This window comes from Homalodisca vitripennis, chromosome 7 (genome assembly GCF_021130785.1).
Source record: "Homalodisca vitripennis isolate AUS2020 chromosome 7, UT_GWSS_2.1, whole genome shotgun sequence".
NCBI lineage: Eukaryota > Metazoa > Arthropoda > Insecta > Hemiptera > Cicadellidae > Homalodisca > Homalodisca vitripennis.
In genome coordinates, this window is record NC_060213.1 from 129,667,409 (window position 1) to 129,811,587 (window position 144,179).

General features: G+C 33.8%; 3 protein-coding genes and 1 pseudogene across 3 annotated transcripts; 2 read left to right on the forward strand and 2 right to left on the reverse strand.

Moving 5' to 3' along the window:
- Window positions 1-4,646: 4,646 nt before the first annotated feature.
- LOC124366323 (acetyl-coenzyme A transporter 1-like) lies at window positions 4,647-26,315 on the forward strand. Its single transcript, XM_046822780.1, has 11 exons — window positions 4,647-4,669; window positions 4,954-5,032; window positions 9,745-9,882; window positions 13,013-13,129; window positions 14,708-14,877; window positions 16,083-16,237; window positions 17,564-17,757; window positions 20,894-21,078; window positions 22,036-22,153; window positions 23,705-23,920; window positions 26,093-26,315. The coding sequence occupies exons 2-11, from the start codon at window positions 4,967-4,969 to the stop codon at window positions 26,273-26,275; spliced, it is 1,542 nt and encodes a 513-aa protein (XP_046678736.1). The 5' UTR covers window positions 4,647-4,669; window positions 4,954-4,966; the 3' UTR covers window positions 26,276-26,315.
- A 10,922-nt stretch (window positions 26,316-37,237) lies between these two features.
- Window positions 37,238-66,172, forward strand: LOC124366888 (annotated as a pseudogene).
- Window positions 66,173-67,537: 1,365 nt separating this feature from the next.
- LOC124366324 (cilia- and flagella-associated protein 58-like) lies at window positions 67,538-100,058 on the reverse strand. The gene is made up of 17 exons (XM_046822781.1): window positions 99,756-100,058; window positions 97,176-97,262; window positions 94,393-94,608; window positions 91,286-91,431; window positions 90,397-90,571; window positions 88,882-89,058; window positions 87,051-87,188; window positions 82,394-82,655; window positions 81,374-81,512; window positions 80,076-80,271; window positions 78,439-78,547; window positions 76,034-76,212; window positions 74,105-74,277; window positions 72,078-72,240; window positions 70,434-70,661; window positions 68,750-68,860; window positions 67,538-67,751 (listed from the first exon to the last, which is right to left on the reverse strand). The coding sequence occupies exons 1-17, from the start codon at window positions 99,810-99,812 to the stop codon at window positions 67,578-67,580; spliced, it is 2,730 nt and encodes a 909-aa protein (XP_046678737.1). The 5' UTR covers window positions 99,813-100,058; the 3' UTR covers window positions 67,538-67,577.
- A 4,901-nt stretch (window positions 100,059-104,959) lies between these two features.
- On the reverse strand, window positions 104,960-118,527 carry LOC124366325 (protein THEM6). The gene is made up of 3 exons (XM_046822782.1): window positions 118,260-118,527; window positions 109,291-109,505; window positions 104,960-106,676 (listed from the first exon to the last, which is right to left on the reverse strand). Exons 1-3 carry the CDS (start codon window positions 118,399-118,401, stop codon window positions 106,440-106,442), a joined length of 594 nt encoding a protein of 197 aa, XP_046678738.1. The 5' UTR covers window positions 118,402-118,527; the 3' UTR covers window positions 104,960-106,439.
- Between the last annotated feature and the right edge of the window lie 25,652 nt (window positions 118,528-144,179).

The window sequence follows — 144,179 nt, forward strand, 5'->3', positions numbered from 1 at the left end:
AGATAAGACTATACTAGACGAAACTGAATAGAAAGATTGGTTTAACACAATCAATGTTTGTACTTATGTACTGTATCTCTCAAAATATTTAATGGCACAGTTTATATACTGACGATAAAATTAATTGAGCACTATCTTTTCCTAAAAATTGCATAAATAAATCAAACTTAGTATAGTTCGTGCGCGCGCGCGCACGTGTGTGTGTGTGTGTGTGTTTTAACAATTGCATATCTTTGAATTTAATACAGGTATAAAATTCAAACTTTGCATGATTTTTTTTATATTGAAAATCCTGTTTTTATACTATGTAGAAAAATGTCAACTCAGGTTTCAAAATGGCGGCAACACAAATTTGGAAAACTGTAATCACTAAAAAACGGGAGATTTTATAATAAATGTATACCGGTAGTAAATTAATATGAAATAATTTTTATATAACAATGCAATACCCAGTTTTTTTTGGTTATGACAAATAACAAAGGAGTAAAGACTCTTTCACTGTGCGCCATTTCTCAGTCAAACTACATAACTGTAATCGAGTCGTAAATGTGTATAATTGCTAATTAATAATCAGCTGATTATTACATTTAACAGCCGATATTACTAGATAATTACTGTCATTCTAAATACTTGATAAAAATAAATTTGTTTGCGTGCACATTTCATGTCGTTTAGCCGAATTGCTCTATAAATCTTGTTTTATTCCTGTATGTATTGCAAATATATACCTCGTATAAAAAAAACAACTGGAATGTTGAAATATCCTAATAAATAAATGCGAAAGTGCCTTTGTTTGTTTTCCTTTCACGCGTAAACTATTCAACCGGTTGTACTGAAATTTTATATGGATGTTTTCACGGAGCCTGGGATAAATAAAGGTCTATTCTTATTTCGAAAGCCACTCTGGGTTACGTGTTTAAAATCCCATATTGGTATCAAAAGTTGTGAAATTTTTTTATGTCTTTTAAGCATCAGCTCTTGGCTATGGTGGCTTGTCTGGGTCACTTGGATCTTATTCCTGTCTGATGTGACCTCCCCGGGATTCGAACCCGTGATCTCTCAATTAGAGATCCGTGACTGTATCCACTAGTCTACGGACGAGGAATTGTGAAACACTAATTGAAAGAGCTTCTCAAATGTAATTAGAGAAAATTAAACATTTGTTTATGACAGCATAACAATATGTTCGAATAATTTAACCACTATTTTTCAATTTGGTTACATTTATAGTGTGTAAATTCTCTACAGGGCTGCCCAACCTACGGCCCGCGGGCCGAATACGGCCCGCGAGTCAGTTTTATGTGGCCCGCCTTGTTGACAAAACAACCAAATTTGTTTACAAGCATTTGAAATATTAAATAAATACAAATTTTGAGAACCAAGCAGTCCAGCCGATTTCACGTAGAACGAGCCGTATTCATTTGATGGAGTATGAGTGTTGAAAGTAAAGTAGTTCCAGACAGATTTCACTGACTACGGTGGTGGCTGCCGGCTGGCGAATAGAGCGCGCGTAAAGCACGGCACAGCGCGCGGTGCGGCGACGTAACCCCTACCCAATTCAAGGTCACCACTCGCCACGTAATTTGTATGTCCTAGTATCCTAGTAGGAATTATTAAAATCAATGTATTCAATTTATTGGTGACTTTTTTATTGTTCCCTCAGAATTAGAGCAAACATCCAAAAGTCTGGGTTTATATTTATTTCTACTAAAAGAACCTAAAAACATAATATATTATAAACCTTTACCTAACAACTAATAAATAATAAGAAAGTACAATAATCAGGAAACAAGGGCCAAATAACCTTAAAACTCATATTTTGCACAAGATTTCTGTAACAAACCCCGGGCAATACGTTTTGTTTGGGGTTCCAAATCCCCTGGGATGTTGGCCTGCCTGACCATAAAGGCTTTAAAATGTGGCCCTTGGGTAAAAAAGGTTGGGCACCCCTGCTCTAAGGAGTAACCATTAGTGATCACGCTTTTTTATTTCAGCGATTAGGTAAGTACTAATTTACCTCAGAAAATGTCCTAAAATCTAAGATGGTCAGAATTTGTCTCTGAAGAATCCCTTCATTGTACTTTACTAATAAAGACCTTTAATTTGATGTACTACTTGACGTATGCTCTCATTTAAGATTTTCTTATGACTCCTTGTGGACCATCCCCCTGACATGACAAAACACGGTAGTTACTTCAAAAAGTAGATTTATAGGTGCAGTAATGATGTACCAAGTTTTATTGTTTTACCTGTAATCGTTCGGGAATTATCAAGCCCTTGCGGGACTTTTTTACACCCTGTATAATTATAAATAGAGATGTAATAGTTTGAAACCAAATTGAAAACGAATGAATGTAAAGCTAAATCGGTGGCTCATTAAGAAATACAAGCAATGCACTCATATCAACAATCAGTGTTAATTGTTTACAACTGGTGATAAGCAAACTGTCGTTATATCAGTATGTCGTTATAACAGCTGGTGCTCTGCCTCCTCTACATTTCCATTGTTGGAATGTCCAGTACGTTACTTGCTTTCTGTTATCATAGTTTTCTAGTGCTGCTCAATTTTAATCGATATTACACCCTGTCTCAAACATAATTATTGGAGTTTTAATTTTGTAGTATATTACAGCAAAGTGTTAGCCAACTTTTAAATTTATAACCTACTTAAGTTATTAATAATGACAAATAAACTCAAAAAATGGTCGTGTTGAAGATTATTGTAAAAGTGAAAGATTTTTTAATTTTGAAGCCATACGTATTAAAAAAATCGAATCCACTTTTAAGCGGCAGTGTGTGGTTTTTTATGTGTTTTTCTTTGTTATGTTTATGTGTTATCCTTTCGTGCTAAATTATCGAAGCACATGGAAAAATCCATGTATTAATGACGGTGGTGTGACTTATCAAAGATTTATAGTAAGTGTGGGACAGCTGTTGGTTGATATTATTTCAAGGTTAAAGTATAATTATTTAGTCTAATACAGCCAGTGGTTGGGTAAGGAATGTGTGTTCTTATGGTCTAGCATATGTAATCTGTATAGATTTAATGTTTATTAATATGTGTACTTTTGTGATAATTTTATCACATATATTATACCCTTATAAAAAATAAAAAAAATGATATATATATATATATATATATATATATATATATACATATATAAAATTTGTAATACTTTTTGAGAACATTATGTCAAAAACTTACAGGATTATACGAAGTCTTTTTCTTTTGACTAATAAACCGTTGTTATTAAATAAACTCAAAAAATGGTCGTGTTGAAGATTATTGTAAAAGTGAAAGATATTTTAATTTTGAAGCCATACGTATTAAAAGAATTGAATCCAAGTTAAGCGGTAGTGTGTGGTTTTTTGTGTGTTTTTTCTTTGTTATGTTCATGTGTTATCCTTTCTTACTAAATTATCGAAGCACATGGAAAAATCCATGTATTAATGACAGTGGTGTGACTTATCAAAGGTTTATAGTAAGTGTGGGACAGCTGTTGTTTGATATTTTCAAGGTTTAAAGTACAATAAATTATTTAGTCTAATAGAGCCAGTGGTTGGGTAAGGAATGTGTGTTTTTATGGTCTAGCATATGTAATCTGTATAGGTTTAATGTTTATTAATATGTGTACTTTTGTGATAATTTTATCACATATATTATACCCTTATAAAAAATAAAAAAATGATATATATATATATATATATATATATATATATACATATATAAAATTTTTAATAATTTTTGAGAACATTATGTCAAAATATTACAGGATTGTACGAAGTCTTTTTCTTTTGACTAATAAACCGTTGTTATTAAATAAACTCAAAAAATGGTCGTGTTGAAGATTATTGTAAAAGTGAAAGATATTTTAATTTTGAAGCCATACGTATTAAAAGAATTGAATCCAAGTTAAGCGGTAGTGTGTGGTTTTTTGTGTGTTTTTCTTTGTTATGTTCATGTGTTATCCTTTCTTGCTAAATTATCGAAGCACATGGAAAAATCCATGTATTAATGACAGTGGTGTGACTTATCAAAGGTTTATAGTAAGTGTGGGACAGCTGTTGTTTGATATTTTCAAGGTTTAAAGTACAATTATTTAGTCTAATAGAGCCAGTGGTTGGGTAAGGAATGTGTGTTCTTATGGTCTAGCATATGTAATCTGTATAGATTTAATGTTTATTAATATGTGTACTTTTGTGATAATTTTATCACATATATTATACCCTTATAAAAAAATAAAAAAAATGATATATATATATATACATATATAAAATTTGTAATAATTTTTGAGAACATTATGTCAAAATATTACAGGATTGTACGAAGTCTTTTTCTTTTGACTAATAAACCGTTGTTATTAAATAAACTAAAAAAATGGACGTGTTGAAGATTATTGTAAAAGTGAAAGATATTTTAATTTTGAAGCCATACGTATTAAAAGAATTGAATCCAAGTTAAGCGGTAGTGTGTGGTTTTTTGTGTGTTTTTCTTTGTTATGTTCATGTGTTATCCTTTCTTGCTAAATTATCGAAGCAAATGGAAAAATCCATGTATTAATGACAGTGGTGTGACTTATCAAAGGTTTATAGTAAGTGTGGGACAGCTGTTGGTTGATATTTTCAAGGTTAAAGTACAATTATTTAGTCTAATAGAGCCAGTGGTTGGGTAAGGAATGTGTTTTTTTTATGGTCTAGCATATGTAATCTGTATAGATTTAATGTTTATTAATATGTGTACTTTTGTCATAATTTTATCACATATATATTATACCCTTATAAAATATATATATATATATATATATATATATATATATATATATATATATATAATTTTTAATCCTTTTTTAGAACATTATGTCAAAATATTACAGGACTGTACGAAGTATTTTTCTTTTATTGTTTTTTTGTATATATTTATCTAAATATAATGGTGTAAAAATATTGTTTCAGAAATATTACAGAAATGGTGTCCCTGGAGCAGCAGGTTCAGCCTGCTGGGACTGAAAAGGAAAAGGAGAAAAAGGAAAAGGTCTGTGGATATTCATATTGATATTTATTTTTCAATAAATTTATTTTCTTGTGTGTAGGTACACTATCGCTGGATATCTAGCCTATTTTCTTATCAATTAGGGTTTGTTTGAACTCAATTAATTAAACATTTAGAATGCCACGCCATACCAGTTTTAATGCAATAAATAATTACAAGATCTATGATAATTCGTGAATATGTTACAATACTGAGAGAGTGTCTTTGTTCAAAATATATTATTGACAATGGACTGTGATTTAAAAGGATTCAGTGAATGTAAGATAGAAAAGGAAACTATAATATATTAAATATTAACATAAATTATAAGTTAACTAGGAGATAACATGTCAAAGATGGCGAACGGACAGCTTGAGTAAAACAAATATTAGTTTTTATAAGGTTTTTAACTTCGTCTCTAACAAGAAAGAAGCTTCGTAAAGGTGTTGGGTATCTGAAACGTTACGGCTGTCAATAGATAAGACGTTGTCAACAAAGAGGCAAATAGAGACAGTCAAGGCTCATTCCTGTTACTAAAATTGTAACAAAAACTGTCTTTGTCACGAACATATTGTGATCACCTAAATAAACATAAATAAATTAACATTCACTAACAAACACATTTTTATATACCTATCGGAAGATGTAATAATATCTTTTAGAATTTATTTATAAATTTATTATTTAGAAAAATAAACACTTTTTATTTATCTTTCGTAAAGTAATAATTTTGTAATCAAAGACAGAATTTTACATGTTTCCAAATGATGAAAAGACAATAGCTTTATTGACAATGATAGAATGCATTGGCTACATTAGGTTTTGATGTTTTATTTAGAATGAATGTAGGTTATGTATGTTGATGATTGACATTCTTTAGTCTCATAATAATCTTTTAATGAAGCAAATTTTCTTTATAAATGTAAATTTTGTATTATATTATATTTATTTTCCATTATATAATGTGATATTGTAAATCTTTGCCTTATCACTTTCAATATGCGATATCCCTGTGGTAGCATATATGGTGATAATTATACACAATAAACTCAGACCTTTCTAGTACTGTTTGCTGATTCATTCCCGACATATATTATGTGTAGCTTACATAAAGAACGGAAAAAGGAGGTTAATGAAAAATTAAAATGGGAATTAAGTTCTTTACTTATTGACGGTAGACAATCAAAGGTTATTGAGTCTACGGTGAACAATAAAAACACAATAAGTAGTTACTATATTAAATTGATTTTTATTTATCAGGTTACTAGTACCAGAAATATTAGTATTATTTGTTTACAAAATCTAATCAAATTCTATGATCTAAAGTAGAGCATACTTGTACCAGGATTTGATTTTGACTTTGGTGTTTTATCCTAACTTCAATATTATCACTTTTGCGACAATCGTGTGAACATTTAAAATGAAGATTATAGAAATTCATTGTAAACGGAGTATCACTTGAGACCTTAGATTTCTTGACGAATTAACGACAACGAGAAGAGTTTAAAGTAACTCGGAGAATGAACGATAACGGGGAAAATTTGAAGGTAGAGTGTGCGGGAGAAACACAGTGTGCAGGGAAATTGGTAGCTAGTGGTGATCGCTCACCGACAGCTGTTTCCTAAAATCTGAACCTTAAAATACCGCGATGGTAAAATTTAACCCTTTTAGTGCTAAGGGGTCTGGCGCATTGCCATACCCAAGAGTGCTAAGCATTTTAGCGCATAAATGCAGAGTTTTAGTAAATTCCTTACTATTTCCTTATTTGAGGTCATATCTGGTTACTTTTTTTGTATTGAAGATAAATAACCAATAAATAGAAATAAATAAAAAAAATACATTTGTACATATTTGGATTGTTATAAAAAAATTATAATGTAAATTTTTTTATAATTTTTTCATTTTGGCATACAATTTTATAAACACCTATACCTATGTAAACAATTTTATATTATTTTTCTGATACTACCATCGGAAAGAGCAACTAAAACTAAACAAATTCCATATATTTTCATAACAATCTATAAAATGACTCTGCTATCTTTTATAAGACTAAGGGCAGTAGGATTTTGGAAATACGCATCGGCCTGGATTTTGGTGATCTCATAGATTTCAAGTTGATCTCTGGCATTAAGAAGAACTGGGGATCTTTTAATAAATTCTTGTGTGGTGATTTGGTCCGAATCCATCTTGAGCACACCAACGCTGTCTGGAACAGAGACAAAAGTTTAACAGTTTTGTCACTGTTGTACAGAGGGAATTCCTGTCGTTTGGTGTATTATACGAGAAAACGACAGTGTAAGCGGTGGCTTCATGACATATACTTAAAAACAGATTGTTTTTGTAAGGCTTCGTTTATTTCACATCAAGTTACTTAACTTGGGCTACAGAAACCATATTTTGGAGTCTTTGTTTTCGAGAGTTTCACTAGTCTGATGCTCTCATTCAGAGTGGGAGTCTCAGATAAAATAAGTAAAAAACTACCTTTGTCCTCCTTTATACACTAATTACATAAAAAATACCTAAGATAAATACGACACATGTAACCAAAATACCATCCTTTTAGCGTTTAGATTATAAATTAATACAATTATATATGGATTCAAAATGTTATTTTTACTCATTCAACAATTACTTGACATGAGAAGGAAGAAATGTAGAACTAATTGATAACAGTGTATTTTGAGAATAAGTCAACCTTATATTGTGCCACAGCACCACGGTGGGAGGTAAAATCCTAGAAAAGCAATAAAATGCAAATAAAACGGTCGTAAACGGATTGTTCAGTTATTTCTTGTGAAGAACAGTCATTCGAGACACGTTGTTGCAATGCTGTCGTCATCGGTTTTTACAGTCATTCATTTTCCAGAATTTGTCAAATTGCTGGAATGAATGCCACCAACTAAATAAACCATAAGCACCAGTTGAGCCGACTGTTGAAAATAAAAAATTGCAACTCTGTTATTTATAAGCCTACAGAAAAAAATGTAATCAATGTTACGGTATATTTATAACATGTTTTTATTATTTTATTTTATTTTTATTATTTCAACGGTATGACCATTTTAACAAGTAAGTTTCAATTTTATCTAGATGCGTAATAATTGACCAAAGAAACTGATTAGTAGACAAAAACAAAAACAATAGAATATGCAAACAGTAAACAAAACAATAGATACATAATGAAACAAACAGATATGAGTTGTAAGATGCATAACAAGAAAGTATAAATAGATAACAAGTAATGTATAACAATAAATAGATAACAAGTAATGTATAACAATAAATAGATAAATATTATAACAATAACAAAGAAAGATGCTTAACAAGAACGATGCAAACAAGAAATGAACTATTACGTAGGTAACAGTTTTGAAAAACAATAATAAAATAAAAGACTAAGACACAACACAAGTAGGGTAGGTGTAGAGACGAGCCAATAATAATAACAGCTACAGTGATGCAAGCCGGCTTTTTATTGCAGATTTGGATGCGATAAAGATGTCGAGGGTAGATGGAATGTTGTTCCCTAGCCGCTGAATCCTCAGCATTGGGCCATTTGCTGCATAAGAGGAGGAAGCTGCGACCTTGGTGAAATAGTTAATGGCTCTGGTTCCAAACGATGTTCTTAACTTTTTTTTATAAAACATTTTTTGTATCTCGAACAGTTTTCATATACATAAATAAATAAGATTTGAGTTGTCACAAAATCTACTTACGTCTTCTGACTAAAAATTCGTCTGTTTTTAATTACGGCTAAATGCATACATACACACTTTAAGGCTGACATTAAAAAACCAGCTGTTTAAAGGTCACAAAACAGATATTTCTATTGAAATCCAAACTCAAATGTTTTACTATGAGGAAACTTTCTCCTACGTCATTTATGAGGGACAAATAAAAAACCCCACTAACAGATGTACGTATGTCAATCATACACTGATATGTAGTTTCGAAAGATTACCTTCCCCATCCCAGTAGGAATTTTGCTTTGGTTGCTTTAGCTTGGCTGTTGATTAAACAATTTGATAACAATGCACAACAGAATTTTAGTCTCCCTCTCTAATGTAAATTAAACTCGATTTTTGGTTTAGACAGTATTTTTCATGTTTAATTCATAGCTTTTTGAGATACCTTCCTTCAATACAGAAAAAGTAGAGCAATATTTACTATCCCAGGTGAAATTACAGGAATTTAAATTTTACAATTTAGACATTTCGTATCAGGTGGAATGAAAACGGCTGAACATAAAAAATTGAAACTTTTACAGTATGCCCTTGTGTACAACTGATATGTGTTTTATTAGTTTATAACTTTATAAAGTTTTATTTTATCAAATATAATATTAAAACTGCATGTTTTTTTATTATTATTTTTCGTAACAAAATTAAATCGTTTATAATAATAAGGATGAAGATATATAACACATGTACATGATGTATCTTTTTATTATTTATCTTTATCACTTTTTATTTGGCCCTAATTACACAATTCTTACATTTCTAATATTGAATAACATACTGTACTTTAACGTGGAGTAAAAAAAATGTTAAAAACAAAGTCGACTTTTTTGTATCCGGGAGGTTATTTAAAACAACTGTGAATTAAAAAAAAAACTTTCCAAATCCAAAATTTATTGCACTACCTTACTATGACCTAAAATAGTATTTAGATTTAAGTTGTAGACTAACTGCGAGTGTCCTCTGTTCCTGAAGATCCCCTCGTCGCTGGACGGGGACCGAGGGAACATCGCTCTACTCCTGTTGCTCTACCTGCTACAAGGTATCCCCTTGGGTCTCATCGCTACCGTTCCTCTCATCCTGCAGAACAAGGGAGTCCTGTACACGGACCAGGTGAGTTTATTATCTTGAGCCAGGGCCGGTCCGAGTTCAAGCAAGCGGGGGTGCCTAGACAGAGGGCGCCTTTAAGTTTACCAACAGAACATAAGTGCGCGGCGCAGATGTCAGTCTGCCTTTCTCGCAGGTTCAAATAAAAAAATAAAAATTGGAATTAAAACGTTTGGGGGTTTTCTAAGTCGTAAGTTAGTTTTTCCCAATTGGAAATTATTATTAATGTTTTGAGAAGGAAAAAATTTTGTTATACCAATCTCCAATAAGTTCTGACTTATCAGAACGAGTGTGACATAGAAAGAGGCAAGTTAGTGGCAGAGCTCCTACTCATATCACCTGTGCTGTCAAAAGTCGCAAAATCGAACAAACGTTGTCTTATCCAGCTGTCAATTATGTGTTGACACATTTCCGAACACATGTGTTAGCTTAAGACTTTTCCTTACTGTTCCCGTTTCAGTTGCCAGTAAAGAAAGGAGTTTTTTTTAACTTAACTTGGTTAAGAACTATTTAACGTAATCAGCTCTCACCGGAACAACTGATTGGTTTGCTATCACTAAGAATAGAAACAGAAACTTTAAATCCTATGGAATAGGGAATGATTTAAAAAATATTTCGCTAAACAAAAGGCCAGAAAATTTCTTTTTGAAATGTAATTTTTTTGTCTACATATTAAGTAGCATATACAAGGTGTTCAGAAAAGGATATCACAAACTTCCGTGGCCGATAGTACTCGTGATTTCAAATAAAAAGTGTCATATAATCATAGGTCATAACAACATCCCTAGAACTAGTAAAATTACAGATACCAAACTGCACATAAGTTTAAAGAAATAAATGGAAATTTCAATAAAGTAATTGTGTTATTTCCTTTGACGCATTCACAGCCATATAAGCTATGCACTGACTTTAGGACAAACAGAATAGTAGTAATGTGCATCCACCGCAGTCAATACATAAAATGGCGTCTGATGAAAATTTTAAAGTCAAAAAACAACAAAACCAGCAAATTTATACGAAAGTTACAAGATACAAATTATTTAGAAATTTTTATTATAATTCCAACGGTACTTATTTGAATGAAATTCGTCAACACATTAGAGAGCATGACCGCTTTAAAGGTACGCTTGCACAAGCTGGGAACGAGAAAAAGGACGTAGCCAGCGAGGGGATCCAAGGAGTCCGGCCCCCCCAATTTAAATTTTTGTTAATACATTTTTTAGTAAACTCCTATTTAAATAATTCAGTATTACTGACATGTACTGCTGAAAGATCATTCTAAAAAAAGAAACGAGTCAAGAACATTTAAGGAACAAAAAGGGGGCTTATTATCTATCCAATACAGGAACATCTCAGTTGTCTGGACCCCCAACATTTTTTTCTGGCTACGTTTTTTAAAACATGGTAAAATGATACATCAATTGTGTTTTGAATTTATATGATCTTTGTACATATTAATAAGAAATATTACTGTATAGGTAATACACTCTAAAGTTAATTTTAATTAATGTTGAAATGTTTAAATCTTGAGAAATGGAAAATCTCAGTTGTCTGGACCCCCCAACATTTTTTTTCTGGCTACGTTTTTTAAAACATGGTAAAATGATACATCAATTGTGTTTTGAATTTATATGATCTTTGTACATATTAATAAGAAATATTACTGTATAGGTATTTCATATATATATAAATATTACACTCTAAAGTTAATTTTAATTAATGTTGAAATTTTAAATCTTGAGACCAACAAGTGTTTCAAAATGGCTGATAAAAATAGTTCAGATAAAAAATGGTATGAAGTCCTGTAGGCCTAATATTAAAATACAATATTTACACTGGCAAAACACAAATTTGTTCTAACGTCACGGATCTAAGATTGTGCCTAAAGATGGACCGTATAAAAATAAAGTATTTGTTACTCAGTAATGTTGGCTGTAATTTGGATTTTTGTTGGAATCTAAGAACTGTTAAAAGCATTAGTGGGGAAAATGTCTCTATTTGTGTAGGAGTCATTGTTTTGTGGAGACTGTTGTTGGAGTTTAAAAGACATTGGAACAGGTTTCATATTATTGTCCCGAGAGTGAGGCTTTAAAAAATGTGCTCAATATGATACCCTTCCTATTTGGAGAATCCTACCTAAAATCCAAGATGGTGGATTTCAAGATAGCCGCTGATATTGTAAAGACCCCAAAATTTGCGCATCTATCTTCAAACACCCCATACCAGATGCCACCATGATTATTTGCACAGTTCAACTGTTATAGGGGTGAATCCAGTATAATACCTCATCCTGTAGGATAGCTACTTTCTTTAAACAATTTTTGTACTGTTCATCTCTATCTCAGAATGTGAGGAGATTATGCACTGGAGATTCTAAACATCATAAAAATTGTTCATCCAGATTACACAGATACTCAATGAAAATTGTAAAAACATTCATCTTCAGTACAAGACTATACGTTTTCATTATTAATAGTTTCAAATAGACTACTATGTAATTATTAAAAATATAATAAATAGAACACAGCAGAGGTCAATATTTAACACGATTACTTTTTTGAAAAAAATTAGTTAATTTTAGTAAAATTTCTGGAAATGTAATAAAATTTCACCATATAAGCAATTAATTCATGTGCGTCATAAAACATTCATTGTTTTATGACTCACGTTGTGATTGTTATTCCCATAGTGTATCCTTTGTTATTATTATCCCCATAGTTTGTTTATCCCTTTTTATTGTTATTCCCATCGTTTATCTCTTGTTTATTGTTATTCTATTCAATGATTCAAATTATTTATATTATTATTGTAAAGTTAGTGCTGAGTAGTGGAAATAGTGTATTATTTGCTTTTACATGCTGTTTGGTTGGCATTAGTTGTTAAGGCATTGTCATTATTGTTACTATTATTAATTTTTTATCATTATTGTTGAGTATTAGTTATCTTTCAATTTGTTAAACTAATGTTCGCCGTTTCTAACTAGCCATCTTGTATACTATAATGTATAAGGAATATTGTAAACAAAATGGAGAAACCGTTAACATAAATAAATTACTCATAAAAGTAAATGAATATTGCTAGAAAGTGAAATACTATTAAACCAATTATTTATTTAAGTATATTGCGCATCTTTCAGGCAATGTTCAGCCTGGTGGGATGGCCCTTCAGCATCAAGTTGTTATGGGCTCCGATCCTGGATGCGATCTACGTGAAGAGTTTTGGCCGACGTAAAACGTGGTTGGTTCCCATACAGGTAGGTTAATAACTGACTAGGTTAATAATGTATTCTTACATACTTTCTAGTTCAAAACATGTAAAGTACAATTTTTCACGTGACGTGTGTTAAAATAAAAGGACAACAGTGTGGATTTCGATGATCGACCTCGTTAGTTCCACCTCTCTGTTCTCGTTAATCCACTGCGATACCAAATCTTAATTCTGATCTTTTAACAGGAAATCCCGATACAAGGAGAAGTTTTAATATGGAAAACAGAATCATACCGACGTCGGTTGTTCCTGACCGTTTGGTGCCGTGTAATACAAATTGGTAATAGCACTAATATCTCTATATCTGATATAATAATCTATGTCTAATGTGTAGGCTAACGGAGTTCCACACGAGTCGCTAAAAACGTAAAGGAGGTCCATACGAATTACCATACGCGTAACGGAGTTCCACACGAGTTGCCAAACACGTAAAGGAGTTCCATACGAGTCACCAAACTCATCACGGAATTCCATACAAGTAGCTGAGTCGCATACGAGTCGCCAGACACGTAACGGAGTTCCATATGGGACGCCAAAGACGTACCAGACACACGACAGAGTTCCATACGTGTCGCCTAACATGTAACGGGGTTCAATACGAGTCGCCAGACTCAGAACAGAGTTCCATACGAGACGCCAGCACGTAACGAAGTTACACACAAGTCACCAGACACGTAACGGAGTTCCATACGAGATATCAGGCTTGTAACGGAATTCCATACGAGTCGCCAGACACGTAACAGAGTTCCATATGAGACGCCAAAGACGTAAATGAGTTCCATACGAGTCGCCAAACATGTAACGGGGTTCAATACGAGTCGCCAGACTCAGAACAGAGTTCCATACGAGACGCCAGACACGTAACGAAATTACACACAATTCACCAGACACGTAACGGAGTTCCATACGAGTCACCAATATCGGATAGCACCTGGATTGTAATAGAATCGTAAACGATAGTGGCGTGTCACTCCGTGACAAGTGCGGCAAGAAGAATGGCAAGATAATGTGACACGACAGAGATAGTTCGGCGATACATGACACCGTGAAGTATAATCGCAAGACAAGTCACGCCTGGCGTGTCGTAAATTATTGAGTTGCAATAATAGACGCGGCTGTACATGGTACCATACCTCAGCTAAATACGAAAACAAATATGACACCATAAAAAAGAGCAATTAATTATTAATGATGCTAAACTGATCTTAAATTGAGGCTGTTTTTGGGTCAACTACTGCAATACTAGCAAATGTGGAACAGCTCAGTCGGATTAATCGATCGAAAAAGAGGAACCTACATTTTACGTCTACTTTTTGTTTATTTCTTCCCACGTAAATCGGTGGAACAACATTACAAGAACCGACATACCACTAACATTGAGTATTCATACAATTATATGGAACTAAGGCTATTAATGTGGCGTAATTATAATAGTTTTCAATTCTACGGGTTTAAGTATACTATTTGTGAAATAATGTGCTTGTTCTATATATAAGATATACTACTACGAGTACAATGTTATTCCTACCATTTAACTACCAACACTTGGTGTACTGTCTGTCAGTTTCTAATCGGGCTGTTCATGCTGGTCATGTCATTCCAAGTGGACTATTGGATAGAGGATCCAGAAGGTCCTCACATCCTGCCGCTCACTGCGATGTTTTTCGCTCTCAACTTTCTGGCGGCAACCCAAGACATAGCGGTCGACGGCTGGGCCCTCACCATGCTCAAGAGGTGAGGCCATATCTTCAAACTATCATGAATTATATTTAAGCTGTTAACAAGTATTTGGAAGTGATCACAAAAGAGAGACATGTGCTGACATGTTATAGTTAGCTGACTTGTATTTATCCTACGGTTAAAATGATACCTAAACCACAATTTTTGTACTATAAATAACGAAGTAATTTGAATAACTTTGAGAAGTTGTTCTTATGGCAGTAAATTGAATATACCCGACAGCCTCTGCAGACTTTCAAATTCGATTCGCGGCGCTTGGCTCATTCTGCCGGTAAACGTTGCAACTATTCTTGACTCGTGAACAGTGTAAACACTCGTGAACAGTGTAAACATCTGTTACTGCATGGATGGTTTCAGAGGTCTGATCAACAGACTTGGAGCAAAATAACAGGTAGACAGAGCCGAACAGAATATCTGAGAGGCACTCTGAATTTTTGCAAGGTGGCGAGGGGTTAGGGGCAGATGTGTGAAGCGATACTAGCAGCTTTGGTGGCGTGTACACGAACCACGTTAAATTACGTACACTGGCTGTTCACACTCGCCCCGTAAAGATGATATATCTTCAGAAGGTTTCATAATCAATGATCATGATATAACATATTATATCAAGGTTTCATGATATACCATGAAACGCTTTAAGATTTTTCACCTTGACAACCATTTTAGTCAGTTTTGATCTTACTTTACACAACTATATATTTCAAATTTCATTATTAAAAATGTGGTTCGTAGCTTGTTTTCATTTTAATATCAATAAAATGTGTAATTTTTATCACATGGACAAAGGCTAATAATTTGACTTTTTCAAAGATTTTCATATAAACTATTATATAGTATATATAGCATAGTTAAAAAAAAAAACGAAAATTAGATGACTTTTTTCTAGCCCTTTTGGAATCACACACAGGCCGACCAGCGCACACTTTTTTGTTCATGTAACAGTAAACTCATCAATAGGTTAAATAACGAATATCCAAAAATGTCGATAAACCTGCTTTGACCTGTCCTCACTATAGGATACAACTATGACCCAAGCATTAAAAGGGTTAAAATGCAATTACAATGTACATAAATAAGAAGAACTTTTGTGAAATATTTTAGATCTTCCAATTTGAGATCACGTTATAACTCAGAGCACACGGCTAATAATATTTTACGTAATTTTTATGTACAACTCCATAAAATGACTTCTATTCCAGGGAGAATGTTGGACATGCATCGACATGCAACAGCATGGGACAGACGGCCGGTTACTTGCTGGGTTACGTTGTGTTCATGGCCCTGGAGTCGGCCGATTTCTGCAACACCTATCTGCGCTCCGTGCCCCAACCTGTGGGGGTTGTTACTCTTGGCAGTGAGTATTGTTTATTATCTTTGATTTAGACGATATTTTAAGATATAAAAACTATAAAACAGGTAACGACTGTATTTACTATTTATAGAATGACTCCAATGTCCAGTATGTTTCGATAAAATTTCCTATGGATAATCTGACATCTACCCTAATCCTTTGTATCATAATGGAGCAAATGCAGTGATCAGTATTATCTTTGTATTTTAGCTCGTCGCCAATGATCTCACTAGTCCGCCAATGATATGAGAAGCCTATCAAAATTTAGGAAATATGCACGTAGTATTGTATGATTAGTACTGTATATTGTGTACCAGAATACACGTGGGTGCTTGGTTAAAAAAATGTAAACATATTTGAGATTTAGCTATTTATATGCATGTCTCTGACATGTAGCATTTCCTAAGGTGGTATTTTTCTTCAAAAATCAATACTATTAAATTATTTTTTATTAAATTTAGGCCTTAATAATTTTCTTAATGCTGCCCTTTCAAATTGTTTGGGGTCTGAATAATAAAGCATATTGCATACATAAGTAACTTTCCGTTGAATTGTCAGTTGAACATGACTCCTAGAGCAAGGTGTTGGTGGACAAAAAAACAAGAGAAATGCCAGAAAGACGATTCCTAGTAGAGTTCAGAACAAAAGAATTTCTATGAAGGAAAAATACCTGGCATTTCTTATAAATTTGTCTACTACAAGCTGCAGTCTATAGCAGAATTTGTTTTCGTATTCACATAAATTCGTAAACAAAATTTATCATCATTGAAAATATGTGCTTACAGACAAGATTTTACTAATGGCGTTACTGTGGTCCGGTGTTCCTGGTGACAACTCTGGTAGGGCTGTTGAAGACAGAGGCGGAGCCTCAACACGAGGATCAGGATCAGACATGTCTCAGCTTGATCAACAATTACAGACAACTGTTGTATATGTATCTCCACGACTCAAAGATATATTTTGCCTGTAAGGTTTCCTGATGTACTGTGGTCCGGTGTTCCTGGTGACGACAACTCTGGTAGGGCTGTTGAAGACAGAGACCGAGCCTCAACGCGAGGATCAGGATCAGACATGTCTCAGCGTGATCAACACTTACAGACAACTGTTGTTGTAAATGTATCTCCACAACTCAAAGACATATTTTGTCTGTAAGGTTTTCTGCAGTACTGTGGTCCGGTGTTCCTGGTGACAACTCTGGTAGGGCTGTTGAAGACAGAGACGGAGCCTCAACACGAGGATCAGGATCAGACATGTCTCAGCTTGATCAACAATTACAGACAACTGTTGTATATGTATCTCCACGACTCAAAGATATATTTTGCCTGTAAGGTTTCCTGATGTACTGTGGTCCGGTGTTCCTGGTGACGACAACTCTGGTAGGGCTGTTGAAGACAGAGACCGAGCCTCAACGCGAGGATCAGGATCAGACATGTCTCAGCGTGATCAACACTTACAGACAACTGTTGCTGATCGCACGCCTGCCTGCTGTGCGCACCATGGCTGTCGTACTCCTCACCTACCAGGTATCAGCAGCAACTCTTAACCCGAATATCAGCAGCAATACTTCTTCAACGTCAAATTTTAGAATAAATAATTTTGAACATATTTGAAAAATATTAAATATTACTAAATGTTAATAAAAACAATATTTTTCCAAATTGTTTATTTTTTGGACGAGGCCTTTCGAAACCAAAGGTTTCATCATCAGGCGACTCCACAATTAAATATTTACATTATTTTTGTTACAAAATTAATATTAAAATAAGATACCACATGGTGTAAATATGCAAATACAAAACGTTTTCAAAATATTTCAGCTATTATGACAAATTAAAAGAGGGCCCTATTAAAAATTTCAGTCTTCTTCTCAATTTATTCAAAAATTAAACTGTAGTCGTATGTAATTTTTCATACTGGCTGAAATATTTCCAAAATTTTTGTATTTGTACCTATATTTACACCATGTAGTATTTTAATATTAGTTGTAACAAAAATAATGTAAATATTTTGTTGTAGAGTCGCCTGATAATGAATCCTTTGGTTTTCGAAAGGCCTCGTCCAAAAGATAAACAATTTGGAAAAGTATTGTTTTTATTAACATATAGTAATATTTAAACATTTTTCAAATTGCTCCAAGAGTCTTCAAAATTTGAATTTTTTCTTACTCACCAAAATAAATTTTTTTCTAAAGAACAGAAGGAGACATGATATATAACACTTATTGATACAAAAACAATCATTACTTAAAGAAATTAAAATAAAATATTGAAATAAAGATATAACTTTTTCAAATAAAATACAGAACGTTTATATACAATTCTTAATTAATAATAAGAAAATTTAGGACCTCAGAAGGCTAAGCCTGTTTAGAAGTTCCATTTTTAACATTAAAAATTATGTTACTAAAATTGGCCACGCTCATACACTACTAAAAATGAAACATAGTATTGTTAAAATAATAACATCAATACTCTTAACGCCCAACATCGTGTTGCCATTAATATTAAATTAACATCGGTGAAATTAAATAAAATTACACAGACATGGTCTGTTTTCATAAAAGGATAAGAAAAAACCCGTTCTATACTTGAATATTCATGAGACTTTAAGGTTTTCTAAAGACAAAACCACTGTTTCACTTTAAAAAATAAATATTTACCATTTTGATTTTTTTTATATAATTAGGAATTTTGTTATAGAATCTGGGTGTCTGAAAATTGTAGGTTTTCGTAAAAACTTTTTTGACTGGTTTAGGTGTAACTAACTATTGATTACGGATTTCTGTCTGTTTCTGTATGAATTACAGTGCCAAGGAGCATTTCCACTTTATTTGTAAAAAAAGTCTCAATACTTTGTGAATAACAAAATTTTTCAGTGGTAATATTTTTAACTTTTTGAATAAGGGCAATCAAGATTTTTTTGAACAGGTAATATTTCTATGTCAAATGAGTGTAATAGATAAATCAATCTCATGTTTCGAACAGCAGAATATTAGATTAAGCTAGCTAATAATAATAATAATTCTGTATTTAAAGATTAATAAAGCCAATGAATAAATTGTCTGGACGTAACAATTAGTTAATATTATTTCAAAAATAAACATACTAAAAGCAAGTCCATAAAATTTTGTTTTATTTTTGAACATATTAGGTATCTGTGTTTATTTTGGTTAAGTGTTCCATAAATCCTTTCGAGACCTTCAAAATGAAAAAAAATACCTCAAATAATTTTGTGTATCATTGTCACCAGTAAAACCCAACAATTTCTGTTTGACCCTTTAATTCAATTTCATAACATTATGTTACGTAAAAAGAAAACAAGTGCGTATGTAAAAGTCCAGAATTAAAATAAAATTAAAAAAAGAATTAAAAGACTGGACTGTTTCCACTATATGTAATTAAATCGGAAAATAGTTTTATTACACCTACTGATACATAAAAAGTTGTTTTATGCTAAATTAGCACGTTTATTTTGAGGCGCCTGTAATGTGTGTTTTTTTTTTTTTTTTTAACTACAAAAGAGATTAAAACTTGAGAATATGAGTTTTTAGATCATAAATGGTTGAATCACGAATCTTGAAATTCAAGAATGATCTTGAATGAGATGTAACGTAGAAATCCATTAAAGGATACTTGTGGTGGTAAGCCAGTTAGAAATCTGGTAGACATGAGAACATTGAACTCGTACTGGTAAACAGCTAACTGGTGTAGACATGAAAATATTGTACTGGTAAACAGCTAACTGATGTAGACACGAGAATATTGTACTGAAAACAGCTAACTGGTGTAGACACGAGAATATTGTACTGGTAAACAGCTAACTGGTGTAGACACGAGAATATTGTACTGGTAAACAGCTAACTGATGTAGACACGAGAATATTGTACTGAAAACAGCTAACTGGTGTAGACACGAGAATATTGTACTGGTAAACAGCTAACTGGTGTAGACACGAGAATATTGTACTGGTAAACAGCTAACTGGTGTAGACACGAGAATATTGTACTGAAAACAGCTAACTGGTGTAGACACGAGAATATTGTACTGGTAAACAGCTAACTGGTGTAGACACGAGAATATTGTACTGGTCAACAGCTAACTGGTGTAGACACGAGAATATTATACTGGTAAACAGCTAACTGATGTAGACACGAGAATATTGTACTGGTAAACAGCTAACTGGTGTAGACACGAGAATATTGTACTGGTAAACAACTAACTGGTGTAGACACGAGAATATTGTACTGGTAAACAGCTAACTGGTGTAGACACGAGAATATTGTACTGGTAAACAGCTAACTGGTGTAGACACGAGAATATTGTACTGAAAACAGCTAACTGGTGTAGACACGAGAATATTGTACTGGTAAACAGCTAACTGGTGTAGACACGAGAATATTGTACTGGTTAACAGCTAACTGGTGTAGACACGAGAATATTGTACTGGTAAACAGCTAACTGGTGTAGACACGAGAATATTGTACTGGTAAACAGCTAACTGGTGTAGACACGAGAATATTGTACTGAAAACAGCTAACTGGTGTAGACACGAGAATATTGTACTGGTAAACAGCTAACTGGTGTAGACACGAGAATATTGTACTGGTTAACAGCTAACTGGTGTAGACACGAGAATATTGTCGCTGAAATTCCTTGACAGATTGCTTTCAGTGCGAATGACTCGGTGACGTGGCTCAAGCTCGTGTCTGCGGGAGTGCCCAAGGAACAGTTCGCAGTCGTCACCATGTGCATGTTACCACTCAAGATCACTTTACCAGTGCTCCTAGCCAAGTACGTGGTGGGGGAGACTCCCATGGATGTCTTCAACAAGGTTTATCCTTGTAGGTACGTACTTATTTACTTCCACAATGCTAAACTCACAACATTGCAACTGGTCTGCTGGTAAAAACTATCCACAATAGTTACAAAATTATATAGAAATATCGCTTTTTCCTTAATTACATTATATATCACTATGTATTATACAGGGTGTCCCTAACTCTCTGGACAAAGGTATACCACGTTATTGCTCAGGTCAAGACAATCATATTTCACCATATAAACATAGGTCTCCGATGCTTAGTTTCCCATTTGTCTGTATGTGTGTTTTTAATTAAAAGATAATTATCTCAGAAACCAATAAATTAAATTATACCAAATTTGGCTCAAATGTTTATGACAACAAGGCCAGTTACTGAATAATTATATAACATGAAATTATCGTTAGTATTTTCAAAATGGCTGCAGTTTCTTCGGTTTTTGTATGGTTGGCTATTTGCTGAGAACCTCAATATAGGCCATTCCTTGTCATAGTAAATTTGCTCTAAATCAGTTATTTTATGTTCCATTTAAATAATGTTGATGTCATTAAATTTGTGATAATATCCTCTAAATAATGTTATTCTTGTAGTTCTTAGAGAAAACTGCTGGGTTTTAAGATATTCAAAGTTTAAAAGTTCTTATGGCCGTCATTTTGAAAATACTAAAGATAATTTCATTACATTTATTTTGTTAATTGGCCTTGTTATCATATAAGCATTTGAACCAAATTTGATATAATTAAAGTTATTAGTTTTTAAGATATTAGTTTTTTCTACAAAAACACATACATACCGACAGATGGGAAACTAAGCATCGGAGACTCATGTTCGTATGGTGAAATATGTTTGTCTTGACCTGAGCAAGTCCTTTGTCCAGAGAGTTATGGGACACCCTATATATTCACGATGAGGTAGATTTGGTGCAGTATAAAAAAAAACAGAATTTTTGTTGTTGCAACTATTACATTGTTAAATCTTGCAGATTGGCATTTAACCTTGTCACTGCTGGCTTCGTCTGGGTCACACCACATCTGATGGTGAAACACCACTTCCCTACTTATTACTACGGTCTTCTAGTCCTTATCTACGGAGTATATCAGGTACACAAGTATAAAACTCATATTATAGTAATAAAGCATGGCCATATACTTGGCAAAATGTGCTGTTAATGCTTGAGTTCACGAGGTTACTTGCTCAGTGTACGTGGTTACAGCTCTCAGTTGTGCTCCTGCAAAAGGTGGGACGAAAATTTTTGAAGAAACTTTAACTTTGAATGAGAAACTCAGTTGCGTCAGGAATATTGGACATAGCTTAGTTCTGAAACACGTAAGTAAGGTCTGAAGCAGTGGTAGTTTTAAAGGCAGGAAGACATATTAATTGTAACCAGTAATTAGTAAACCAATACAACAGAATACCGAAGGACTTGGCAGAATGTAACGATAGTGCTTTGATGTCCTGACTAATCTAACATTCAACAAAACTATATGTACATTTGCTGCCCTTAAACGTCTTGATCCCAAAGTCAATTGTTATGTCTCAAGGACTCTTCTATCAAGAGTTGTTACATAGATGGATGGACGGACAGACACCAACATGATTTTAAGAAGGATCTGCCGAGTCTTTATTGCTTAAAAACAAATTATTCTACAAAAAGGAAGTATGATAAAGTTACTGTGTAGACCTAAACTTGCAACAGCTCCATATTGACAGGATAACATGAGTTCGGACATATACCATCGTTATGGTTACTAAAGGTATAACACAGTGTTTCGATAATTGGAATCTATCCTCTTCGTCAGGTGGGGGAGTTATTGGTACATACAAATATAGAGAACAGAAAGGTAAAAAGAAGAGAAAGAAAAGGGTTCAAACATACCCAAAAAGCTGCTTGGAGTGTAGTCCTGGCGTTGTCACTGCAAAGGGCAACGATGGTAAATGTCCGAACTCCTGTTAATCTGTCAAACTTAATCCATTGTCATTAATAAACTTTAAATAAAGAAGCTCCATATTTTGTTCCATGCATACACAATCTTCATCAGAAAAGTACATATTTGGGCACGATAAACCTTTTGCTGAATTTTGCTTACTCACTACAGTTTTCCCCTTCTGCGACTTCTCAATCTAATTGAACATAGGATATATCTGTGAAATTTTGCTTCCAGCTTGGAAAATGCTAATTAAGTCTTTACAGGGACAGAGGTAGAGTAAAAATTCAAGTCTACGAGTGATTTTTTTTATTTGAATGGAAGCGAAATGTTTACTGATAGCAAACGTTTATTGGTCTATCAATTGATGTAGCCTACATTTGGGATTGAAGATCAAAGATTCACAATTCAAGTATTAGTCAATTATCCAGAAAACCTATGACTCCAATGATTTTCCTAAGATTTGAGGATGAAAAGGAACATCATGGAATTTGAGCACTGAAATTCTTCATCACAAAGAGGCACATGCTCTCACAGCCATCTCATTGAACTGGCTTTTAACAAAAAGACTCATGGCTCTCCTACCCTGTGCTTCTTGCTCATCTGACACCACTGTGCTCTTTTTCTTTTTCTAAAAATTCAGTTGACAATGCAGTTTAAATTAACATGCCCATTGTTAACTCAACGCCCACTGGTACTGATACGAGGAAATGTTCCTGTTTTCAGGTGTGGCTGTTCTCCATGTTTGTGACCCAGATGGCATTCTACGCCCGAGTGAGTGATCCTGCATTCGGTGGAACCTACATGACTCTCCTCAATACCCTGACCAATCTGGGCGGCTCCTGGCCTAGGACTCTGGTGCTACTGTTTGTTGACGGACTGACATTCAAGTATTGCTCCAACGACACTAAGAATGTCTGCTCTAACCCTGATCTCGTTAAGGTAACAGCAGTTCTTGTTTTTCTTCCAATTATCATGCATCTACGGTGAGAAAAAGTAGTAAAGGAATTTGACCGATTGCATGACGTCAGAGCAAGTTTAGAATATGAGTCATCACAGGGAATTGGTTTCATTGAGGATAAAGTGATTGATGCATGTATAGGTGTTATACATGTCACGTCAGGTCCATAGCAGGTCATAATGCTAAGTAACTCCCTCCTTCCCGATAACTGAAAGAAATCATAATTATTGTTGATGAATATGGCCATATAATGAATGAACGATATAAACTAAACATTATTGGCTCTATTATGTTTATGTTGTGTTACAAGTATATGTAGTGGAATTTCCATGAATAGTAGTTGAAAACAACACTTACAAACACTTAGTTGTTCATACATCACAAAAGTTAGAGAATGTTTTTGCCATAGATATCTGAGAACCACAAAAGTGTCCATAGGTAAATCGCTTACAAAAAGCCACTGGGCTATTCTAATTCACGCAGGGTGAGGTAATGTACAACCTCCGCCGCTGTGATGTCCCCTTCTCCCAGTATCCCCACCACTGCTCGGCACAAGCCCGCTTGCTCTATCTCCTGACCTGACCACTGCCACTTAGCGGCTAACCTCACACCAAAATGCAAGCTCCCTGAATACTTCTATGGCTACATTAGTCTGTTCGTTTTTTATTTCACGCTTGTGTTGGCCTACACACACAAATACAATGTACTTATAGAATAGGTAAGTAGCTGCAGTGTAAACAACACGACCCACGCAGATGATAAACAGAGATGAAGAGATACTTGTCCCACTTCCCACCACTGGAGGGGGCCCTCCTGCGCGTGGCTGCTCAGACATTTGCTTCTGCGCAGGTTTCTTTGCGAGCGGTTTATCTGTAGTAATATGCATTTTCACAATTTAAATAGTTAATGCTTAAAAGCAGTGTTTTTTATTGCATCAGAAATATTTATTTAACGAGTTTTTGCTAAACCATATCAAGAGGAAATGTATGAATTTGTAAATAGCTGTTTTGTTTACCACGAGACAATACTATTTAGTACTATTTACCTGTTTAGGTTGGACATAGTTCTACGCTTTTGTAGTAAGGATAATCAACATTGTTGATGTATTTCTTACTCCATTCACCATCCACTTTAATTTGGCATTCCACCACGATTTTGAGTGCCTAGAATGTAAAATCTGTCCTTCATTAAACATATTATAAAAGGATCATGTACAGATTCTTTCTTTTCACGTTTCTGTTCTAATTTTAACCTGTTGCAGAGTAAGTGAAATTGGTCCCAAAAGAATACTGATGGTTATAGTCGTTTGATCCCAAAAGAGTACTAACAGTTATAGTCGTATTATCCTAAAAGAGTACTAACGGTTATAGTCGTATTATCCCGAAATAGTACTGACAGTTATAGTCGTATTATCCAAAAAGAGTACTAACGGTTATAGTCATATTATCCCAAAAGAGTACTGCCGAATATAGTCGTATTATCCCAAAAGAGTACTGACTGTTATAGTCGTATTATCCCAAAAGAGTACTAACGGTTATAGTCGTATTATCCCAAAAGAGTACTAACGGTTATAGTCGTATTATCCTAAAAGAGTACTGACGGTTTTAACCGTCCATCACGGACTTGTTCAAATAATGGACTATGGCTGCTTTCATTCTTTAGTGACTAAATACTATTTCGAGTGTGAAATTTCAAATTTCTAATTGCTGTAACGTGCTGGCTCCTAGTTCGACAGAATATATCACAGCTTTACCTCCAATGTCCTGTATTTTTCTCGTGCCAACTCCAGTTATATGCTGTTCTTGGTTCTTGCTATTCATTGATTATTGATGTACTGTGCTGACTTCTAGTGACAAAATGTTTAAGAAAAATTATAACTACTCAAAGTGTGCTCTTCGCATGTACTTGTGTATGAAACATATCATGCTTTGCCAAAATTCTATAAAAAAACTATACAGTTTTGAAGCGAACAAAGTATATGGCAATAGGAATAATAAGGTAATAATGGTCGATCTTTTATAATGTTTAAATTCATTTTGAATAAAATATTAAGTGTTCTTTATCCCCTGGAGTCCTCAACAGGTTAGTCCTTAACACACAATTGTTGCACCAGAGAGAGAACCGTGATTCAGTGCTCACTTGACTGTCTGCAGGTCTGTGAAGACGGCTACGGTCTCTGCCACTCGTATGTAGATGGCTACTACGTGCTGGTCGGCATCTGTACAGTGATCGGACTGTTATGGATGGGCTGGGGTCGCCGCACCATCCAGGACCTCCAAGGCAGGGACCTCACAGACTGGAAAGTCAACGCAAACAATCCAAAAGATCAAAAATAATGTTTTAACTATATAATATAATATAATTTTTACCATATAACTCTGTGATTTAAAACTCTTCCCCATTCATTTATCCTTCCCTAAACAAAAGATGAGAATGAATATGTAATATGTTAAGTGATTTTCACTTGAACGAATTTATAAAGGTGGTGAATGAGATGATGAAGCTATAATCTTATGGTTGGGTAAATAATAGAAATCGCCAAACTTCCTTTAAGTCAAAACAGTCTGAAAAGGTTCGAGCTATAAAAATAAAGCTGTACAAAACTACATATAAACTACTTTGCATATGCCAACATTGCCTCAATTTCTTTTCAGAGCTCAGCTTGTGAACAATTGATGGGTCCTTAAGTAAGTTCAAATTAAACTGTGTGTACATTTGAAGAGCTTAAAAATAAAAACTATCATTTGAAAATTTTAAGTTTACAACTATGAACAATTTAAGGTTTTTTTTTAAATTGGCCACTAAATATATTGTATCTTTTTTTGATTAAGATTGATAAAAAGCGGACTTAATAATTTAGGAATTATAAACTTTAATGCTGCTTTGCCAATTTTCCCTAATAATCCAATCTAACCCATGTCAATACAAAAGATTATTTGCCTTAATTGCATACCTCTATTATCAGTAACCACTTTAAATTTATTACCTTTGTTTGTTGTCTTTTGCCATTTATGAATGTCATTGTTTATTTAAAAAGTGTTCTTTGGGTTACTAAGCATAAAGATATTTATTAATATATTTGAGAAATCTTATTAATAAAATAGTTTTGTTTGAGAGAATCTTAATGCAACAGTAAAAATGCTTTACAATAACAATAAATTTAATGTATGCACATTTTTATTGGCAAAATATTTATTTACGTACATTTTTAGTAGATTATTGAACATAGTAAATTCTGACACTGTCTGATGTGTGCAAGAGCCGATAGTAACAGCTCTAAATTAATGAGTTTTTAACAACAGTTTTTAAACTTATGTAGCTGGAGTCATGATCATGTAAGTTGTTCATACATTATTAAGATAAATCAACATTTTGAGTTAATTAAGACCTGCTATGAAGAGTTATCCTTAATAAATACGTTAAACAAAAACTGTGTTAATCTACAATTTTGATTAACATTTGGTATTTAACATAATATCTATTATATAAAATATTATCTAACATAATACATAACATAACACCTAACATAACATAACATCTAACATAACATAACATCTAACATAACATATATCTATATATATATATATATATATATATATATATATATATATATATATATATATATATATATATATATGTTAAGAATGCTGTACTTCTCTTTGGTCAATAGTAGGCTTGACTATGGAATATTTTGCTGGGGTGGAGCCTATGAAACAAATCTAAAGCCACTTCTAACTCAACAAAAGAAATTCATAAGGTTGATTAAACGAAAACGAAGAATGGAGAAATCTTTTCCTCTTTTTGTTGATTTAAATATTCTTCCCCTTAAATATATGTTTGTTTATAAAGTTTTAAAAATATTTTATGTCATAAGTGGCAATTTACCAGAATTAAAAAATAGTTACAAAAACAAATTAAGAAAGCAAGAACCAATACCAGTTCCAAAGCCTAACTTAGCATTTTTTTCAAATAGTTATTGTTTTTTGGGACCTAAAATGTTTAGTATAATTTCTTCAATTATTAGTTGTGAGAATATAAAGTTATTTTCAAAAACATTAAAGAAGTGGTTATTGGGTTTTGATAAATTAGATTTTCTTCTCTGCATAGATTCCTAGTTAATTAAAGAAAGTAACAGTAAATTTTAGTTTGAATTTATTTAAGTGGATTTTCATTTGCTTTGTAACTGCAGCAGCACACTTTTAATCAATTTTTTTTAGGAGCTTATAAAAAAATCAAAGTTTTATTGAAATTTTCTTTGAGCTAAAAATACTTTTGTAATAAAAGGAACCTCTCCACAGGCACTTGCCTCTAGAGGCCCTAGATATTTTTGAAAATATTTCTTTTAATTTACGAGTGTTTTTGTTTTAATTTTATTTACAAGAATGTTACATTTTTATTTAAGTTTGCTCATTAAGTTTGTACATTGTGTATACATTTGGTTGTTTAGGTTACTTTATTGATGTATTACATTGTGTATACCAATGTATATAATGTGTTATTGTAATATTTTCAAAAATAAATTCTATTCTATTCTATTCTATATAACATTTAATATCTATGATTTATTGAGAGCATCTGTCTAAATATTCGTGTAAAAATATATGAATTATAACATTTTAATTCAGGGATAAATATAGTTTAAACAATAATAAAAGATACCATACAGGATTTCTATGGTGTATAGTACATTCCATCTGTACCATTTTCTTCATACTTAAAAATTTGGATTTTTACTCAAAATAAATTTATTGTACATACATACATGTATACTAACCATATATTTAAATGGTTATTTGTGTTATTATTTGTATAAACGCTTTTTTAAACATTTTAATTTAATTTAGTGTGATAATTGAAACCAAAACAATGCCTGAACCTAGACATTTCTAAAGTCTCTGATATTCTGGGAATGTAGTTAAGAAACGAAAACACGCTTGTTTTCAAGCCAAAATTCTGTAACAGTTTACAACCATTGTATTAGTGTAGAGGAAGCCTCCGGTGTTTCATAGAGGATCTGTCCCAGATAGATGAACAAAGATGAGTGAGTGTTATTTCTGGCCAAGGCTAGGAGATGTGATGTTGCAACTCAAGAACAAGGAACACTACAGTTTATACGTAATGACCTCACTTTCACTAACCAACAATAGACTACCCGCTGACATCCATGACGTCATACTGATTACAGCTGATTGCAGGACATTCCTGGTATTGATGACACATCTGCATCTCGCACCCGATAAATCTACGAACAACGTGTTTTGTTTTAATTGGACTGGAGTTTATTTTCTCATCATGGCATTTGGATGACTTCCATGGTTTCTATGGGTAAAGTTGTGATGCCCAACTTTGCCCATAGTAGCCTTAGTTAGAAGTCATCCAAAATGCCATGGAAATTCCAAATTAATTTTTTGGCAATTTTTGTAAAAAAATTATACGGTAGTTAAAAATCACATGTTTTAGTAAAATGTGATTTTTTAGGGATAATTAAAACAAATATGTAAACATTATACACATATACATATTTATATGTATATACGTGATGGATACACATATTAAGGATAGAAATATATATATATATATATAATATATTATATATATATATTTTTAATGTCCATTAAATGTGTACATATTTGTCTTTATTAACCCTAAACAATCACATTAAATAAACATGTGATTTTTAACTACTGTATAATTTTTTAATAAACATTACCAATAAATTAATTTTATTTCCACAAATACTTCAATTACATCTATACTTAAAAAGTACTGTGTGGAATATTTGCACTCTTAATTTTCTTAAGGAGTTTTAAATGAATTTGCTGCCTAAACAAACAACCTTGTGCATCAGAAATTCTTGAAACACAATGGAAGCTTCACCTTAAACACAAAGAATTCGCCAGCCAAGTACAGTTTCTTCACCGTAAAGAACTACGTATCAAACTAGTTAACATTATATATGGAATATTTTCACTTCACAGGGAAAAATGACTTAAGATTGATTATATATCAAACTATCAATATTCAAAGCGTTTTAACGTAATTCTGACTCTAAACAGACAATCTAGTAAAAGTAACACAGTAAAAAAAACACGTAACTAACAACTGATTAACGCTAAAGCATATTTCATTAACACAACTTTAATCTCCAGGATTTGGCTACCTCAAAATTTCAAAAGTAATACGAATTAAAAAAAAGAAGATGAAACAGAAATTCAAAATTATAGCCCAATATCTATTTTACAATCATTATCAAAAGTATTTGAAAAGGCAATGTATTTAAGATTAATGAAACGTTTAGAACAATACATCCTGTTAACTAAGAACAACATGGATTCAGAAAAAAACAAATATACCATTACGGGCGTAGTAAGTTACATTTAATTAATTATCGAATCAATCGATCGGGGAAAGTAAAGTAGCTGGAATCTTCATGGATTCTCTCTTATTTTCTCTCTTACTAATAGAGAGCGATTTGTAGAAATAACCAAAGTAAGCAACGATCAGATTTTAAAATGTAAATGAAATCCTAAAATAACTAAGTGTGGTGTATCCCAAGGTTCCATTCTAGGTCCTCTATTATATTTTTTGTACTTGAAGGACATGCCTAAATGTCTCACACAACTTAATCAATCAAAAATCAAACTTTTATGCTGATTACTCAAATCTTATTAAGTCTGCAAAAACTTACACATAAAGTTTAAAATACATTCCTTTATTGAAATAAAGGAAATGAACTATATTTTATTTGAAGTTTGTTTTTGACGATGGAAGGATTGTGAAGGAAACATGACTTTTTCCGGACATTTGCCATCGTCCAGTGATAGAATTCAATCAGTAACACAACGTTTCGAGATCTGCAATCTGATTTCTTCTTCAGGTAAATGAGTAAAATAATGCATGACTACAATGTAGGTTATAATAACAAAACATACCATTACATACAATTAACCATGTCTTACCATGAATTAACTATATGTCTTACTGTCATTACTGATTATCTTTTGTGAATTTGAATTGTAGTCAAAATGTACATCCAAATAACTAATGTACATCTTACACTTCGCAGGTTAAGTGTAAGAAAGGGCCTAACTTTGCCTGTATAAATAAAGAATTTTTCATTTTCATTTTTTTTTTTTTCAAATAACTGCAAGATTATGATTGTGTCTTTAGCTTGTAAGATGAATATATTTTTTATTATCAAGCCTTTTCCAAGTTATATTAATAACATCATACCTGTGACTTGTAGTTTAGTCTGTGCAATTGTTCTTTGTAATACACTATTGTATACACAATGTAATGTTCTTGTTTTATTTATATTTCTAGTTTTGAAAATAAAGTTTATTATTTTTATTTAAATAGCCTCTGTCAAATACAACGGTAGTGAACCTTTATTACGTAAAACGAAAAGATAAATATTAAACTGAAACATCAAAACTCGTTTGTGTATCCTTTATTGTATGAATGCATTAAAAACATCCTTATGTACTAATACGCAATTAAAAAATTATAAAGCTTCCTGTGCATGACATTTACGGATAAATTTCAAAAGAATTGGGTTTAAATTAGAAAATAGTTTTCTTGTTCACGATATAAATAATTTATTTATAGCATTATATATACTCATTTAAAACTCATTTTCTGAAAAATATTTTCCTTTGGCAGGCAGTATTGCATTTACTAGGTGATTCGTTCACACTTTGTAATTAATAAATCCATCACTATCAAGAAAGGAGATGTCACACTTTGTAGATATTGAATCAAATATTTGTACATTGCCTAAAAGTGTATTTATGTGCTTTAAATGTGACAACTACAACAACAAAAATAAATATCATGTAACATTGTAAAATTATAAAATGCAAACATTATCAAAGTTAATTTTTTATCAATTTTAAGTTTAATGTATGTTAAAACAATAATGTATAAGCAAATTTCATATTTGGGTTATGGATTTGTATTTGCAAGAGTACAAAATACTTAGTTCTCGGTGGAGTGCGAGCGCGTAGTGTCGCCATATATACACAGACCGCGGGGACTGTAGGCGGGAGGACCGATGTTACTAGGTGTCGAAAGGGATTCACTTCTCTACCTGTACATAGCATATTACGAGGATAACCACAGCAGAGCAATCGTGAATTGTAACTTCTGTGGTCACTTACACCTCAGTATCAGAATTTGTTCTCCTTTTTGCCTCTTAATAAAATAAGCAATATTCTTTTTTTTACTTTTCATTTCTTTAACTAATTTATTAACTAAATTAATTATTTTTTACTCGTTTATTTAGGTAACAGATCGGAACAGATAACTTTAAATTCTCTACAAATACTCATTGCGCATTCTTTGATAATTAAAGAATCTTGTACAAATTTTTAATATTTTAAAACTAGATGCAATCAGTAGTAAAAACTATTTTCAATGTTATATTTATTTTTCGAAACAAATAACATCGTGTCGAATATAACAATGACATTAGAAAAGAGTCGCTGTTATTGACTGCACCTACTATTATTAAACTGGTTAGTTTTGTGTGTTTTAACCTTGTGTCTTACGGTGTTTTATTTCTAAAGAGGAGGATAGATCCATAGCCCATAGAGGTATTATGCTTCACTTTTGTAACTAACGAGTATAACAAAGACAAAGAATTTATTCATACAATTGAACATAATAATTTTGTACAAGTCGATTACAAAAAATGCATACGTGTGACTACAAAATACTCTAATTTGAATTCAAATAATGTGAATGGACAACTGTAGCAGTAAATTAAAATTAAAACGGACTCGCTGGCCTCACAACCCCATTGGGCCTATCGCCTCCCCAAGGCTGTAGAAAGCTGTCTCATTCAAAATTCGTTTTAATTCCGATTTGAAGAATTTTAAATTTTCTGAGTTTTTAACCTGGTTTTCTGTAGGCAACCAATTAAAAATCTTGGACCGTAGTAAAAAATTGAATTTTTGAACAGACTAAGTTTGAATCTGTCGGATATTACTCGTAATTTACCTATGTGTCGGGTAAAGTGCTCATGTTGAGCTAGAGGGAAAAGATTGCCGGTTTTTGAAAACAAAAATTGATGAGTGGTAAATCAAAAGATTGGTTAGCGTGAAAATTTTCTTTGAAAGAAACAGCTCTCTACAGCCTTCTCCCGGTCTCAGCCCCCAAACAACTCTTAAAGCTCTCTTTTGTAAGATGAAAATCCTATTAAAATTTTGGAAGGTCGAGAACCCCCAGAAAATAACGATTGTAAATAACTAATATTTCACAAGAATTAGTTTAAACTATAATAAAACTTCTCTCAAGGTGAAGAAGTCAACACACGGTTTTCAGAACGCTCCAGATGAGGTAAAGATGCTGGAGAAACCTTAGTGGGCGTAGAAGAGCCTCCTATCATACAGTTCAGAAGATAGGTGGATAACTTGAACGGTGAGACAACTTAATCTCAGTCTGTCGACGCGATATCTCGAAAACAAACTAACGTATAAACTTGAAACTTTGCACTAAGCTTCATTTCTATATAGGATACTAGCTGTTTCCCGCCGTTTTGCACGCTTTTCGTAAGCTTTGTCCGTGTATGTGAACTTCTGGTTTAATTGAATTATATTTACAACGCCGATGTAGCGTTTGCCTTGTTGCCACGATCAAGAAAATATGTTTATAGCCATTGTGCACGTACATGTACTTTATTATAAAGTGGTCTAACACTCAAACTTTAAGTTCAATCAGAAATGTATCTTAAAGACAAATATACATAATAACTTAGCGCCTTCAAATAGTGTTTGGCTATGTAATATACGTAACTGTGTCGTAATTGTAGTTTATAGTGTGCAGGCGCTTTGAAACCTTTTATCTTTTGCAGCGCCGCTTGGTGGTGAGCTACAACAAAGGGCATAGCTTATAAACCTTCTCCGTAGAAAAATACGCATACATACAAATTTTCATAATGGTCTGTCTAATATTTTGCGATTATACAGGGTGTCCAAAAAGTCCCGGGTCGGTTAAATATTTTTCCAAATATTTAAAATAGAGCTACAAAACCTTACAAAAGGTTACTGGACATAAAAATCTACTATATAACATATTCAGTGATCCGCTACTTCCTCAGGGGGGCGGCCCGCTAGGAGTCCGAAGAAAATCTTAAATGTAAGCATAGGTTGATATGCATATCAAATTAAAGGTCTTTATTAGTAGAGTACAGAGCCCCAAACCCGAATTCAAACGGATAACCGAGTCAAAAATGACAGCCGTTCAAAGATGGCTAGAATTTGGGGCAAAAAGTTCCGGGTCGGTTAAATATTTTTCCAGATATTTAAAATAGAGCTACAAAACCTTACTCAAAGTTACTGGACATAAAAATCAATTTTTATCACATATTCAGTGATCCGCTACTTCCTCAGGGGGGCGGCCCGCTAGGAGTCAGAAGAAAATCTTAAATGTAAGCATAGGTTGATATGCATATCAAATAAAAGGTCTTTATTAGTAGAGTACAGAGCCCCAAACCCGACCTCAAACGGATAACCGAGTCAAAAATGACAGCCGTTCAAAGATGGCTACAGTTTCCAACTTAGTTTAATGTAAAAAATACACTGATGAGCTTTTTGATTTTAACTTTACTAACCCAAACCTGTTTACAATTATTAATAATTGTAGTTGTAGAATAATAAGTTTTATTATTTGCAATGATTTAGTCATTAGAAGATTACTACTTACAGAGAGCTTTTTCACAACAGATGCTCGAAGTGGCCGCCTTCTGTTGTTTGACAGTGAGCTAATCGGTGATAAAAGGCCTCCACAGCGTGTTGTAGTCCTGTTTCCTCACGTTCCAAACAACCACTTTCTTCTAAGATCCTGTTCCTCAATTCTTCCAAATCCCGTGGTTTTCTTTTATACACCCTGTCTTTAAGATAACCCCAGAAAAAGAAATCCAAAGGAGTTAAGTCGGGGGAACGAGCGGGCCATTCAATGGCACCTCTCCTTCCGATCCATCTTTGAGGGAACATATCATTTAAGTAATCCCTTACAATATTCCTGTAGTGCGCGGGTGCTCCGTCTTGTTGAAACCAGATTTGAGCCAAGTTTTCACCAACAATATTTCGAAGAGCTGGTATTATACGGTTTCTGAGCATGTCAAGGTAGGAAACTCCGTCTAAAGTTCCGTTGATAAAAAACGGCCCCACAATTCTTCCACGTCATATGCCGGCCCAGACATTCAACTTTTGTGGGTGTTGCGTGTGACCTTCTATCATCCAGTGCTTATTACTATCAGTCCAGTAACGGCAGTTGTGTTTGTTTACATTGCCATTTAACATGAATGTAGCCTCGTCTGAAAATACAATGTCATTTAGAAGGATTTGATTTGTATCGAACTTGGTCATCATAATTTCACAAAACTCAAGACGCCTGTCAAAATCGTCTTCGTTTAGTTCTTGATGCAATGTCAATTTGTATGGCTTGAAACAATTTTTATGCAAAATGTTTTGAATAGAGCTTTTGGACATATCATGATTGCCTGCAGCCGATCTGAGCGTTTCATGAGGATTCTCAATGAATGACTGAAGAACTTCCACACTCGAATCCTGATCGGTTGCACTTGGTGGACGACCACTTCTAGGAAGATCAGAGACAGTTCCATGAGTTACAAAACGGTCTATTGTTCTCTAACTGTTGATTTTGATATTGGGTTTCGGTTTGAAAATGAGTCATTGAATAGGTGTTGAACTTCACTGTGAGACCGTGTTAAATCCCCCCAACCACGCATCATTAATATGGTAACTCTCTCACGTTCACTAAGTGCCATAACAAAGACAATATAAAACTAAGTTGAAACAAATTAAGAGTAAAAAACTGTTATGGTCTGTCTTTACTAACGAGTAGAATGCCACTAATAACGTCTAACTATAGCAAGAATGGTTACTGCCTGCGGGAATACCCCTCAGAAATAATGAAACTTATTATTCTACAACAACAATTAATTAATTATTAAACATTTAACAGCTGTTCTAGGCTAGAATAATATTAGCAAGAACAGTGCTGCCTCCAGCTACAAATTTCAAGTCTAACTCATTATTGGTAAAAAATGGACATGAGGTGTTTCTCAAATGACTGATTCAATTGTAAACAGTTTTGGGTTAGTAAAATTAAAATAAAAAACCTCATCAGTGTATTTTTTATACTAAACTAAGTTGCAAATTCTAGCCATCTTTGAACGGCTGTCATTTTTGACTCGGTTATCCGTTTGAGGTCGGGTTTGGGGCTCTGTACTCTACTAATAAAGACCTTTTATTTGATATGCATATCAACCTATGCTTACATTTAAGATTTTCTTCGGACTCCTAGTGGGCCGCCCCCCTGAGGAAGTAGCGGATCACTGAATATGTGATATAGTAGATTTTTATGTCCAGTAACTTTGTGTAAGGTTTTGTAGCTGTATTTTAAATATTTGGAAAAATATTTAACCGACCCGGGACTTTTTGCCCCAAACTCTAGCCATCTTTGAACGGCTGTAATTTTTGACTCGGTTATCCGTTTGAGGTCGGGTTTGTGGCTCTGTACTCTACTAATAAAGAACTTTAATTTGATATGCATATCAACCTATGCTTACATTTAAGATTTTCTTCTGACTCCTAGCGGGCGGCCCCCCTGAGGAAGTAGCGGATCACTGAATATGTGATATAGTAGATTTTTATGTCCAGTAACTTTGTGTAAGGTTTTGTAGCTGTATTTTAAATATTTGGAAAAATATTTAACCGACCCGGGACTTTTTGGACACCCTGTATAAGGACAAACACACAAACATTCATTTATATATATATATATATATATATATATATATATATATTGTAAGTTCGACGATGGTGAATTTATATCTATGGTATTTGGTTTTGGATTAACCTTATGGGTAAGTATGATGGCTACGGTTAAATAGCAGAATAAATAAATATGTAAACAAGCTGAGAACACTCGTATGAAATTTTAGCATGTGACATAATTATTAACACATGTAGCCTAACTATCCAACTCAAACAATATATTATTTTGGTGACGTGTGATAAACGCGTATTTAACACTGCTACGAAACCTAAACTAATAAACGAAATGTGAGTATAGGCTATCATAAGTTAGCAGAGCAAAATTTAATCTGTAGAGTTTAAATTTGCGTGAAACTTAATTTCTACGTATACAAGAATTAGTCCTATGACGATTCGTGCCCAACCATGGTGAATGACCGCCTCTGCGAAAGCTGCAATCGACTGACCTTTGACCGAGGATCAAGACTGGTTGTTATCAGTCCGTTTGTTGTCGGACGGATTTTTGTCAAAACGGACAGGCAGGGAGCCGACCAGTCTGGTCGTTTTGCGGCATCCGACTCCTGCGCCAGGACGGGTATTATGTGAGTGTTAGTAATTGCTTTGGAAAGTAATATTGAATATTAGTCAAAAATAATCTATGGTGTGTTGAATGGGTTAGATTACAGGGTTTCTGGGCCACAGGAATTCTGGCAGCATGTTGGAGCATTTGGGTATAGTTTTAGTGTAGGCCTATTATTAAATTACGATCCTAGGTAGGCTTAAAGGTTTAATTAGGTAAATTAATCAAAGTTGGCTAGAGGAGTGTCCCGAAGTAAAGAACGGCTGCAGTCTCCAGAAAAAAGTAGTAATAATATCTTACTAATGTGGACCCTCGGTGCATAATCATCTACAGAATCGGTTTCACGTCTAATATTTAAAACCTCCCATCGTCACAATAATGTTAGCAGGTTTTTAACAGATAAAATAATTTCCCTGATGTATATTAAAATATTTTATTTATCCTATAGCCATAATGTTCTCCGATAATTTAACTATTCAAATTGCTATATACACATATACTAAATTTGGTTATTACTTCCTTTATTCAAAATGATTTTTAAATTCCAATGTTAGCCTGTCATGCTTTCTAACAGAGATTGTTGTTTTTAAATTTTAAAGAAACCAAAATGTGTCGGAGCCTATTTTAATTAAATCATGTTATTTTAAGGATTTAATTTGTCTTTGATCTTTAGAACAAATATATGTTACAAAATGTAATTTTTGTTATATAAGAAAAATTCCATAAATACGGTTGGGGTGCTACTGCATTGTAAACGAGGGACATTAACATTATTTACAACATCTTGTTGTACCATCATTTCAATTAAAATTAAAAGCAAATGTTGTCAAGGTCGTAAAAATTTGGGTAGTTTAATTTTAAATATGGTTGTTAAAAACGTATAAATAAGCACGATTCTTAAAAATATTTTTGAATTTTGCATTATAAATTGTTTGATTAAAATTAATGAGATAGAGTTAAACAAAATTAAATAGGATCACTGTACCCATAAATACTTTATATAAAGGAATATTTATTTTGCGTGTTTCAGTGTTTTACTCACAGGTTGTCACTAAAATATTATTTGCAGTAGTGAGAAATGATCGATTTTTGTCAGAAAAGGTAAAATAACTTTCCTTTGTCTACTAAACCTCTGGGTGACAATATTCCATAACTCTTGCCAAATAAATCAAATACGACTTCTCCAAAATATATATTTAGATCATATTTAACCTGTGAGCATTTCACATTATTTATTGCCCTTCCTAAGTGGTACCTAGACATTTTTTCACAGTGACAGCTACATAAATGCTCAGAATCCAATTATTTAAAAACTAATTTATAAAAATTTATTTTGTGCAAACATTACATCGTTTAATCAATTAAAGTTCAGGTTTAACTCATTTTAAACAACAATTATTACGTTATTTGGTTGTAACATTAGAGATATAGTTGTTGTGATCACAAACAATTAATTATCTGACTGAATCTAGCATCACTGTAATGATTATCTTAGTGATGGGCTTTGTAACAGGACCAACAACGTGTTACATTCTATTTTCAGTACCTTGACGATCATTAAGTTACCAGTGTAACATTAAATGAGCTATTTCGCCGATTCGGTTAAAATACAGTACGCAGCAATATCAATTTCAATATTGATTCTTCCCTTTTTTTATCTGTAGTAATTTTAAAGCTGCATTAATTTAAAACATTTATGTATTTTATACATATTTTGCTGTAAAAATAATATAATGCCAGTTATTGGTAATTTAATTCAGTCGTAAACATTCCTAAATTTTATCACCATGAGGTTAACTTATATGCAAATAACAGAACTCATTAAAGTAGAGAGGTTTCTTCTGGTACTACATTTTATTATCATCGTACCAACTGTTAGAAACGAATAATAATGCAGGTTTGAATTAAACCAGTATATTTTTCTGATTAAGGAACATTCAGTTTTGTTAAAATTCAAGCCTTGTGGACACTGTATTTCGAAGCCTCGTTATCTTTTCTACTTATCTCTAATCATGCGCCTTGTTAGTGCATGATTACGTTAACGAGAATTGGATAATCGTGGTCGACTCTTAGTTACTTATTGGTCACGTGATTTAATTATAATATAACTAAAACCATAGGGAAAAGTATAAACTATTTACCGCATTGTTCAAGAGGTCCTTTAAATTTTCAGTTGGCAAGCATGAATTGAAAGTTTAACAGTGTAGTTTTGCACAGTGTACACTTATTGACACAAGGTAAATTGTACATCATTGTTATACAATTGGCAAGGATGAGTGTAATATTAGTTTAAAATCTTCCATTCACTTACAATTTTCAGTAGTAACAGGGCAAGGGGATGAAAGAAAAATAATACAAAATGACATAAAATAAGAAATTACGATACTTCATTAATAATGTCTTTTTAAATTCGGTTACATGTATATAGGACATTTTTTTGTTTGGAATCATGAGTAATATCAACCACAGAAGTTTGTGACACACTTTTTTTTGAACACCCTATATACAGGGTGCTGCGGAAGAAAAGGCAAACATTTTAACAGGTGATTGCAGACCCAAAAAAGATGTCCATATAAACAAGTATCTGGAAATGCTTCGTTAACGAGAAAAGACTAGCGAGAGATTTCGTCCGGATATCAGCTCACCATGTACTCGTAAGACGAAGTTTTCATGAAATTCTGGTAAGGTACATTGAGGGGTAAATTTGATTGAATTTACCCCTTTCAATAAACCCCACATCATAAGAAACGATTGTTTATTAGTTTATGGTAAGTATAGAGTTTTTTTTTATCATTTAAGTCTCAGCGTCAGCTATGTCGGCTACGAAGTGCCCTGGTTTTTGTTATTATTATTACATTTTTGGATCTCCCCGGGATTCGAACCCGTGATCTCTCGGTTAGAGAGCCGAGACTATAACCACTAGTCTACGGAGGAGGACGGATAGAGCTTGTTATTATTCAGTGTTCTCATACTTTTCTTTGTGCAACCCTGAACATTTTAGAAATACGTCTTGTACTAATACCTGGACTATGTTCAACAGCATCAAAAATGTTTTTCTCTACAGTAAAATCATGTTGGCAAGAGCGGTCATACTTCCCGTAACGTAAGAAATTTAACACTAATTGTTCTAGCATTTGGAATTCTGCGGCAAGAGTAACGTTGTTGTATTCTTGAAAAGCGGTAGTAGCACTCAGTGCCTTCACATACTCCATAAATAAGCACCATATCGAAGTATTCTTCACTATTACTACTCTAATAATTGGGTCTTTTGAGTTATACGACCTCATTTCTTCAAATATTTTCTATGTTTAATAAGAGTGTTTCTCTGATGCATTAATGCTATGAACACATTTTAGACCTGCATTACATCAATACACAAGAAAGTAGGTAAGCAGTAATCAGTGAGCGGCGACCAGGAATCATTGTTCCTTATCTTATAGCAAAATCCGGTTTTATCTGGTATTGGCGCAGGTCCCGGTCTACCTATGCGATCGCAGTGTCTTGTTGTACCTAACCTAACCTAACTTAACCTAACCTAACCTAACCTAACCTAACCTAACCTAACCTAACCTAACCTAACCTAACCTAACCTAAACTAACCTAACCTAACTTAACCTAACCTCAACTAATCTAACGTAACATTTTTTCGTAGAAAACATTTAAAGAAATTAGGTCGCATAACGCAAAAGACCCAATAATTTAATAATTATTATGGACAAAAAATACTTTTTCAATAAATTACGGACTGAAACTCAATTACTACGAACAGACGCACATGGACTGAAACAACTGTTATCTCTCAAAAATTATAATTATTACAATTCAAATTATATCATTGTTAAACATATGCTTATTGTAGTGCCAACTTATGAAATAAAAATTTCCCCCAAAACTACATTCTGTGATTGTAATAAAATTAAATCAAGCCGTTTAGTAAGTCAGCAGAACCTGAGTGCACTGCTAAAATCAATCTACTCTATGTAATAAAGTTTCGTTAAAGAATTTAAATTTACAATTTCTTAATAGAAATTTAATTTGTTTAATGGGTAATTGAGAAATTTATTGACAGTAAAATTTAAATGCGTGTTGTACTGTTATGAATAAAAACATTATTTAATCAAACATTCTGTATACTTTATTTACACCGATTTGTTCAGAATAAAGTTTTATTCAAGTGTTACTATAGTCGAATAGATATAACTTCCGTATCGGCGTGGTGGGGCGTTCTGACGTTGGAGTGAGGGGGAGAACTGCCTGGTTGGCTACCTGACCAATAGGAGCGAGGAGCGTCTGACGGGGTTGCCATAGCAAACAGGCACTGTTGCCACATCGGCAAAGGCATATTGGCAAAAGCGGTAGGCTTATTTTACTGCACGCTGGTACATCTGGAGGGTTTGTTCCTAATTATTGCTTGTTATTTGCTTCAAAGCAAACCACAGACTACCATGAAGAAATGACCCATGACACTTCTTCAAAATGGTTCAGAGAATCACTTCTACCTAACCTCTCTGCTCCATTGGTTATTGTTATGGACAACGCCCCATACCATTCCAAGATTTTAGATAAGGCCCCAACGCAACGTAACAAAAAAGCGGAAATTCTGGCGTGGCTTCGCGAGCATAATATACAATTTGCAGAAGATTTTACAAAAGCCGAGTTGTTAGAAATATGTGAAATGAATAAACCACCAGTCCCCAAGTATATTATAGATGAGATGGCTAAAGCCCAAGGACATAAAAGTGTCAGACTGCCACCTTACCATTGCCATTTCAATGCAATAGAGATGGTTTGGGCACAAGTTAAGGGACACGTTGCTCGGAACAATAAAACGTTTAACATGACTGAAGTTAGGAGGTTAACGAAAGAAGGGCTTCAACAAATTATAACCGTAGAATGGACGGATATCGTAAAGCACACAAAAAATCTATTTTAGAAGCGTGGGCACAAGAAGGTCTCATTGAAACAGCAGTAGAGGAAATGATAATTCACGTGAATAGAGATGACAGTGACAGTGAAACTAGTGACCTTGAAGATTTTGCTGACGAATATAGAGTGCAAACTGACCAAGGAACACAGGAAATATACGTCAACAGAATGTATGCTGAGGGTGTTTGAAGTATTTTGACAGCCCCCGCAATAAATATATTCGTGCTGTGAATGCAATATTAGGTTTTCAGAGTACCCAAATTATTTGTCCTTCACGATATTCGAATTATTTAGTAGTTGTAGATTATTATATAGTATAATGGTAACATATTAATATCGCACATATTTGTGTTAAGTTAGAGAAATTTCGTTTCTGATTATTAGTGTAAACAATCAAAAGACAACACACACACTGACGCGTTGTTTGTTGGTAAGTACGCTGGCGCGCACCGTCTGATGTTCTCTTCTCAGTGTTCGGTAAGAAAGTGACCGCTCACGGCAGTGCCCGCACCAACGCGGCAACACCGCGGCATCAGTCTCCCCACTGCTCGCTGCCCCTCCACACGTTTCCAATACGGAAGTTACATCTATTCAACTATAAAACATTTGTATTCGAATGAATATTTTCATACATTTTATCCCAGCATAGCAGTTACCGTGGCATTCCACACAATCTCCTAATGAATGACAATTACTTCATTAGATGTTATAATTACAATTACAAATATAACATGTGATATTTCCTTAATAAATATCACAATAAACACTCCTGAAAATAAGTTATGGCCACTGAAGGATATTCCAACCTCTTGATATATTTCAAAATAATTTGACTACGTTTTACAAGCACTATTGAGGGGACTTGAAGTCGGTAAGTGAATCCGTTAAAAATACATAATATTTCACTTCAAAATTCCATAATATGTGAATGAATAGCACCAACAATTTCAGAACACAAACTATGTTATCCCAGAGAGGAGAAATATTAAAAAGTGACCTTGACACAAAATGAAAAAAATATTATTCGTTCTTATGGAATTTTTGTAACTTCCACAGAACCAACTCGGTACGTGCGATGGTAGTGTAATCACAAACCTGGATTCCTGGAGTCACAAGGCTATTGTTCTGGAACCGAGCTGACAATGAGGCTGTGATCGATGTCAACTTGGAGTCGGTGAGTGAAAACCCTGCTTTGTTTTCTCAGTGAGATATATATATATATATATATATATATATATATATATATATATATAAAACTTTACGTATATAGGTCAGTATCAGATAAGGAACTACTCACTCCTTTTCAGACTGCCCTTGAAATACAGTACTTTAATTTTATTGAAGATATATTGAACTGCGAATCTCCTAAATTTATCTTTTTTGACACGTTTTACAATCTTAGTTAGTAAATATTTCCGTGACCTCTATCACCAATAGAAAATAGGCCTTTACAAAGTAAGTAGTCTATAAGACCATTAGACACATCCAAGTTACCGAGGTAGAAACAGCAAGTTTTATTCGTAAAAGCTATTTATAGATAATCACAATACCCCAATATTGCTGGTCACTTCTATCAGGTGTACCAAGCGAAGTTACAAACGTAAGACTCTGCTAAAAAGTTAGTCTATACTTGAACGCTAGATTGACATGATGATACATCCAAGACATGATATGACAGTACGAGACATGACGAAACGTGATATTACAGGACGACACGTGAAAAAACATGATTTGACATTACGAGACATTATATGACAGGATGTGACATGATATTACAGGACGAGCCATGACGAAACATGATTTGACATGACGAGACGTTATATGACATGATGTGGCATGATATTACAGGACGAGACATGACGAAACATGATTTGACATGACGAGACGTTATATGACATGATGTGGCATGATATTACAGGACGAGACATGACGAGACATTATATGACAGGACGAGACATGACGAGATATGACGTTAGTATAACAGAAATTGTCCAAGCCCAGATCAAGCAGCCTGTCAGCTGATAAAATCACGTGTGGGCGAAACTAGACTCAATAAAAATGTGTGGGGAGAGAATTATGTGATGGTAAATCTGGTTCCACTGTTTGATAAATGCCTGTCACGTTGACGTTATATAACCTCAAGTTGTTTCAAGCAAATTAACTCGATAATTTAATAGACTGTTGTCGTTAATAACAACCAATTTTCCGGCCATTTCGTGTAGATTGAAATAGTCTTCAGCGTTCACGAGGCGAGAAAACACTGCCAACAGCTTCGTGTCACACGATACAAATGTACTATTTTATGAAAATTTAATTTCTCAAAATATTAAGTCTCTATTTTGTAATTTTTAAATTGTGATTTGTGTGCCAAATATATCGAAAAGATGTTGTGGATCCATATTTACTAAGTAATATTTTGTTTAAAACTTCGTTGAAATCTTAATTTTTTGCAAGTTAATTTAAAACAAAAACACATGTAATTCCACAAATTGGAAGATATTATAGTCTTGAATTTGAAAATGCAGTAAATGTAATTAATTCAGTTTCACTTATACATTTGGTTAATTCTATTGGTGGTTTGTCTTCAAATTTTTCACATGAACCAAAGTATGAACCAATGTTATCTTTTTTGTAACATCAATCCAGCGAGTTACAAAACGGAATCTAAACTCACAATTTCACATTGAAATTTTCTAATTTTTCAGGTAACGTTTCTAGCATGAGTGAACATTTGTTTCTGATTCCTTTATTATTTTGCTGGCGTTTTTCAAGTTTGTTGTATTGGCTATTTGTTAAAAATATCTGGTCTTTATAATTTTTAATTTATCTATGTTGACACAATTTATCTATCTGATTTAACACTAACAGATATTTCCTTTTTAAAAGCAGATTTAATTTTATCTTTATAATTTTTCTGAAATTTAGGTTCATATATATTTTCTCCATTCATTTAATTTAAATTTCAAACTTTCTTCAATACCCCTCCATATCTTATTCTTTTAAAAATTTCTGGAACTGTTAGAACTTGCCGTAAATCTTTCGCTTAAACTAGCATCTATTCTAAATCTATCTATTGCTTGATCTTGTAAAAGCTTATCTAAAATACGTCTGATATTTGTATCTTTATGTTTTGCATAATAATATCATGTTTCAGGGCACTTTTATTTAATTTATCTGTACTAGAATCTACTCTTGCAATGAATGATTTTAAAATAAGTAAAATTTCATTGATGAATGAAATCACAAAGCTCAAAATATTATGTTTAATTTGATATATTGGCAATGTATTTAACATAAAAGGAATTTCTGGATCGACTTACTTATTCGATATTAAAAATATTTACCAAAATATATTCAATCCTAAATTTGATATTTTTGGTTTTCAAGAAATCCTTCGGATTCAATCGTTATAATGTAACAATTTTTTGAGTAATGGAATGGAGGAATGGTTCTGATTATAGATAAATTAATATATACTTATTTGGTGGACATATGTATTAAGATTTTAATAAGTTTAATGTAAAAATATGAAATGTATTACAGTACAAAAGAAGTTATCGATGATCGATCAATTTATGTTATTAATACAGTGAATATGTTTGATGAATATTTCTAGTTCAAAGAATGATATAATTATTAATATAGACTTTCAAAATGCTGTAACAAATTCTACCTACCTCATTGTTATTCTGCAACATTTTTTATAGATTTTAAGATGGCGGATATTCAATGTCTGGAAAAGTAATGGTTACATGTCATGGTTATATTATGCATTATAGCCAAATAAAATTCTTATAGAATTCTCAGTTAATTTACAATACATTTTTGTTCTTACGTATTTTTATACATCGTAAGATTTCCAGATAGTGGGCGTACATTTTTAACTAATTTACGACATTAAGGAAATAATTGCGTGCACAAAAATTACCGTAGTTCTTAATAGATTCAGACTAAACGTGGTACAGAGGCAGTTAGTTACAGGAAGCTTGGGTGAGTTCATTAGCCAGTCTTACTTAACCAATAAAACGTCTCAAAATGGCGATAATTCGCATTTAGGCAAACTATTTCATGACATCAAAATTGACACTTTTCCTAAAATTATCAAACAATTTCAAGAAACTTTCTTAATTATTTTTAATATCTTTTAAGGTTCCAAGATGATATCCATTTTACAGCTATACAGTATAAGTGTCCAACTGAACCTTTACAAGTGAATATGTTTACAAACATAAGTTTTGATTGACATTAACTAAATCAAGTCCGCGTTTTAACAAAGTGTTGTTTATATCAATTTTTTCAAGAATATGGAGTTTCTAAATGTTTCAAACATTGGTGTTGCGGTTATCATAATAATAATGATACCAATATTAATATGCCAACATTTAAGTTTTTGTCCCATCAGTGTTGTGAATACATCTATACTAATAATACATCTTCAGTTTGACATTTATAGATGACGGTCACAAGTGAAATCTACCTTTCTTCTAACTGAGCCGTAAGGAATATTTTAAGTTTGTTTTGATTTTTACGTAAAACTTAAAATTCAGTCCAGACACTTAAAAGCTGTGTGTTTGCATAAATTGTGTTACTACATCTGAAATAATGAAGTGTAAGGTCCGTTTATATACTTTGTCTTGTTTAAAACATAAACCTAAGTTGGACGATTAGCTTTGTAGACGCATGATTGGTTTTTTAATTTTGATTTGTGTGCCAAATAACATAATAATAATACGAGATATTTTATGGATATATTAAGTAACATATGCACCACGCGACAAGCATGTACTGTAATAACAGTTCTTATATATTATATAGTGTAAACTATAATTTCAGAAATATTGCATAAATGGGGTCCCTGGAGCAGCAGATTCAGCCTGCAGGGTCTGAAATGGAAAAGGAGAATGAGAAAAAAGAAAAGGTCTGTGGACGTTTTTACATTCAATAATTGTATTGAATAAGAATAGTTATTATCTTCTAGATTTGTTTTTTATTATCTAAATTTTTATGTGGTTTAAATCACTACTACTGGATATTTAGCCTATTTTTCTATCAACTGGACTTTTTTGTTTAGTTGATTAACGTCAAGTTAAGTTGATATGGCGTCCTTTTACGACCACTTTGTTATCATAACTACCCAATACGTGATAATTCGTGAATATATTACAATATTTATAGAGCTCTTTGTTTAAACGTAGGCCTATTGTTGAGCATGGATGATTGAAGAAATTCACATTATGTAAGATAGAAAACTAAAAACAATAATACATGAAATATTAACATATATTATAAATTAATTAGAAGGTGACGGACATATATCTCGAGAACATCGTGTTAAAGGTTTTTAACTTCGTCTCTGTTAAACTTCTGTTAAAGGCAACTTTGAAAAGGCGTTGGATATCTGAAACGTTATGGCTGTCAATAGATAAGACGTTGTCAACAAAGAGGCAAATATAGACAGTCAAGGCTCATTCCTGTTACTAAAATTGTATCAAAAACTGCCTTCTTACGATCATATTGTGATCACCTATGTATAGTATTATATCATAGAACATATTATTTCCAATAATAAACCAACATTCATCTACAAAAGTATTTTTATTATATCATAGAACAGATTATTTCCAGTAATAAACCAACATTCTTCTACAAAAATATGTTTATACTTCTACAGCTGACACGGCTACGCTTCGCTGTGTCTTGGTTATTATACGATTAATATTATGTACAAATAACGTAAACATTATTAAGTATTGTATTAAAATTACAGCATAATATCAACATTCTTTATTACTTACATGCATATGAATTGCCCGCGGCTTCCAAGATGAGGTTTATAATATACTTTAAGTATGTAGTAAAAGTTAGATATTAACTTTGCCTTTTATATCAACATTACACTGATAACCAAGCATTACAACTTAAAATGTGCCAAAATGTACAATAAAACGTGTCTTTGTACTACCTTTTTTAATTTTTTATCTGGATATTTTCTTAATCTAGGCTAAACAGCTGTTAAGAAGTGATGTTACTATCAAGCTTACTCTATGCTTTCAATATTATAAATTTAAACATAATTATTGAAAATATGTTGAATGTGTATCTGGAATCTGACGCTGTTACAAACTTGACTCCTAGAATCTGGAGTCATGTTCTTCTGATGAGATCGAAATAAAGTCGACGACTAAGAAGCTCAAAACACATAATTTACATAGTTTCGACATCAGAGACACCTTGATTACAAAATATAAAATATAATGTAATGTACGTGAATTGACATTCTCATTATCTCGTCAGGTGTACAATTGAACTGGATCTAAATTCATGTTGATTCACATTAACAATACCCACCATGGCTACGTAATGTGTAAGTTGTAAATGGTGGTTAAATTAATTAAACATATGGTTATGCTGTCATAAATAATGTTTAAACAGAACGGTTGATTATACTTAACAGGCTCTTTCGATTAGTGACATTATTTGTTTGCTGTAATGCAACTTTAGAAACCAGTGAGGCGTAGCCCGAAGGAAGGTTTTTAATAGGAATAAGCCCATATATTAACCAGGGACCATTAGAATGCCCATGTAAAATTTCAGTACAATCGTTCCAGTAGTCTTTACGTTATTGATTAACACACACATTTATAATTACGTACAAGTTATGTGGTTTTCCGTGATATACAAAACATTTTTGGGAGTTTTTGCTAGTTACGAAGGATAATTTATTTATTAAATGAACTGTTTTTATAAATGTGATCTTTAAACATGAGTTTTAACTCATAGTTGAATGAGTTTAAACGAATAAAAAAGTAAAACGGACGTTAAAAAAGACCAAATGTTTGGAAGTCACAAAAGAAATACTTTTGTTGAAAACGAAACTTGGATATTTTGCCATAATGAAACTTTTTTCTACATCGTGTATAAGGAAGAAATAAAATATCCCACTACCAGATGTTCGTGTGTTAATCATACATTTAAATGTAGTTTTGAAAGATGAACGTTATCGATTAAATGAGAATTTTGCATAACTGAATATTTAATTTCTTTCTCTGACGTAAACTTATATATTTTTTTATCTCATTTAAGCCTCAGCATCAGCTATGCTTCTTCGAAGTGCACTGATTTTTATTTTAAAAGTACAAAGTATATGATTGGACCTTCCCGGGATTTGAACCCGTGATCTCTCGGTTAGAGAGCCGAGACTATAACCATTAGTCTACGGAGGAGGACTGACGTAAACTGATGTAACTTGAGCTCTTGCATAACTGAGGAACTCCCTGGAAACTATTGACTTCTAGTATTTAGATTTAAGTTGTAGACTAACTGCGAGTGTCCTCTGTTCCCGAAGATCCCCTCGTCGCTGGACGGGGACCGAGGGAACATCGCTCTACTCCTGTTGCTCTACCTGCTACAAGGTATCCCCTTGGGTCTCATCGCTACCGTCCCTCTCATCCTTCAGAACAAGGGAGTGCCGTACACGGACCAGGTCAGTTAACATATGATCATCTAGAGCACATTCATTTTTCACGCATTTAAATGTTTCCTGTATTGTATTCTCTAAGAGAAGATGCCACCGATATATTTGATCCTCTTTAGCAACAATAATAGATATTTAATTCGTAGATATTAAAGAGCAAAGATTAAATGTGATGAATGGACAAGTGAACTTTCCATTTCAGCCTCCACCAGAATTATTGCGACTGACTGTGCATTTGTTCAGGGAGTAATTTCTTTATCGATTTGAAGAGATACCAAAGTGTGTGTTCATTGCAAGTTAGCTCTCGGGTTATAAGATTAAAACCTTTGAAGCCCTTGGGCCTTTAGCCCTTGAGTCTAGGGGTTTTTGCTTGAAACCGAGCATGAAGGCTATACAAAATAAGAGTCTTGAATACTTAAAATCGCCGAAGAAAAATGAAGAAATTATCTTATCGATATTAATAACAAGTTAAGAAAGAACGGTCAAAATAACAATGGAATGGCCAGACAATAATTTTATCTAATTAACGCGGAACTATACAGAACTTGTTTATTGATAGAATGAATCCCAGAATGCAGCTCTGTCAATGAAGATGAGATTATTTAGGTCAGCACTACGATGAAAGATTTTAATGAACAATTTTTGTTACGAAAAACACATTTCATTTGTAAAATATATTCTGCCACAATGTGTTTAATTCATAAATTATTAAAAATTCTAGTGTAATAATATAATTGCATTTTTAAATAAGAAAAAAAAACAAACTAATATCCAATATTAAAACAATGTTTGTATTAAAAAGCTATTAATTTGTATTCGTAATTTTACAAATATCTACATTTATTTATCTAAGTCTATATTAATTTAGTATCGTAGCCAAAACCTCAAAATTCACTTTTCTACGGTATCTCAATGCTACTCCCGCCGGAAATTTCTACTAGGTTGATTTGTCAACAATTTCGGTATTGAATTGTATTATTAATATCATGAAATGAAAGGGCCATGCGGCCCTAACTTTGCCTGTATAAATAAAGAATAGTTATTTCATCAGATTCTAACGCAGATCTGAAACGTCTACTTAATTTGAAATAGACAAAACTGAGGTAAAAATAAAGCAAATTTTAAAACACTCTATGGTTAGTTTTAGTAGAATTTCTGGAAATGTAGTAACATTTCGATGTATAAGTCAGTAATCAATTATGTGTCAATTAACTTATAAATCGTTAATTGTTCATAAAAGGTAATGAATGTTACTAGAAAATATTTTACAACATTGTGCTTTTTTTCAGGCAATGTTCAGCCTGGTTGAATGGCCCTTCAGCATGAAGTTGTTATGGGCTCCGATCCTTGATGCTATCTATGTGAAGAGTTTTGGCCGGCGAAAAACATGGCTGGTCCCCATGCAGGTAGTAGGCTTTTTATAATTACCTATTTAAACCATATCCATTTTAAAAGCAATATTTCGTAATATTTACCCAAACATGAAAAAATGTAAAGGCAATTGATCACATAATATGTGTGCTCGAGAAAAGGAACAATATCGTGGATTTTGACTACATCATCCTGGGTAGTTCAATATCTGCTCTTGTCATTCTACTAAAATACCGTAAGTCCTGTTAGTTTACTAATGATTTTTTTAAACGGGATGTTACGATACTCGGAGGTTAATGAAAACGGGAACAATCATACAAACTCGGTTATTTCTGACCGTCTAGTGGCGTTGTATCGAACGAGCGATACAAATCGGCTTATTGCACTAATAAATGACTGAGTATCGATACTAATGTGTAACAGAGTTCCATACGAGTCACCAATATCGGATAACACCTGGGTTACAATAGAATCGTGACCGTGACGCGTCTCAGCGTGACAAGTGTGGCAAAGAACGATCAGATAATGTGACACGACAGAGATAGTTCGGCGGTATATGACACCGCGCATTAGTGATAGGAGAATCGAATACTTCAAATAATCGAATACGGCGTATTAAAAAGCACCCTTGTGTTCGAATATGTATCCGAATACATATATTCGAATATGTATTCGATTACAAATATTCGAATGTATATTCGAAAAAAAGTATTCGAATATGTATTCGAAATCAGATATTCAAATACGTATTCGATTACAAATATTCGAATATATATTCGAAAACAAATATTCGAATATGTATTCGAAAACAAATATTCGAATATGTATTCGAAAACAAATACTCAAATATGTATTCGAATACAAATATTAAAATATGTATTCGAATACAAATATTCGAATATGTATTCGAATACTTTATTTGCGTTGAGTATTTCTAACAGACCAGTGTAGACTTGTCTTACTTCATTCCCGTAATGAATTATTTCTTGGTTATTTGGGATTGGTTTGCCAAAAAAGTAGGGATATCCTTTACCTTTTTGTGCCTCAAGACATTTCATACCCATGATTTATGAACTTCAGAAAAATATATTTTTTGCTACTTCAGTTCCGTCTGAAAGATTCTTTTCTACTGCAGGTTTTGTCACCAATGATCGTAGGAATAGATTGAAGCCAAAAACCTCAGTCATATTTTGTTTGCGCACAACCAATGATTACTTGTATATGAATACGAATACAGCTCTTGAATATTTTATTTGAATACTATTAGTCCAAAAGAATAAATACTGTAGTTTTTAATTCGATTCTTCCAGAGAAATTGTACTCATTTCAAAAGTATTCGAATTGATGTTGAGGTATTCGGAATATGTGAATACCCGGGCTGTATTCGACTACTATTCGATTCTCCATCACCACCGTGTAGTACGACACTGAAGGAGTCGCAAGAAAGCCGCGCCTGACTTTCCGTGAATTATTGCGTTGCTAATTGATGCGGCACCACATGCAGGCTGATTGACGAAGCCCATTTCCGAAAAAATGACGGAATTATCAAGGATAAGCAGTTAATTAATCACGTAAAACTGATTTTAAATTACGTCTTTGTGTATATTGGTTCTTAACGTGGATCAACGACCACGACACAAACAAATGGGAAACTCGCTACGACCAGAGTAGAGGAACCGACATTTTGCGTTAGTGTTGGTTCATTTATTTCCACTTGAATCGGTGCAGTGTACCAAACCAAGAATTTTCAAAAACCGCAACATCAATAAGAATTGAGTATTAATATAATTATATAGAACCCTTGATTATAAACTAAGGATACAACCAAGGCTGTAAATGTGGGATAATATACTAAATTTTTTTAAGTGCCCTATACCGGTAATCTGCCAGTTTGGAATTATTCTGTACTGTATGTGAAATAATGTTCTTGTTCTATATATATATATATATATATATATATATATATATATATATATATATATATATATATTATGTATAAAAACTGGGTCTGGACTTAAGGCCACGGGTTGAGTTCTAATGAAACTATAGAATTGTTTACAAAGCAAAAGCAGAACACATAACTGGAAAAAAATGTTCACTTAAAAATTTCTTATAACATTATAAGGCAACATACGATCGTATTGCTCTTAGCTAGCGATATACTATCTGTAAATACAGAGGATGTTTGAAGTTACGATTATATTTTAAAGAGTGTAAGAAAGTCACATTTTTTATTTTACAGATTTTATTTTAACATAATATATATATATATATATATAATAATCTGCCATGACAAGCAAACTATTTTGTCATAAATTTAAATTAATATAAGACAAGGTTGAGAGGGAGCCGCTAAAAAACTAGGCCTAGACCTGAAAGTTTGTAAATCTGGCATTATTTGAACATAATACCATAAAATTTAATTCCCAGCAATTTACTACCAACACTTGACGTACTGTCTGTCAGTTTCTAATCGGGGTGTTCATGCTGATCATGTCATTCCAAGTGGACTATTGGATAGAGGATCCAGAAGGTCCTCACATCCTGCCGCTCACTGCGATGTTCTTCGCTCTCAACTTTCTGGCGGCAACCCAAGACATAGCGGTCGACGGCTGGGCCCTCACCATGCTCAAGAGGTGAGGCCAAATCTTCAAACTTCCAAATATTGGTTGGTACTTTCTGATTAAACAGAGGCCACCCGTTCAGATCATAAAGGACTGTTAAAGTTAGGCGATTTTAGTGTAAATATTGTAGGATATGTTTGTTCTTCACTTAAAAGTTATCAGTATCAGGGAAACGACGATCAAGGTCAAGGTCAAGGTTATTGGCACGCACATAACCTGTATATTGTCTTGTTAATACTTGCTCTTATCTTACGCTTTATCTTGTGATATGTTTACGTCTTCCTAGTAATTCGTCATTAGACCCTCTAGACTTTTAATATTTTTATGGCCTAAACTATCTGGAGCATTGTTTTTTTTCGTTGCCATCAATCAATATGGTAGCCAGGAATATATATGGGGGAGGGGGTCCAGACAACTGATATTTTCACGTAGTGGACAGAGAGTAAGGTCCCATTCTGTTCCTTAAAAAGTTCTTAACCCGTTTCTTTGTTGATAACGATCTTTCAGCAGTACGCGTGAGTAATACTGAATTATTTTAATAGTAAAATAATCGTTTGGTAAAAAAGTAATTGAAAATTGGAGGGGGGGGGTCCGGACCCTTGGATCACCTCACTGGCTATGTCCTCGCCATCCATCACCGCAAAGAAACTTTCCAGAAAGTACCAATTGATCAAACTGCTCTGAACTGCTCTCCCCTTGGGATGGTACTGTCGCCCAAGCACTAAAACGATTAAAATTAACCGATCACTTAAAAAAACTTACGTGAAACATTTTAAATTTTTCTAACAGAAGTGTTAAATATTTATTTAATTTTGATGTAGAACTTAACAAAATTCCAGGGTGAATGTTGGACATGCATCGACATGCAACAGCATGGGACAGACGGCCGGTTACTTGCTGGGTTACGTTGTGTTCATGGCCCTGGAGTCGGCCGATTTCTGCAACACCTATCTGCGCTCCGTGCCCCAACCTGTCGGGGTTGTTACTCTTGGCAGTGAGTATTGTTGTTTATCTTTGGTTTAGACGATATTTCGAGACATACAAACTATATAAACAGGTTAGGACTGTGTAAGGAAGGTCATATGTGTTGATTTAGCGAGCAAAGTTAGGTAAAAGGCAAGTTTGTGTAAAATATTCATCGTGTAAACCGACAGGATGAACCACTAATAACGTTGTAGCGGTATAACAATGAAGATAGAAACTCCGTTATAACTACACCTTCTATTTTGTGGCCACATAATTCGATAACATTATTTTGAACCCCCCAAAATATATGTGAGAGACATATTTTGGGGGGGTGGGGGTTTGGTGGAAATTTTTTAAACATCTCCCCTGACAGATACTAAAAAAATTCAATGTATCTTGCTGTAAATGTACAGGGTGTTAAAGAACAGCTTTAACAGGTTTTTTATTATTACTTTATTGAACAGCTTATGAAACTCCAAATGCATCCGAAAATAACTAAGAAAGTTCAGTTCCCAAAAATTAGTTACATTTTGAAAATTTAAAACTGGTTCTAACTACAAAAATATTAAATATAACCGTACAGTTTGCATTGAACTAAATACAATTTAGTAAAAAACACTCTTTTATTGATACTTTTGGTTTTATGTAAAGCGGTTCCGGTTTTGTAGGCAAAAATAACAATTTCAATTGATTTATCCACATTTATTTTCAACCTCATCAAAACAATATACACTTTCTAAAAAGTGGTGTTATAAAACACGTAAAATTGATGCAGGCCCTCTTATCATCCTCTAATACGAAGTTCACTAGCCTAATTTCAATGTTTGTGCATCATGATGCAAAGCAATTTACCTTATCTTCATGTTTTTGTGTTTTTAGCTTCTCTGAAATTTGACCGTCAACATTTGTCAGCTGATAAGGTATGCATTGTTCTTTTGGTAAACAATAACGGTAATGCAGGTTTGTCATTGTTATACAACTTAACCTGGTTTAGGCCTATCAATTTTGAAACAGCGAATTGGTTATCGAACAATCAAATATCATTTAATGCTAGCAAGCATTATCTTTTATGTTTGTTACTCTTGTAGCAGTTTTAATACTCAGTTTACTTACTCCTCGTAAAATTACATTAATTTTGTTCCGTTCATAATTTTATTTATTACAATTTTAAAAATAGCTTACACCAGTTTGGTGATTCTGGACGAGTGTTATCGAACTTCACTGCAGTAGTTGGCATTGTACGCTGAACGCTTACCTGAAAGACATCACTACTCATGAAAGGTAGCTTACCTGATAGTGTTTGAGAAACTGGAAGTGTGTATCGTGATCACAACAAAGGTAAGAAGATTGCGAGTCCAGTTAGAAGCGAAAAGCTCCCGATGTTTTAGCGGCTGCTCTAAAAAAACAACAGGTCTAAGCCGAAGAAAAGCGGATGACTCTGGGTTGAGTCAAAAGTGACAGTTTTGAGAATCCTTCGCGATGCAACACAACAAGATACCGTTAAATCAAGAGCTTAGCGAAGATGATTATCTTCAGTTTATACTAACTAACTTTTCTGGTGTGATGAGGCGACATTTAGAAGTAACGGCGAGGTGAATCGCCATAACACGCGTCTAACCTCTAATCCACATTGGATGCTTGCAGTGGTCAATCAAAAGTATTGGACGCTGAAGACTTGGAAACAGAATAATTGGCCCCCACTTCTTTGAAAGAAATTCAAAATTGAGATATGTACAATTGTTTCCTAAACAATGTCTTGCCTAATATACTGATTGGTCTTCCGAACGAAGTTACACAAAGAATGTGGCTGCAGCAAGACGTCATTCCTCCATATTGTGCTTTCGCTGTTCGTAATACACAATGAACAGTTACCGGATAAATGGATAATTAGGGGTGCAATAGTCGGTTATCCCGCCCTTTCTCCTCCACCTGTTTGGACTACTACATTAGGGGGAGATTGAAGTGTATAATTTATGCTACAAGACCAACCCCCAGAGATGATATGATGGAAGGAATAAGAAATGAAGCAGCTTCCATTTCTCCAGAAGAAATCCAGTTCAGTAGACAGCTTAAGTGGGCGGCTGTAGCTTTACAATGGGAACGATATGAAACAGTTTTAGCACCTCTGAGGTGTTGATGGGCTTGATGAAGGACTTTTTATAGTATTAGTAGTGTTTTACTGTCCTGTTACAATTTATTACATGAATAAAATGCTTTAGATTTTTTTAGCTGTTTTAACATCCTATAATATTTAAAATTTTCCCAACCTCAAAAAATACCTCTTAAAGTTTTTTTGGTGGTTTCATAATAATTTTATTGAATTCTTTGGCCACAAAATAGGGGGAGGGGGTACAGCTGGAACGGAGTGTCTGTATTCACTCGTTATACCGCTATAATCAGTAGCCCAGATGACCTGGTTCACCCTGCATACATGATTAACTTTCCGTTAGATTACAGGCTGAGCCTGGCTCCTAGATCAAGGTATTGATAGACTCAAAAACGAGTGAAATGACGAAAAGTCGAATACCAGTAGACAAAATTCAGTTTAAAAGAAACATTTGTAAATTAGAAATAATATCCCTTCTGAACCACAAACGTGATAAATTCATATGAAGAACTCATTTAAATCTAGATGCAGACTGCAGCGGAATTCCTTTGAGACTTACAGAAATGTATATTTAATACAAAAAGGAATAATATTTATCATAATTGAAAACGTGCTTGAAGATCGGTTAGGTGGATAACAAACACTGTTTTACTAATTGCATTACTTTTTAAAGTTATCACAGATGACAATTATCACACTTCAGTTGTTCATCATCATCACACTAACTAATTTTTTATTTGGATTCTGGAAGGGGAGATACCATAATTGCACATAGATTCTATCATAGAAAAGATCGATTTACAGGCTTTTACATGAGTCACATTCTGTAACCCAAGCAAAACCTTTGACAGTGTAAACCACAACTTGCTGCTTGAAAAACTATCTTACTAAGGCATTATCAAAAATTAACTAAAACTTTTAAAATGTTACAGCATATATTTGTGTTGGGTATGATTTGTCTACAAAAGTAATAGTTGAGTGTGGTGTTCCTCAGGGTTCCATTTAAGATCCTTTCATTTTCTGATAGCTATCAATGACCTTCCTAGTAATTTGGAATGTGGCTCATCGGATCAGGATCAGACATGCCTCAACGTGATCAACACTTACAGACAACTGTTGTTGTAAATGTATCTCCACGACTCACAGATATATTTTGTCTGTAAGGTTTCCTGCTGTACTGTGGTCCGGTGTTCCTGGTGACGACAACTCTGGTAGGGCTGTTGAAGACAGAGACGGAGCCTCAACACGAGGATCAGGATCAGACATGTCTCAGCGTGATCAACACTTACAGACAACTGCTGCTGATAGCTCGCCTGCCTGCCTGCTGTGCGCACCATGGCTGTCGTACTCCTCACCTACCAGGTAACAAATCAGCAGCAACTCTTCACCTGAGCATCAGCAGAAATACTTCTTCAACGTCAGATATTAGTATAAATAATTTTGAAAAGGTAATATATTTTTGCAAAATATATATGAGAAGAGGGAGATAGAAAAAGAGGGAGAGGGAGTGAGAAAGGGAGAGAGAGAGGGGGAAAGGGAGAGGGGGAAGGAGTGGTAGAGAGAGCAGGAGGGGGACAGAGAGAGGGAGAGAGGGGGAAAAGAAAGGGGTGAGAGGGGGAGAGAGAGTAAAAGGGAAGGAGGGAGGGAGAGAGACACAGTGAGTAGACCGGTAGAATATAAAATCAGACGAGATAATAATTTGTTTATATTAATAAAACAATGAACTGGTATGTGTGGTATTTGTGCTAATTCTGTGATTTGTTTGTTAATTACTTTACATTACATTTACTGATTACACTAGAATACTTTGATTATTCTTTTATAATAAATCCTTATGAACCTCCAAAAATGTTTAATGTAAGAAAGTTTACTGCGAATATTAGTGTTTACTATTTCATCAATCAAATCAACTTGATTGATGAAATATTTATGTTTGACTCACCTTTAAATTTCATTGAAAGACATCTTGTTACATGGAAGGAAAGCTATATGACCATTGTACAGAAATGCGGAATTAAAATGAAGACTCTTTTCTTCATAACTTACTAAAACTGTATACAAAGTATTTGATTACAGTTAAATAGGTAGCAATGTTGCGTTACTTTTATTACAGTTTTAGGTTTTACAAACTTTAACTTTACTACAAATTGAAATGTCTGTCTTTTAAATTTTAGTTCCAACAAGGGTTTGACACTGGAGGTTATGTATGTTTAGATCATAAATGGTTGGATCACGAATCTTGAAAACCAAAATTGATCTTGAATGAGATATAAAGTTGAGATCAATTAAAGGATACTTGTGGTGGTAATCCAATTTGAAAATTGGTAAACAGCATGAGAATATTGTACTGGTAAACAGCTAACTGATGTAGACACGAGAATATTGTACTGGTAAACAGCAAACTGGTGTAGACACGAGAATATTGTACTGGTAAACAGCTAACTGGTGTAGACACGAGAATATTGTACTGGTAAACATCTAACTGATGTAGACACGAGAATATTGTACTGGTAAACAGCAAACTGGTGTAGACACGAGAATATTGTACTGGTAAACAGCTAACTGGTGTAGACATGAGAATATTGTCGCTGAAATTCCTTGACAGATTGCTTTCAGTGCGAATGACTCGGTGACGTGGCTCAAGCTCGTATCTGCGGGAGTGCCCAGGGAACAGTTCGCAGTCGTCACCATGTGCATGTTACCACTCAAGATCACTCTACCAGTGCTCCTAGCCAAGTACGTGGTGGGGGAGACTCCCATGGATGTCTTCAACAAGGTTTATCCTTGTAGGTACGTACGAGGTTAAGTGGTAGAGAGGACTTTATAGTCCTAACTTCGCCTCTAATAAAGACATTTTTCATTTCACTTACTTGTTGACTTCCATAATTTTTTGTTCTCTTAGGATAAGAAGATTAGAAAATACACCTAGTCCTAAAAGGACCTTTGCACTGCTTCTGGAGTGACAGGATATTCTGGTTGGGTAAGGTTGGGAGTAGGGGCTACCTGATCCATGAAGAAGAATTTAGGGCATTAATCTCAGTCATGTCCTCTCGGAAAAAGAGGAAGCCAGCTCTGTACCAGCCTCTCCGGTCAAAGCAGGCAGGTGTGGCACGTCCTTATGTCTAGGCTGGCAAGAGCATTTGACTTTTACGGAACCCCACCAACTCTAACAGTAGATTTAGACCTATCAACCTACACTCGCACCGTACTATCTCGACATTTACGATTGTGACGTGCCGACCCTGGACATCCATCAAGTTGCCCAGATTTGAGAGACACGTCGGTTTTTGCTGTGCCCAGTGTAGGTTCAACTGGAAGGTATAAAACAGCCAGAAGCGAACCTTCCTGGTTACTTCCGTAATGGTTTACAATTCAAAATATTGCTTTTTCTTTATACAGACGGGATCATGTTCCTTGTCGGACGAGTTCCAGTGACGTATTTTTCAGGAGACACCATGGTACAAGTTTATCTACGCCTTTCTCCTCTTCTAAGAATTTTTCACGTTTCATTCTTTCTTTGAGTTAAGTTTTGGTTTATATTCTCATTTTCTATTCTTTACTTAGGCTCTTGTATTGTGCTTATTGTTATGTTTCTCGATGATCCTGGTACCACATTATAATGAACGGCTGTACTGTTACTGCAACGTATTGTTTTAGGTTAAGTGCATTTGTTTTTGTTTCTTAGTGCTTTTGTTATGTAAATTTATATTGCTAGCCTTGTATGTACCTTAATGACTGCATGTTACACAGCATAGCCTACATTCATATATAGCTGATGACCGTTATTTTGTTGCTAAACTAGCCCACCAATGCATGTTAAACTCATTGTATGTCATTACCAAGAACGTAGCAAGAGGGTCCAAGGGATCGGGTCCAAGGTGTCCGGACCCACCCCCAAAATTTTCAATTTTTTAACGACTTTTTAGTAAACGATTATTATTATTTAAATAACTCAGTATTACTGACATGTACTGCTGAAAGATCGTTCTCAACAAAGAAACGGGTCAAGAACTTTTTAAGGGGTCTTACTCTCTGTCCAATACGGGAAAATACCAGTTGTCTGGACCCCCAACTCTTTTCCTGGCTACGTTCTTGGTCGTTACCATTTTTCGTGGTTGTTTGTTGCGACTTGGCTTACAATGACAGCAGCATTTTGCTCTTTGCGTTTTCTCCCATTACCATCTTGCATATGCATGTTACATTATAGATATAAATTGTCAATGTAACTGTATATGTCAACAAAATAAATAGATGTCACCACAATCCACTGTTATTTGATGATGACTTGATTTAGCATCAATTAACCCTACGGATCCAAGCAAAGTAAGAAGTAGATTTGGTAGAATATGAGGTAGTTGTAACTGAAGAAAACACAACCATACTTTTTGATAAGGAAAGTATTACAATTATTGTTAATCTTGCAGGTTGGCATTTAACCTCATCACTGCTGGCTTCGTCTGGGGCACACCGTATTTGATGGTGAAGCACCACTTCCCAACTTATTACTACGGTCTTCTAGTCCTTATCTACGGAGTATATCAGGTACACAAGTATAAAACTCATATCATAGTAATAAAGCATGGCCATATTACTTTACAAAATTACTGTAACAGCTTCAGTTAACATGGTTACTTGCTCAGTGTTGTTCAGCTCTCAGTTGTGCTCCTGCGTAAGGTGAAATGCGCCTTGTACAAGAAATGTTAACTTTGAATGAGATAGGAGCACAAATGCATAACAAATCATCAAAGTGTCAAAAGAAATTTTGTGAGTCAAAGACTGCCGAGAAATATAGCAACGCTGCACATACCTGGGAAAAGTAAATACCGGAAATAACGATAAAAAATATTGATCAAAGAATTCAACCGATTAAAAAAATTAAAACTCCAAAGTTCATACAAATTTATTATTAAAAAAATTATTTACCTTCAAACTATAATTTTTTGAAATTTAAATAGAAGTTCGGTACAATAATGTCGTTATGTTAAATCAAATATTTTTCTGCTTCTTTATATCACATTATATGAGTGTCTAGTAAGTTTATAAGGAAGTTTTTAAAAATTTGAACCGATTGAATATTAAAGGAAAAATAGACAAATAAATTTGGCCACAGAGGTGCTGCATCCATCGGATAAATTTCATAATATTTTCAGGTATGTTTAGCCTTATTTCCTTATTTCCAACGGACATCGTGTGTTATTTTACAACGTGTACATAATATGGAAGACTTAAAAGATAAACAAAAATACAAAAATAAACACAATAATAACTGATCACGTTATGACACCACAATAAGGCTAAAAATGGCTTACATAGATATATAACAACAAACTAACTACGTATGGAGTAAATAATAGAACTATACAAAAAGTTAACAATACATGAAGCAATAACATAAAACAACAACAAGAGAATCGTAATACCAACAGCAATAGAAATAACATTCATAAATTTAACAATTACTAATGATGTCAACAACAATCCAACCTGCATAAAAGAACAATATCAATCACAAGAACCCTAAGGCCTTAAGGAGAACTTCCGAGTTCTCAGTAATTAAATATTTGGTCTTCATGATGCAAGAGAGTACACAAAGGTTACTGCTTACACAGCCATCTCAATGAACCGGGGTTTAAAAAAACCTCTAGGATTTTCATATCCTGTGCTTCTCGTTCATCTGACCCCGTCCTGCTCTTTTTGTTTTTGTTTTCACAAATAAGGAAGGACTTTATAAAGCCACTATGATACAAAAACGAGGAACAACTGAAATTTATTTTGCAATAGATTTAATGTGGCCAGACTGACTGTACTGACCTGCAAAAGAATGGTTAATAACGTTCCAATCAGTGCAAGAACCTTATTCCAGGAATCTCAGGGCACTCTTTTGTATTTCAATTCATTGATAAATTACATGTCTTTTTTCTTTAAAAAAAGGCATATACAGTAGATATAGGTACTGCAGATGTTGATGATATATTGGTGGGTAGCTACTCCATCGATTTACTGTGACAAAATAACTTAAAACAAATTTGGGTATTTTCAATGACTTGTATTGATATTCATTCATACCTTAGATTTAAAGTTGAACTAGGCCAAATAACGTTGAGGTTAAAAGTAACACCTATTGAACCCAATGTCCACTGGCCACTATCTAAGACTACAGTAGGGATCACCAAAAAGTGCAGTTGAGGGAGGAGCCTATTTGGCGCGTGACCTTGGAGCAGCCAATGAGGAGTGAGCGACGTTGCCACATTTGTTCTCCGCTGTATCCATGGGACGCCGTGCTGCGTGGCAACGTCGGGCGGACCTGTTGGTCACCTCCAACTGCACTCTTTTGTGGCCCCTACTGTACATGAGGAAATTTTCATGTTTTCAGGTGTGCCTGTTCTCCATGTTTGTGACCCAGATGGCTTTCAGCGCCCGAGTGAGTGACCCTGCATTCGGTGGGACCTATATGACTCTCCTCAATACCCTGTCCAATCTGGGCGGCGCTTGGCCCAGAACTCTGGTGCTATTGTTTATTGACGGACTGACATTCAATTATTGCTCCAATGACACTAAGAATGTCTGCTCTAACCCTGACCTCGTTAAGGTAAGTAGGTCTTGTTTTTTATGTCTTTATTATGGAAATTGACCAATCTCATGATGTCAAAGGTCAACCGTTGCGTTGATCAAATTTAGTTTCATAAGTAGTAGCTTTGTAAATATGAACATGTTTTTGTGAGCAAGTATTGAGTCTAGTAGTAGACTGATTTACTCAGTTGATGTGTACATTTTAGACACATATAGATATCTGGTAGACCAATCTGTCATATAAATTATAATTGGCTGAGCGTTCGTGAAGTTATCACTTGAGAGGCTGAAAAATTATATATTATATATCTATGTCTGTCTGCACAATATCTTGAAAACGAACTGACATACAGACCTGAAAATGAGCATGAAACTTCATTTCTATATGAGGAACACTGAGTTTGATGATAGTTCATATAACTCTATGGGATTTGGCTGAGCTTTGCAAATATTTTTACGTTGGTCTTATGGGTAACTGTGATGGCAACGAAAAAATAGCAGAACAAATAAACTGTTTAACAAACTTAGTTTACTCATAAGAGATTTTAACATGTGACATACGAGAATGTAGTCTAATTATCTCAACACATCCAACATCATTTCATGATGCCGTGGTGTTTAGATTTTTATTATTTAAACATTGATAGGAACCCAATAATATAATGAACAAAAATGTGAAAGTGTCATGTGGCAAGATACCTCAAGAAAGATATTATCTGCAGACTTGAAATTTAATTCTACATAGACAAGAGTTAGTTCGATGATGTCACATGCCCAACCATGGAATTTGGTTGAGCATGGTTGAAGCCTAATCACTTAGTAGACTTATACAGTTTCTTTTTTGTTTACTGTGAAATGTAAAAATGTTTGTACCGTATGATTTCTCTGTCGTTATGTCAATGAGAAAATGAACTATGGATAGAAAATTTGCATTGTACCTCAGAGAAGTCTGTTTCACGATACACAGTGTGACATAGCCTACTCTTACCATGTAACAGCATTAGTTTTTTAGCAATGATGTGTTATGAAATAAAACAAAAATTAACTATTATTTAATTTTATAACTATGTTTTTACCTTAAGATACTATATTTTTGTAGCATTTCCTTTAGTATTTTATAGTTAACAAAAATGCAAAAGCGTAGAAGATATAGCCTACAACAGATTTTTTGTCTCTTTTAAGTAGTAAATATTTGACTTTTGGGAAATTGAGACAGCATAAAAAATCATGAAAAGGAGCAGAAGAAGACCAGACTCTGAATTGATTTTTAATCTTAACGCTGTCACAAATTGTTCTTGTAATACGTGACAACATAAATTTCAAGTTGTTTATGTTTGCGTTTATAGGGAAGAATCAAACTTTGTGCATTCAGCAAAATCACGAGCATAACTCAATGGGAGAAGAAAACTGCCTCGACATTTTTACCAAGGTTCACAGTACGACATCAAAAAATTGACCCAATTTATTCTAACAGGATGAACTAATCTTCTGCAGTACTACCAAATTCACAGAACAAGTCAATTAAGAAAAAAATCCCAATATTGAAATATTCTATCATCACAAACTGCCTCAACATTTCAAGTCATTGAATTATGAATGTTTTTAAAATCTTTAACTACCTCATGCACAGAAGTCTGTGAATAACTTGAAAATGTGTAATTGCTTAAGCCAATTGAAATGAACTGTTGCAATAGTAAACTCAAGTGTACTAACCTTCTACATGTGACAATTCTTTATTTCCTATCGCCCTAATTGATGAATCAATTGATCTAACTGACTACTTAACTAATTGATTCAGTTTGTTCTGATTTCCGCATATTTTTTTCTTACCAAGTAACAATACACTGTTGTCCTACTTATTTGTATAAAAATGAAAAAAAAACTGTATGTTACCTTTACAGAATCAGAAACTATTTGTCTGATCATTATGAAAATGTGTATGTAGATATAGATTTTTCTACAGAGTAGGTTTATATGCCATGCCCCATGCCCATTGTAAGTTGTAAGTTGCCACATTCCAAAGAATAAAAATTTTTTAAAGTGCCTGCCCATTATAAACTGCAATTACGAGATAGTTATGTATATTACATAGCCAAACACTATTTGAAGGCGCTAAGTTATGATGTATAAATATTAAGATAAATTTCTAGTTCAACTTAAAGCTAGAGTGTTTGACCTCTTCATAATAAAGTACATGTACACATACAATGGCTATAAACATACAGAGATTTTCTTGATCGTGGCAACAAGGCAAACTCTACTGTACATCGGCGTTGGAAATATAATTCACTTGAACCAGAAGTGCCCATACACGATCAAAGCTTACATAAAGCGTGTAAAGCCGTGGGAAATAGCTAGTTGTATAATAATTTCACGTTCAGATGTTTTGTGCAATACAGATTTTGATTTTTTATTCTAAAATTGTGAAATAAATATAATTATTTTATCCTTTGCATCCCACCAGGATTACATGAATGATTAGAATACAAACTCCGAGTCGTTCACTACACATATTATATGTTTGGACTCGTGTACAGATTTTTCCTTCCTCAAATTTCTGTTCTCTTTTTAATCCCTAACACACAACCGTTATGCCAGAGAGAGAACAGTGGTTCAGTGCTCACTTGACTGTCTGCAGGTCTGTGAAGACGGCTACGGTCTCTGCCACTCGTATGTAGATGGCTACTACGTGCTGGTCGGCATCTGTACAGTGATTGGACTGTTATGGATGGGCTGGGGTCGCCACACCATCCAGAACCTCCAAGGCAGGGACCTGGGAGACTGGAAAGTCAACAACACAAACAATCCGAACAAATCAAAAATAATGTTTTAAAATATAATGTTTAATATAATATAATTTTTACCATATAACTCTGTAATTTTTAAACCCTTCCCCACTCATTTCTCTTTCCCTAAACAAACAAAGAGGAATATGTAATATGTTAAGGAGCTATCAATAGAAGCTTAACCAATCTGTGATCAATACGACATTTTATAGTGCTGGTTGTTATATATTTTATATGTAAACGCTGAGTATAATCATCTAGAGCTGAGTATAACCATCTAGAGCTGAGCTGCTAGTATAACCATCTAGAGCTGAGTATAACCATCTAGAGAGTCTGAGTAGTAGCCAGGATAGGTATTGTTGATTCATGTCTACAGACAAGTGAAAAGGGCGTTGCCAGCGAGGGGTCTAACGTCCAGACTCCCCACAACAATTCTCAATTTATTTAATTACTTTATTATTTAATAATGATTATTATTTAAGACATGACATGTACTGCTGAAAGATCGTTCTCAACAAAGAAACGGCTCAGGAACTTTTTAAAGAACAAAATGGAGCCTTACTCTCTGTCCACTACGGAAAAATATCAGCTGTCTTTATCCCTTCCCCCAAAATTGTTTCCTGACTACGTTCTTGGCAAATGAAAACGTAGAATACAATGATTAACTGGAGTTCAACCATTCAGTGATCAATATGACTTCTTTACTGCTGGCTGTAAAATTAAAACAAAATCTAAACTGTTCTATTTTTTAAAGTTTATAGCATAATTTATAATAAAAGTCTTGAAACATTTCAGCTGAGAATAACCATTTTCAGTCAACAGGTGTTAAAACCAAACTGACAAGATCAGTAATGCACATCCTCAGATGAGTAAAGAGGGAGGAGCAGTACTGTGATTGGTTGGAGCTCCACCAATATCCAATCACTGGATCAATGTGCTCTTTAGAGCAAGAACAGTTTCTAAGAAAAATATAAAAGCCTAAATTATAAAACAGAAAGCCTGAGAATTTTTTTGTTGCAAGGTATTTCACATCCAGAAATTTGTCTGTTGCCAGACAGCTGGTCAAAGCTACAATTACTTTAGAAAACATAACACAGTAGCAGAACAAAAGACATCTGATTCCATGCCTTTTTAATCTCAACGATCTACAAACAAAGGTAACATAACCAAAACAATAATTATCTGTAACAACTCATATTATTTTAAAATGTGCCGGCCTATTTATAGAGATTTCTAAACTTAATAGCCTTGTAAAATAGAATAAAAAGTAAACATTTCTTTTCCATACTTATGTCAAATAAACCTTTACTTACCCATTACTTACCCCATGTTTTAAGTTGAGTTTTCCCATTCACTGTCAGCTAATTTGGATTCACTGGTTTACAGGATGTAGAAAATAAAACCACAACTAATCAAAAAGTAAAAAATAATTTATTAACAATTTTTAAGTTTTTAAATTGAGCTGTTAGATATATTAAATCCTCCACCCATGAATCTAGTTTTTAAAGGCAATGGAGGTAATTCTTCCTTCCCCTTTTCCTCCAGAGCGTTGGCACTTTTTGATGGCTTTATGCAAGAAATCGTCTTATCCACTGGCTTTCCCTTTAACTTCTCGATTAGCTTTTTCTGAAAACCCATTTTTACATTACTTACAGTTAAAAACATGTATACAAATAATGCTATAAGTATCATTTGTTTTGTTGACCTGAAAGAAAATTACTAAAGTACGAGACATATCAATGCAAGCTTGGGTTGTGGCGCAGTGTTGCCAACTGTAATGGAAGTATGATTATGGATAATCGATTGAATTCAACAATCGAGCGACCATTACTGCTCATCTACCTTCCTGAATCCTTTACCTTCACGATTTTAATTAACGCTTTTACACAGAACTTGAGAAAAAATAATAAAATAAAAACATTCGGAATAATCGAACACCAAAAAAACAAAACGGATGTAAACAACCGGAACGAAGCGAGACACCATCGTGTTGCCTCAAACAGTGAATCAGCTGATATGACAATGTGGCAACACTGCAGGGTGAGGGGGGAGTGGGGTGTGGTAACTTTCCATAACATCAGACTTGCAATTATATGTCACGTATTATAACTCCATTTAGTGTGTTAATGAAATGGTATTTATATTTTTAAAACACTTATTTTCTTTACAACTTGATGAATTTTCTATAGAAACCTTTTTTAGGTATGTAAAGCCATTTCATATTCAATTTCAAAACAAAGTTTTATAATATGTCAAATTTTAAAAATCAATGGCACACAATACACCAACTAACTATTGAACTAGACGCAACTTTAGTGGCATATTGGCTAAAGAACATTATTACAAATCATTCTTTACACATTTAGACTTTGCCAAAGAAAATTTGGCAAAGCCTAAATGTTTGGCAAAGAAAGGTTTGAGTTCAAGACCTTTTTTACATATTAGAATTATGTAATGATTACATTACAAATCCTACTGATACATTAAATACTTTGAACTTGTTTTTGTTAAAATGATAGCAAACAATCAGAATTGAGCCAGGCATTATTTTTCAATTCAAACAATAACAATTGAACCTCCTCTATTGTAACAATTCATGTAAACAATTTAAATAGTATTTTCACCTGTTCATAGAACTTTTCCTTCCAAGATAAGATCTCATTGTTAGTTTTCTCCAGTTCCATTTTCAACTCATTAACTTGCTCCATCCTCATCTGCAGGTCCCCGAGTAGATACTGGAAAAACATAATGGCTATTATAAGCGAGGTCAGAAAGCGAAATTGTTTCGGGGAAGCTACACTTAAACTATTTTGGGAAAACATCAAAAATTGATTTGATCTAGCTCGAGTGATCACATTCACTCTAGCATCATTGTTAAAGTCTCGTCTTATCAAAATAGGATCTCAGATTTGAATCCTGCTTCAGATGAGAATTAGTTTAAATTAGTAACATATTGTTCTTACTCAGCTTTTATTATTATTTTGGTTGTTGCATATTAATTGTATTATTTATTGACACAAACAATGTACTCTGTGTTCAAGAATAAAGACTTCTAATTTTGGTTAGCATACCCCACAAAAAAAAATTCCAGTAACCAAAATGGAAAAAGCCAAATAAATTCAAGATAACAATAACAGCAGGGGTGCACCAATGATGATGAACAGGATGGTCTGCCCCCCCCCCACCCAAGAGCATTTTGTTTCAAAATAATCTATTGCCTAACAGTATTTTTTTTTCAGCTAAACAATTATGTCAGAACTTTGAAATCAGTCATAATAAAATATAACATTAATATCTATTTTACTTTGTAAAATATACGGCATTACACATATAATAATTCAATTTTGTTCAAAACACTAAAAATTTTACCATCTTGCAACAACATATTTAATTACAGTACACTTGTATCTATCTTGTATAAACATTTGGTATAAACAATTGTATATGTAGAAACCCAGAAATACATGAACTAAATTTTAATATAACTTACGTAATTGTAGCGTATTAGGTAGTATGTGGTCGATTTACAAACTCGGATATCTACACTTTTTGATCCGAGAGTAGACATCAAGATTCAGCCTTGGTCTTGATTTATGATTTAAACTATTTTGTACAATATTTTGTTAATGTTATGATCACATTTTGTTTTAGTTAAATATACTTCATTTATAAACTGTATTTGTTGAGATTATTACAAAAATTCTTGTAATAGTCCTGTTCTTGAATTTGGGTATAAATGTTGGTCTGGTGGTTACTGGTTAGTGGTGCACCCAGAAATCTCCTCTGGGGGTGTCCGGACCATTGAGAGAGAAATCTTGAGCATGGAAACCCTGATGTCAATAGAGGGCCTTCCCCCAAGAAAATTTTGAAATATTAGGTTCTAGAATCGTAATTTTATAGTACTTCTGAACTAATAAAAGGAGGACAAAGATCAGGTCAGAGTGTATAGTTTACAGTAAAACCACTCTACCGCCAATCACCAGCAAGCTTAAGTTAAGTAATATAATAACAATTTATTACAACAATTTTAAGTCAACGAGTATACATTAGATGTTATGTAACATGTAAATAGACTGGTTGAGAGATAAACAGTACTAGTCAGAAAAGAAAAATAATTACCTAAAACACTTATAAGGAACAACTATACAAATTTAGTTATATAAAGAAAATTTATTGAAAGATTACACAACAAAGGCAAATATCTATGGTAAAAATTTCTTGATTTAACTGTTAAATGATCAATAACGAGAGAAACCTAATTCCCTCTGATGGGATCATAAGCATTAACAATTCTCCTATGGTACTGACCTTGACTTTCTTCTCCGACTGAGTGAGCCGCTGCTTGCAGCTCTCTGCTCTCTCCCTCTCGGGCTGCTGGTGCTGGTATCGGGCCAACATCTGGTCGAGGTGAGCGTGCCTACGCTCGAGGTCCACACATTTTTGCTCCGCCTCCACCAGTGCGGTCGCCTGATCCAGGATCCGCCTCTGCTGCACCTTCACTTTGTGCAGTAGCTCGTACTTGGACGGGTCCGATCCCTGCAAGAGTCATAAGTCATATTGATTTGCTTTCCTCTTCAGGAAAACCAGTATTTTACGTCACAAATAGGTTCTCGTAGCAACACAGCAGTTACAGAATTTGCTGGTTAGCTTTGATTAATAGAGACTTATTGCTGAACGTCAACTTTGCATTTCCAGAAGCTTTTTAGCATTGAAAATGCATCATTTCATCCAGCCTAAATGCTTAGCTATTCGGTTTAAAAGAGTAACAAAACAAGGTTATAATGAAAATGCCATGATTGAATCACAAATAGCATGTTTTTAAATTTTTTTGGCAGAGTTGACATTAAAAATTAAAGCAGAAAAAACCAAAGAAATACCACTTGTTTACAAACAACGTAAAGTAAAAATTGTACGAAAATTCAGCCAAATAACTAGTGCAATGTTAGACATACACTCTCTGCCTATCATATTGTTCTTAGCCATTTTCAAATTTTGGAGGTTGATAATTCTTTTGTGTCAAAACAACTTAAAGTATGTTATAAGCAGTCTTTTCTGTTGTGCTGTTTATACCTTAGAATGGGATAATGTTTAAGTTTTTATTTCAGTACCTTCCTTTATAAACCATGCAAACAGTTATAATAAGCTTTTACTATTTAAAAATCACACTCTAAATAATATTGCATTATGATATTATTTGCATAGCATATATATTTTGATGGATACAACAGATTTTTTTACTTGATGTTCACTTATTAGACATACTGCCTGCCAGTGAATGAATTTTGTCTACTTTATGGCTTAAATATAAACAAGAAATTAAAAAATGGAGAAAGATCACAAAACAATATATAATATATAAGTTGGTATTTTTGTTTTGAGAGAATAACAGGATTTCGGACATTTGCCATCGTATGATTTAAAAAAAGTAAAACACAACGTTTCAAGGGTTGGAATTTATCCTCTTCATCAGGTGGGGGAGGTATTAGCACATACAAAAATAAAGATCAGAAAGAAAAAAAGAAGGAAAAGAAAAGGGCTCAAACATACCCAAAAGCCAATTGCCAAAAGCCAGAGAATGCAAGTCCCGAGCACAAGTTATGAGTACAAGAAACACAATCACATGGCACAGATGAAAGTGGGATATTAACACGAAAATCGACATTGACTCTTTCTTTAGCACCGCGTTGTGTCATCTGAAACAATGGGACAGGAAGGCGATGGTCAGGAGGAGGGACGTTTAAAGGCAAGCTGCTTCCGGCCCTATGTTTTGGTACCAGACCATAGTTTCATGGTGTTTTACTTCTTTTGTAACCAAAACTATGGCAAATGTCTGAAATCCTGTAATCCTGTCAAACCTTCCATCGTCAATAAGAAACTTTAAACAAAGAATGTTTGTCTTGATACAACATTTGACAATCAATACTTGGGCTGGAGACACTGTGCACCTCATACCTCCAATTTCCTCCAGCGGTGGATGTTCAGGGGGTTCTGGAGCTCCTCCTCCAGCGCTCGAGCCTTCAGCCGCTCCTTGCTCATATCCTTCTCCAGGTGATGGATCTCTGTCCGCAGGTCTGCCATGTTGGTGAGGTTACGTGTCAACACGTCTTTCTCAGTGCTGCCAACACATACACAGTACAATGTTGTTGGCAATACTGGTGAGACCAATTTTGCAGATTACAATTCAAGAGCCACACTGTTTTCTCAGATACTTTCAAAATCAAAGGATAAGTTAAATTTCAAAACGTATCTTGTATATTTGAAACCGTCAATATCAAATGTAATCTCCTTTATCATGAATATTAAAACTATTACCGTTAGTTAACCAAAATTGAGAATGTAACAACTTTAGCTAACTAAATATTTATTCATTTGTGGTAAGCATCCAGGACAGAGTGTTATTATATTAATAAATATGCTTATGTACAATATATCTTGTCTTATATTCTCGTTCATCCTTTTTGTTGGACTACCACAGTCCTTTATGGTACTAATTCATCATCAGACCCTAAGGTAAGGTCTGATATTATTCCATCTAGTAGATTTTATTCATTTTTAAAAAGTAAACAAGTACATGAAAGTAACGAAATAAAACATTTTTATAAATAACAGTTTGTTAGCTGTATACACCAGACAACACGAACAGTGTAGCATCTTAACATGTACTCTGGGTATTATATGATTTATACATATACCAAATTTATTTTACAGAATTAATTAAGAATTACAGAAATAGTGTATAAGTTGATTGTAAAATCAAGGCAACCCGAGAGACAACACTAGATAAATATTAGATCACATAGATCATTTCACATCTCAGATAGTTTTTATTAATTTATTTTACTTTCTAATATTTGGGTAAACTATGAGGAAGTTCATAAATAAACTAAAAATGAACATATAACCCATTGACTTGTTTGCTTTAAAAAATAAATTTAAAAGTATTATATTCAGAAGTTTTTTAATTTTAATTTTTGAATCTGCAAAAAAGTCAGTCAATGGTAGGACTATTACATTGTAAGATTATCAGAGACACACATATTTGTTATACAAAGCAAAAATTGTATTTACTGCTCAATAAAATATTTTCACATTTTGCCATAGAAACCCTAGAAAGTGTTTATAAAATGTATTTACTGCTGTTTATTTCCAAGGACATCAGTGTCTTTTAGAACATTACTGTAAAGATAATAGGATTTTGGATATTTGCCATCATATACGTTACACTATGTAGTTTTATACATTTTATAATATATAACGATGATAAACATTTGAATCCTATTACCCTTTCAAACCTTCCATTGTCAATAACAAACTTTAAACAAAGAATTTCTGTAGTGTGTGGATACATTTAAACTTTCTCTTTTTCAGAATTATTTACTAAAAGTTTAAAAGAATGAAGCTAACACCATTTTCTTGTGTTTTACGAAATCCTCTGTTTACAGTATTTTTATTCAAAGAGGCCAAACGCCCCAGTAAAGAAAAAGCATTCACTTATTGGTATCGTTGGTTTTGTTAATGGTAATGCTCAATGAGACACCCCATTAAAAATGATCTAGTTCCCCCATCATTCATTTTGGACAAGAGAGTGGGAATTTTCAAATCCATTGAAAACATCTTTGGATTATTATATTACATCCCCAACAGCTATCTATCTTTTCCATCGTTGGTATATCTTATAATATGGCCTGTGGTATAATTTTGATAATTGGCTCATGTTACCACCTTATGTCAAAAGCAGATTTGCCATCGTCACGATTTATTAATGGTCCATAATCTAAATTGAAGGTGATTGATGTATTGCTATTATGAAACTACAAATTGGGGTATCAGGCAAGCAATTAAAAATAACTTCTGATTATTAGAATAACACGTTTAACCTGATGCACACTCACAATCAATCTAATTAGTACACCTTAGGGGTAGACTAGATTTTCATTTCTTTTAATTTTCATTAGCAGTTCATTGTCAGTTCAGTTTACCTGAGCTTCTGTATCTCCAGCTTGAGTATCCGGATATCCTCAAGTCTCTGGGAGTAGTGGTTCTCCCCTGCGTCCAAACTGCTCTGTAGCGTCTTGGTCTTCTCTCTCAGCATGGCCAGCTCATCATTGCGTCTCACCAGCTGGGCGTTAATTATGTCCCGAGCATTGGTTAACTGCAACATAGCCATCGATGTAGGAAATTTATCCCCAGTGGTGGGTCAGAGGACTTGTCTACAACAAGGGAGAGCTTCCAAACAGCTCTTCAGCATCTTGGTGATCTCGCTCAGCGGTTTTCAGGGCCAGAGAGAAATTATTGGTTTTTATTCATGTTATATATTTTGAAAGAGAGAAATTTTACTCTCTCAGCGGTCTTCAGGGCCAGAGAGAAATTATTGGTTTTAATTTATTTTATATATTTTGAAAGAGAGAAATTTTATTTTGATTTATTAAGTCTCAAAGAGAAAGTCCGAGGTATTCCTCAAAGACAAAGTCGGAGATTTGTAAAATGCAGTATTCTGGCAAAGTAATGTTAATGTTATTGTTTAACATCCACATCCTGTCCTAAAGTTGCTGTGTTGAAGCGAACATTTGCTGCTTCTACAGATGAACTCCTTAGCTAAAGAGACGAATCATAATCAAAACAGTAAGTCATTGCAAAAATGTCAAATGTTAGTTCAAAGAATAAGTTTGCATTTACACACAGTCAATTTGCGTTTTGGTCATCAGAGAGTAACAGTTACCAAAACGGTTGACCATGCTCTTATCGAATTTTGGGTCCCATGTGGATAACCAACCTCTTTGTGACAATGCCTTTTTGCAAATCAAAATGTCTTGCAAATATAGGAAAATATTGATACCCAGTTTGCGACTGATCCTGTTTTCGTTCTATCAGAACTCATCAGCATGGTGAAATAGCTATGGAAGTGGAAAATTTACATTACTGCTGGTACTGTTTGTTTTTCTCAAAGACAAAGTCGAAGAATTGCTTATTGTAGTATTTTGGCAAGGTAATGTTTCTGTGTAGTGACAATGCCGAGACTGGATTCCAAGCAGCTTTTGGGTATGTTTAAACTTTTTTCTTTCCCTACTTTTCTTCTTTCTGTTCTTTATTTTTGTATATATCAGTACCTCCCCCACCTGACGAAGAGGATAGATTTCAATCCTCAAAACGTTGTGTTATACCTTTTGTAAACTTTAACGATGGCAAATGTCCGAAATCTAGTTATCCTTTCAAACCTTCCATCATCAATAACAAACTTTAAACAAAGAGGGTAATGTTATTGTTTACTGTCCACATTTTTCCCTAAGGTGTGTGTTTAAGGATTCATTCCTCTGTGATGACCATGACACAATTCGATCGTGTTCCAATGCAAACTTAATCTTTGAGCTAACGCTCTGACATTTTTGTGATGACTTTCTGTTTTGACTTCAGTTCGTCTCTTCAGCTAAGGAGTTCAACACACACACCTGTCTTTATTGGAACTAAATAGACAGATCATAAAGGGTATGTGACAATGAATGTACCAAAGATATGCTTGTGTTAAGGTTTTTACGTTGCAAAGAAATGCCATTTTTTCAATGGGTAAATATTTCAGTAAATCTTTGTTAAGAACATTTTTTTACAAAAGTAACCCCATTGTAAAAGTGCTATAAAATTTATGTCCCAAAATTCTTTAGGAAAACAGTGCATTTGTTTATGCAATCACCAGTACACACCTATTAAAAAAATATGGATTCTCTTATCCGCATCATTTTTTATACAACCAAGCTCAGAGCACTTTCTTTTTGTTTTCTCAATAAATAAAGAAAGAGTATTTAATAAATGTTCTAATTTAAGTAAAAAATTCTAATAAACAAACTTTACCTGCAATATTACATAATTGTGGAATATACTGTAGTTATATGTAAAAAAAGAATCACAAACTCTACCTGCTCTATTTCCTTCTGGTCACGTTCACGCTGAGCGTCTGCCTCGCGTATAATGTGCAGCTGGCTAATGAGATCTGCCTCCAGTTTGGTCAACTGCTGTTTCGCCTCCTTTAGGTCGTGTTCCACCTTCATCGTCTCCACCCGCATCGCCTCTTTCTCTGCATGAGCCTTGCGCAGGGCTGCAAACACACAAATACTGAGTTCCCAGGATGGTTCCACAGACACTCGCAAGAAAATATCATAATTTTGTTTACAGATTAAAATCTTTCCTTACGTAATTCATTAATCCAGTTTTGTTCATATAGTTATGTAGCTTTTTTATCCACTTTAAGTAGAGAAGTATTTTCTTATTTATCAAAGGTTGCTGCAAGCATTGATAATGAGTGTGTCCTATCTTTAACCTAGAATCAAGGACGTAGCAAGCAAGGGGTCCAAGAGGTCCGGACCCCCCCAAATTTTCAATTACTTTTTTAGAAAACAATTATTATTATTATTTAAGTAATTCAGTATTACTGATATGTGCTGCTGAGAGATTGTTCTCAAGATTCAAACGAGTCAAGAACCTTTTAAGGAACAAAATAAGGAATGAGCGGTTGACTGCAATTTCCTTATTTTCTGTCCACTACGGGAAAATATCAATCATCTTTTACCCTCCCCCAAAAACATTTTCCTGACTATGTTATTGCGAAGAATGTTCTTCAATCAACAAAGAATAAATGTTCTTTCAAAGACGTAGCCAGCAAGGGAGGTTCAAAGGGTCTGGATCCCCCAAATTTTAAATTTTGTTCAATTACTTTTTTAGTAAATAATTATTTAAATGATTCAGTATTACTGACATGCACTGCTGAGAGATCGTTGTCAACAAAGAAATGGGTCAAGAACTTTTTAAGGAACAAAATGGGGCCTTACTCTTTGTCCACTACAGGAGAATATCAGTTGTCTGGACCCCCTCCAAATTTTTCCTGACTGTGTTCTTTGGTATATATAAAAATATTTTATAGAAATTACCCAATTAAAATATGAGAAAATCTGTTAACATTGTATAATATAAAAAGTATGGAATATATTCACATCAATTCACTTGATTATATTTTTCTGTAATATAGATTTATAACCCTTCTTTTATTACAGTTAATTTTAATACAGAAATATATTATGACTTATTAATGCCTGTATTCTACTAAAATTTAATTTGATTCTTTATTTAAACCATTTACTATTACAGATTAAATAATGTAATAAGTAATAACTTTAAGACTTAATATAGGTTGTAAATTTAAATTTTTTTGATACAAATCACTACTTAGTTTGTGGGTCTACATACTAACTTCTCCTTCAAGTGAAAGTGGGCAGGCGGAGCTGTAATCCCTTATAGATTTTAAAGCCTTCAAAATTTAGGGAGCCCCACCCACTTCAACATTATCCTCGACAAGTAGACCTGTGGCTGGGCCTCTGTAAAATTGTCTAAGTACAGGCTTGCTGATGTGCTTGGACATCCATTGTTTTGCCCAGATTCAATTGACACATACGTATAGCTGTGCCCAGTTTAGGTTCAACTGGCAGATCCAATCCAGCCAGAAGAGAAACCCTCCTCGGGTATTATTGACAACAGATGATTTAAAGGTTTTTTTCAAAAAAAAAGGAGAGGTCGACCCCCTTTTAAGCCTTATTCTGTCCATCCTCATGGACCACTGGCCTGTGCGAGGATCTTATGAAACAGAATAAGGGCGAGAGTTGATACAGTACAAGATCGATGGTACTGATAATAAGCGCAACGGTCACAGACAGGATTTAAATCTGCTCTATCTCTAACTTAGATCCATAGTCCAACGACTTAGACTGCTTGGCCAAAGGGTCTCCCAAGGTATGACACAATTATGAACATCTGTCAATTTTAAGTATTACGATTAAAAATCACAACATGGTGATGAACAAATTGAATTCAATGTTTGTAACAATTAAAAAAGAAAAACATATAACGCAGAACTCAGGAGAAACACAGTGAAACACAAGTGAAGTCAGGAGAAACACAAATGAAAATTCACAACAACAGAGATAGCAAGCAAGAGAGAAGCAAGGACCATACTATAGCAGAGAGGGGCAAGGATGTAGCCAGCAAAGTCCAAGGGGTCCAGACCCTCCCCAAATTTTCAAAATTATCAATTACTTTTTCAGTAAACGATTATTATTATTATTTAAATAATTCAGTATTACTGACATGTACTACTGAAAGAACATTCTCAACAAAGAAATGGGCCAAGAACAAAATGGGGCCTTACTCTCTGACCACTACGGAAAATATCAGTTGTCTGGACCCCACCCAAATTATTTCCTGGCTATATTATTGAGGAGGGGGAGACTGATGGCCAGTCTCTGTGACACAGGATTGCTAGTCAGTTACTTACCCAGTTGCTCTCTCATCAGTTGGACCTCTTTGCCAGCAATGTCCTCTTTGAGCTGCTCTATCTGGAGAGTCATCACCTTGGCCTTGTGCTTGTACTCGGTTATGTCCTCCTGTAAAAGAGATCATGTAAAAATATCTAAAAGGCCAAAAGCAAATCAATTACTTACCAAAACAAAAGCATGTTCTAGAGCCCAGTAGCGTATCAAGAATTTAAGTTTAGGGAGCACATCCACAATATCATATTTCTTGGAGATGAGATGGCGCAAAACTATCTCCTATTTTTTTTAAAGCATTATGTATAACAATTATTAACCTTATCTTACCTTTTATACATTAGATTTTTGATCTACTGAGACATTAAAAGTTATTAAGAGTATTTAATGTGTACAGTATTTACTGTTAGCGAGTCACGAAATGACCCCTAGTCTCTTTGTATACCGGCAAATTCAAGGCACTAATCACCTCTCTTGAGGCTCTAATTATAACCGTGTACATTAATGTTGCAGACGCAATTACTAACTTAAGTGCCTGCAAATAAGGTGATACCGCTACAATACACAGCTGCACCATGTACTGGGACAGGAGTCATCTCGTGACTTGCCTACAGTAAAGTCTGCAGCAGTTGAGAGAATAAACACTCTAAAACGACTAAAACCTTAAATAAAAACTAATTTATACAATATTGTCCTTCAATATACAGCACGAGTAAAGAGCCATCCTTATCCACCGACAACACCATCAGCTGAGAAATAAACTGGTGAAATTATATGCTATTACATATTAGATACTGAATATTACAAGTGCTATTAAATATTCCGTTGATGTAATAGTTTTCATTATTGAAAACTAAGCACTGATTAAGCACTTTCAATTCAATGTATTGCTATCATTCTGATTTCATACAGAACATCATACTGGGTACGACTTTTAATGCACTTCTGCATTTTTGAAAAAAAGTGAATTAAAACATCCAGGTATGGTTTAAATAATCAGAACATATTTTTCTAACATGTCTTACTTCGTTTTCTTTAGTATCTGTCAGTGTTTATATTTTTAAAATTTTCGATTATATGATGACCTCCGAGTAAAGGCAATCTCTATTGTACCAGAAGCACAGGTGAAGAAACTCTATAATCTCTCAACTCACACCATTAATGCTCAAATTTTTATTTTTATTTTTCTAAAATACATACCAAACCAAATAACGTATTTAGTTAAGATGATTAGGTTAAGGGTGACAATTAATAGGAAAATATTTGCTCTGAATTGCAAAATATTTAATATACCTCTCAAGTATATTCGAGCATGAAGTACATAAACTGATAATTTCACTTAATAGTTGAAACCATCTAAGAACTAGCTTAGTAAATATTTTATTTTACAAAGTTGACGTTAGAATACAGAATCCACAGCCTTGTTGAAATGTTCTTTTTTAATACTAAAGTTGTTTCTGACTTTTAAGAGGATAAAATAAAAGATTGAAACACTCTACTTAGTGAATAAACACTCTTGGGAGTGCTCAAATGTTATTCTTCTTTATATTGTAGTGTGAAAAATTAAATATAAACGTTTGAAATCTTTGCACCAAACTAAGTAATAACAAAGTGTGTAGGAAAGCTCACAAACACACTGACTGACCTGAGCTTCATTGAGATTCTTGCAGCAAGTGTTGAGCTCATATCGGACGTTCTCACATTCCGCAACCTTCATCGACAGCTTAGCCTCCGTCTCCGTCAGTTTCTTTCTGTAGTCGTTGAGAGCCATCTGTTGCAGCTTATTGTCCTCGATCGCTGCTTCTAGTTTCTTGGTCAGAATCACTGCATCAGCTACATGGCTGCAGACATCCCAAGGTCGTTTATTAATAATGGTCCGATCTTACTAAACAAAGGATTACCTCAAGTTTCCGCAATTTCCCAACTCAACTTGATTTACTTCATATTATATCAGCATTATATTTTCAATTTTCAGCTTTCCACAATTCCCAGAATGTATGAATTTTTTAAGGGATTATATCCCTTTTAAAGTGTTTACAGAGTTGTTGAAATATCATGAGCAGTTATTAAGGAAAACTAATGTAAAAATAAATGAATCACTGGTAAATGAATACAAATTTTCCAATATTAATTTTAGTATTGCAGGGCCGTAGTTTCAAAATAACTCATAAATATATTTGCAATGAAACATGAAAACCAATTACAGAAAACTTTAAAAAAGCATACAAACAAACTTATAACTTACAAAACAAACAATAAATTATCACAAACATTAGGAAATGTCAGGAACAAAAACTCATTCAAAAACAAATCAGGAATTTATGAAATTAAATGCAATGACTGTAATAAATTGTACATTGACCAAACAAAAAGGAACATCAAGACACGATTCAAAGACCAATTTGTACATATAAAATATGGAAGAAGTGAAAAATCTGCTTTTGCGAATCGCTGTATTGACTCTGGACACATCATCTCTATAAAAATTTACGATTATTGAAAGAAATTACTAACACAACACACTTAAATGCTTAGAAAAAATTTTACATTGACACAAATCAAGAAAAACTTATCTATAATGAAAACGAACCTATTCAAAATTCAATTCTACTCTCATCTCAATTTATAAGAAAATTAAAATGTAATTCTGTTTAATTATTTTATACTGGCTAATCATATTTCCAAATCATTTACCATATGTTATTTTAATATATATTATTTAGAAAAATGTAAATATTTCTTATTTTGTCATTGCCTGATGATGGAATCATTGATTCCAAAAGGCCTTGCAATAATAATATTAATATTGGAAAATTTGTATTCATTTACCAGTGCTCTGTTTGTCCAAATTTGTCCAATGCTCCAAGATTCTTCATTCAATGTAAAAGTAGTTTAGTAATATTATCTTGATTGAATGAATTATATAATTTTAAAAACACTTACCGGTCTTTTTCTTTCTCCAGTGATGTGATGTGTTGGACTTGGCGGTTGATTTCTGCATTGTTATTGTCGATCTCATGTTCTAGGTAGAGCTTGGCTTGATCAGTCAACTTTGCCACTCTCTCTTTCTCGCTCACAAGTGCTGCAAACATACAATTTATTACTAGATTATTTGTTATTACTCTTATCAAACTCAAAAAATAAAGTTATCTATGCACATAAATAAGCTAATAATGAACAAACTAATAATAAACTCTAATTTACCTATCAATAGTATATTGATAAAGGACCTGTGGTAGGGAAAATTTCTGAGTTTGCTACCTATACTCTGTCAGATATTAACAGAAAGTGAAATTTCTCTTCCTGCAGTTGGCAGAACTGCAGATGTGTGTGGCACCAAGAGATCTGATAATTATTTTCACTACTGCCATCAAACGCTGCAGGTTGTTTCTGACAAAGGTTGAGTTTCTGAGTAGTACTCAATGAAATTACAATTCAGAGGAAATGCAATCTATAGTTTGAACATTACATATTTGATTTAGTATGTTACTTAAATAACTATATTTGATAGAGAGTTGCCCTTCATATAAAGATACTCCACCAGGATTGTCATAACAGGATTATAGATTTTTATTTACTATCAAGAAGAAGGAAGTGTAGAAATAATATGAAAAATATTGTAAATTTAAAGTGAGTAGGGAGTATTTGAAAAGATAAAAGGCTAATCATTTTGGGCTTTATTCTTGGAAAAGATAACCAAAGAACAAAAACACTGGAAAACAATATGATCTTTTATACATGACCAGTCTCAGATTCCTCTAATGTTTATATCTGATTTCAAATTGGTAGTACTGGAACACACTGTAGACTTTATTACTTGTAAAAGATAGTAACAATTTGTATTATTTTAACTAAATGGGATAATCTAATTTTAATGTGCACATTTTTTTTCAAAACACCAGTCTCTTGGCATCTTTTTTAATTGAAGAAATTATCAAAATCAAAATTCTGATCAAGACTAACAGTTGGCTTTGATGAGACTCTTGTTGATGATGTCCCTCTCCCTAGCAACATTCTCCAGCATCCTCCGGTCTTGGTTCCCCCTCAGCTTCTCCTCCTTGAGACTCCGCTGGACCATCTGAAGCTCCATCAAAACCTTCGCTTTTTGCTCCTCCAGGATGTTCCGCTTGCCCTCCATCTTGTTCAACTTCTTCTTGAATGACTCCTGGATTGTTGAGGTTTTCGCCACTTCGGACACTAGTTTCGCTATCTCCTCTTCATTCGTCTGTGGACAATCAATAAAAAGTTTTAAAATCCCATAGTAAATATCTATTCGTTAGTTCAAAATCATACATCTTGAGAAACTCGAAGATTTGGACAGTAATCAAACTGTTTAATATTAGAAGTCAACCTCTGTTATTTTTATCAGAAAAACTATAAGCATAAGTTTTGCTATTTGGTGGATTTTAAAATCTACCCTTGAATTTTAAAATCAGGTTATAAACAAATAATTATCTGTGTATATTATAAGAAAAATTAAGAATGGTGAATGTTGTTAATATTAGTCACAATCCAATAGGTAATATCGTAGAGGGTTCTGAAAAAGCTTCTAAAATTGCTACACAGTAAAAGATTAAATGTTTGTAATACAAAATTATCCAATCCATCCATATGCTATCCATACACAACTGTTTGGCAACTGCTATGTTTCAGGAGGCTGTTATGCAATGGGTTATACTGTAAATGCCAAGTAATCCAAAAACCTAGTCTCAGAACCGATAATTATGATATAATTTCCTTGATATGATATTTTGAGTATGACTAGGAGCATTATATAAAGTTCGCTCTCAGGAGTCTTGAAAAGAGAGGCATGCGGTTCCTGTGTTTTGGTCATTCAATAGCCTCTTCAACACCCTCTTCAGAGCAAATGGGAATAAATAAATTTTAGCACATTCATGTGACACTATTAAAATCTTGATTGTGTTAGAACTTTTTCTACACATTGTGAACTGGAAGACTATATTTTTGATATTGGCCATGAAAGTATAAGAACTTAACATTTGAGTCTCGTTCTTTAGACTGATTTCATATTTGAACTCTATGCAAAACTTTGTTCAATTCCATTTGCTCTGAAGAGGATTAAGCTGTTAAATGACCGACACAGAACTGTACACTTCTCACTTTTTAGATCGCAAATCTAAATATTATAAGTTATATAATATAATATTTGCTTTACTATGGTAAATTACTGGTAGTTGTTTGAAAAGGTGAACAATTCACTACCACACATTAAAATTTACACACATTTTAAAACATTAGAGGGGGTTGTCCTCTCTATTCTTACATCGCTGAACTTTGTTTACCGTGTTGCAACAGTAGTTATAAGGGAACATAATATTACTATGTTTTCTCATGCCTATTCTAAAAGACATCCTGTTCCATCATGAAATTTCTCTACAAACTACTTTTTCCTGGTGCAGCCGCTGAGAAAAGTTATGACCTGAATTAAAATCACTGAGGACGCAGGTGTCGAAGGAATATATAGAAAAAGCACAAATTAAATCAAAAGCAATCCGCGCAATTAATAATAAAGAGCGGAAAAGCAAGAAGAAGAAGATCCAGATTCAGCTAAGAGTGGATGGAAGAGTACTAAGAAAGACTCTTGAAAATAATAGAAAAAACGTAATAGCTACTTTATAAGAGTTGCTAATGAGGAATTAGAAAAAATATGACAACAGCTTCTTTATCATACAATAATGTAACTGAATGCAATACATACCTCTCAGAATTTGCTCCTACCAACCCTGAACTACAAAAAATTGTTGGCTCATTATACCAATTACATGGTATACTTTAAATAAAAATAAAAATTTAATAAATAAAAATTTTATTTTAGAATTGTAAATGGATAGGGAATAAAAAAGTAAATTTATATTGTAATCCAGCGGCAGGCACAACGCGCTTGGAATCTGGTCTAGACTGACTTGATGGCAGTGAATGCTAAACAATAGTCTACAGTGGACTCAATCTTTTGTTATAAACCTGCGTTGAGAGTGATTCAAACAGGCTGCAGGAACAGGAGCGTAGTCGGTGCAGGCCAAGAAACCACGCTCTGCTACCATTCCGAGTTGAGAAGCGATAGAGTAAAGTCTTTAGTGCGAGTTTAAAAGTAGTGTCGGGCGTAGGATCCGTTGGTATAGATTATTTTTAATACCGAACTCCAAGACCTTCACGACCAAAGAGCTAAGTACTTTTGACTGAATTATTAAATTTTTCTAAATTTGAAATTTGAAAATTTAAGAAGTGAATTAATTTGAAATTGGAATTGAAATTTGAAATTAACGATCAAATTCTGTTGAGTGTGGACTAATATATATCTAAATTGTAAAGGAGTTATTTATTTAAAGTCAAACGTAAAAATTTAATTGAAATTATAGGGATTCTAGTTAAAATTAAGAGCTGCAGGTGCTGCACCATATCCTGTAGGAACTTGTGAAAAAATTCCTGTTGAGAGCTGTTTAGATTTGTTTAAGAATTTTATTTTAAAGAAGTTTATAATTTTTATTTTATTAGTTTTGAGAAGAAGCCTATTTATTTTATTTCATACAAATTTATTCAAGATTATTATTTTATTTTATATTTTATACACATTATTTGGAGGACAGTGAGTCCATGTTAAATCGAAGTGCCTTGCCTAAGGAAGTAGTAATTTTAAACTATTGTGCAAAACATTTCATTGGTGGAATACAAGGTTAATAATTGAAATTTGGATTGATTTAATAAACTGAATATTTCTAAAAAGGTGCAGTTTAATTTCCACCAGTATCTACTTAAATCTTATGAGTTCGAGCTATTTAAGGTCATCATAATAAAAACAAAATTTGTATATTAACATTTAGTATACTCATTTAAACCAAAATGGTCAGCATAACTTGACGAAATTCCCTCAAAAACTAATAATTAAAGTCTCCTTCAAATGAGTTGTTTCTCCATTAACAAGCAAAGTCAACAAATTATTTAAAGGACCATTTGCAAGAACTTTAAAATGCTCAAAAGTTACCCTAAATTAAAAAAAGGTGCTACTACAGATCCCTTGCAAGACACAATACAATACCCTGTTAACTCACAAGTGGCATGGATTTGTTAAAGGAAGGTCTACCAGGTCTACAGCAACAATTAAGCTTGTAGAGAATATAATTAATCAGCTTGAAGATGGAAAATTAGTTACTGGACTGCTATTGAATTTCAGCAAGGCCTTTGACTCCGTTGGACATGACCAAGTTCTCGCAAAACTTGATGCACTGGGTATAAAAGGAACAACAAACTCAAGGTTTCAATCGTACTTAATTGGACGTAGCCAAGTAGTTGAAATAAAATGCGCATCAAACAATATAGTTCAGATTGTGAAATCAAGTCCGAAGAAAGTAACCAGGGAGTGCCTCAGGGCTCAATTTTATGACCGTTCTTTTTTATTTTATTCACTAATGACTGCTGCAACACTTGATGACCTGAGTACATTTTTTATGTATGCAGATGATAACACCCTGATAACAAGAATCGATGTACAACCGATAACTTAAAAGAATGCTCCTCTCAGAGTCTAAATAATGCCTATCAATATTGTAAATTACCTAGTTGAAAACAAAAAAATCAAAGCAGATCTTTTTTTTGGAAAATAATAGTGCAACAGGACTAAAAGATGTGGCTCTTGAGGATAAAGTTAGACTGCTTGGTATGACTATAGATACAAACATGGACACCCCTCGTATACAACCTATGTAAAACACTTCCATCTGGTATTTACGCAATGAAAAGACTTAAACACGTTGCTGACATCAATACTGCAAGAACAGCGTATTTTGATCTATGTGAATCACACATAATGTACGAACTAATTATCTGGGATGGAACTTCACTCAGCAACTCGGAAAGAGTATTGATCCTGCAGAAACGAGCCAAACAAATTCTAGCGGATCTATAACTATTGGAAACATTATGCAACTGTTTTAGAGATCTCAAGATCAAGACAGTGATTATTCTGTAAATACAAGAGTTAATTGTGTATGCTGATAAAAAATAACCCCCATGTAACAATAACGTACATAACTACAATACCAGACATGGTACCTTCTCCGTGACTCCTCATCACAGACTTACCCTGTATGAAAAACAACCACTCTTTATTGGCTGCAAGCTTTACAATCACCTTCTGGAAAACATTCAAAGACTAAGAGGACAAGACTTGAATAGAAAGCTGGGCAAATAGCTGATAGACCTGCCCTTCTACAGCTTAACAGAGTTCTTCAATAACAACTGACACCATGCCACTTTAGACTGTTTAACTGCTAGACATGGTTAACATTGACTTGCAATTTATTGTTATATTATACTCTACTTTAGAATAAATTGACACCATTGTATCTCTCCACGAAATTACAAATAAAGAAATGATAATGTTTTACTCATGCAGGGAACTTTATCACTTCACTGTGATGGATTGGATACTGCTGGTGTTTAAAATGTTTTGAATTAAGTAATTATGGTCTGCAAGAAACATTGGTGTTTTTTAAATACAACAATTATACAGTTAATTTGAAACGTTTAAGTTTCAATACTAGAGTTCAATTCCCTTTTGAATGAAACCATGGACCTTGATTGGACAAAATAAAGACACTGTTACCTTGATCTGGTTGTTGAGGACAGTGATCATCTGTTTCAAGTCCTCCACCACCCCGACCTCTCTCTGGTACTCGTCTTGAGCCTTTATCAGCCGCTGGTTCAGGTTCTCGATAGTCTGCACTTGTTTGTCACTGACGGCCTGTGGACACAGCCAATACATTGTCATTTTCAAAATTGACTGTAACAGTTCAATGAAATTAAATTAACTCTTACAATACAAATTTTATTATTGAACACACAAAAATCAGGTTTTATTCCAAAATTCTAACTTGGGCACTTTTGCATTTGATTTTAAGTGTGAGCAAACAATCATAACAAAAGTATTGGACATCTTTTACGATTGTGAATCTCTCTTACCATATTAGAGAAATGCTCTAGTCTAAGCATTTTTAAAAATATTTTAGAAAGAAAAGCTAGTACTTCAATATTCAATGTAAACCATTAGAAAAGTAATGCTAAATTGTTGCCCTGAACGAGCTGGAAGTCCCTCCCCCTCCTTTAGATGAAGTGAGTGAGGCATCTATCTTCATTAAATACATACCCTTTATATGTCATGTCTCACCCGTCCTTCCATCTCTGGATGTAATTTGTTTCAATTTTAATTGTATTTGAGCTCTCTCTAACTTAACATTTTTAATTGGCCTCTGAGTCGGATTCTCTCATCCTCTATCTCATACATAACATTTTGGCCTCCGAATTGGATTCTCTCACTCTCTCTATCTCATATGTAACATTTTGGCCTCCATATCGGATTCTCTCACTCTCTCTATCTCATACGTAACATTTTGGCCTCCATATCGGATTCTCTCACTCTCTCTATCTCATACGTAACATTTTGGCCTCCACATCGGATTCTCTCACTCTCTCTATCTCATACGTAACATTTTGGCCTCCACATCGGATTCTCTCACTCTCTCTATCTCATACGTAACATTTTGGCCTCCACATCAGATTCTCTCACTCTCTCTATCTCATACGTAACATTTTGGCCTCCACATCGAATTCTCTCACTCTCTCTATCTCATACATAACATTTTGGCCTCTGAATCAGATTCTCTAACTCATACGTAACATACTGGTCCTTTGGATCAGATTGTCTCTGTATATCTGTGTAAAATTAATAGTGAATGTGCTAAGCATTATTTTTCATCGTGCTTGGAACAATTAACAAGTTTTTAAAAGACATATTCACTAAAATAATCTTAGAACTAGAGCTAAAAACTAGGCTCACTACTTTGCAGTGATTATATCAAGACTTTTTAAAATTCTTTTTTTTATGAGGGTAGCCCATGATTTGTATTTGAAAATTTTAATTTTCAATCCAGGTTTACTAAGTAAAACCATGAAAATCACTAAAAAAATTTGTCTGCACTGTATTTTAAATTTGCTAATTTTGATTTTGTTATAATTGATCAAAAACAGTATATTTTTATCGTTATTAAAAATAAAGCAAATTTTAATATTTCTAGGAAATAGAAGATGAGATTATCTGACTCATTCATACTGAGAACACTTTAATAAAAATTAAAAAAAATATCATACTACAATACCATAGACAATCATTAAGACTATCAAAGCCTAATAATCATCCAAATACAGGACTCTCCTTGTACAGCATCATCCAAATTCTCATATACTAGATACACTTTTTTTAATTTTCGGTCTGCTTTAGAATGTTTTGTTGCTAGACTTATGATGCAGACATCAGTATCTTACACTTAGATGTACTGAATCTGGATGTAAGTATAAAAAGTATCGTTATCATGTTCTCCTTTGCACTAAACTTCTTTCTGGTCTCGTAAGATCCACACAGCAGAGTTTGTGCAGTTTACCTTCATCTCCTTGACAGTGTTCTGAAACTGCATCACTTTCACTTGTAATTCCAGCGTCTGCTCGTTCAGTATTGCTATCTGGTTCTCCTTCGCCCCCAACTCCTTTCTTGCTCTGTGAACCTCGTCCTCGAAACGTTCCTTGAACCGAGACTCCTTCGACATCTCATTTATCTGGTTCTAAAATGGAATGGATAAAGAAAATCAACTTTTGTTAATGCCATCAACACTGATAAACATAGATTATAATGGAACAATGAATCAAATTTGAGTGTGAGAGCTTAAAATTTCTGCAGATTTTTCAAAACTTTTAGAGTTTAAAATTAAGAGAAATGTACTTTATTCATAAATTATTGGTTTTTGATGATGGGGTTTGAAAGGGTAACAGGACTTTTTTGGATATTGTCCATCATTAATTGAAAAAAATAGTGATTTTAAGATATTTATATACTATATACTTTAAGATTTGTAATCTGATCTCTTCTTAAGGTAGAGACTGTACAAATCTTATCAATGCGTAGTGACATGCAAAAGCCAGACATCACAATAATATTGTCAACTTCTTGGAAACTATCACTAAAACACACACTTATTAAAACCAACACTAACTGTCATGAATGGAACTAAATACCTGTACATGACTTATGCTTTTTAGTTCAGTCATAATCTTTATCCCTAATTCGTGATTTAACCACAAATCTTAACCTGACTTCAACAATTTAACAAATCTAACAATAGTATTACCATCTTTTTCTTACCTTGTACAAGATAATACAATTCTAGTAAACACTAGAATATTTGCTTTGTATTTGTTCAAATCTGTTTTAATGATTCAGGTATCATTGAATAAAAAAGGATTAATAATCACTATGTGTGAGATTGAAAAACCAGAACTCACTACTGAAAAAACGTATTGTAAATTTTATATGAAAACCCTACCATTATATAACGGAAACTAATTATTCAAGAAACATTTACAAATATTTTAGAGGTAAATAAACAATATTTTTATCAGAACTTTAAAGAAGTAATGATGAAAGATCAACAACTTCAGACTACACACTTCTGGTGTTAATAAAGATGTCACCTGTGGCAGGAACATAGCCAGGAAAAATTTTGGGGGTGGGTCCATACAACTGATGTTTTCCTGTAGTGGACAGCGAGTAAGGCCCCATTTTGTTCCTTACAAAGTTCTTGACCCGTTTTCTTTGTTGAGAACAATCTTTCAGCAGTACATGTGATTAATACTGAATTATATAAATAACAATAATTGTTTCCTGATAATGTAATTAAAAAAATTAAAAATTTGGGGGTTCCAGATCCCTTGGACCCTCTCGCTGGCTATGGCCTTGACTTGTGGTGAATCTTTAGAGAATTACAAAGAGAAGTTTAGAATTTTTTTTTCTAAGTAACTAATTAGATACCTAACTTAACTTCTTGAGCAATGAAAAATATTGTTATTTCTCAGACTAGTATGTATATAGGTGTAAAATATTTTTCTTGTATGATTCACCCCACCTCCAGCTCCTGCTGAAGTTCTGAGATGCGGAGATCAGCAGAGGAGTTCTTGCGCTCAAGTTCCTCTTGGTAAGACAGAGCTGCGCTCAGTCTCTCCCTCAGACTGAGGATCTCGTTCACCATGCGCTCGCGTTCTTTCGCTTGAGCCTCCTTTGTTTTCGCCATCGCACTGAAGCTAAATGGAAATAATTTACATTATAATAACTTATGTACTATGTCATTAAGGTACTCTTTCTTGTCTGGAAGATTCTGGAATAATCACTAAAATAGGCAATAACAACACAAGGATTATACATGATTTAGTAATTCAATAAGTGTACAACAAAATGATATATTTCACTAAGATACTATGCCTTGTATGCTTGATAATCACTAAAATAACCTATGTGTACCAGATAACAAATAAGTATTATACACCAGGAAAGATGACACAACATCTAGCTACATTTCTAACCTTAAGCAGCTATAGAAGAATTTACTTACAGTTGTTTTGATAAAATCACAAATATATAATTGAATATTGGATTAAGTTTGCATTTTACAACAGTTAAAATCTTATATCAGCTTCAAAAGCTTAAACCGTCTGACATCTTGAAACGTGATATGATAATATAATATTAATTTTTCTTTTGATTTAGTAAGAAAAAATAATTGTACTGAATTGAGTTTTGTTTTAACTGTTTTTGAAATAAAAACTAATAAATACATCTAGACAAACAGATGGTAAAGTAAAAGAGGTAGACCATTTGTTGAATTTAGATTTTTGGCTCATCTTTATACATGGAACACTATCCTAAAGTTTGTTTAGAGAGTTTTGTTACTTCCTGTTTATGTCATTTTTTTCTATCAAAAAACTAATGGGTGACCAGAGTTAGCTATGGTGACTTACTCCCCCTCCTGATCCGTGTGTCTCGACTTCGCCTCCAGCTCTGAATGCAACCGATTGATTTGTTGCCGCAAGTTTTCTATGGTTTCTTGCGCCACTTGTTCCCGCGTGTGTGCAGTGTCCACCATTCGCAGTGCTCGTTGTACCTCCTGCACATACAGCAACACTTGGCTTAAGCTGTCTTCTGTACTTGGACAACAAGAAGTTAAAAGGTGACCGAAAAGTCCCGGGACAGTTAAATATTTTTAAATACGTTTAAGATAGAGCTAAAATCCTTGGTAAAAGGTTACTGCTACTTCCTTGGGGGGTCATTGTCAGAGAGACCCCAAAAGGAGTCAGAAGAAAATCTGAAATGTTGATATGCACATCAAATTAAAGGTCTTATTAGTAGAGCACAATGTCGCAAACACAACCACAAATGGACAGATGGCTTGAATTTGCAGCAAAGGCCTTTAAGCACTGTAAGTGAAAACTGACAATGTTTGAATAATTGCCATTTCATCCCTAGATATGCCATTGTAATGGGATTCAGCAATCATCAACTGCCCTAGTTTTGCCTGTAAATAAATAAATTAAACTACCATGAACTTAAGTACATTTTCCTAATCATTAAAAATTCCTGTCTTGTAACTCATTAATTAACTTAAGTAACTCCTTGGCCCTTTCTTATTTTTAGTAGTGATTAACGACTTGCCATCTAATTTAACTTGTAATTCTGTAATCTTTGCCGATGACTCAACTCTTTTCTGTAGTAATCGTTGTTTGGATTATCTAAATGTTCACATGTTTAACTGTCTTTCTGAATGTAACGATTGGTTTAAAAATAATGGTTTACTCTTAAATAACAGTAAAACTCAATCCATTATTTTTGGTTTAAGTAGTCATGAGTTAAGCTTTCCACAATTGAGTGATCATGTAAAATTACTAGGCATATACCTTGATCCCAAACTAAGCTGGGGTGTGCACATTAGCCATGTTTGCATTAGGCTCTCTAGAGTAATTTACTTCCTCCGTAAGCTCAAAAGATGTATCCCTAGACACTATTTACGGGTGGCCTATTTTGCATTCTTCAATAGTATTATAAGTTATGGTATTTTATTGTGGAGCTGTGGTCATGAAGTAAATAGAATTTTGCAAAATAGAATAGAAAATAGAATTTTGCAAAAAAAGGCACTCAGAATTATCACATTCTCTAATTATAGAGCCCATTGTAGACCCTTGTTCATTCAGGAAAGGATACTCACTGTTTTTAATCTGTTTATTTATTCATGTTTAGTAAATGTTAAATTAGGTATTGGTGCCATACCTCTAAGGTCACACTCACATGCTCATTTCACCAGACATAGAAATAATTTAGATTTACCTCTTGTTAGGCTAACCAAGTCCCAAGAGTCATTTTCATATATTGGTTTAAAAATGTTTAATCGATTACCAGCTGAAGCCCACCATGTTGAGTTAAAATTATTTAAAACAAAAATGTTTTGCTGGTTACTAAATAATCCGTTTTACAGTATGAATGAATTCTTTACGACTGATATTAATGTTAGCTTTTAGATTTTGACTGAGAATATTCTTGTTAGATTACTTGTTTTGTTCTTGTTATTTATTGTTATATTATATTTGTACCGATTGTATTAAACTGTAATTCTTGGGTAACTGGATTACCGGTGGAAGGAGTAGGCCCAGAAGAATGATAAGGACTGGACAGTACAAAAGAGGCTGCTATCAGCGAGGCGCGCATCGCAGATGGCAGTGTTTGATAACGAAATTGAGAGGTGGGTGAAGGAAACAGGATTTTTCCGGACATTTGCCATCGTTCAGTGAAACAAGAAAACAGTAACACTACGTTTTGAGAGGTGGGGTGAGGTAGACATGCCGAACCTCCCGTCTCAGTTGATCGGAAGTAGTAATAACGAGTAGTCTTTGAAAGTGCTTAGAGTTAATTTTTTGCTAATCGTCATCGAATCTGCGGATGCTTTCAGCAATATAAAAAATTCTAACACTGAAAAGAAGTAATGTTTAAAGTAAAGTAAAAAAAAATTAGTAACAAATAAAATTGAATTTTGAAGATAAATTAAAGTGAAGAATTGCCAGATCAGATTAGAGTGTGAGTGAAAGTTTTGAATTTTGAAAATTGAATAAAAGACAAGCTGTAAGAACTTTGTACATTTTTGGAGTGACGAATACATTACAAGTTTGAATTTAAAAGTTACCAAGAAGTTTTTATTTTAATTTTAAATCCAGTAATTACTTTCAAGAAGAAGTTTTATTTTAGTTTGAACTTTATTTATTTCAGAAGATTTTCGTTTTCCTTTTTTGAACCTTCACAAAAATTTAAATTTCAAAGCTAACCCCTCATGTGCCAGTAAAACGGTACATATTAATTGTTAAATTACATTTTTTATCATTATCTATTGTTAAATTTTATTGAATAACTATAGGCTAGGCTAGTCATTGTTTCTGTCAAATTATATGGCTATTGAAATATGCTTATGAAAGATCGATGCCTTGGTCTTAAAAAAGTAATATTGATGTCAACTATACAAAATGTACATTTTGTAATTTGTTGAATAAAATCTTGATTCTTGAATTATTTTTAACTAAGATTCGATTAGAGGAATGAAACAATATTGTAACACCGATCTTTTCTGTAAGAGTCAACAACCTGTCTGTTATTAACACACGAGTAGCTGTGTGGATTCTGTGTTAAGTGAAAGTGTACTGGGATAACAAGTCTTTAAGAACTATGGTGGGAAGGGTTGGTGGCAAGTCTGCAACTGCGATTTCAGATACTGCACGTAAGAGGAAGGTGAACTGGAGCTAAACTCAACATTCGCATCAAGTCTTTAAGGTTAAAACTACAACCAAAGTGTTACAAAAGTACAACATTTTAATTAACAACTTCTCAACCTGCATGATTCTGAGTGCAAAAATTGATAGTCTCCGAGTCCTTGATGAGTTTGGGTCTCAAGTCTCGTACAGGCTGCTTAAGGAAACTGTTGCGTAGGTTCAATGAGACACCACCCTTCCTATAGTTCCTATCATCTCCTATTACACCATTTTCTTTTATAATGCGAACAATGTAGACAAACACTGCAGCTACTACTGACCTGAGTCAGCTTGTCGATGTTCTTCTGCTCTCCCTTGCTAGCCTCGGAGGCCACTGTGAGTTTCACATTGGTGTTCGCTATGGTCAGTATCTGGTCTTTGATGATGTCCACCAGCTTCTTGCTGTTGTTGTGGGATTTGTTCAGTAGGTCCCAGATGCGGTTGATCTCCGCTACATATCGACTGGTCAGCGGTGAGTGTTCCAGATCTGCGCACATCTGGGAAAACAGTATCAAAGTAATTTTAGTTATCAAAATTTTTAAATTCCAAACACAACTTTTTCTAATTAAATTGCAGATTTCACCACTTTTCATGAAATGCTAAACAATTACTTGTTCTACCCAAAAATATGCTTTCATTTCTGATGTTCTGCTTGATGTGAACTGTCATGGATGTAAGAAAATTTTACAATTCCACCGAAATTCAAATGACATATAAAACAGAAAATTAAACTTTTATTATTATATTGCATTCAAAGCCATTCAGTAAAAAGTAATGCACACCAAATGATATTTTTAAAGTGATCAAATATAGATAATAAAAATAGTATTATAGCAATATCAAACTCTTCTTGGCCTAGTTGCAGATAGCATTTACAGTATGGAGTATTTTTTTACTCATCATGAAAAATATAGTTATAAATCCTCCCAGTTATACCATACCTTCCATTCATACATTAATAGTAATAAAAAAGGAGATAATCACAACTTATCAATTAATTATTATGATTTTATGATAGAAGAACAACTTATGAGCACCACATTTTTCTCACTCATTTCAAATGCAATAAAGTATAAAAAAATATGACTTGCAGTGTGAAAAATAAAGACTAAAAGATTATTTGATCCAGAAATAAATCTATTCATTGGATGGACCTTTTCATCTTTCTAAATTAATTACTTCCTCAAACTGTTAGTAGAAGAAAATAAACTCTCAGAAAACAATATTGTAAAATAAATTTTTATTGAGATGTATTCTGCTGTTTTTCTTGTACTGTACCATTTTATAACTATAATTATATAGTTTGGATTAGATTATTTAACACTATTCAGTTTTATATGTAAATGAACAAAGAAATATTGACTTAAACTATTCTTCATTGTGTGGTGCGTTATTGTCTAGTTTTAACCGAGCAAGAAGTCAAGTCAAATTAAATTCTCAGTAAGTTGATGATACAGTTTAGGGTAACACATTTCAATGTACTAAAAATGAAATCTGCCATTTATTTCAGTCCATTTAGGAAGCATTGGGAGATTCTTTTCTGGATTTCCCTTGTTCTAATGTTAAGTTGTACACCCATTTTTTACACTTTGGAGACAAACTAGAATGCACACAATCAAACTTAAAAGATGGTTTAAAAAGTTAATACAAAATAAAAAGTCATTCAATGCCATTTACAATTTTCTACTTTTTACAAGTAGACTAATAATACGGGCCAAAATTTAAAAAATTTACATGGCTCTGGTTAAAAATACAAGGTGTCTCGTAACCGACTTCACTGTGGTTGCATACAAAATTTCAGTTCTATGGCTCATTCCATTCTCGAGATGTCATATGGACATATAAACAGACAGACAACATACAGAAAAGAAATATTTACATTCCCCATCAGGTAAAAATGAAATTGCATCAACCTACTGAGTGATAGGTTTTAATTACCTCAGCCAAATTCCATGGTGTGACATGCACCATCATCACACTAAAGTATTACCTATATAGAAATGGAAGCTTCATGCAGACTTTCAAGTCCAGGTCAGTTTTTTTTTTTTTTCAGATATCGTGACATACAGACAGATAGACTGACAGAAAGAAAATTTTCTCAGCCCTACGAGTGATTAGCTGACGCTCAGCCAATAATTCTGACAGACCATTTTTTTTATTGGGAGACAGGTGGTAATTCAAGAAAATCATCTCTTTGTGAATCAGCTGCTGCCATTTTCCTTGCAAATCTGTTTTTCAGTTAGCCCAGATAAATCACTTGCTGAGCATTAGTAAAGCCTCAGGGGCTGGCAAAATATATCGTCTGTCTACACCGGTATCTCAGGAAAAAATTGATCCACAGATTTCAATTTTTGCATGAAACTTCATTAACGCAAAAATAAGATAGAGTTTGGGAGAACTTTACCCTTCATGGGTGATTCTGCTGAGTATTTACAAAGCCTAATTACTTCCCGTGTGTCTTGAGCTATAAATTTACAATTTAGCTTCAAACCTAATTAAGGAATTTTCTGCAATATATGGTACAGTATGCTCTTAACTTGTATTATATATTGGCAATTGATTTTTTCTTTCCTAGATAGGTAAAAAAGATTGTCCCTTAAACACCCTCTGCATACTTCTTTGATGATATTTTTGTGCTTACTTTTTCTGGCAATACTTTGTTCAGGCAATTGCGTGGTTTTAGGCATCTAGTAGTGAATCCATTTTACACAGGTAATTAGGTGAGTCAAAGGCCAAGTAGTCTAAGACGTCGGACTATGGATCTGAGTTAGAAATGGTGTTCAAATCCTGTCTGTGACTGTTGTATTTTTTATCAGTACCAACGATCTTGTACTGTATCAACTTTTCATTCTGTGTGATAAGACCCTGCACAGGCCAGTGGCGCATAAGGGGATCTGTCTCTTTTTAAGAAACATTAAAAGTCTCTATAAAACAACTTGGCCAAAAGTTATAACAGGATGTTGGGTAATGCAACTGAAACTTGAAAAACTTGATGAAATTTATTGAGAGTTATTTATGAAACAAACTTATTGTATCTTCTATAAAAAAGTGTATAACTGCTTACAGTTCTGCAGGTCTGCTCACAATTGTTGATTTCCTTCTCAATCTCCACGATGTGGTACTCATCTTTGGCCGGCTGTTCTCGGACACTCTATAATACACATTTCAGATATATCAGTAAATATTTTTTTATGGCCTGTACACTTTTTTGCAAAAAAAGCCGAAGAAAAACATTATTTATTGGACTCTTATTAAGAGGAAAATAACAGAATAAGTATAACAATTATAAAACTTAGGATTTGCTATAGTTATTGATCTAATGAATGACATGTAGAATCTTCTTACCTTTGTGATGGATTAAAATTGAGTTTATAAATACTAAACATAGTCTTGAATACTGCTATAACTGTAACCTATATTGGTTTTAATACTATTTTGAAAGAATGTGTTAAACATAGTGTCAATCATAACCAATAAATTTATTTTATTTAATCTCTTTCTAACATGTTAGACTGATACATTTCCTAGATAATAAATTTTATATTTACTACAAAAAATTTATAATGGCAGATTAACCTTTGTTTAGATATTAGTTACGTACATTAGACTTTAGTTACAAGATTAAATGTTGTTCCATTCTCCTAATCCATTTCCATTTTTTTTTAACTTTTTCCTAAACAAACTAACCCTATATCTTGTAGTGTTTTTACACTATACACCTTAAACTAGATGTTATTAAAAAAACTACCAGTTTGATCATAAAATTTGCAAAGAATCTTCTTATATCTTATAGTAAATAACATTTAGTTCTCTTATCACACTCGATCCATCCCCAGTATCTTTACTTTTGATTGTTTATTTATTTAATATCAAAAGCCATTCACAATAACATTCCACTTACATTTTTTTAAAGTTTTTGTAATCATATATTTGTAGCAACGTGTAAAGGGAACACCCCCAAATCACAAAGAACTGTGCACGAGTCTTTTTTCATAACCTTAATTTGTGTGTATTGGGTTTGTCAATGAATCAGGAGCTTTTTCGGAATCTGAGCCTAATAAACTGTTATTAGTCTATAATACCATATAGACAACCATATTTAGTTTAATTAACATAAGTAAATGTGTTACATTTAACCAAGTGAAGCCTGGAATAAAATATGTTACATTAGTATCAAATGTGCCTTTCTATTCAAAACAAATGTTGTGTGGCCTAGTAAATGTTTTAAAATGTTTGACTTTGATAAAGGGATAGGCTCATTCAACTGAATAACTATTGCGGAAAAGTTTAAGAAATGTACAGTGTTACACTAAAAAAATACCAAAATAAGAATAATAGATCTATAAACATAAAACCTGGCTATCAATATGACCTTTGATGCCCTCAACTTTAGAAAGAAATGCTCAAATTTTGGTCTACCATATTTTGGCTGACCACTTAGAATTTTATACCACTCAACAATTCAAAAGAAATATTTTACTATTACTTTATTCAATGTTTAAATTTTCTCAGTTAATACTGTATAGTTTAAAAAATTACTTCTTAACAGGAATGTTAAGCAACTTACGAGTAAATTAGCCTTAAGTGGTGCTCTACTAACATATTAAATATGATTGTCTTATGTTATTATATTTTCAATTTAAATTTCAAATATTTTTATTCAAACAAAATGTAGATTAGTGCACAATGGATAGTGTCTTTTTTAATTTCTAATTACAATGTGTTCTTAAAACTAGACCTTATGTAATACTCAATCATTTTACAAAATGTATATACAATTGTTGTAAAATTCGTCAATTGAATATAACACATTCTGTTAACTAAATAATCCCTTAATCTGTTCTTCCATTTGTTTTCTCTTCTTATCACATCTGGCAATTATCTAAGAAATTTTGCTCCCGCATATGTAGCCTTCTTTTTGTAAAACTCTAGAACATGATCTGTTGGTATGATATGACTTTTATTTTTAGTGGTGTTCAGATGTATTTCAAAAGGTGGTACTTTGGTATTATCCGAGGCCACTAATTTTGGACGAGTTTTCCTTATCGGGGACGAAAATAAATTGCAGTATTAAAAGAATAGGCTTTATATAACCTATTAAAAAATTTTCAAGTCATTATGACAAACGGTTATTGTATTCTGCTTCCCAAAAAGAAGCGATTTTGGCGAGAATTGAATTAAATGTATCACCACCAGTCGCCGCTACTCCCGATCACCACATGTATTCTGCTAATAAAATAACTTTCCTCTTCAGTATGAGGTGTAAACCTAGAGGCGAAGATTATTATTTATGATAAAATTATAAACAAAAACTAAAACAATAGCAATTAATTATTCGAAAGTGACATGCGATTCATGGGTATATGCCTGTTTGGAGGTGATTTGGCGACAGGAAGTGTGACTCATCGAGTATTTTTCGATTCATTATGAAACAAGGAAAGTACTAGTCATATATAATGAAGTTTATTTCCATTTCCGATAAGTTCTTATGCCTAACAGTAAATATACAACAAAAACTTTACCCTCCGACTCTCCCCTTTTTGGGGAGATCTACCATGATCTCCCACTTAACCTACTTTGCTGACATAGGTATGTTAGAACCAGCGTTCAATAAACTAGTTTTTAACTTCAGCATAATACTTACAGAATTTCCACTTTTAGCTGTTATGCTGGAAAGAAAAGATTTGTTGTCTCTCAACATAATTACGAGTGTAGTAATTTGATTTCAGTTATAAGAAATTAGAGTGCAAACTACTAAGAAACAGGTGCAACAAACAAGCATGCAATAAAATATAAATCTTCATACAGCCATCATTTTCAAGGTTGTTTTCTGGGCATATACTATTCGCTTCATTTTGAAAAAAGAAAATTGCCAGTATTTACAAATTAAACAATTTTAAATCAGTACAATGTTATTGGACGTCACGATAACCTTAGTTTAATCCACTGATTTGAATATAAACAAACAATACTTCATTGTTGCTAAGCAACGGTGTACAGAAACAGCTGAGAGCAAAGAAACCGGAAATATTGGACCGATACGAACCAACGACCACCGATGTAGTTGTAAACTAAAAACTTTTTTTTACTTGCACCTGACTATCTACAGGTCTATTGACGAAGGAAAGTATCGTATCGATGTCCTAGCGATACGCTAAACGCCTAAGCTCGGATGATGAAAGATCGGATGAACGATCAAATAATAAATACTATTGGATATTTATAAAACTGGATCGTCTCAGAAAGCATTCCCAAACCTTAAACCCCTGTAACATCTGCGTTTGGAAATAGGCCAAATTCACTGGAGCCATTACAAACTATTTTATATTTATAATTATAGACGTTTTAAGTCTTGAAACAGTTATTTGTTCTCCCTTATGCATGTACCGTACCATAATTATTTTCTAACAGTAACGTGATGAAATGTATTTAATGAATCTTGCATAGTTGTAAACATCATGTAATGACAAATTATAATATGTCTAAATGATTCCGATGAAGTGGTTATATTTCTACTAATTGTAGTACTTACCGCCCGGTTACCTCACATTTGATGACACAGCTCTGATTAACTTCTTTTTCTTCGGCTATGGGCGTTAGTAGGTACTCTACCGGTAGGAGCGCTAGGCAATGTATTTCGTTTGTGATTGGCTGATTACTGTGAACAGAGACCATTGTTATCTGCTTTGAGTGTTTTAAGTACCAGATGAGATAAATAAATTACCTTAAAATTAATGCTTACAGTTTTCATTACTTAACTGTTATTAACGAAATTGATTCATATTGCTATAATATTATTCATGTGTTTATTTCATGTGTGTTGTGAACATGTTTATGCTACAGTATTGTTGACTCTTAACTAACTTACGTTATTTATTATGGAATGGCAATGCATGAAAGAGTCATCGAAAACATTTTACTGTGTCTAGAGAAATGGAAAGTAATGTTGGCAGAATTTATAATAAAACCATAGTGTAATACGGATGTACTGTTTATATTGAGTCTCGATTATTGTGATGCGTGACGAAAATAAAAACCGCGCGCCCATTTCCGGTGAGATTGGGAGATTACAGCAAACGGAGAGCGATGATCAAATTTTGGAACAGACTTTTACATGGACTCTCCATTATATTTTTAATTTTTATTCCATGAAATCCTGCCATACAATCGAATCGTCAGTGGGGAGGTATACTCCAATGGTTAAAAAATGCTCCTTTAACAACCCATATACGGTCTCTATCGGAAATAAGGAGAAATGGATTAAAAAGGAGGCCTACCCTACAAAAGGGGTATCATCTTCGATCTTCTCTTCCTGTTCAAGCTGATCAACGAACTGGTGGACTGCCCTGCTCTCCTGGAAATGGTTGATTTGAGCGTCCCTAGGGGAACGAGATCACGGACTGTTTTCTGCCGCAAATTCCTGCCCACGAACTACGCATGCAACAGTGGCGTTGCAAGAATTCTGAGGCATGGTAGTAGTGTGTGGTCCGGGCAGGTGGATTTCTTCCTGGGGTCTCTTTCGCATGTTCAAAAAAAAAGCAAATTGTTAACTAGTTATAGGTCCTAATACTCAGGAACTTTGTTGTGATGTAACTTGTTATTGTTATTCTCTTGTCTTGTTAAAATGATATGTTTTGTTACTAGTCTTTGTTACGTTTGTTACTGTATTGTTATCTTATTGTTTTGTTGATATTATGCATGTTGATATTCGATTGTTCTGTTAATACCATTTTCATTGTTACAATTGCAATGTAGTCTTGTTAAGATTGTCTTGGTAAACTGAAAGTTTTGATTGCATGTTGTATGTAAATATAGTTTTAAGTTGTTCTTATAAGTCATTTTTTGTTTAGTCATAGGCTAAATGATTATGTATTGTAGGAAGAAATAAATAAATAAAAAAGGAGTCCTGAATTTTTACACAGATGGTTCACGCCTTGACTCTAGGGCAGGATACGGAATACACGGACCTGGAGTCGACATGGCTGTGCCCCTAGGAAGACATGTCACGGTTTTTCAGGCGGAGGTCATGGCAATAGACTCATGTTCCAGAAGACTCATACAAATGAGGACAAAATGATTAAAATATCTAATACTTTCTGATAGTCAGGCTGCACTGAAGGCACTTGATACCTGTTCGTTTGATTCGAAAGCGGTCTGGGAATTTAAGAATGCTCTAGCAGAGCTGGCAATGAATAACAGTGTAACACTCGGTTGGGTACCGGGTCATGAAGGCATTCATGGAAATGAAAAGGCAGACATCCTCGCCAAAAAGGGAGCGGAATCCACAATGGTGAGGCCTGAGCCAGGTTGCGGGATAGCCTTCTCCAACATTAAAGCTCTGGTCAAAGATTGGGAAAAGAGGATAAGACACAATAATTGGAGTAGAGCCTCAGGATTAAGACTATCCAAATTGTTTATCTCTCCTTACGTTAAAGGGTGGACAGCTCTCTTAGACTAGAATAAGAAGGATATAAGACTAATATTAGGAATGTTGACAGGACATGGCCCTCTAAGGAAGCATCTTATGAAGGTAGGCCTTAGCCAGACTAACGAGTGTAGACTCTGTGGAGAGGAGGAGGAGGATTCAGCATAGCACATTTGGTTAGATTATCCTGCCATCGTAGAAACTCGGAAAAGATACCTGGGAGCAAATCTCCTCAGCCCCAAGGATATCAGAGAACAGGAGCCCTCAAATCTGATTGGTTTTTGCAAAAGTCTCGGACTTTGAGGGCACATTAAAGTAAGGCAGGCGCAAAGGTCCTTTTAGGACTAAGCGCGAGGACAAACTGTCCTTTTCCCTCGGGAAGGAAAAAAATATTGCCTGCCAGAAAATTCCTCACTGTAACATTCACTAGTGGTTCCTGTAACTGTACACAGCTCTTGCATAATTTCTTTGTGAACATGACCTCAAGAATGCAGGTCTCCTTGAGGATTTGCAATATATAACAGTGTGGGTCTCATGGCACTTGAATAGTGGGCCTAATGCAGACAATAATTATTGCCAATCGCCAAAATTAGTCACTCATTGCATTGGTAATGCAGTTCTTGCCTCTGATAAAAGAGGTAATTGTCAAGTGAATTAAAAAAATCTGATATGCTTGTAATGGAAATAGGTAGTAGAGATGACAAAATATTATTTAAATTTGTTGAAGGCAGGCATTCAAGTGGCGGATTCAGGAATTTTGAATCTAAAGGTCAACCCTGCTTAGTGGCGCCTCAATAATTCAAAAGTAAACTCCGTCTAACTCGAATGATCAGTAACTCGAATTATACAGGGTATCGTGAGATAAGGGGTTTGTTAATTAAAACCAACCACCATTTGTAGGTTAAGTAATGAATAATTACATTTTATTAAAGTAAAAAAGAGTACAGCAATTTAATTTTATGTATAGTAGACAAATTTTACTTTAAAAAACCGCTTATAATATTTTGTTTTATCGCATTGCAACGCTTATGAGCAGTGATATCCCGCCAGCGTCGAAGTAATTCTGTGTCGGCTGCAGTTGTGCTACGTAGCAAAAGCTGTGTCTATTGCCACATAGTCATCAATGTGAGACATTCCTGGTAAAGTCTCATGTTCAATTTCTTTGTCTCTCAAGTCACATAATAAACTTTACGCCCTACTGAATCCTCACATATCTTACACAGCATTTGTAAATTGAAGGTGCTGTTTATAAGTGTTGTTTATTGCTCTATGTTTTTTTTTATTTCACAAGATAGTATGTCAAATTACATGGAAGCTTGAACTATCAAGACTAGATGTCTATGTATGTGCATACGTAGACAACAAACTATTTCTTTGCTATAAAATACTATATTATCAAGATAAAGGTTTAAGAAGTAGTGTGCAACTTACTAAATTGTTCTGCTCATGTATAAATATTTACAGTGTAAATTATAATAACAGAAAACCTATTTTAATCAAAAAAACTAAACAACTAGTAAACACTGTAAACTGCATGAATAGGTAGGTAGCGTCATATATTTATATGTGATGATTATAATAAAAATTAGTGTAGGCAGGCCTACAGAGCTGCATCTGTTCAAGTACATCACCTTTGTGTTATGTGCTGTGTTTTTTTTAGTGATTTTAACTAAAATTAATGCCCTTTGGCTGCTTTATTTTTATGGTTTAGTCTAAGGGAAGGCGATGTCTAAAATATGTAATTTTTGACAAAAGTTTCATTGGTCATTTTTGGAATTAACATAGGTAAGGAAACATGACTAAAAATTCTAAGTTGGACTTTTTACATAAAAAACACAAATTCCAGAATGTAATTGCATTGACTTGTAATTTTAAGTTTGTGTTATATATTTTTGAATTTTTCAAGTTTTTATCTAATTTAATATTAATTACAAAGTTTTAATAAAAATGAATTCCAGACAAAAAGCAAATGTCTCAATATTAAATTATTTCTGCCAACCAAAGAAACAGAATTAACTGGGATATATCATAAAATAAAACATCATTGTTATATGTAACATTTATTATAAACATCATAATTATAAAAGTAACAAAAATACAAATATCACTCTATGTTATCAACAAGAAGTTTTTATTTAATACCTTATTTCCATAAAATAAATAGTTTTCTTCACACATGTTACAGCATTACAAAAAATTATAAAAATACAAAAAGTAATTTTGTTGTAAGATATTTTTCTTCTACATGTGTTTCATGCTCTCTTTTACACAACATAACAAAGTAGACTTTCCCAACCTAATTTCACTGTAAATTTCTATTTATATTTCAGTCTATTACAAGCCAAAGTCATCTATATTGGGGGTGAAAGCAGAGCCATAAATTTCTCTCTGACATCATTATTTTAACAACTCTATCAATATTGTTTCAATTAGTTATGCACAGCAAATATGAAACCTAAATAATTAGTTTTATACTTATATGGTCCTTAATTTGTAAAATACTGTTTAAAAATACACAGTTGTAAGAGCATTACAAAAATGCTAAAAACTAAAAATGTAATTTTTGTTTAATTTAAAATTTGTCACATGTAATTAATCCCATCCCTATTTAAAATGGCTGACTGATTTTACAGCCATTTTAAATCAATCAGCCATGATGATAAAATACTGCAACATGTTAATTTTTACACTATTGTCATCGTTGTGGTGCGCTGACCTTCAAAATTTTTCTTCTGATAAAAAAAAAAACAAATGGTAGTCACTAGGCATTAAATTGGGACTGTTTAGGAGCTTATCAAATTGTTCCTAACAAAATGCTGTGAATGCTGTGACGAGATCTTAAGTTCATTTTGCCACATGTGGACGGACATTCTCGTATAGCAAAACATATTTATCAATAGTTTAAACACTCAATAAAAGTACAGAGAACACACTATGAAACTCCAACAAAGAAATTGTGAAGCGTCTGTTCATTTTCACTTTATCATTCACTTTCTGTACCAAACCGTTGAATATAATTGAGGATCGTCTAATTTCGTTTCTCACATCATGAACATTCTTTTGGCCAACTCTTACCCATTTGAAAATCATTTCGTCACTCACGATGTTTTGTCCATACACTTCACAGTTCTGACAGTGAATATCAACTGCTCTGAAACATTTAGCGCTTAGAAAACGTACTTCACAGTCAGTGGAATTCCCAATTGATGGGGGCATTTGAAATATGCATTAACAGGTGTAAAAACGATAGAATTTTGCCGTAATTGTGTCTGTGGCTTGCTAACATAAGAAGTTACACAGCACAAGCGCAGGACACTGATTGCAGCCCTGCACCTGTGGAATTCCAAATAGTACTTACAGTACTTGAAAACACCTTGTAAATTACTTTCTGAACAACATCCTTACATTAGATTTGGATTGAACTTCTTAGCTAGTGAACATTTCTTTTTCAAATAGTTACACGTGTAAATAAAACCCAAATTAAAAAAAAAATTAGTAATATTAGTATTACAGTTCAACTGTGCATGAACTGAGAAAAATGATAATGTTATAAGATGTTTAGAACACATCAAGTATAAAATAAAGCAATTATTCTTAGAATAGTAAGTGCTTGAAATGGACCAAAATGGTTTTACAAGAGGAAAAAAATATAAATTCTTGAGATATTGATTGGCTAAACAAAAGTAAATAGTAAAACGATTGATAAATATTTGCAACATTTCCTAATATTGCAAAAAAAGCAGCTTGCATAATACCTTGAATACACAGGCACTAGAGCACTTTGGTACACTACTCGACTATATCCCACCTTGTAAACACTACCAGTAACAGAAATCACCCACTAACACCAACAACCGAGGAATCAAAGAACGAAAACAGCGTCAACACTGCGCACAGGGATCTTCAACTCTTGTGAGGCCTGAGTCGTTCACTCGACGCTTCCATACTCTTGATCCACAGATCCAGATCCGGAGTGAGTGCCGGCTTCTCGACTTGTCCACCACAGAGAGTAGTCACCATCTCGTCCGCACGAGCGCGCAACATCACCTGCTTGCTGAGGACAGCTGCACGCACGAACCCGTCATGAGGTGTCACAAACCTCTGCTCCACATAGAAGGCCTTCTCATCCCAGTACAGCAACTGCAAAAACCGTAGTATGTTTTGATATATATAGTCAATGCATCAACATAATGTACGAATTGTTTTCAAATAATATGAGTAAAAAATAAGACTAATTCCTCTAAGTAATACAAGGAGGCAAGTTTCTAATTCAGTAGTTGAAAAGTTTGATTTTCATTTCAACAACCTTTCCAGATCATTATGTCTATCAATCTTGACAACACGTGTCCCTCTCATTACAATTTAAAATGTAGCAAAAGAGAAAAACACACAAAAACAATTTATCATCAATTCAAATTCTTAATACTTCCCTGAAAATATAGTTAAATTACAACTTTTGAAAAGATATCTATTTTTTTAAGATAACATTTTTTTAAACTAAACAACATTTACTTTTTCAGATTATCGACATAGGCTAGGCCTACTATTTCATGGGAGAAAATAATAAAATGTTGGTATATAGTAGAGCCATATAATAGATATTAGATACTAAAATCCTTGTAGCAATCTAAAGTAGTGTCATCTTTCTTAATTGCTTTTCTTATGTTTTTGTGACAATTCCCAAAACAAAACGTAATAGAACTTTGGAATTTTAAAAATATCTTCCTGTAAATTTATCTATATAGGCCTACACTACATCAAATCCCATGTTTAATCAACTAAGTGGAATCCTATAAAAATTTTAGAATCAAATTTATACACTTCGTGTTTTAATCATCAGCAGAGAAAAGTGTAAAACCATACGAGCACAAATACCATAGAGAAGACAAAGGTGAGCACCATGTAAGGTTGGTTGTGTCGAATACGACTCATCCTAATCTCAGATCAAAAAGTTTATATACCAAAGTTTGAAACTTAACCACAATATACTTAGTAGAATCAACCCTTATATGTAGGAAACTAAAAGAGCTACAAAAACAGGAATCACGTTAAAATTTGGCTTGTGTATTTATTTTTGCTTAATACCTATTAAGCAAATACCAATAATAAGTTCAAGTTCGTATGCTGAATATCAGGAACACAGAATAAGTGATTTAATGTAAAAATTATACAATGTACGACATGAAAAATTAAAAAGTATAGAAATAACTCCTATATTCCTAGGTAGGACAGTCAGTTAAATTCTATGATATAAGCTGCTTGGAATGAAATAAAGTGACTTCAATATACTACTATTTCCAATGTCCACTTGTCCTGGGATAACCTTGTATTAATGAAAATGATCAGTCCAATGAAAGAATGTGTTCCTTACTAAATTAGATGTACGCTAGACTTTGTAAATGAACCAGTGTGGAAGATACTGCACCCACCGAAACACAGTGCCTTTGCCGTTTACCTTGTTATGATGATATAACTGCAGGTTAAGCTTCGTATGAAAATAACCAATCTAACGAAGAAACTTCATCATGTCTTGATAAAGAAATTAGGGATTTCATATGATCTTTAGAATATATTATGCTTACTATTTTGTTTATTCTGTATTTTCCTTTTGCCAACATGCTATCCATATGAGCAATGTAAACAGAATCACTTGTTTACAGTCTCAGGAAGACAAGAACTGAGACCGATTTGTACTACTTTCAACACCATTTATGGAGATAGTACAGAATTCACCCCAAATTGTAACAGGTCATCTGATTTATCAAGTATCATGCATAGATACAGATAGAAATCAGATTTCATCATCTGCAACTGGCGGGAGAGATTGCTAAACGCTCAGTAAAAAATAAACCTATGGGGTGCCAAAGTACGAAAAACAATTGTAAAACTCACAGTAGTACATGAATGAGGAAGGTGATGCTATTGCCATACATTCAACTAAGCACAAACATTTAAAATAATCAAAAGTCTGTTTACAATTCAAAAGTGCCTATAAACCTACCTCACAGGAAGAAAATTTTGAAATTATAGGAGAAATGTGTTCAAAAGTGTCACTAATGGATGATACATATTGTCAGAACCTCTTTTTCTCTCCCATATACGATAACAATTACAAAAAATGTTTAAGTATCAGTGTTACCTAAATGCTAAAAACTAATTTATATCACTAAAAAGTACTGTGTTAAAAATAATAAACTATTGCCCTTCAAAAATTAAAAATAATGCTCTTAACCAATGCTTGGGATCAAATTCAAAATTGTGGGAAAAAGGTATTAGCAGTTCAAAGAATAGAACTCATTTCCACACCACACATCTCACTTTGTTTGGAGAATTTATCCGTGCAATAAACAACTCAAAAATGTCTCCTCAAAATTTCAAAAATTTCTCAGAATGCAGGTAGAATGACCCAAATTTTGTTTTATACTCACCATAACAATTTAAATAAGAACTGCATAATAAGGCATTAATTTAATTCTCATCTTTCCTGAGTGACAGCTTGTACTCTAATTTTTTTTTAAGGTTTTTTGAAGGAGAAAATATTTTTTGAGGGATCCAGAGGCTACAGAACAGCAAGCAGACAACTTCCAGTTATCAGTTTCGTCTTACCAACAATTAAACTTACTCTACAGCCATTTTATTAATAACTTTGATAATTTATTTGTATTACTACCTTGATAACCAGTGTTGAGCATATATATCCAAACAACCCCTAACACTGGTGCTCTTAAGAGATTCGTAACTGATTCATGCGTACCTGGGATTCGATCTTGTAGAATGTGAAGATAGGTATGACGCGACGGTATCGGATGCTCGTGGCCGCTTGCACAGCATCAGTATGTCTCCGACGCATTTCAGCGTACAGGCCAGTTCGATCATAGAAGTGGAACCGCGAGAAGTCCAAGTCTCTGACGAACCGTGCGTTGTTCATGTGACGCCCCGCGATGTCCAAGTCTTGGGTGAAACAGAAGCCTACGACCAAATGTTAAATACCTTTAGGCGTACTAAGAACATGTTATTCTAGAAATTCGCATGTCCTATTTACAATATTTAAATACAATAGTCATTTAAAAAATTCATGGATTTACCAAAATAACTGAAAATTTTGAAATAAAGGTACGTTTTGCCAGTTTTCGATCTAAAGGCCTGAAATGTAAACGCAAACATCTTTACTGCCATATCATATTTTAACCTCATTTAAAGAGGTCACACAACCAACAGGAAAACGTTTCATGTAGAATTCTGTAATCTAACAGAGAAACTAACAAAATTAGACTTTTACTGCCGATAAATAATGTTCTAACATTCCTGTAATGGATGACTGATCACAAAAGTTATAAAAATATAGGAACACATGAAAGTTATTAAGTTAAAATTTCAAAAGCTTAAAGTCCTTGCCTATGTTATAAATATTTAAAACTGAGTTGTGGTTTCAGTGCCTACAGTTAGAAAACTGGCCTTCCTTGATTTGTGGTATAACATCAAAAGTCTTTATAAAACCAGCCATCTGCAATCTCTTGTATGGTTAAAAAGTTTTTATAAATCTCAGTATAAAAATTTGTTATACAATATATATACCAAAGTGGTACCTTACTTACATTAAAACATAAAACCAATATTTAATACTTTTATTATTTTGTGAGGCCTTTCGATATCAAGGATATCTTCTTCAGACACATCACAAAAGTTTTGATATTTATGATTAAGGCCTCACAAATAATAAAAGTATTAAATATTGGTTTTATGTTTTAATGTAAGTAAGTTATCAGTACCAATATTAGCTCCATCTACAACAAAGTGGTACCGTTACACTGCACAATATAATGTATGTTGCCTCACGTGTATTTGTTAAATTTAAGTCTTATAACAAATTTTGAACATGTACATATACAATTCGTGTGTGTGTGAATATATTTTTCAACTGAGTTAGAATAAATGGTTCAGTTTTGTATAGTTGTCGGGAGTACTCTCCATTGTTATAAACTATAGTATCAGCGGTCGTTACAAATTTAGTTAATAACAATACAACTGTTGTAAATAGTTTATTTTTCATTACATTATGATTTTCTTGATACAAAAGTGTTGAAATTGGAGCACACATTTTTCAATATAGACATGTGCTGTAAAAATGGAAAGTATTACAAAAATTAAATGAAAGTATAATGTACTTATATAAAGAGATTACATAATATTGATGTCAAAACTCCAGCTGAGAGTTATTTACACGCAAAAAAAAGAATCAATATCCAACAAACTGTTTCTTTTCTGTTCATACCCCTCTAATTTGTACACAACAAAATATATCGCATATTTGTGAAGATTCTGTAACTGTTGTCAGTGACAACTGTTTATTTACAAGTTACATGTTCAATATTTAGACAGTAATATTGTATTTTGCATATGATGTTTCTAGATGTTGTTGCAATCTTAATTTGTTTATTTATTCTCTTAAATATATGTCCATTTAAACCTTATAATTTAATTGTAGTACATACAGAAAAATGAATATCAACTTGAGCGCGCACATAATACAACTCACTTTTCGGTATGAATTAAATAGTCGTTATAGCATCCAAAACAACCAAGTATGTTAAACAACATCTTATAATATTAAAATGTAATTTAACATTGAGTACTGATAGACAATAGACAATATACTTTAATGACATATTCTTTGAGAACAGTACATCGAGTCAGTGGTCATTAGATTCATAAAAATAAACATGTTTAATTGTCACAAAATTCCTTTTCTGTATAGTAGGGGTTGTCTTGTAGCCATAGATTTAGCTTTCTCTTGAGTGTCTTGATTGGTTCTTGTTTGAGATGGTCTGGTAGGCGGTTGAAATATGCTGCTCCCTTGTATGAGGGTTTCCTTCCAAACAGGCTGAGATGGTGAGTTGGTAGTGCGAAGTCTGCAGCATGACGAGTATTGTGCTGGTGCATGTCTCTATGCCTGAGTTGTGCTGTATTAACAGCATGTAGAATCACTTCTTGAATGTGAAGTGATACTACTGTGAGGATCTTTAGCTCTTTAAAAGCGTCTCGACAGCTTTCTCGTGGGGCGATATTTGCAAGGCATCTGATTGCTCTTTTTTGTTGTACCAGAATCCTCTCTAGATTGGTATTACTTGTACCTCCCCAGGTTGCAATACCATACCTCATATGTGATTCAAATAAGGCAAAGTATGCTGTTTTTGCTGCTTCCAAGCCACTTATTTGTTTTAGTCTCCTAATGACATAAGTGCATGATGAGAGCTTTTTGCAGAGGCCGTCTATGTGCGCTGTCCAGGACAGGGAAGAATCTATTGTTATTCCAAGGTACTTTGTGCTGTTTTTTGACTCTATATCTGGTAGTGTTATGTTAGTGTTGTTTTTGTTTCTGGTAGTAAAGGTTAGCTGGACTGTTTTCTTTTCATTAAGAACCAGTTCGTTTGTTGTGCAGTACTGTTTGGTAATGTTGAGGGCGGTGTTGGTGTTTCTGGTGAGTGTTTCAAGTGATCTATGTGCCAGTGTGATGGCTGTATCGTCGGCGTACATTACTGTATGGCAGGAGTCTTGTAGCCAGCTTGGGAGGTCATTTGTCAATAGAAGGTACAGTATGGGGCCCAGGACAGAGCCTTGCGGAACTCCTCTATGTACACTGATGAGTTCTGATTTCATCTTCTGTTTGATGTTGTTATTTGTGTACTGTATCTCGACAAGCTGCCTCCTGTCATGTAAGTAGCTGTGAAACCATTTTTCCGTTGTCCCTGTCACACCTAGAGCTCTTAATTTGGAAAATAGTCTGTTATGATTGAGACAGTCAAAGGCCTTGCTAAAGTCTAGGAATAGGCTTGTTACTTTGTTTCCCTCTTCTAGTTCGTCAATTATATGTTCTGTGAATTGTATCAGGGCAGTGGCAGTTGACCTTCCTTTTAGGAATCCATGCTGTTGGCTTGTGAGCAAATTGTTTTGCTGTAGGTGAAGGAGAAGTTTTTCCAGAACTACTTTTTCTATTATTTTTGAGAAAGTTGAGATGAGGGAGATTGGCCTATAACTACCTGTGCTGGTGTTTTCGCCGTTTTTGTATTTTGGATACACTTTTGCTGTTTTCAGTAGATCAGGGAAAATTCCTTGTTGGAGTGATTTATTTGTGATATCTGTCAGGGGGATTGTTATCTCTTCTTTGCAGATCTTGGTTAGTTTTGCTGATATCTCGTCAATGCCTGAAGAAGTTTTTGGTTTGAGTGAGTTTATGGCTTTTTTTATATCAGAATGCGTCACAGGTTGAAATTTAAATTCAAAATTTGCTGCTGGTGCTGGTTCGTCTTGTTGTGAGGAGTTTAGGCTGATATTACTGGCTTGTAGTGTTCTGTCTGCAATTGTGGCAAAAAAGTTGTTGAAGCAATTTGCTATGTCTGCTGGGTCTTGTATGGTTTCATTGCCTGTTTGTAGCTTCCATTCAATGGTTGTGTTTGATTTTGCCTTTCTTTCGTTATTTATTACTTGCCATAGTGCTTTGGGCTTGTTATCAGCTTGTTCTATGTGAGCTGTTGCTCGTTCTCGTTTCAGAAGCTTTAATCTTAGGTCGTAATCTTTCTTTCTTGCTGCTGCCTCTACCTTGTCCTCAATGCATCCTGTAAGTTGTTCTCTTTCCAGAGCTTGGATATATATATTCTTTAGTCTTGTACATTCTGCATCCCAGCACTGTATTTTTGTACAAGGCTTTCTATTTGTTGTTATTTGAGGGCATGTTCTGTTTAGTGTTTGCTGCAGGATTTCGTGGAAGTTACTATAGGCTAAATTGGCGTCATTTGTTAAGAGTACAGAGTCCCAGTTTTGGCCCTGAAGACTTGTTTTGAAACGATCTGTAGATTTTTTGTTAAATATCCTTTTCTTTTCCCTTTCACGTGGTGGGTTGATTTTTTGGCTTTGCACTGAGATGGCTTGTGCTGTGTGGTCTGAGAGGCCTGATGTTATTACAGCTGTTTGGATGAGATGGTCGTCGATATTTGTACAGATCCAGTCAATAGATTTGGCCGTTTCAACAGTGATTCGCGTAGGCGGTAGGTTCTCTCGAACAATACCAAAGGAAGCAAGGAGTTCTTCAATTTTGTTGTTGTCACTGTTTTCAACTAAGTTGTCAACATTTATGTCTCCCATAAGGATCGTTCTCCTTTTTGTTTGTAGAGCGATTTCGAGTTGGGCTGATAAAATGTTGACTGGATGGTTCAGGTTTCCACTTGGTGGTCTGTAAACTCCCAGTACTTGGATAGTGTGTTTTTTCATAGCTATTTGAAATAGGGCCGTTTCACATATCAGTTCTGATAGAGAAATAATAAGCTAATTATTAATGAAATACTGTATAAATCGAATAAAAAATTTGTACAGGTAAAAAAGTAGGAATATTTAAAGAAATAATCTAAAAAAACGAGAAAACAATAGGAACATCAGTCCTAGTTTCCGAACTAAGTATATATTTTATCCATGTAAAAGTGAGAAGTTCATAGGTTCTGAAGTAGCAAGGAAAATGGTCAATAAGTGTGCCACATACATAACTAAATTTTTAAATATTTTTTGAAATTTAACTAAATATGTCCAATATTACTATGAGGCTGAATTTTCAGTCCCATGTTACACTTAGAGGGCATAATGTTACAACAGTAAAAATAATCTGAATAACAATTTTCAAGTCATCAAAAAGACTTTAAATATATGCATATAGTAAATTTTTAAGCAATGTAAATCCGTATTTGTGTAATTTATTTTTAGGATCTCCTAACTCACTAAAATCGGTGAAAATAGTTAATTAATGAATCATCAGATCAGGTGGGTTTTGTGTGCGTTCTAAACAGTAGATATACTATTATTTTAATATGGGGTTAATGATTTTATTGTTTTTATTTATCACTGACTAAAAACTATGTTTAAACTGAACATATTTTACTACATTTCAAATTTCAAACTAGAATCAGTTTATTAAAGACTCATTGAAAACCAATTTCATATTTTATTTATGTTGGAAGTATATTATTACTTTAAGGCTGTATTATTTAAGTTTTAAATAGTTCATGTTTTACATATAAAAGTTATTTTTGCTAGTGTTTAAAAAAATATCGGGTATAACAAAAAACGGTACTTTGGGATTATACCGACCACACCAGTATGAAGAACACAAAAATAGAAATTTATAGAAACAAACATGATAGAACGAAAAAACAACTCTTCAATTACAAAATTACAAACTTACAAGCATTTCCAGGTATTGTGATCGGTATTGTTGTCGCTGTTATCTTATCTTTCTCGAGAATCCTGATTACGGCAGGCCGCGCGGCATCACGTGATTTGCACGGTACATAATTACCTTTCCATTACAATTCAATTTATATTTCTGATTAGCCCCTCTAGAATTTGATATTTTACTGATAGGTACTATCTCGAGGGATGTTTTTCTTTCGTCGACATGGAGGCACTCGCATTTTGGGTGGCGGAATGTGATCAAGAATAAAAACAAGTTTTGAGTGTTTTTTAAATAAAGAGTTTAGTTTGGTAAATGTTTGTTTTTGTTGAATTTTTGTGTTTGGAGAAATGTAGAGGTAAAACACGGAAGTACAACAAAGCGATGCACCAGCTGAACGGGCGGCGAGACTCTGCAATCACGTTATCTACTAGACGCTCGACTTTGACCTCTGTCTGAGGATGGGGAGGGGTTTGCGATAAGACAATTCCTGTTTTATATTGACGAAATATTGTTCTACGCTAATCTAGTAATCAGTAGAAACGAAATGTGAAATAACGATTCATGTCTGGGTGTGGTCGGTATAATCCCAAAGTACCCAAAAAACATTTCAAACTGACTCTGATTAAATCAGGGTTCATCGATTCAGGCCTAATGCAAGTTAAATGAAAAATACTCGTTTTGTACACTCTAGCTTGTGAATAAAAACACACAAGATGGTTTTTTTGTACAAACAAGTACACTTTTTTAAAGATACTTTTTCTAAAAAGTCATGGCTCAAACTTTTTGAAGCTTAAACCTTATTAATATAGGATTTTAAATGTACCAAGTATCCCCATTAGAAATAATATCATAGTAAAAATTTGTACATTCAAATGTGAATTGAAAACTTCATCTAACATAAAAAATTTGTTTTTAATTGGTAGAACACTTTGAAACAAGAAATAATCAACCCTCCTTAGTCCTTAATTATAACTAGTTAAAACTGTATTATACAGCCCTTTCAAATGAATGGATATAACCTGTGATGGTCATATTGATGACTCCTGTGACTGGGGGCCAATTGGAGGAAACACAGAGTGTCAAGTAAGACAGCTGAACCATTGAAGTGTGAAGCTTATGTATTTTAGTTACTTCCTAAATTCCCATATGAGCAGCCACCATTATGGCCACTGCCCAAGAGATGGCTTGAGCACTTTATATTGTACATTTCCAAATCATATTGAAGATGTTTAGATACTAGTGCAAAAGGACAAAAATTAATTTTCTTCAGTTTTGTATATTTTCCTTAATTTGTGGACTTTATTTAGTATTTTATGATTTTCCTCACTTATATTATTATTAATACCGATACTATTTATTACCAATTAATTACTTGAACCTTGAAAGTGCTTTACTTCTAGGTTCAGTGAACCAATGAACCAATGAAAGTGCTTTACTTCCTAAAGCACTTTCCATTTGAGAAAACAACAAATGTAAAACGTGTCTTGCAAATTAGTAAATTATTTTATGCAAATATTATTATTGTACAGATATTGGTAATTGAATAAATTCATGTAATAAGCTTGGGATCCTTTTACCGCCACAGTCATATGCAAACTGACGTTTTATGACCAACAAGCCCAGTCTTGTCAGCTAAGAGTCTGAAGATCGCCGAACTAACAATTCCCACCAAGGCTGAAAAACGCTGTGGAGGAATTCACTATCTGTTGAAACAATCATAGAACCACTAGGACAATAGCTATAGCTATAAATTTTGTTTTGTTTTTAGTCTTTGTTCTATGTTTAGTTTGAAAAGCTTATAAACTACTTTTTAATTCAATTAGTGTAAAAAAGACAAAATTATTGAACAATTATGTGTCACACTATATATTGTCATTTAACATAATCATCTTATGAAAATAGTAGGATATGAGTAGTAGGTTATGAAAATACAAAAATATCAGTAAACAAAGGTCACAATAACATCAGTAGGTTCTTACAATGTATAGTGTTCAAAATAACATTGTTATAAAATGTAAGTTTTATTAAAATGTATCTGTACAATGTAGAATTGTAACTATTTATTTAAATTTTTTAAATTATAGGTTAGCCTACCTGCCAGGTTGTTGCTATTCCCATAACCCAAAGTTGACAACAAACTAACTTAGTTCAGCTTATATTAGGGCCATAGTATAATAAGTGTCCAACAATTAAATGATCGATTCTCATAGTTATTGAATTATTGATGTTCATGAATAAAAGATAATCATGTCTTTACCATTACGTGCAAGTGATGAGGCTAGGAATGGAAATATTACACTATTCCGTGTTTTATGTGATATAAGTAGGTTTATATTAGGCTATCATAAATATGTTACTAGTATTATCAAAGTTAAAGATAACCTTTACAAGTGCTCATGTGATCTGAGCTTGAATTTGGGTACTATCTCAAGGGATGTTTTTCTTTCTTTTTTTTTTGCCAGAAGTGCAGGAAGGTGTCACTGAAGCCCCACACTGGTGGCCATGGGCATTTCCGATTGGTACTATTTTAAAATTTGTATACTAACATGTTATCACTGTAACACGTTACTGGAACGTAATACCTCAACAAGTTATTTTGTAATAGGTTATTGACAAACAACAGTATTTCCTGTCTCTAGCGGCCATTACTAAGATACCATACACACGATTTAACTTTGTATTAATTAATAAAAATAATGAACGGAATTAAGTAATAGACTTTTAAGATTGTATCATAGTGAAGCCATATTTTTATATGTATAATAAATATATGCTTTTGTATTGTAGAAAATAATACAACTGTATTAATACTAACGAGCTGCGTAATGCTTACAACTATTAGTTTACTACAGAGTAAACATGTCTGACAGCATTTAAGTAGTTTTAATCAATATTTGATTCCATTTGAGTGTTGGGGATTTATCATACTGCAATCTATATAAGTTAAAGTAATACAGAAATTTAAAAAATAAAGTTTTGAGTTCTATTTAGCCTATTTATATTTACAAAACTGTTAATCATTTGACTTATGCATGCATATTGGCATGGTAAGGCATACCTAATATTGTTCATAGTTCTATCACTTTTATATATTATTTTTTTAATCCCAAAATGCTATTTAAAATGGTTTCTTAACTATATATTTTTTCAAGAATTCATGTTTATTGGTACACTTTCGTCTAATTATAATTTTTATAAACATTTTGATTCAGCAAACACCTATTCTAAGTTTTACGTGGGTAATATAAAGACAAGCATCTAAATGATAATATAGACACAAGAACTCAAATGATCTGGCCTAATTTCTTGTTTTGGCTAACTAAAAAATTTGAAGGCCTTAGTATTGTGACCAAACAGGAAAATCCAGTTTAGCTTTCTACATCCAATAATACTACTAGTATATAAGACTTAAGGACTGGCTTGGGTAATAATCATAAATAATATTATGAATTTCAACATAATTAATCTAGTTTGACTAAATAAAGGACATGGTAAGTTATATTTACCATAAATTGTTGTGGGGTCGGTGATTTTAACCCGTTTTTCGAATAACCTTCCAATTACAACTGTAAATATTGTCCTCAAGAAGTAATTCACATCAAAGAACACGTACAATAAGGCCACAATAAATGATAAAATGTAGAACATGGTTAATTATAACTTACACTACAGACCCTTCTAGAAAAGAAAATATCCTAAACATCAAGCGCGAAAATGTTAAAAGCCAATTTCGTACGAACTAGCAGGTCTAGTACGTTGACTGTTGAGTTGAATATGACAGACAGTAATGCTGACTTGACAACAATGAACAAAAACATAACCACCTGATCTACTGTTCTTAACAGTGTTACCAAATCAGTTATATTAATTTACTTTCCTGTAACTGTGTGGTATGTATATATATATATATATATATATATATATATATATATATATATATATATATATATAATTTCATCTAAACTTCGTTGTAAGTAATAAGATGCTCGAACACGGTCTATATGGATTGGCCAAAACTGCAGTATCATCTGTGAAAGTCACAGTTTGAATATATTCATTTTCTGGGAGATCAGCGGTATGTAGTACATATAAAAAACGAATTAAGTACACTTCCTTCAGGAACTCTGGATTCTATTGAGTGTCGCTGAATAAGAATATCTCGATATTTTATTTGAAAAAATTATGGTTGCCTGTAAAGTCGGTTTTACGGGCGAAGATTTTACGTGACAACGTCTTTTTCTCGGTAGAATATTTATTGATATGAATATTATTAAATTGCACAATAGGAACAAGGAATTGAATGAAAATAAGAATTGCACAAATTTTAACTATAGAAATATATTTTGTTTACTAAAACATTGTACATAATTTGAAATTAATTAAAATTTGTTATTGTAAATGGTAAAGTTGGATAAAACATTTACTAAAATTGGAATTTGAAATTCTTGCTAAACACAGTTAAATTCTAACTCCGCGCGTGGTGATTGGTCGGTTTAGTTCGTTTGTTTGGTCGCACTGTTATGACAGGTTAGAGGTTATAATTTGTTATTTTAAATGTTTGACTAGCAATACGCGCTGTTTCTTCTCAATCGACTGAATTACGATTGATTGCAGAGTGATTTAAACTAATAATTTACTTAACACTATCAACATTTGTCAATAGTATGACATAACCTATAAACTCAGTTTCTCAACTTTTGTGTCAATCTAACAATTAATCAATCAATCATAGTTTACGATAATGAAATATCAGTGTACAATTATTTACCTTTATTGTTGTAGTTGTTGTAAATGACGAATATAAGCACTCCACATTTTCACGAATAAACATAGTTATCTGCTTTATCCCGTGCGGCGGACCCACAGTTATCTGCTTTATCCCGTGCGGATCCCGTGCGGCGGACCCACTGGACGGGCATCGTAACGTTACCGGGCGTTACACTTTTTCATGAGTGACTCCGAGCCGCAACCTAATTTAAGACGTTGTCACGTCAAAAAAGAATCAGCCTGAAAGATATGATTTTAATGTTGGTATAACACTTAATCTTAATTTTGTATACTAAACACAAAATGTAACAATGTCATATCGTATAAACTGCTTGGCTGACATCTACAAAGGTAGCTGAACAATAACTTTCATTTTCTACGCACTCCCTTATCATTTTAATCGCCGTAATCTGAGAACTTGTTATATTGTGCCATGTTTTCGCAATAATGGCAAACCAAACTGAGGAACATGTACAACAGAACATCCATCGATTAATAGCTGTAGTCTTCTAAAACAAGGCCTTTCAAATATTTGAGGCTTTTCATGTTAAGAATTGAGATTATGAGTTATAATTGAGCGAACTTCAGACGGTTTGAATTTTTGTAATGGGAAGTCGGGTTGAAGGTGGGGAATCTAAATTCTCATTCATTTCCTCTTCGTTGTTTACAAAGGCAATATTTAGTTTGAAAACATTTGAAAAATATCTTGCAAATGCCTCCCAGTTGTCTATGTTACTACTTCTACCCACTTTCCATCAGTTTTTAAAATAGGGGAAATGTCTGCTGTTAATATATTCTTTTTAATCTTCTATTCTCATCTATTTTTCTGGCAAGGGAGGTTTTAATATCTGTGTAGGTTGGATATTACCTTTTGTAACAAACAAATTTGGAATTGTTCACATATTAGTTGGCCAGTATGTAGGTTTCACCCGTAGAAAATTATTATCATTTGGAATCTTTAATAGTTGTCTTCCTCTAGGAGTGGCCAATCGAGAACCCCATTCTTAATTTTTGCGTTGTAATCACCTCCTGCAATAAATTTATTCCTCAATCTAGTGGGAAACGGTTCATATTGTTGTTTGGTAAGTGTAAAGGAACAACAAACGACTGAAATGTAGATAATCAAACTTAAAAACACTTCTCGAAGTTTTAAGTTGCTTCTCTCTAAAGCTGGGCAGTTTAATTGTGTTTTTAACTAAAATGGCACTACTCCCATGAGTCGTGATGTCAGGATGATTAGCGTAGTATAATGTGTAGTTAAGAATTTCGAAAAACTTCTGTCCGTGAAATTAGTTTCTGAAATAAGTCAGACTTCTAAGTTATGTTAGGTGACGAATAACCGGATCCCTTGACTATGCTGAGTTGAGCCGTTGGCATTCCATAAAGCGATTTTCAGAAGAATTTTTATTTAGACGAGCAACAATAGCAATCAATATGTTAAATAACGTACTAATCTGTTCTGCTTGTTTAGATAACAAATTCTAAAATCGTTCAAAGGATTTTTGAACTATGTTGGACAAACCTTCCGAATCATCTATGTGTTCGTTAGATTTTTGTTCCCTTGGAAGACAACTGTCATTGCTATGATTGTGCTGTACAGTTTGAGCGAAGGTTACTCCTTTAGTAACTAAACTATTTCGAGATGACTCGTTAACATTAGTTGAGTTGTTTTCAAAATATTTTTTCTAAGGTATGGGATTGTTTGTTTTGTATTTTGCTATACACGGGATAACCTTTATAGTTAGTCGGATGTTCACCAGAGCACAAAACGCAAGACGGGGCACTGTTGAAGGTTTATTGCAAACCATCGTTTCCTGATCCTGGAAACATTTAACTCGACGAAATGTATTTTGACTATTTTGTATGTTTATAACGCTGGAAATGTTTACATTAAACAATGACCTTCTTTTTAGTATGTGGTTTAAATAAAACTGTAGCGTTTAGTAAATATCGAATTTTAACTATTGATTTTATCACGATCGCAAGGATCCATATTAACAAAAACAGATTCATTACTTACTTTGCGACTCACATTGACCTGATTTATTACCTTGTGGCCGTTTTATGCTACAGTCTTCAATAGATATAGAATAATGCACAACCATAATACACGTTCTTGCTTTAACTGATAGGTATGGGTACTGACTTTTTTCACAATATTGAAATCAAGTGAGACAGTTTAAACTCCCATTTATGTTGGTATTGCAACAACCTGTACCAATTATTTGAGAGTCTGTCCTTTCCGATCGATGAATACAGAGTAGGATCCTAAACTTTGGACATTACAAATCTTTTAGAGGCAGGTAAAATGAAGCGAGAAGTCAGCATCAAAAGATAGCACGTTTCCCAACCTCTGGATCCTCTCCATTGTACTGAACGCCTTGTAAGGTTATTGTGGTGAGGAACAAGTTCTTGAGATATTGTTTGATGAGACATCAACACGACTGAGTAACTTTGGAGCATCAATGTGGTTATTGAGAATCTTGAATAAGAAAGTAACGCCATTTACAGATCTTCTACGTTCCAGCGTGCTCATGTCCAGAAAGGCCTTCAGCTCAACGACAGCAACTTCTCTAAAATCAAAACCCGTTCGAAGACCAACCAAGGAATTTTTTCTAAAAATACCCTCATGGGTGTATAGGCGTGTCTAGGGAGTGGTTTGGGAGTTACAACTAAATAATTTATTTACTCAAACACGTAGTTTTGAAATATTTAAAAAGGAATTTTTTAAAATCTGAAAGACGGCAATCAGACCCACATTTCGGAAAAGAATTCAAGCCAATTTAAGTGCTCGCCAGAAGAGAAGAGTTTTTGAAAGTGTGAAAACCTACAAGAATCGACAACGAATGTGAACAAATGTCACAAATAGAAATATTCACATTTATGTATATAGATTAGAACCTTAAATTATTAAAACTTAATATGAATTTGAAGCCACCTGAGAATTGTCACATCATTATCTGTAAGAAGGTAGAGTTCTTGTGTTGAATGCTTTGCATACTGAGATAGTCAGTCATCGATCGAAGCTGCCTTTGACAATATTGTCTCATCTCTTGCACGATCACTTGGCAAGGGATTTGCACGTTTTGGAAAGCTGTTAAAAGTTTTGTTCTCTCGATCACTTAAGTAAACCGCCATAAGGAGTTCCTAAAGCAGATATACTAATTTTATATGGAAATGGACGCTCCCAGAGCTGTGGTAGTTTTGCGGCATCATATAGTTCATCCGTCCATCCCAAGTGAAACATTTGGTGTAATTAGGGATCTTTATTTTTGGTACTAACGAATTTCTTATAAAACATTATCCCTCTTATTTTCTACTAAACTTCCCGGTTGTTTTCATTTATGATGATATAAAAGATTTACATTTTACTATATACGCAAATTAAATTTATATCTTTCCTAGAAATAGGTTACAATTAGTATTCTCACCGCGATAGCTAGTAGACAGTAGAGACATTTTTAAAAATCATTTAAATTAATCATTTACTAAAATAAGTAAGAGTACGCCACACCACAAACTTCGCTGAGGTTGCATGCAAAACTTCAAGTCTGTAGCTCAGTATATAGTTAGGCTGCATGTGACATTCTACTCAGTCTTTTTATACATTTATTTATTCTGAAATTTTCTCGTTATGATCATTATTAACGATAAGACCAATATAACAATGTTCGCGAACACTAAGCCAAATCCCATGGAGTGGAATACACACTCATCGAACTCGAAGTTTCTTATATAGAAATACTTCTTGCAAAATATCAAGTCTAGGGCTAGTCAGTTCTCGAGATATGGCGCAGACGGAAGACAGATAGACAGAAATGGCCATATTCCAACCCCTCGAGTGATAGGCTGAGCGTCAGCGAAGTTTTCAATAAGGTGTCTAACCTACCAAATGTAGTATTTTTCTTTTTTTCTTATCAAAGAAGGAATGTTGCCTATTATAGTCCAGTAAACTGCCACTTGTGTATCAGCATTATTACTATAGAAAAAGTTACATATTCAAAATCCAAATTCAGTCAAACTCCCGCCTTTTCCATTAATTCTTCAATCGCAAATTTTTTCAACACTTAATTACAGTAATATATCTAATAGGTATTAAGAGTAAAGGATGTGGTCACGCCCGCTCTAAAAAAATTTGGGACGATTGGTTTATAATCCGTCCCCCCACTTAATTCTTGGTACGTCACTGTGTGAACAGTAAGTTAGCATCACTTACGAAGTTAGTTTTAGACTTTGCTCATCAGCTGGAGTGAAAGTGATCATTGATAGAGGGCCTTCTTGTAGTAATAGTAGTAAAGTGATAAGAGAATGGGTTCAATGGGTAAAAGTATGAATGAATGACGTCAACTTCTAGATTTCTAGATTCACGCAGTACCCAACAGCTCCAGTAATTTCTTAGATTTTAACGAGGTAAGTCTTTTTTTAATATTCCTATAAACTGTATGATATTATATTTCAATTGGGTTATTATTATCGTCCAACCCGACACAATATTGTAAAATAAAAAAGCCAGCGGTTTTATACTTTATTTCTATGTTTTAACTGGGTTTTAATATTAATATTGTGAGTATGAATACATAGTACAAGTTAAAGTCGCTTTTTGTGTTGGTCTGTTTGTGCATCGATATTTTCTCAACTACTCAACGGATTTTCATACGGTTTCCACTGTTGGCTTCGTTATGAACTAGGGCAGGTTCTTAGTTAAAGTACATCAATATTTTAATCATAGAAAGTAGATAAAAGTATGTATAATGCGAAAATTAATATTTTAAGCGCTTTTATTGTTAATACTGACTTATAACTAACTTATAATATTAATTAACCTTAAGACTTATAACCAATGACTTACGAGATATCTATCTCCGAAGAATATCCCACAATAGAAAATTTTTTCTTTTAAATTTTACATTTTTATTAGCATTTACGAAGCTACGAGTATTTTCGTGATCGAGGTAAAAATCAAAATTAGTTATAGCACCAGAAACATCGCAGACCGATGCTGTATAAGTACACAAGTATATTATATGTACATAAGTTATATATTTATTTTTATAATATTTTTTAAGCGTTTTCATTGCTAATACTGACCAAACCTTACGACTTATAACAAAATAATGCACTACGGAATTATAAATTTCCAAAGGCCTACAAAAATGTCAGCCATGGCATATAACTATACAAATAACCCACAATAACCATTTTTCTCTTTTAAAGTTTATATTTTTATCAGCGTTTCCGAAGCTATTTTGGTGGTCGAGGTAAAATCAAAACTACTTATAGCACCAGAAACGTCGCAGACCGCAAAAAAACTATTTAAATTTAAGTTAGATTCCAAAACCCACACTTGTGTTTATTTTCTTGGTCAGTGCAACATCATAAAGTCAACTATTGAACCGTAAATAAATTAGAACTGAAAGAAATTTAATCGGTCATATCTGACTCTTTTGGACCGCAGTAACTTTTCGGTCGTACATAAGTTACCTATATATTTTTTTATTGGGACGAAACTATCATTATCACTATGGCACTTGAAACATCTTAGAGAGAAAGTAAATTAAAAAACCCGAAAGTAGACGTTTTTTATCGAAGTTGGTTTTTGTTGGTATATTATATTTTCTTTACCGTGATACAAACTCGACTACGGCATTTGCAATTCTTTAGATAAAAAATTAATTTAAACAAACGGAAGTTGAAAGTTTTTTTGCCAAATTAGGTTTTTGGGATTTATATATGTTATTACATCATAAATCATTTCACTAAAAAAGCTATGGCCTTTGATTTTGAAAATTGCGTGTGAAACCGCGGGTAACTGCTAGTTCTATATAAATAAAGAATCAGCATAATTTGTTAATAAATGAGTTAATAAAAGAAATGCGGTGTCTAACATACTGTAAAATCATTATTATATATTATGTTGAAAACAGTTACTATGTTCAAAATAAAAACCAGACGCGTTTTTCTCTTTATAAAAACATTAGGAAGGTCTTTATAAAAAAAATAAAGCAATACAGGTACATACAAATACGGAATTGTGTCAATATCATAATTATGTATATATTTGATAAAATAAACATTAAATTTAAATCTAAACTATGTTAAATTTTCTTTTTGCTTTATTTATTTATTTAACCCGTACTTTGCCCTTGCTTTACTAGCTATTGATATAAATAAATAAACGTTTGATTTACAATAATTGCTATTGAGTTTATTTGTCACATACAGGGTTTCGTGGATTATACTGCCATGGGCACATAAAACAAATTATATATATTATACATAGGAAAAATTGTGGTACATGTTAAATTTGAATTTATACAAAAATAGGTTTAGATTTTGAAAAATTTGGAATAATAAATTGGGTAGATCTTACTTGAGTTCAAATCCAGTTTTACTTTGTATGTTCCACTGACACTTATTCATCTTCCAATCATCCTTGCCAGCTTAGTGTAGATTTAATATTGGTAGTAGTAACCTTTGCAGATCTGAGAGTTCTGGTTGTCATCCAATATTCAAGTGTTCATCATCTAGTAAATGTCTTTTCTGTTCTTGGATTCAAACATTGAGATTCACCAATTTAATACAAATAATAAAAGTATTACTGTATTCAATAACTCAAATACTAAGTGTTTATTAACTTTGATGAGAAATGCTTCTTCTCAGTCTCCTATTAAGCCATCATTCCTCTAAATAAAAATTCCATTATTGTAAAGTCACCAGCTTATCTAAATTCACTTTATAAACTCCAGGTGTTGTAAAATTACTTTGCATAACAATCTCCTTGATATAAAGATTTAATGTATTCTGTGGTATTTGGTCTAAAGAAATTATTATATTTTTTTTATCTGATGATTCAATTTTACAATAGTTTATGTATTTCTATCTTATATACAGGGTGATTCGGTTAGTGTTACCGGCACTTTCTGAGCTGATTGTACTATAAAAAATAAAGAAAAAAGTTCATATAAACATGGGTCCGGAAATGCTTCCTTACTGGGTTATGGCCAATTGAAGATTTCACCAAAAAATTGTGTGCAGGAGGTCAAATGATGATTTGCCGCGTGTTTATGAAGAGATATTTATAGGCGAATGCAACTTTTTCTAACGGATTTTTAGATGAGAAATTGAATAAAGTTCATCTCATAGCTGTATCTCATTTAGTTTTTTTTGTTATACTACAAAAAACAGAAATAAAATAATTTTGAAAACACTTTTTTAAGGTTTAACGGACAATTATTTTGTTAAATAGGCATTGAAGACCCACATTTTTACAAAAAAACTTGCAGAAAATTTAATTCTGAATAAAATTATGCGCCACACGGCTATTAACAGCGGATTCCTGTGTGTGTGTGTGTCTGTGTGTGTGTGTGTGTGTGTGTGTGTGTGTGTGTGTGTGTGTGTGTGTGTGTGTGTGTGTGTGTGTGTGTGCGCGCGCGCGTGCGTGTGTGTGTGTGTGTGTTTGTGTGTGTGTGTGTGTGTGTGTGTGTGTGTGTGTGTGTGTGTGTGTGTGTGTGTGTGTGTGTGTGTGTGTGTGTGTGTGGTGTGTGTGTGTGTGTGTGTGTGTGTGTGTGTGTGTGTGTGTGTGTGTGTGTGTGTGTGTGTGTGTGTGTGTGTGTGTGTGTGTGTGTGTGTGTGTGTGTGTGTGTGTGTGTGTGTGTGTGTGTGTGTGTGTGTGTGTGTGTGTGTGTGTAATTATGTGGTATAAACTCCTAAGTTATTTATTAATCTTTTATAAACAAACATAAAATAAAATATATAACTATTAACTTATCAAAACAAAACTGTAACAATTATTATAATATTTTATTACAATAGGTGATAATTTGATTATATTTATGCAGTCAAAAGTAAAGTAAATAGGTGTTTTAAACTCCTTTTAGTACAGTTTAAAAAATAATAACAGTAGGCGGACGTAGTTTTATATAAAACATTACTAACCGATCTCCATAGTACACTGGCTGGATAAGCAGGATATGTACATCTGCCCCATGTAATATTACAAGGGCATAACGGATTGCTTAACCAATCAATAAGTAGAAACGAGATTTATCATCGTACACATAAATCTAAGAATCGTGATATTTCACTGATAAATACACCCAAATTTGTCCACTCCACTGATTAATTTCGTCACTTTTTGACATCATAAGATCATGCGGGAGTGATGGATGTACAGTGATATTTATCCATCAGTATACAGCTGATTGATATATCGCGATTCGTATAAATTTAACCAATTAGAAGACACGAGAACTGACGTTGTGACATATTGGTTTAAGACTCGGTTTTGTTTTACTGATAGACTTAAAAAAATTGTCTTCTTTACTGACTTATTTCGTCAGTCATTAACACATAAGGACCGTCAACTAGTAGCTGTCCTGCTGTCTCCTGATTCGCGTAAATTTGGCGGCCATTTTTATTGTTAGTATTAATATCTTCAGCCAGCTGTACTTGAGGCTCCTGCTGCGGTAAATTTGTTGGTCTGCAATATATAATCATACTATGCACATGTTTAATTTAATGTAATTACAGTAATAAATTTGATATTAAGAACTAATAATGTAATTATTAATTTAAATGGCGGATCAAAACGTCTGAAACAGTACATAAATTGCTTTTTGTCTTGAAATTGTTTAGTAACCTAAAAGTATTTCTTCTATATATATATATGTATATAACCTATATAAATTTAAAAAAAATGTTTAGGTTTTTTTACAATTACTATTATAATGTAACAGTTATTGTAGTAATTTCTCCCTTAGAGACTTGAAACAGTGCACTAGTTCCTTTTGGTTCAAGGTAAAATTCTATCGATTTAACTCTTCCGGACCCATTAAAAAGCGCTAATTTCTCTATCTGATTGTATTTAAATGTTCAGTTAAAGTACAGAGTTGTATTTTAAAAACTAACGCTATTCATTATGAAAAAATAAGGTAATGCAAAAAAAAAAGTATTTTGTTGATTGTAAACCAAAATTTCAAGTTCAATGGATATTTTAAAGCTGTTGGAGCATCAATTCATATTTGTTTTATTGAATATGTGTATTTTAACATTTCTTTTCTTTAGTAATATTATTTCTCCTCCAATAAACTGTAAAAAATAAAATTTATTAAAATCGCTATTGTTAGAGATAATGTAGGCCTAGACCAGGTGGAGAAGGCAAATCGGTCTCTTCATCACTGGATGTTAAATCGTCATCAGGTATATCACTAACGTCATTAATTTGTAATCCACTTGTGCTTGCAGCCATCAGAAAAATAAATAGTACTAAACGAATAATTCACCCATTGTTTCAACACTGTAGCCTAGCAACTCAAACTAAAGTTATAAAAGTCCACATGAAATGAGGCCTATAACAGCTGATTACATTATTTAATCGCACTTATCCTCATGTTTTTTAATTTTTTTTATTTCTTTTATCTCTTTTAAGCCTCAGCTTCTGCTATGTAGGCTGCATGTTCACTGGTTTATTATTATTTTTTCAAAGTACACTGTTTCGTGTCTATACATGATTGGCCCTCCCCGGGATTTGAACCCGTGATCTCTCAGTTAGAGAGCCGAGACTATAACCATTAGTCTACGGAGGAGGCTCATGTTTTAAATAGATTAAAAAGTAAAACAGACTTGCATTACGACGAAAACAGGAATAAAAGTAAAAAGAACTCGATTCACAGTGACTCGACAAGTTTGTTTACGTCGGCAGACAATGCACTCAGCTGGAAGTTTTGTGGCTCGTCAACAAACCAATAAAATGTACTGCGAAAAACGGCTGCAATATTGTTTCAAATAGTTCAAACTATTTCCGTGAGGTAGCAGCACAATACAGAGCCAGTAGAACCCGCCGAACTAATCTCATACTTCAGAAAATGTGACGCCAGCCGTGCAGTGACCGTGTTTCGTCGTGAAGGGAGGATCGAAATGCATTGATTTTATGTGTATCCATAATTACAACGAGAAAGTCGGAAAATAAACAAATTTTCAAGTAAACTGAGTACAAATATGTGACATTGAATCATGTGACATAATAGTACAGTTGGAGGAATTTAGCTGTGCTCGTAAGGCCCAGATATCACCCTCTCAACAAATAAACGCTATCTGTGTGGCGGGTTGCGTTTACGTTCTAGCCGCTGAGATGAAGGCGCAACAATCTCTTTTACGACTTTAAACTCACGATTTTGATTTGCAAATAAAATTGACAAATACTTTATTTTAAAAACACGTTAAACAACACTAAAACAACTGAAAAACAAGGATAAGTCCTATTATTCCTATTATTTGGTTTTCTCTTATTATTTAATTCCACCACAATCAGCACATTTAGAAACCAGACTGATTTTTGCAAGTGTGATGAGTTATTTGGGCCAATATGATTCCTGAAAGGAGGGTTTTACCCATGAGTCACAGGAAATGTTTTCGGGACGCAGCGCATAATGCTACCCCGCCACCCCTACCGCGAATCACCACACACTCAAGGTCACGCGCACAGCTAAAGTCCTCGAACGCGTGTGATAAAGATATTTTGTTGGATTGGTTGGTAGAGGTTCGTTAAGTGTTTTCGAGTCTTTCTTCTCTATAGTTTAGGTTCATTTACTTACAATAAAATGTTGATTTAATCATTGTAAATCCAAACATTCTAACGTTGAATTATTAATTTTTCGAGCACCTCCCCACCAGTTGGCTTCCCATTTACAACTTCCACCAAATTGTACCTTTCTCTCATCAGGAGTAGGGCCTATCTATATATATAAAAATCTTGAGTCACGATGTATGTTGCCAATAAACTCCAAAACGACTGAACCAATTTCAATCAAATTTCACATGTATCCGTAATTTAGTCTAACTTAGAAGATAGGATAGTTATTATCTGAATTATTCGCTTATGTCGTGAATATAAACGAATAAAATGAAGAAAAGTTTTCAAAGCGCCTGCACATTATAACCTGCAATTACGAGATAGATACGTATATTAAACAGTGAAACACTATTTGAAGGCGCTAAGTTATGATGTATAATTGTCTAAACTAAATTTTTGGTTGAACTTAAAGGTTGAGTGGTAGACCACTTTGTAATAAAATACATTATGCATGTACAATACATTTTTGACATATTTTCTTGATCGTGACATCAAGGTAAAATCTACATCGGGGTTGGAAAATATAATTTACTTCAACCAGAAATGCTCATACGCGGGCAAAACTTACGAAAAGCGTACGAAGCCGCGGGAAACAGCTAGTATATTTATATATTAGTATATATTCAATACTGTTGTATTGAAAGTATTAGTGGATATTGCCCCTCAGAAATGCGTTACTTTTCCCTTCCCGAACACATCGTATTAGAAGCTGTAAAATAAGTAATATTTAAATAAGGAAATTAGTAATTAATGTAAAATCTGTATTTATAAATGGATGTGCATTATTTTGACAAAACCTTACTTTGCCGTCAATAATTGAGACGCCAGTATTATTAAGAAAGTTCAAATGTTTTAGACGAATGTTAATGTTTTTAAAATTCCTTGGTGACAATTGTTTGTCAATGGAAGCTCTTGAATGCGGTAAAATATTCTAGAAATCAAATTTACACTTTTAGTTATCATTCATTCGTTCCAGTTTTCTGTTTCCTCGCATTGAAAACCTGTCTTTGTAGGACTTTAATACTCGTTCCATTTTAAAATACGAACTGCAAATCAGATATTATTTAAAAGGCCACGATATTTCTTTACTTATAGTTTTTGTAAACATTTGATTAAAATATGCTATACAATAAATGAAATGGGTTATTGCATAACTCCCGATATACTGTATCAGAAGTTCACCGCCAAAGAGTTGAAGTGAAAATAATTAACTATTAGTACAATAATTGATTTAAGTTCGCAGGATGATTGTGGACGCTGTGGAAGCTCATATTTTTTTAGACATGTTTTAAGGAAGCTATACTTTGAAATTTATTTGGTTTTAAACCTTTAAATTGTAAATTAATTGTTGTATACATTTTAGATTTCTTTTTTTTTCTCGCTGACCTCGCGACTTGTAAAAGAGGTCAGTGTATTTTTACTGTCATTGTTAAGTTAATTCAATTTTGTAAGTTTATAGGAAATACAATCATTTATTCATTTTTAAGTTCATTATTTTATTTTTATAGGTAGATCAGCTATAAAACACGTTTTTATAAACACCTAATTATGAATGTGTTTTTGGTTGAAACAAAACCGGAGAAGTGCAACAGTAACAGCGAGTAAAATTTAATCACTTTTACGAAATAAAATATTTTTAAATACAAAAATCAATAAACAAAGGTTTTTGTACTTTTCTTGTTACTTATTGTTTTACTACCACCGCTATCGGTATTCATTATTTACACACGTCACTAATAAACGACTTACGTTAGCAACGAAAGCGTTGGGAACTATTTTGACTACTTCAAAAATTACCCCTTCAAAGAAATGACCGGTAGGCGTTCATAGGCATTTACTCTCTGTCTCTCTCGCTAGAATCGCGGGAAGTTTGAAAGTGCAGTGTCTGTACTATATTTGTCCACCCCTACGGGTGGCAGATAGACCACAATTCCGAAAAGTTACCAAGCACAAGTCTTGTGTTTTACTGTATGTCAGATTTTACAGCTAAAACATCAAAACAAGTAAAAAGAAAACTGATATGTAACATATAGTTCGATTACCAGTATACTTTTAGTTTAACGCAAGTTAAAATATACCTTGAATGTTTGTATCAATGGGGGGGGGGGGGGGCTATAACCCACAAACCACCATATGGATACCCCTATGCAACCATTAGAATATTACTACTCAGAAATAGTTTGTACCCAAAAGTGACTTTTTTAGCATAAAAATTGACGGGGATATATTATTCACGTTGGAACCGAGTCTCTCATGTGCAAAGTCTAGATTTTATTACTTTGCGATAATAGTCCAAAGGCCACTCCGTCCATGGCTACTACTTGTTATTATGCGATATAAGTGGGCTTAGATTAGGTTATTATAAAAATGTTATTAGTAGTATCAAAGATCACGGTGGACGATCTAGCACGTGATCTGACGTCGGAAAAGTACTGATCGGAAATGCCCCAGGCCATGAGTGTGGGCTTCGGCGCGCCTTCCCTCACTTCTGGCGAAAAAAGAAAAATATCCCTCGAGATACGAGAATTCAAGCTTAGATCACGTGAGTGTTTGTAAAGTTGAACCTTTTTTACCTACTTATATCGCGTAATAATAGATAGTAGATAGGGACAGAGTTTCCTCCGTATGATACAAAAGTACCGTATTATCTATTAATTATTCGAATAAAGGGGTTGTAACTGATATATTAGTAGGATGATCCGTATATGATAAACCTTTAATGTTCAATTTCATTAAGCGGCCATTGTTACCTAGCAGGTATCTCTTCTAGCTGGTTTATGCCTTCCAGTTGAACCTACCACTTCAACAGTGGGCATAGCAAAAACCGATTTGCCACTTATATCTTCGCAACCCTATGGATATCCAGGAGCGCCACATCACTAACCGCAAATGTAGAGAATCTGGGGTGCAAGGGCAATTCGATAGGTCTAGTCTACTGCGGGAGATGACTGTTGGAGTTTGGTGGGGTTCGTTCTCCAACTATAAAGGTTCTTGCTAGCCTCAACAAGGGTGTGCCACCCCCTGCCTGCTTTGACTGAAGAGACTGGTTCAGAGCTGGCCTCCCCTTCTTCCAGGGAGACATGACTTTGAGATTAGTGCCGTAATTATTCCTCATGGATCTCGATAGGAGGTGGCCCCTACCCCCTACCCCCTAACCTTCCCCATCCTGAATATCCTGTCACTCCCGAATCAGCGGGAAAAAGCGGTATCACAAAATTTAACAATCTTCTTGAAATATAAATTATTCTTCATATTCTGCTTAAACCCATTCAATTAGTGGTTTTAAAATGTTATATTCTCTTCTTCAATCTGAATTACTAATTTTAGTCTCCTGTTCAACTTTGTTTTCATTGGTAAAATTTCGTACGTCGGTAGCCTATTCTTGTTCTTTGATGTTTTTTTTTTTAACTAGCACTACATATTACACTGCTAATGAAACTTAACCCCTGATAATACATTTCCAGTACCTAGAAGTTGTTAAGGGCAGTCACGTGATCACCTTAAGGGGATATTTTTTTAGCCAATCCGTCGATCCAACCCACGTGTAGGGGGCGAATAAATGAAATCGCCATTTCTTTATATCACTCTTTTCTCTTTTAGGAATATTACCTTTTTGTGTACATTGTTGGTGATGGAAATTCTTCAACCAGCATAATATTATGTTTTTCTGTTATATTCTATATATATATATATATATATATATATATATATATATTGTATATATATATATATATATATAAATGAATGTTTGTATGTATGTCCTTTATAGAATCAGAAACTATTAGACCAACCATTATGAAAATTTGTATGTATACGTTTTTTTCCACGGAGAAGGTTTATATGCTATGCCCACTGATGTAACTCGCTACCAGGTGGCGCTGCAAAAGATAAAAGTTTTCAAAGCGCCTGCATACTATAAACTGTAGTTACGAGACAGTTACGTATATTAAATAGCCAAACACTATTGAAGGCGCTAAGTTATGATGTACATTTGTCTTTAAGATACATTTCTGGTTGAACTTAAAGTTTAAGTGTTAGACCACTTTATAATAAAGTACATGTACGTGCACAATGGTTTTAAACATACAGAGATTTTCTCGATCGTGCACTGGCAAAGCTTACGAAAAACGTGTAAAGCCGCGGGAAACAAATAGTTAATAATAAATTAGATTGAAAGGCAGAAGCCCCTTACTCTAAAATTATTTTCATTAACAGTTCATTTTAAGAACTAATACTGAAAATTGGTGTTATAAAACTACAACATAGTATCATTGAAACAGGAAAATGAAAGAAAAAAGTTACAGAGTACTACGTATTGTTTATTACGGAAGTTTTCCTAGACATATAAATCACCTCCGTAAGAGTTCCGGTGTTGTTTAGACTTTAAAATAAATACAACTTGGAAACAAAGTTGAAAACAATGTTTCAAATTAGTAAAGTTTCTAAGGTCAAGAGCAAAACATGGAACGGACATTTCGTGTTCTAAGTTATTGTTCTTTTGAGACAAATATTTCTTTGAGATAATAGTTTAAATTAATTTGTTTCTTTTTTAATTTGAACAATGCAATGCAGTCTAAATTATAGCGTAATAGTTTTCTATTGCTAGTATTTTTATTTATTACTAGCTGTTTCTCGCGGCTTCCCACGCTTTACGTAAGCCTTGGCCATGTATTTGCACTTCTGGTTCAAGTGCATTATATTTCTAACACCAATGTAGAGTTTGCCTTGTTGTCACGATCAAGAAAATCTGTGTATGCTTATTATATAGCCATTATACACGTACATGTATTTTATTATAAAGCGGTCTAACAGTCAAGCTTTAAGTTCAACCATATATTTATCATAAAGACAAACATATATTCTAACTTAGTGCCTTCAAATAGTCTTTGGGAAATTAATATACGTAACTGTCTCGTAATTGCAGTTTATAATGTGCAGGCGCTTTGAAAACTTTTATATTTTGCAGCGCCATCTCGTGGTGAGTTTTATAAATGAGTATAGCATATAAACCTTCTCCGTCGAAAAGTACATATACCTTCAAATTTTCATAATGGTCTAATAATTTATAAAATGGTTGGTCTAATAGTGTACTATTCCATAAAGGACAAACACACAAACATTCATTTATATATATATATATATATATATATATATATATATATATATATATATATATATATATATATATATGTACTTTTTGCGATTCAATGTTTATTGAAATTATATATATATATATATATATATATATATATATATATATATATATATATATATATATATATATATATATATCACCTCCGTAAGAGTTCCGGTGACAGAAAAAACATATATATAGATTTTGCGTAACTAAAACAACAGGAAAATAATAAATACATCTAATTTATATAAGTTGTGTCACAATGTTTTTGAATAAATTTTAGGGAATACGATGCTCAAACAAATTTAAAAATCACACTACCGGTACTGAAGAAAAATCATGATTCAAAATAAAAAAAATATTGAGTTCTAAAAAATGAACTCGATTTACTGCGGTTGTTTCTGATATATATATATATATTAATACTAGAAATGTCCATATATTCTACAAGATAATTATTCTAATGCTTTCATAAACACTTTTGTGTATCATAATTCAATTAAGATACAATAAAAAGTAATTTTGAGAAGGTCAAAATATATATCCGTGCCTTTAACCAAAACTTTGGTCTTCTTGAAATTAATTAGTTTCATAGGAAGCAGCCACCCCAAAAAACAGGGCATACCTAGTAGGTCCACTAGGAGATACATGATTGTATAATTGAATAAATTACATAATGTTTTATCATTTGTAAGATGAAGTTTGTTTTTGATGATGGAGCGACTGCGAAGGAAACATGGGGTTTCTGGAATTTGCTGTTTATCAATGCAAGAAATCGTAACATTGCGTTTCGAGATGTGAAATCTCATATCTTTCTCAGGTGGATAATTAACTTAGTGCATCTAGATCAAAATAAACAATTAATACAAGATTAATGTGACACGCTTGTCAGTAATCACACCAACCATGTTCTGCGTCAAAATTACTTATGCGTGTCAGAGCGCTATGGTATGATTTGTTCATTTTAACCTAGATTGTAGGTTAGTGTTAGGTTAATTACCACCTGAGGAAGAGATCAGATTACAAATTTCGAAACGTAATTTTATTACTTGTATCGCGAACAATGGCAAATGTTTGCAAAAGACACTGTTTCTTAACATTCCGAAAAACGGGGTAGTGGTAAATAAAGACAGGATAGAGCTACATGCTGGGATTATATATGAAAGATATTTACACCTACTTGTTATAGTTCAATACAGTATTAAGATTACCGTATTTAAAAAACATTTCAAATAATTTAATTTTTTATAATTTTTGGAAATGTTTAACTTTTTGTGATTAGATTGCAAATATTTTTGTAGTTTATCATACATTAGTAAAACATTTATTTTAATTGAATTTGGTATTAAATATTGAAAACTAACGATGGAATTATACAGTATGTTACTAATAATTACAGACATATAAGGATGATCTCAGTACTGTAAAACATTTTTATGCTGTAACTTAACCGTTTTAGATTTAAAATAATTTGAAATGGAAATTGATAATAGGTATTTAATTTTTCTTTTAATTATCGTAACATAACTGCCAAGTTACGTGTCATTGGCTCCAACGGGTTCTGATATACGATTTGTAAATCGAAAACGCACTGTCCTTCTCTTCCAATCTCATAGACGGAGACAGCCACAGTCGCGTCTGGCTGGTCTGGTTGCGGCGGATGGAGGCCAAACAAGGGACTGCGTGCAAGGAGTTTTTGCAAGCCGGGAGCTACAAACTCCAAGAAGTGGCGTCCGTCACCCCACCTCCAGCGGATAGTTGTTGCGCCATCATTGGCCGGCACTAACGATGTTGCCGCCGGTCAGCAGTTCGGTGAACATCTACCAAAACACCTGGAGCGGCGCATCACCAGCAAGCTGAGGACTTGCCGGCGGGGGTTGTCGTTCGCTACTCTGCCCATCAGACACGACCTGCCTGCGAGCCATCCTGTCAACCTGGAGCCGCGCGCGCGAAGTAAAACTGTACATCGAGGAGCTGTGCGTGAGGCATCGTGGGACAGAATGTCCTCGACTTCGGCCTCTCATCGGCAGAAGAGGCCTTCCACACCGACAACGGGATGCACCTAGCCCACACACAAAACACCTGCTGGCCGAGCTGCTGCTGGAGTGTGTGCAAAGGTTGGACCACGCAGTCCATACCGGTCCTGGCATCGCCCGCTGGGCCCACCTGCGGGCCGTCCGCCGCCGGCCCAGCGGAATCGCCCCGCCGCCGCATGTCAAAATCAAATCAAATCAGTTTCTTTATTGCTTTTTAGACAAATATTATAACATTGTATTGCAGTTTCGTCATATATTCAATCAACAGCAAATTATACTACACACTCAAACACAATCAGACTTTTACATTTCAATCATTCAAACTAATTCACACTATCTTTGGGATCCAGATTTTAAAAATTTTGGTAATTTATAGATATTTTTAGATATCCCAGCGACTCATCATAAACTCCTCTAGCGAATAAAATGCTTTTCGACACCAATCAGGCGTTTGAGACGAGTTCTTGAATTGGTTTGATTAGTTGCATTTCTTTACACTTTCAGGGAGCTTGTTGATTAAGCCGACCGCCAACCTGATGCGGTAAAATGCTGAGATACGCCAGTCTATGGATACTATTGGACTCTAAAGTTGTCCCTGAGCTCTAGTCCTCATACTGTGAAAGTCCCTGAGCCCGGACTAAAGTGCACTTCGATTGACAGTACAGGAGATCACATGAAAACATGTAGAGACAGGGCAAAATAGTCAGCAAACCTAGCTCCCTAAAAAGAGTACCCTACAACGACTCTCTGTAATTCAACTTGCAATAATTCTAATTGCCTTTTTTTGAAGCCTGAAAACGCGTTCCATCTTGTGTTTGGCACAGCCACCCCCACAGTCTCAAGCCATACGCAAAGTGCGGATATATGAGGACCGAAATATGCCGTCATTAAGACTTCAGGGGAACAGTATTTTAGCTAGGCTTCGCAAGGCAAATATGCCTAAGTAATTTATAAGCACAGATATTGTTAACGTGGTCGTCCCAGGTCAGACCTTGATCAATGTACACTTCCCCAGGAATTTTGTGGATCCAGTTTCCTCTAAAAGGACATCGTTCCACAAATACAGGCGAAGGTTGCCTTGCAAAATTCCCTTGGTCCTTAGGCAGAAATTGATGACATTTTGATTGTGATTGGTTTCGTTTTCAAATTCCTGTCAGTAAAATACTGAATGCATGAAGTCAGTTTCCACAAATGATGTGATTTCCAAATTTGGTGTAGTTTTTCTTTTGAAGCAAAGAGTCGTGTTCGTCGGCATACTGAATCAGATCACCATGCTGGAATCACTGAGTTAAAGTCTACAGACGTAAACTAAAAAAAGATAGGCCAAGAATAGAACCCTGGAGGGACACCGTGGGCTATTTTAATTTTGCTAGAGATGACATTCGGAAATCTTGCACGCATGATCTCGATTCTTAAGATGATTAGAAGCAAGCCACGCGTTTGGCAGACCCCCGAACGCCGCCACATTTTTGTAAAACTGGTGCACAGTGTTTCATGATGCACACAGTCAAATGCTATTGGATTAGGTCAAGAAAATATGCTGAGCCACTTGTTCTCGCCTTTCCAAGCCATCAAACAACATTGATTCAAAAGACTGTTTACAGCGTCAATTGTTGATATCTTTTTTTCCTGAAGCCAAAATTGTTCAGGATATTAGAATTTCATTGCTTTCTAGAAAGCTTTCATGTCTTTCACAGAAACCTTTTCAAAAAATTTTGCTAAAAACTGGAAGAATTGAATTGGAACGATAATTGCTGGTTTTGCAAGGATCGTCTCTTTTTTAAAAATCGGTTATAACTTTAGCTGTTTTCAGTAGACATGGGGAAAAGTTGCCAGATTCAAATGAAAAATTTATCAAGCATGTGTCGCGTTCTCCTGAACCCACCGGTCGGACCAAGGCCTACGACACCTTCGCCGAGGCGGTGAAGTAGCCAACGCCCAGCCAACCTCCAGTGCGGTGATGATTCTGGACAAAAAAAACTGTCGGTTTTTAACCAATGTAAAACGAAGGATAGGACACATCAGAGCCAGAGCGTTCAAAATTTGCGTCAAAAAATTCCACAGAAAACATTCAAACCAACAAAATTCAAAATTCAACCAACATTTTTCTCGGTTGTGCCATCAAAATGCACAGACTGCCACCAAACAAAAGCAGACGAGCTGTCGCCTCATGGCACGACGAACTGCATCCTGACGTTTTTGTTATTTCTGAACATGGTTTCAAACCTCGAACACAGTTCAGACTGATCAGGATTGACAAACTATAAATTGGCAACATCTTACAAATCGAACTCATTTTAAAGGGGGAGGGTGTGGCAATTTTCGTAAAATCTGATATTGAATTCCTTTCACACACAAGTTGGACTCACACAGTTGTGATTTAGATTTTGAAGGTGGATGGAATAAAAAATGCGGCCTGAATTCTGATGATAAAAATTACAATTCTTGGTTTATATCGTTCTTCCAAACGGATATGCAGCAATATTTTTTTTTGAAAAATTTTGAAAATCTTCTAAATTTCTATCTGTTTGAAGTCGGTCCAAGTTTATCATACCTGGCGACTTTAACTATTGATGTTTTAGACCACACCCAATCCCCCTGACCCAGCGGATACGCGACATTCCTAAATTCTTTTCGGATTGATCTGGTCAGTAAACACGCCAACACGACGTGACCGCCACATACGAGTAAAGCAATCGACTACAACGTCATCACAACATTCCAAACGCCTTCAGTCTATATCTGTTTTCAATGCGGCCATGTCTGACCACTTCGCTCAAGTAGACCACTATCAAGGGTAACTTTCAGCCAGAAAATTGAACACCCGTCATCCAAAAATCAAAAGAGGACACTTAGCTCGAGAAAACATACGTTGCCCTTTTGAATTACGTTTTTATAAAATGAGTCCCTGGTACGTTTTTTAGACAATCTTGAAAGCGTAGGATGAAGCTTACACCCGCCCCGTTTCATAAATATTTTTTTTGTTATCACTTAATGTAAACTTGTCCTTTCAAAAATTTTAAAAGAGCGCAAACAAGCAAAACAAAATTCTTGGGTGACGAAGGAAATTTTAGAATTACGTGAACGGCTCAAATTTTATCATTCGATTTACATTAGCACCGAAAAATGAGACAATTTAAAACTTTTTTTAGAAATTTCAAGAGCAATATATCCGGAAAACAATAAAATCTGCAAAAGCAACGTGAAATTGAAACAAAATTGAAAAAATTGCGAAAACTTTTCCAAAAAACATAAACTTTTTTTTTTTTTTTTTTGCTTGGGGCATTATTAAAAATGTAAACTACCACAGCAAAAATTGCCCAAAAAACTTCAAATTTCCAAAGCTCAAAATCCAGGACGAAAATTATTTTCAGATCCCTCTAAAGTGGCAAGTGAAAATTCAACTCATTTTTTTCAATCTGTTGGCATCACTTGAACCCATCATTCAAAGTCCTCAATTGCAGCGAAGTGTCATCGACTGGGACCGGTCTCATCATGGCAACTGTCTCCAGTGAGTGAGGAAGAGGTGGCCCGCGTGATACAGGGATTGAAACCAAAAAAATCATGTGACATCAACGGCATGTCTGTGTGTGGCTGACTCAAACGTTGGCTCTAAGCCTATTTTGGCTCCACTCACAATTTGATCAACTTGTCTTTCGCCCAAGGCATTTTCCCCTCCCTTTGAAAATATGCGAAAGTCACACCCATTTTCAAAAAAGACGATCCTTGCCTCCTTGCAAGCAACTTATCGTCAATTTCAATCCTCCATGTTATGAGCAAAAGTTTTGAAAAGATTTTTCTTGTCAGATTTGAAAATTTTCTTGATCGTTTTGAAATCCTCTGTTCCGAACAATTTGGTTTCAGAAAAAAAAAACAATCAACAATCGATGCGGTTCACAGACCCTAATCGATAACAGTTGTCGAATGGCCTGGAGAGAAGAGAACATGTGTTAAGCATATTTCTAGACCTCTCTAAAGCATTCGACTGTTGTACTCACGAAACACTGTTGAACCAGTTGACGACATGTGGTGTTCGAGGTCTGCCGCACAAATGGATCTCGTTCTTACCTCAGGGATAGAAGCTCAGTTGTGTGCAGATTGCGAATACCCTGTCAGGAAAGGTTTAAAATGACTTATGGTCTGTCCCACAGGGATCTAATCCTTGGACCTGTCCTTTTCCTTGTGTACGGTCAACAGATTGAACTCAATCGATCCTAACGGGGAGGATGGTTCTGTATGCTGACGATACAAACTCTCTGCCACAGAGCAAAAACACCAAATGATGAGATTAGAAAGTCAACTCATTTTTAGAACTGAATTCATGTATTCAGTATTTTTTCAAACACTAAATCTGAGGGCAATACAGTTCCGAAATCAAGCGTCTCTTCGTCTATTTTTTTCTCCGGCAGCAAGAACCTGACAACTTCGCTGCCGTGATGGCGGATGATGTTTCTAATAGAAGAAACTGATTCCACCAAGTTCCTCGGATAATGCACCTAGATCGAGGGCTGACTTGGGACGATCACATTGACGGCATGTATTTTGGTTCAAAAGGGTTTCCTCCCTCAGGCATTTATGCCATTACGGAACCTTGCAAAATTCTGCCTCTTTGGAATATTACTAAGAACGGCTACTTTGGCTTGGTATATTCCACATCTGAACATTTACGGTTTGAGACTGTGGGGGCAGCTGTTCTAAATTACAAATTCGAACGTGTATTTAGAAGTCAATATGAAGAAAGCTGTCCCGAATCATTTCAAAATTGAACTTCAGTGATTCATGCAAAAACACACCTTCAGGGGAGCTTGGATTGCTGACTTTGCCCTGTCTCTATATCCTGTGGGTTGTCTACCTGTACTGCCGTTCTAAGTTGTAACTTGGTTCAAGGCAGGGACGTTCACCAGTACGGGACTAGAGGCAGGGACAACTTCGTCCGCGTTCAACAACACAGAACTAGCAGCATTCGAACGTTTGCTCGTCTGAGGTTGGTGTCAAGCTAATCAATAAGCTCTCCTGAAGAGATCACAACAATTGAATGACCAAAAAAAAAAAATTTAAAACTCGACTAAGACATCTTTTGCTTGTCGGGGGTGGTTTTTACTCGGTTGACGAGTTTATGGAGAGCCGCTGGGACGAAATTCAAAACTAACACCATCAATCCTTGGTTCTGGTGTGGCTAGAGTCGTGGCAGGATTGTCTAGTGAGAATGAAGATGAGAGTGAATGAGAGAACCATGTGAATGTGTGCGTGAGTGACTGAAGTTTAGGCCTACCTTTTTACTATTTAAATATTTATTTATGACGTTTGTATGCAATTTTATAATTGTGTAACCGCAATAAAAAAATATTATTATTATTATTATTATTAATATGGGCAGACAACCACTAAACGGAGCGAGATAGGACACAAGTTTCATATGAACTGTTTTGCTTGTTTAAGTGTCAACTGTCATATCCTGTAGTTGTGCCAACCTGACGCGAAATAAATACCCTGTATTATATAGACAGACGAAAAAGGCATTTTCGAATATATTTTTATTTCATACAAATTTTAGATTGAGTTGTGACAGTAGCTGAAGAACATTTATTTTATATCTTATGTATAATATATATTGTATTATGAGCGGTTATAAATTTCTACTTTACATAATATATCCTAACTAATATTATAAATGTGAAAGTGACTTTGTTTGTTATGCTTTCACATGTATTCAAACGCCAGTACTGAAAGTTTACATGGACATTCTTGGGGTCCCTGGTTAACATAGAGCCCTATTCTTAATTCGAAAATTCTTCCGGACTACGCCCCACTGGTCTCTAAAGTTGCGTTGCAGTAAATCAATATTATTAATTGAAAGAGCCTGTTAAATGTAATAAACTGTTCAGTGTAAACATTGTTTAATGACAGTATAATAATATGTTTCATTAATTTAACCAATATTTTCAATTTGTTTACAGTTGTAGAGTGACAGTTTGGAGTAAGCTTGATAGTAACAACACTTCTTATTAAAATTAAAAGTTATTGTAAATATATACTTTACATTTTAACAAAGATTAAGAATGCAGAACTTGGTCAGTACTGTAATGCAGATAGAAAAGACAAAGTTCTTTTACAATACATTTAAATACGTTATAAAACCTATTTAAGCTGTCGTTTGACAGAAATAGGCTTCTCAGACTTTGTATATTAGGACGTAGCCAGTGAGGGGTTCCAATTTGAGAGGACCCCCCTCCAAATTTTCAATTTTTTCAATGACTTTTTAGTAAACAATTATTATTTAAATAATTCAGTATTACTGACATATACTGCTGAAAGATCATTTTCAACAAAGAAACGGGTCAAGAACTTTTTAAGAAACAAAATGGGGGCGTACTCTATCTATTACAGAAATATATAAGTTATCTGGACCCCCTCCCATTTTTTCCCTGATACGTTCATATTTTTATATTGTCTAGTTCGGGAAACAGGGCAAAATCAATTATGTATCAAAAATACTAAGACCTGAACAAATTATAATGGCCGTAAATATACACTTTTGGATGTATTTTCTTGATCGTGGCAACAAGGCAAGCTCAACATTGGTGTTTGAAATATATTTCACTCGAACCAGAAATGCTCATACACGAGCAAAGCTTACGAAATTGCGTGCGAATTCGCGGGTAACTGCTAGTTATCTATAAGACATCTATAAATGAATAATCTGTAAAAGGATAATAGATAAGGATCTATAAAAGGACAATAAATAATAAAGAATTTATAAAAGGACACGTTGATCTTTAGTACGGAGTGCTTTATGTTAAAGTTAAGTTGGTAATACTGACCTTGCAGAAAGCGGGCTCTCTATTTGCCTCTTTAT

What these genes read in the sequence shown, in the direction of transcription:
- LOC124366324 (XM_046822781.1), bottom strand. Translation starts at nt 99,812, where the DNA reads ATGTTGAGAGACAACAAATCTTTTCTTTCCAGCATAACAGCTAAAAGT. An exon ending in GAGTCTCATCAAAGCCAACT is followed by an intron (nt 81,513 to 82,393) that starts GTTAGTCTTGAT and finishes GTATGTTTGCAG; the next exon opens with CACTTGTGAGCGAGAAAGAG. An exon ending in AGTCGGAGAAGAAAGTCAAG is followed by an intron (nt 68,861 to 70,433) that starts GTCAGTACCATA and finishes ATGTTTTTCCAG; the next exon opens with TATCTACTCGGGGACCTGCA.
- LOC124366325 (XM_046822782.1), bottom strand. Translation starts at nt 118,401, where the DNA reads ATGTTCTACATTTTATCATTTATTGTGGCCTTATTGTACGTGTTCTTT. An exon ending in CGACCCCACAACAATTTATG is followed by an intron (nt 109,506 to 118,259) that starts GTAAATATAACT and finishes ATTTGGTCGTAG; the next exon opens with GCTTCTGTTTCACCCAAGAC. An exon ending in TCTACAAGATCGAATCCCAG is followed by an intron (nt 106,677 to 109,290) that starts GTACGCATGAAT and finishes CGGTTTTTGCAG; the next exon opens with TTGCTGTACTGGGATGAGAA.
- LOC124366323 (XM_046822780.1), top strand. Translation starts at nt 4,967, where the DNA reads ATGGTGTCCCTGGAGCAGCAGGTTCAGCCTGCTGGGACTGAAAAGGAA. An exon ending in AAAAGGAGAAAAAGGAAAAG is followed by an intron (nt 5,033 to 9,744) that starts GTCTGTGGATAT and finishes CTGTTCCTGAAG; the next exon opens with ATCCCCTCGTCGCTGGACGG. An exon ending in AACAAGGTTTATCCTTGTAG is followed by an intron (nt 21,079 to 22,035) that starts GTACGTACTTAT and finishes TAAATCTTGCAG; the next exon opens with ATTGGCATTTAACCTTGTCA.